Source organism: Panthera leo, chromosome E3 (assembly GCF_018350215.1).
Source record: "Panthera leo isolate Ple1 chromosome E3, P.leo_Ple1_pat1.1, whole genome shotgun sequence".
In the NCBI taxonomy this organism is placed as follows: domain Eukaryota; kingdom Metazoa; phylum Chordata; class Mammalia; order Carnivora; family Felidae; genus Panthera; species Panthera leo.
In genome coordinates this window covers 38566416-38698612 of record NC_056694.1, presented here as the reverse complement: position 1 = coordinate 38698612, position 132197 = coordinate 38566416, and the positions used below count along the sequence as shown (strand labels likewise).

Sequence of the window (132197 nt, the reverse complement as noted above, 5' to 3'; positions counted from 1 at the left end):
ATAGTGCTGCTATAAATATTGGGGTGCGTGTGCCCCTTCGAAACAGCACACCTGTATCCCTTGGATGAATTACCTAGTAGTGCAATTGCTGGGTCGAAGGGTAGTTCTATTTTTTTCGAGGAACCTCCATCCTGTTTTCCAGCGTGGCTGCACCAGCTTGCGTTCCCTCCAACAATGCAAAGGAGATCCTCTCTCTCCGCATCCTCGCCAACGTCTCTTGTTGCCTGAGTCGTTCACGTGAGCCATTCTGACAGGTGTGAGGCGCTATCTCATGGTGGTTTTGATTTGTCTTTCCCTGATGATGAGTGATGTCGAGCATTTTTTCATGTGTCGGTTGGCCAGCTGGATGTCTTCTTTGGAGAAGTGTCTGTTCATGCTTTTTTCCCCCATCTCTTCACTGGATTATCTGGTTTTTGGGTCTCTCTCTGGTTTGATAGAGACTAATTTTTTTTTTTTTAATTTTGAAGTTTATAATACAGGATTGTTGACTATATTCCTGCCCTGGGCTTTAGAACTTCGGGACTTATGTATGTACTACTTACAAATTTGTGACCTTAAAAAACATCTCCCCCGTTCCTTTGCAGCCCAGCCCCTGGTAACCAACATTCTACTCTATTCTCGGTTTCTATTATATGCAATTGTTTTCTAGTCTTTAGTGTCTGGCTCCTGCAAAAACGGGAAAGTGGAAAATGAAGAGGGGATAGGAGAACCCGCCCTTCGAATCCCCTGGAAGTCACCTCAGCCAGAGAGACGGGGAGATGTGCCACAGTGGGGGGGGCGGGGACAGCAGTGGCCGCCCACTTCTTTGCGCCCCTGTGATGAGATTCCTGATTCTTGGAGGGCAGGGTCATTACCGCCCCCACCTGGTTCGGGCAAGCTGCTGCGAGGCTTGCGACTGTGCTAGGAGCTGAACTTGGTGGTGGTTTACTTTCCAGAACCTCTCCTGCAAGCCCTAAGTCTCCAACAGGATTTTGGAATTCCAAAACAGTTCCTTTGGACGGATTCTATCAGCGTCCTTGTGGGGAGACCATTCCCAGTGCTGCCTACTCCACCGTCTTTCCAGAATCTTACCTGATCCAAGGCCTTTGGCATGAATGATCAGGGCTGGAGAAGACAAGTTCCCCGGACTCCTTGACCTAGGAGCCCCACGCACCACGGGACCAAAGCCCATCGGTGAAGCCCTGAGTTGGGCCACAGTCAGGCGGAAGGTAGAAATGTAAGCGTGGGCCAGATTGTGGACGCTGGGACATGTGGGCAGGCGTGATGGAAAGAGGCTGTGTCTCCTTTGCCTAATGTTTCATGCAAATGGGTATTACGTCACACTGGGAAACGTTCCCCCTGCTTAGTGTTGCGAGACCAAAACCTGTGGATCAAGTCGTGAATGGAGGTTGACGGGAACGTAAGGGTGGACGGAACGAGGGCCAAAGCAGGAGAATGGGCCTGTTGGGAAGGGCGTCGTGGGAGGTGGTTGATCTCTTCTACCAGATCGTATTCTGGGGACGGGGACGGACACTGTGTCTGACTAGGGGATGTTTCCTCTACCTAATAATGCAAAGCAGAAGCCATCGAGGCGTGTGGGAACGCAGAGCCAGCGCAGTGTGGAGGGGACGCGGGAGCGCGGGTGGGGACAGATTCTAGGCTCTACGCAAAAGCCTGTGAGCGCCTCCCCCACCCCAGCGACGACCCCTGGGGCTTTGGCCTGGAGAACTTCCATACGAGGGGCGCCTACTACCTTGCTCCCCGACATCAGTCGAAGCCACCCCGGGGAGGGAAGGACTCACAACGATCTGTTACGCCCGTGTTGTCCTGGCGAACGTCCGGAAAACACTCGAATGGGGATGAAGTGCCCAGAAGGGTGCCAGGGTTAGACAAGAGTGGGTTACACAGACCCCCAGCTGCCTGGGAAACGCGAGGGGACAGCTCTGAGCACGGAGCCTCTTTCCCGAGGCTGACTCCCGAAGAGCCTCGGGAGATGCTGGGTGCTGCTGTCTCTTGATCTGTCCCCGTCGACCGCTCTCCACTGGCCAACAAGGGCCGCTTGCTCCGCGGATGGCACTTCCAAAGCGAACGGACGACATCCTGTTTGGAAGGCCGCCGCTCCGATCAAAGAAGGTCCAAACAAATCAGTTCCGTGGGCTGAACTGCGAGCCGTTTCTCCAGCTGTGAAGGAAGCCTTGAACAGTGGTAAAGGCCCTTCTGTTTTGGTTTCTACTGACGCATAGGCAGGAGGGCAGTGGAAGCCCGACCCACGCGGGGGCTCAGTCCTGGGGAAACCCCTGCGGGAGTCGAGGGGCACATTAAACAAAATGGGACATGCTGGTGCCCGTCAGAAGAGCCGCCTTCCAGGTGGGGAAGGTGACCGCGGTCAACAAGCAGTTACCCCGTGCGCTGGAAGGGGCCACCTGGGGCCACGAAACGGGCCGAGTCCGCACACCGTCCTCTCGTGGCCTCGAAGGCCCCAAATGCCGGTGGGAGCCGTTCTGTCTGGCAGCAAGAGGCCGAGGGTACGGATGGCCGGGTGGCAGACTCCCGGTGGGAAGGTCCCCTGCATGCCTGCCAGAGTCACACCGATGCTGGGAATCCTGGAGGCTACAGATGGGTCCTGCCGGGAAGGCACCGTGACTCTGGACCGGGCTCTGCTGACCCAGTGCCGGATGCAAACGCTCAGAGGGCTCAGGAGAGAGAAGAGTGCACAGCCAAGCGTCATTTCTGCGGACCAAGGACCGCCGTTTACAGCCCATGATGTCCAACAAGGGGCAGACAGCTATCCTCCTCCGAGACTAGTCTGATAGAGACTTGGAACGGGCGATGAAAACGTTGGTTGTCTAAAACAGGGGGCCCTAGGGGCACCCGGACAGCTCAGCCCGTTAACGCGTCCGACTCCGGCTCAGGCCATGATCTCACAGTTCGGGAGTTCGAGGCCCGCCTCGGGCTCTGCTGTCGGCACAGAGCCCCCTTCGGATCCTCTGTCCCCCTCTCTCTGTCCTCTCTGCCCCTCCCCCGCTTGTGATGTCTCTCTCAAAAATAAATAAACATTAAAGAAATAAAATAAAACAAAAGGGGGGGGGGATATAAAGGCTGGAAGGGCCGGCTCACACACACCATGGGTAAAGGAGTGTCCTCTCTGGGTAGATTTCTCTGGTTTTCTCCTGGGCCTGGGGAAGGGGGTGGGGAAGGTGCTAGTGTCCCCACAACATGTCACCTGCTGTTTTGTTTCTCCCTGGTGCAGCCGTCATAAGACCAGGTGCCTAAAACAGCAAGGGCTCCCAAACAAGAAACTGCAATTGTGTTTTACATTTGGTGTCAGAATTCCGAGGGGCCTGACGGCAGGATGCGCCTGTACCCCATCTGACGACACTAAAGGCAGGCGCACTGCCTGTGCTAACACGAGCCCCCCGGTTCTGCACCTGTGTCACCTTGCTCACCCTACGGGGATGGCGGTGGACCCAGGGGAAGCACTTGCCAGGCCAGTACTGCTGCCTGCAGTGTAGACCAGCCTAACGTTCCTTCCAAAGGCAGAAGCGATTGGGTCTAAATGGAGAAAAGGAACACTGGCAGCCACGGGCAAAGTCATGAACACAGGAGTTAGGTCCTAAGGGAAACCTAGGATCACATGAAGGCCTCAAAAGAGCTTCAGAGCAAGATGATGTTGTCTCTTGGCTCGATCCCGCCAGACGCCAAGTGTTTGCTGAGATCACCCCAGCTTTTGCGCCCTGACAAGTGACAAGATCGAATGGAAGGCCTGCAAACCTCAGCGGCCTCAGCATGAGACATTTTCATGCGATACAATGATCGACCGGGATGATTATTAATGACTTCCTGGGACATTAGTAATGTGCCAGTTCCTGGGCTGTATTATCATTTTGCTGCAAGGGACCCCGTGGCCAGAGACCAGGGGGTGGGGTGTGAAATAATAGAAGAAAATCACATATTTTGGAGGCGGGCCCTGGGTCCTGGCACAGAGCTCCTAAATCCCTTGGAATTTCCTGGGTGATAGGAGTGTCTTTTGTTCCTCATTTAAAAAAAAAAAAAAAATCAATGTTTATTTATTTACTTTTGATAGAGCACAGGTGGGAGAAGGACAGAGAGAGAGAGAGAGAGAGAGAGAGACCGAATCCAAAGCAGGCTCCAGGCTCTGAGATGTCAGTGCAGAGCCTGATGCGGGGCTCAAACTCACAAACGGAGAGACCGTGACCTGAGCGGAAGTCAGACAGTTAACCTACTGAGCCACCCACACACCCCAGGAATGCCTTTCATTCTAATAAGGAGACTCTTGGTGAGCCCCCTTGGTAGCTCCTAGATAGGCTAAAAGACCAGCCCATGATTAGAAGCTTGGAAATTTCAACCCCATCCCCCATCATCCAGGAGCGGGAGAGGGACTGGAGACTGAGTTATAAATTGATCGTGCCCGTGTGAAAAGTCTCCATGAAACTCCCCAAAGTATGGGGTTTGGAGCACTTCCGGGTTGGTAACATCTCCAGGCTGGGAGGGTGGGACCCCCCAGCTCCAGAGAGCAGAAGCTCCAGAGCTCAGGACCCTCCCAGACCTCACCTGATGTATGTATCACTTTATGGCTCTTTATCTGTCTCCTTTGTCATAGCTTTTACTATGTAATAAACTGGTAAGCTTGTTTCTCTGAGTTCTGTGAGCTGTTCTAGCAAATAGTTGAATTGGGGTGGAGAGGGGCTCATGGGAACCTACAATTTGTGGCCAAGGTGGCAGAAATTGTGGGTAACCTGGGGACCTGCTATTTATGGCTGGCAACCGAAGTGGGGTGGGGGGAGTCTAGAGGGACTGAGCCCTTCCCCTGTGGGGTCCGTGATAACTCCAGGGAGTGTCAGAATTGAACTGAGGGGCGTCTGGGTGGCCCAGTCGGTTAAGCGTCTGACTCTTAGTATCAGCTCAGGTCATGATCTCAGGCTTCGGTTCAGCTGCTGATTTGAGGCCGGATTTGAGTCGGGCTCTGTGATGACAGTGGGGAGCCTGCTTGGGATTCTCTCTCTCCTTCTCTCTCTGCTCCTCCCCTGCTCACATGTCTTGTCTCTCTCTTTCAAAGTAAATAAACTTTAAAAAATTGAGTTGAAAGGCAGTACACTCAGCTCGTGTGCCAAATAACTGCTTGATGTGGGGAAAGACCCCACACACATCTGGTGTCAGAATTGTTGCTGGGGCGCCTGGGGGGCTCTGTGGGTTGAGCATCCAAATTCAGCTCAGGTCGTGATCTCATGGTTTGTGGGTTCGAGCCCCACATCGGGCTCTGTGCTGACAGCTCAGAGCCTGGAGCCTGCTTCGGGATTCTGTTTCTCCCCCTCTCTCTGCCCCTCCCCCACTCGCACTCTGTCTCTCTTTGTCTCTCAAAAATAAATAAACATTAAAAAGAGAATTGTTGTGAGTGCCGCAGTTTGAGAGTAAAGGAGAATCTCGGGAGGAGGAGTGCAGGGTTTTGTGGGATTTGCCACGGACTGCATGCATTGTGTGGGTCCCCCCTCCCCAAGGGCTGTGTCCAGTCCTAATCCCCAGGACCTCAGACGGTGACAGTTTTTAGAGGCAGGGACTTTACCCAGGCGATGACGGTAAACGGAGGCCGTCAGGGTGGCCTGTGTCCTCACAGAGGAGATGTGGGCACACAGCGGCAGCGGGGCTGCGCGGACACAGAGGACGCGCCAGGGCCACCCGCAAGCCCAGGAGAGGGACGGAAACGCCAGGAGGAAGCCACCTGGCCGCCACCTGGGTCTCGGCCCTCCAGCCTCCGGAACTGTGTGGACAAATACATGTCCGCTGTCTCCGGCACCCGGTGTGTGGTGTTTGATGAGCGCAGCCGGGATCTCACTGTTGGAGTTTGCGTCTCCAGCTCGCTAATCCTGCTCATTATTTATTTTGTCTAAAACACGTGGGGCCCGGTCGCTGCACGGCTCCAGAGACAGAGCCTTGGTCCTCGCGCGCCCCTTGCCCCTCTCGGGGAGCCCCCTCCCCCCCCCCCCCGCCCATTTCTCCCTGGGCTTCCCCGGGAAGGGCTGAGGCGTGGCCCTGCGGGTCCCCGAGCCTCTGCGGGATCCGCCCCTCCCCCCCGCCCCCTCCCGGGTCCTAGGCGCCCGAGCCTCCGCCCGGGCCCCCGGATCCTAAACGTCTGGCACCTGCGGCGAGGGGGGCGCGGCCCGCGGACGCCGAGACCCCCGCAGACCGCGTGGCTGGGGGACCAGCGCCCCCGGGCGCCCGCGGAGCAGGGGCGCGTCCCAGCCCCCCGCCGCGGGGGGGGCTCCGGCAGGGCGGGAGGGGGAGGGGCGCCGCGGAGCCGCCCCTCCCCTCCCCCACCCCCTCGGGCCCGGCCGCGGCGTGCGGAGAAAGGAGAAACGAGCCGTGCCCGGGAGAGTCCCAGCGGAGACGGCTTCTGGGAAGAGAAACTTGCGGCCGGGGGAGGCACGGGAGGCGCTCGGTACGGGCTCCTCGCCGCCACCCCCCACCCGCGCCGCCCGCGCTCTCGGAAGCGCCCGGAGGAGGGTCTCGGGGTCCGGCTGGTCGCTGCCCGCGGGCCGTCCGAAGACTGGGCTCATCCGGTGCGACAGCCCTGCCCCGCCCGGGGGGAGGGGCCGGGCCGGCCCGGGACCCAGAGGCCGCCGCCGCGCACCCGGAGAGGCTGCGCCGCCGCCCCTCCCGTCCCCTCTCCGGCCTCCCGGGACCCGCAGCGACCCCAGCCCCCCCCCCCTCCACCCCCGGGCCCTCCTCTGGACGCCTCCGTGTCCCCCGCGTCGGGCCCCCCTGGGTCCCGGCGCCCCGTCCTCCTGCCCACCGCTCCCACCTCGCGCAGGGCTCCCCGGGCCTCTCCCGGCCCCCGACCCCCTGCCCCGGGTCCCCGGAGCCGCCGCGGTCGGGCCCCCCCGAGCCCCGCGGACATGCTCGGGCTGCTCGCGCTGCTGCTCCCGCTGCTGCCGCCGCCCGCGCGCGCCCAGGAGCCCTCCGCGCAGGACGTGAGCCTGGGAGTGGTGAGCGCGGGGTCTGCGCGCCCCTGGGGAGTGCGGGGGGCTGGGGGGGGGGGAGGGCGCCTGGGTCCGGAGGAGGAGGCTGGGGGCTGATTCCAAGTCAGAGCGCCGGGGGATGGGGTCTGGGGACCCAGATTCTCGGACCCATGAGGTTTGGGGCTGGGATTTGAAGATCTATAAAGGGCTCGGGGCGGGGAGGTGGAGACCAGGACCGATGGATCTAGGCAGAGCCCAGGGCTGGAGAGACCGGACTCTGAGAGGGACAGCAGGCAGTCGCCGGGGCTGGGACCCCCGGGCTCTGGGTGGCTGGCGAGGGGTGGGGCTCCCAGGATGGAGACGGGAAGGGGGAGTCTCGCACTCTTCCCCTTCACCTGTTCCTTCCTGCGGCCTAGGACTGGCTGACCCGCTACGGCTACCTGCCACCACCCCACCCTGCCCAAGCACAGCTGCAGAGCCCTGCCAAGCTGAGGGATGCTATCAAGGTCATGCAGAGGTTTGCCGGGCTGCCTGAGACAGGCCTCCTGGGTAGGTAGACGCCGCCCCGCCCGCCCGCCCCCGCCCTGCCCCTGCACCCAGCGGTTTCTAAACCTCCCCACACACCTGAATCCCAGGAGCTATGAAAACGCTGATCCCCGGGACCAACCCAGGAGGTTCTCAGGCGTTTCTTTTTAGTAAATAGTTACTAAGAGTCTCTAATGTGTAAGGCCGTTTCTGGCTCTACTGGTACAGTGATGGACAAAGCAGAAAAGGTCCCTGCTCTCATCCCTCTAGAGAGAGAGACAGACGGATCAAGACTCGAAATATGTCAGGTCATTTCAGATGGTGATTCGTGTTTTGAAGAGAATAAAATGCTGGTCAGGGAAGATCCCTCTGAAAGGGGTCATGGGTTGAAGGGAGCTCATATGAGACAAAGAACCCATGGGACACAAATAAGAGGCGTCAGCCATGGGAAGATGGAGAAGAGTCCCAGGCAAGTGCAAAGGTCCTGTGGTAGGCATGGGATGCAATTAGGAGCCAGCCATGGGAAGATGGAGAGAGTCCCAGGCAAGTGCAAAGGCCCTGTGGTAGCCACAAGGTGGTGTGCCTGTAATGAGAGGAGGATTGAAAAGCTAAGCAAGAGCCTGACTGGGGGATGGGGGGGGGGTGTGATGCTTGAAAGACGTTTGGGTTTGATTACAAGCATGATAAGCAACCACCAGAGGATTTGAAGGAGGGAGACAACTGGACTGAATTTACAGTTGTAAGCTTCCTCTGGTTGCTGATGGAGAATGGAGACCAGGAAGGAGGGAGCTGAATTCAAGGTGCATGTTTTGGAGGTAGAGCTGAGAGGCTCGTCTCTTGGGTAAAATGGGGAAGAAGGGAACCGAGGGCGTGCTGGCCGGCCACAGGAGGAGACAGGACCTCTGTGTGCCCTGTTCCCCGCCGAGTAGTGTTTGCATCTGTACGTGCTCGATTGCCCTTTGTCACCTGACCAGTGGTCAGCTTTGACCTTCACTTGAAGACGAGGGGACAGCTGGGAAGGGAGCCGAGCTAGGACAGGGGATTCCAGGCAGGTCTAACCTGGGAGACCAGAGACCCAGCCCGCCTGGTGAGGACTGGGGACCTATGGTGTCAGGTGTGGCCTAGGGGGCTCCAGCTTCAGACGAGTCCACACGGCACCCCATGGCTCCTTTCCGCCGGGTCCCATCACCAGGGCTCAGGGAAGCAGGACCCCAGACCCCAGATCCCAGCACCGCATGGAGGCAGCAGTCCGTCCAGGGCCCGGTGAAGGCTGGGGCGCTGTCCTGAAGAGCTGTGTTGTCCTTTGGGATGAGCTGGCTTCCGGAACTGGGCAGCCTGTGTGCAAATCCAAGCGGCGGGGCCCTCTTGCACCCGCGGTTCAGCCTCCCTGAGCCTGTTGGTCTGTGGAGAAGTGGCTGGGTCCGTGACTAGAGCCGGTTGTCCTCCTGCTGATCCCCTTGCCCCGCAACCCCTCCCACAGACCCGGTGACCATGGCCACCATGCACAGGCCCCGCTGCTCCCTGCCTGATGTGCTGGGGGCGGCAGAGCTGGTGAGACGTCGTCGCCGGCGCCGGCGCTACGCCCTGAGCGGCAGCGTGTGGAAGAAGCGAACGCTGACGTGGAGGTAGGAGACGGTGTCCTCCCCACCCTGGCCCGCCGCCTGCCGGGCCCAGCCTCCAACGGCTGCCTTCTGTCTCCCCAGGGTGCACTCCTTCCCCCAGAGCTCGGCACTGAGCCAGGAGATGGTGAGGACCCTCATGCACCACGCCTTGGCCACCTGGGGCGTCGAGTCAGGCCTCAAATTCCAGGAGGTGGGCTTTCAGAGCCCGACGGAGCCCGACATCGTCATTGACTTTGCCCGGGCGTACCACCAGGACAGTTACCCCTTCGACGGGCAGGGAGGGACCCTAGCCCACGCCTTCTTCCCCGGGGAACACGCCATCTCTGGGGACACGCACTTCGACGACGAGGAGATCTGGACTTATGGGTCAAAAGGTACGACCTTCCGAGACGTCCCCTCCCCGAGTCTGTCTGTCCCTATGAAATCACACGTATCGACGGACGCTGTGTCCGTTGGGTTTCTCTAGAGCAACAGAACCAGTAAGTAGGATGCTCGTGTGTGGGCGCGCGTGTGTGTAAGTGATTTATTTTAAACAACTGGCTCGTAGGATGGTGGAGGCTGGCGAGCCTAAATCTGTAGGGCAGTCCTGCCAGCTGGAAATTCAAGTGCGAGTTGATGTTGCAGTCCTGAGTCCAATGTCTGCAGGCCAGGCCGGCTCGCCTGAAACCCAGGCAGGATTTCTGTGTTGCGGTCTGGAGGCAGAATTCCCTTCTCCCCCTGGGAAGCCTCAGGTTTGCTCTTAAGGCCTTCAACTGATGAGACCAGGCCCGCCCACCGTGGAACACGATCTACTTTACTTGCAGTCAACTGATCGTAGATGCAGAGCCCATCTACGCGATAACCCAAACAGCCACACCTGGCCTGGTGCTCGGCTAAACAACTGGGCGCCACAGGCTGGCTCAGCGGACACACAGAATCGCCTATCACAGAGGCCTCTCGGGGGTCCAGCTCCAAGCTGGAGCTGAGGACCGAGAGATGTGAAAGCAGCCGTGCGCAGCGGCTGAGTCAGAAGGGTAACCGGCAGTTGCTACACACGGTGATGCGGCTGCGGAAAATCATAGCAGAGGAAGTCCCGGAGAACCACGGCCTCGAGCGGAGGCCCGCCCAGAACCTTTGACGGACGGGGCTTCCTAGAAGTGGTGACTTTGTTCATTCCACACATGTGTACCGCGTGCCGACTAGCCCACCAGGTCCCGCTGTCCCCGAGTGCGTGGGGGTGCGGGGAGGGCGCAGAGGACAACGCGCAAGCCAGTGAGCTGGCTGACACAGGGTAGTCAGGGCTAGTGGCACAGGGGTGAGGGTGGGGGGGGGACATCTGGGGCAGGAAGGCAGAAGGATGGTGTGAGGAGGGAGACTGAAGAGGAGTGCAGAGGCTGGTATGCCCCATGACCCAGAGGGCCTTGGAAGCAGGGGGAGGGAATGGGAGGGATGGAGGGCTCCACATTCTGGAAATACCACTGGCTGTGCTGGGGGGCGAGATAAGAGGCAGGGAGGCAGGAAGCTGTGGCAGGGTCCGGGGAAGAGGTGGATGAAGGTGAGGGGGCGGAGGGCTGTTTAGTCGGATGGGCAGGGACTGGGATCCGACTGGATCCTGGCGGTAGAGGGGACGGACAGGAAGGGGTCTTGTTCATGGCCGTGGGAGGTGCCGCAGGAGGAAGAGCCGGCCCTTGGAGGGCAGGGTGACTTCACGTTGGCCTCGGGTTTGCACTGCTTGCGGGCCCTTCCGTGCAGGCGGTGCATTAGCGGTTGAGTGTCTTGCTTTAGAACTTGGACTTCTCTGGCTTAGGTCAGGTTCCCCAGAAGTGGAGCTCGCGTTGAAAAGTCTTGTGCAAGCAGTTTCGCAGGGTATGTTCTCAGGGGAAAGGGAAGCAAGAGAGGGCTGGGGAAGGAGGCTTAGCCAGGACAGTGGTCTCAGCTGAGAGGAGCCTGAGCTCAGGAGCATGAATAGCTCACAGGGTCGGTCCTGCCTGGGGGCTAGGGTTCCAGCTCTTCCAGTCTTAGCAATCCGCCATTGGCTGCGAGCTTCCCGTGGCCTGGAGGCTGGCCAGAAGGGAGAGCCATCTTCTGGGGAGGGGGGCAGCCAGAGGATGGGCGCACAGGCTCTGTAGGGTTTGGGCGGGGTGCCCACAGCATGCACAGACCTGAGGCTGTGTCACGCAGCATTTAAGCATGCCGGCTTGAAGCGGAACTCAGGTTAGGGCTCCTCTGCTTGCCACACATGTAAGTTTCTTGACCTCCATGTGGTCAGTTTCCTCGTCTGAGAAATGGGAGTTACAACAGTACCTGCTGGCAGGGTGGGCTTGCGGATTTAATAAGTAATTGACCTACGGCTGTCAGCACAGGGCCGGCCTGAAGTAGCGCTCTGTTCATTGCCAGCTACTATGAGCTGGGCCTCGTGGCAGATTAGAGTCAATGGTACTCGGGGGGTGGCTAAGGCTCCAGGAGGAAAGTGTAGAACGTGAGGGTCAAGTATGGAGCTGTGGAGAGCCCCACAGTTAAGGGGAGGGTAGCAGGGGGGAGGGATCAAAGGAAATGGAGAAAGAACGGGCCTACAGGTGACCAAGAACTAGAGCAAAGAAGGAAGTGGTCAGCAGTGGGCAGGGCAGCAGGCCAGTCCAGTAAATTACATGGGCCTAGGTCTGATCATCTGGGGACAAAGTGACCTCGGTTGCCTGCAGCCTTGGCAGGTGGGGGAGGAGTCCCGACCACAGTGAAGTCAGACATGAGAGGGGTTGAGGAAGTGAACTCTGAGTTTAGACCACTGACCACAGAACTTGCTAGGGAAGGAGAGGGGTGTGGATGGGGGCAGATACAGATACGGAGAGGTACTGAGGTGATTTAGGATGAGGGTCTTGAGCACTTAGTGATGCTGGATGAGCCAACAGAAAGAAAGAGGTGTGGGATGGATGGATACATGGATGGATGGAAGGAAGGATGGATGGATGGACAGATGGATGGACACATGGATGGATGGATGGATGGATGGATGGATGGATGGATGGATGGATGGAAGGAAGGATGGATGGATGGATGGACAGATGGATGGACACATGGATGGATGGATGGATGGATGGATGGATGGATGGATGAATGGATGGGTAGATGAATGGATAGATGAATGGTTGGATAGATAGATGGGATGGATGGATGGATGGATGGATGGATGGATGGATGGACGGATGGACAGATGGATGGACGGACGGATGGGATGGATGGATGGATGGACGGATGGGATGGATGGATGGATGGATGGATGGACACATGGATGGATGGATGGATAGATGAATGGATAGATGAATGGATGGATGGATAGATGGGTGGGATGGATGGATGGGATGGATGGATGGATGGATGGATGGATGGATGGATGGATGGACGGATGGACAGATGGATGGATGGACAGATGGACGGATGGATGGATGGATGGATGGACAGACGGATGGGATGGATGGATGGATGGATGGATGGATGGACGGGTGGATGAATGGACAGATGGATGGATGCATGCATGCATGGATGGATGGATGGATGAATGGACAGCCGGACGGATGGATGGATGGATGGACAGCCGGACGGATGGATGGATGGATGGATGGAAGGATGGATGAATGGACAGACATACACAGGGATGCAGGGATGGATGGATGGGTTCTTGTCCTACAGGAGGTGAGCGAAGCCGGGGCCTCACATAGGGCAGGGCAGGAGATAGGAGGTGAGCACGGGGGAGATACAGCTGTCTGCCCGGGTGCACAGGAAGTTACAGATTACATCGGCCGGCCTGTCTTGATGAAATAGGAAACACATCTGACCTACTTGTCCTCTTAAGAGTTAGGACTGGAGCTGGGGAGCAGCTTGAGGGGCTGTGGGCTTGGAATTGAGGCTAGTGGGCAGCTCAGAGGAACTGCCTGGTGAGGTCTAGAGCAGGACTGGGAGGAGGTATCGATGACCCTCGGAGAGCGGCCACCGGGAGTCTTGTGGACTGGGGCTGAGGCTGCGGTTGTGCAATTCCCCCAGCTGCATGGGGGGGGGGGGTAAAGGGTGCAATGACGGGTGTGGCCAAAGGGGGAGGAGAAGAGGGAAGGAGGAGGAAAGAGATCCACTTGTCATAAACACCCAACTTCCTCCAGTTTCTCAGAAAAGGGACTCAGTGCAGTAAGAAAACCCACAGTCCACACGGAGACCTGTCAGTACGGATGCGTTTGGACCAAGGTCAGGTGAAGTCGCTGCTGAAAGGCACTAATTGGCCATACTGTCATTTAACCTGACCGCCCTGTGCCTCAGTTTCCCACCCGTAAAATGAGGCTGGAAGGAAGAGGTTTACGAGACGTAAATGACGGCCCGTGTCACCCCTCGCTCACCCCTTCACGCTCACATTCTCGTCCAGCAGCCTTGAGGGGCTGAGAGAAATTTGCTTTCCGACTCACCGGGTCACTTCCGCCTTCAACACTGCTGACCCTGGTTAGAGATTTCCACGCGGCACACCAACATCTGGGCAGCTGCTCGCCTCTCTTGCTGTCTCGCTCCCTCGGCCTCTCGGGGCTGGAGGAGGAGCCGGCGGGCAGCCGCTGGGTCGATGAGGAGCTGGGGTTCGGCCAGCAGCTGGCAGTGGACACAGGCTCCCTCCTGGCGCCCAGGCTGGGTCCCCGAGGACGAGGCTGTGGTCAGAGAGGGTGGGAACGAGGCCGGCCGCCAGGGCCGAGAGAGCCTGCCTGAGGAGCCGTCTGAAGCTGGGGAGGGGGGAGGCTCCCGGAAAGGTGGATGGGGGTGTGGGCACTAGAGGGGCGTGCGTGGGAGGAGGGAGTGGAGCACCATGAGCGTGGGAGAGGGGCGAACGTCTTGGGAACCCCGGGCCAAGGAGACTGAGCGACACTCCTTGTGGGTGGGGGCATCTGGCCCCAGACGGCATCCCGAAAGAGGGAGACTCCAAGGCTGGGGCTTCCTCCGGAGACCCGCGTGCACCCCCAGGTTCCCGCTTTCCCCAGAGTGTTTCCGAGTGCACGGGCTTCCTTTCCTGGGGACCAGGACTACGGCAGGAAGGCCACCCCTTCCTCTGTCCAGGCCATCTCCTTCTGCCCCTTCCCTGACCCGTTCTGCGGGTCTCCGGTCCTGTCCCCAAGTGTCCAGAACTGCCAGACCAGGCTACTAGAAAAAAACCTCCCGAGTAAGTGAAAGCACCCAGGAAGGACGGTGACTCGGGGAGGGGTCTGGGTGTGGCCGTGTCTGGAGGGTCTCCCGCTGTCCAGCTGTCCCTCTGCCCGCAGGCCCCCCTCCAGGGGCTTCCTGGCCGCCTTCTTTTCTGGCGTGGGGGAAGGGTAGAGCTCGAGCCCAGTCTTCCTCCTTCCCCAGATGGTGAGGGGACGGACCTGTTTGCTGTGGCTGTTCATGAGTTTGGCCACGCCTTGGGCCTGGGCCACTCCTCGGCACCCGACTCAATCATGAGGCCCTTTTACCAGGGCCCGGTGGGCGACCCCCACAAGTACCGCCTGTCCCAGGACGACCGGGAAGGCCTACAGCAGCTCTATGGTACAGGGGCTGGGGACCGGGGACGGTGGCTTGCCCTGTGGCCTCATCAGCAGAGTCGGGGGACTCACGCCTCTCCGGCTCTCTCTCCACAGGGAAGGTGCCCCAGACCCCGTACGATAAGCCCACAAGGAAACCCTTGGCTCCTCCTCCCCCACCCCCTACCGCGCCCCCAGACAGGTGAGTGAGGGGGGTGACCTCCCTACCTCGGCGTGGTTCTTGGTGAGGTGGGCTTGGCAAGAGTCCCTACCTCACGGGGCTCTTCTCAAGGGTAAGTGAAGACACTAGGAGCCCCGACCCCTCTCTGCTCACCTCTCCTTTCCATTGTAGCCCCTCTCTCCCCACCCCTGACCGATGTGAAGGCAATTTTGATGCTATCGCTAATATCCGTGGTGAAACCTTTTTCTTCAAAGGTGAGTCATCTTAGATCTCCCCTGACGACATGTAGTTGGCGTCCTACCCCTTTAGGATGACCCACCAGTCCTGTGGGGTTTCCCAGGATTCGGGACTCTCAGTGCTGACAAAAAAAAAAAAAAAAAAGGAAAGCCCTGGGGGTGCCTGGGTGGCTCAGCCTGTTCCTTTAAGTGTCTGACTCTCGGTTTGGGCTCAGGCCACGATCTCATGGTTGGTGAGTTCAAGCCCCACATGGGGCTCTGTGCCGCTGGTTGGGAGCCTGGAGCCAACCTGCTTAGGATCCTCTCGCTGTCTCCTCTCTTCTTCCCTCCCCAGCTTGCTCTCTCTCTCTCTCTCTCTCTCTCTGTCTCTCTGTCTCTCTCTCTCTCTCTCTCTCAAATAAATAAATAAACTTAAAAAAAAAAAAAGAACTTAAAAAAAAAGGGAAGTCCTAGGAGAGCTGGTCACTCCAGAGCCCCTGCACCCGTGAAATCCCGATGGACTTCCTCTCCCAGCCGCCAGAGGGAGTCCCAGCACCCACTCTGAGCGAGAAGACTTTTTTTTTTTAAATAAAGGAGCGCTTCTTTTTTTTTTTTTTTTTTTTTTTAATGTTTATTTATTTTTGAGGGAGCGAGGGAGCCAGCAGGGGAGGGGCAGAGAGAGGGGGAGACACAGAATCCGAAGCAGGCGCCTCGGTGAGAGCGTAGAGCCCGCCTCGATCCCGCGAGCCCTGAGATCATGACCTGAGTCCCCCAGGCACCCCCTGGAGGGAGAAGACTCTGGTCATCTCGGGCCCCCGTGGCCACCCCTCCCGCCCCCCCCCCCCCCCACAGGCCCCTGGTTCTGGCGCGTTCAACCCTCGGGACAGCTGGTGTCGCCCCGGCCCGCCAGGCTCCACCGCTTCTGGGAGGGGCTGCCCGCCGGGGTGAAGGTCATCCAGGCCGCCTACGCCCGGCCCCGGGACCGCGGCATCCTCCTCTTCAGCGGTGAGCGGGCGCCGGGGCGCGGGCGGGGTGGCGCCGGGGGCGGGGTGGGGGTGGGGGGCGCCCCTGCTCACCTGCCGCCCCCCGCGCCCCGCAGGCCCCCAGTTCTGGGTGTTCCAGGAGCGGCAGCTAGAGGGCGCCCCGCGGCCGCTCACGGAGCTGGGGCTGCCGGCCGGAGAGCAGGTGGACGCCGTGTTCTCGTGGCCGCTCAACGGGAAGACCTACCTGATCCGGGGCGGGCGCTACTGGCGGTACGACGAGGCGGCCGCGCGCCCGGACCCCGGCTACCCCCGCGACCTGAGCCTTTGGGAAGGGGCGCCTGACGCCCCCGACGATGTCACCGTCAGCAACGCAGGTGGGAGAGGGCGCGGGGAGGGGCTGGGGGCCCCGGGGACGGGGAGAGGGGCCCTCCTGGGGGTTTCGGGGAGCCCTCAGGAGGGACGCGGCGCGGCGGGAGGGGCAGCCTGGACCGGCCCCTGACGTGTCTCCTCCCTGCCCCGCAGGTGACACCTACTTCTTCAAGGGCGCCCACTACTGGCGCTTTCCCAAGGGCAGCGTCAAGGCGGAGTCCGACTCCCCCCAACCCATGGGCCCCAAGTGGCTGGACTGCCCGGCCCCCAGCGCCGGCCCGCGCTCCCCCAGGCCCCCCAAAGCCACCCGGGAGCCCGGAGCCTGCAATTGTCAGTGCGAGATCAATCAGGCCTCAGGGCGGCCGTCGCTGTCCTTCCTGCTGTCCCTTCTACCCCCACTGGTGGGGGGCGTCGCCTTCAGCTGAGGGGGACGGTCCCGGGGCGGGGCTCATGCGGGTGGAGCTTCGCCCTGGGGACGCGGACAAATGGCTAGCCCTTAGACTGGAGGGCCATGTGCTTTAGAGGACTGGACAGATTGGGGCCGCTGAACCCCAGCCCCTCTCTCCACCCGCTGCTCCGAATTTCCCAGAAGTGTCCCACTGTCCTGCTTCTGCAACGTCCCAGGCAATGCCACGTGGATGGGGACCCCAGACCCAGCCCTCAAGTTACCCCTGAGCGCGAGTGTGCCATATCCTGGGTGATATCCAGGACGTGCCCCGCGTCCTGGGTGACATCAGTGGCCACCCAGACGACCCTCCACAACCGAGGCCCCTGTGGACCTCCTTTCTGGTCACCATCTTGGACCCAGAACAGTCCCGGTTCAACAGAACACCCTCCAATCCCTAAAAATCCGCTCAGTCCCTCCACACTGGAGTGTGTACCGCTTCCCGCAGGGAGAACTCTTGGGTTCTCCGCGGCTCAGTGCTGTGAAGACAGTGGACTGAGTTCCCTCTCCACCCGGGGGTCACTGCTTCCTCAGCACCCCTGGGTGATGAGTGGGAGGGCCACCTCATTCACCTCCCACTCCTCCCCGAATTCAGGACCTACATCAGTGCCTCTGGAACTGCACTTCTGGAATCTTCCACATCAGAATCCCCTAGGGAACTTAAAAATGCGGATCCCATGCCCTCACCCTGAATCACTTGGGGGTTGGGGCCAGGAGTCTGCGCTCGAGTAAGCTTGGGGGGGGGCAGCCCTGATGGGCGAGGGGGCCGGGACGACAGCTGTCATCTCTGTCTTGTGGTTTTTCTGTGTCTCTGAAGTGTTCTCCCTCCCAGGGACCAACCTGAGCACATTCTCTGCAGAATCAGGTCGATGGCCTTGCTCGAGTAGGATCTATCCCCTTTGGGTGGAGCCTCTTAGGGGCCACTTCCTGGGTTGCCGTCGGCCCACAGTGCTGCCTGGGGCTGAGGCTGCGGGCCGCTGTCCCAGCGTGCAGGGCCCTCCCTCGGTCAGGACAAGCTGACCAGTCAGAGGGCAACAGCCAGGTGTCTTCAGCCAACCCGTGACCTGAGAATTCCAAGCCACCAGAAAACCCGAAACCCGGGCCTCTGTCAGGATCCTTTCAAAACACATGGAGGAGGAAACTTATATTTTAGAAGCTTATGAGCCCCACACAGGAGGACAATGCAGGTGACCCGAGAGAAAGCCCTTCGTTTCTCCTGAGCACAGATGGCTCCGGGGTGAGTTCGGTGGCAGGAGCTTGACAGACCTGAATTGCTCTGTCTTGTAGCAGAACTTGGGATTCAGAGTTGACAGGCAGTGGGGTGACAGACGGAAAGAGAATGAGTGGGAGGAGGGAACAGAGAGAAACTCAAAAGTCGGCTAGGGGACCTCAGAGGAGGGCCATCCAATGTGAAATCTGGGGCTTCATTTAGTGCTACACGGAGACTTCTTCTCCAGCCTTTAAAAATATATTAAGGGTGCCTGGCTGGCTCCGTCAGAACAGCATGTGACTCTTGATCTCAGGGTTGTGGGTTTGGGTTTGAGCCCCACCTTGGGCACGAAGCCTACTTTGGAACAAAACACTTTGTCTGCGGCACCTGGCTGGTTCCGTTGGTGGAGCCTGAGGGTCTTGATCTCAGGGTTGTGAGTTCCAGCCCCACGATGAGTGTAGATATTACTTAGAAGTAAATCTTAGGGGGAAAAAAAAAAAATATATATATATATATATACACACACACACACACACACACACTTAAGTATACTACAGAAAAATGCCAGGTCAAATTGATTATTTTTATCGTTAAAATGGTCCCATAATCAAAATGTAAAATATTTGTGCTTCAAAGGACACCATTAAAAAATGAAAAGACCACCCACAAAACGGGAGAAAATATTTGCAAAGGACATACCTTTTTATTTATTTTTTTTTTTTATTTTTATTTTTTAGAAATTTTTTAACGTTTATTTTTGAGACAGAGAGAGACAGAGCATGAACAGGGGAGGGGCAGAGAAAGAGGGAGACACAGAATCTGAAACAGGGTCCAGGCTCTGAGCTGTCAGCACAGAGCCCGACGCGGGGCTCGAACTCACGGACCGTGAGATCATGACCTGAGCCAAAGTCGGACGCTTAACCGTTTTTTTTTTTTCTTTTTATATATTTTATTTTTTTTTGCAAAGGACATATCTGACGAGAGGCTCGTATCCAGAATATATAAAATACTCTGACAACTTAATAAGCAGAAGGTAAATGACCCAATTTAAAAACGGGCAAAGGATCAGAATGCACATCCCTCCAAGGACAACGTACAAGTGGCCGACAAGCCCACGAAAAGATGCTCGACGTCACTAGTCATAAGGGGAATGAAAATCAAAACCACACGGGGATACTATTTCACACCCACCAGGGCGGCTAGAATCAAAAACCTCATAGTCGGCGTGGGCGAGGATGTGCAGAAACGGACCATCACGCGCTGCTGCTGGGGATAGAAAAGGGCGCAGTAACTTTGGAAAATCGTCTGGTGGTTCCTCAAAAAGTGGAAAACATAGTCAGTTACCATAGGAGCCAACAATTCTCCTCCTAGGTGTGAACCCAAGAGACCTAAAAACAGACATCCGCACGGAAACTTGTCCACGGGCGTCCACAGCAGCGTGATTCGTAATAGCCAAAAGGTGGAAACAACCCGAATGTCCATGGACGGACGAGTGGATGCGGGAAGTGGCACGTTCATACAGCGGAGCGTTCTTTAGCCCTCGAAAGGACTGAAGCGCGGGTTCGTGCTACAACCCCGAGGAATTGAAAGCCCCGTGCTAAGTGCAAAAGGTGGCCACATAAGGTCACACGGCGTGACCATCTCTATGTGATTCCATGTATATGAAACATCCAGACCAGGGAACTCCAGAGACAGATAGTAGATGCGTGGGTGTCTGGGCGGGGCTTTGGGATCGTTGGGGGGGGGGGGGGGGGTGCTGGCTCGCCTTTCTGAGGCGACGAAAATGTTCTGAAATTGGCCTTGACGGGTGCACGTTTCCGTGCGTTCAATTATACGCTTCAGTGGGGGAGTTGCGTGTGAATTGTTTCTCGCCAAAGCTGCATAGAAAATGGTGCAGCCTGCCGTGACGCAAAATGCTTGCAGACGGTGGTCTGCGAGACTGTCACGGAGGGGCCAAGCGTCTCGTGGGGTCGGGGGGCCGTGCTTCCCGAGAAAGAAGCCCAGGACTGTTACCTGCAGCCACAACCTTTTCTCTCCCCACCTGGAATTTAAAGATGGCTCAGGGAGGGATCTGGACTCCGAGGTGTGCACAGGGCGTTTCAGACCGTTGATGGGCTCCTAAGGGGCCAGGAGACACCTGCTGGGGTCTAGTCAATGCAAGTGAGACTTGCGCCAAGGGAATATGCTTGACAGTTCTGTCCTTCTGGGGGCCCCTCAGGAGCCCAGGTCCTCGTGTTCGAGTCCTAATCCCCGGGACCTCAGACGGTGACCTTATTTGGAGATAGGATCTTTGCAGAGGGAATCAAGGTAATGAGGTCATTGGATGGGCCCTGATCCGGTGAGACCGGTGTCCCTATAAAAATGGGAAGTTAGCGGACAGACGCGCATGCTAGGAGAATGACATGAGCACGAAGAGGCCATCCGCAGGCCTGGGAGAGAGGCTGAAACAGGCCCTTCCCCCACGGCCCTCGAAGCCACCACCCTGACCACCCTGCCGAGGCCTTGATCGGTTTCGCGGCCCCAGGCACCGGGCAGCCCTAGTGTCGAGGTTAGACACGGCTGTGGTGAAGCGGGGGGACTCTGGGCCAGAGTAGGGCGAGCCGAACTGGGGGTGACCCCAGAACTGCTCAGGGCTGGCCGGGACATGGTGCCCCTCGGCCCCAGGAGGGCTCGGGATAGTCTGGCCAGCTGACCCTAGGCCCTCAGCTCCTCCTGAGGGCTTCACCCTGTCCCGTGGCAGACAGGCATCACCTCCAGCCACCCCTGCAGGGGCCCCTGGGGCAGTCTGCTCAGCTCCCCTCCCCTCCCCACCCCTCCCGGTGGGGCCACCTTAGGGATCTTGCCAGCCCTGCTCTGCCCTGGGCCTGGAGATGCTTAGAACATTCTCTGGACTTTGAGCTGGGGTATGCTCCATTTCAAGTGAGCTAGTCAGCATTCCCCAGCACCTTACTTGACCCTCAACAGGATGACTTCATTTTCCAGAGCCTGGGAGTGCTCCGATCTGCTTTCACCAGTCTGGACTTTCCCTCTGTCTTTCCCTGTCTCGGGCCGGTAAGGTTGAGAAAGAGGCTTGTTCCTGGGCTCTGAAGTTCCCCACCTCAGCTCAGAGAGCGGAGGGGGCACAGCCAGAGGGCCCTGCCCACCCCCTCCCAGGCGGTCTCCCTGTCCTAGCTTCTGTCTCCGTGTGCCACACACGTGCGTACACACACACACACACACACACACACACACAGCCTCACATCCTGCCTCCAAGCCAGGCTCCACCCTCCCCCAGCCTCTCCCTCCTCCCTCCTCCCTCTTAAATCAGAAGCTCTCTCTGGAGCAGAAGCATAGGCTGGGAGAATCTGTGTGAGGTGACCTGGCAGCCGGGGGAGGAGGCTGCAGCCAAAGCGACGTCCAGTGGGGGGTGGCCTGGCGGGGAGGCCTCTTCCCTGAACCCTCTAGCTCACACCTGTTCCTCCCCGCCAGGCCACAGCCCCCAGAGCCCTGCGCCACCATGTGGTCCTCCAAGGTGAGTGAGAGCAATTGGAGGGGTGGGGGGGCCCCCCAGATTCCACTTCCCCGCTGTGTGTCCCCCTCTCCCGCTCGCGCTGGCCGCCAGACCCCCTGATCTCTCCGCGTGCACCCGGCTCTGTCCCATTCTCCTAGGCCAATGGGGGAGTCCACTGGGGAAGCAGGGGGTCAGAGGCATGTGACCCGTGCACTCAACAGGGCCCCAGGCTCATAACCACCCCCGGCTTACTTTGTTGAATGCTCTCTCACTGCCTGAAATTCTGAATAATTATTGACAGCCACACCGTTTCATTTTGCTGTGAGTCATTCACTTTAGAGAGTGGGTCCCGATCGTGGGGCCAGATTTCCGGTCTGGGGGCAAACAACGGGGAGAGGGTCTGCGTGTGTGTCTGCTAAGGATACTGAGGAATGCTGTGTATGAGGACAAGGGGGTGACTCCAGGAGCTGGACCCGATGCGTTGGTGGCGCAGCTGGGGCATGGAGGGTCTATAGGGCCAGAGGCGCCGATCCCGGGTAGACCCTGTCCCGATACCCTGGAAACCTGGGGGCGGGGAGGTCGTGCTTTCCTGCCAAGTTTACAAATTCCTCCCTGCCTGGGCCTGCCGCCCAGGACCTTGGTGTCTGTTCCTCCCTTTTGGGGTGCCCGGTCACCTCTCTCACCCCCGTTGTGAGGTTGGCCACAGGCTCCGGGGCCCTGCGGGATTTGTCACAGTGGACTCTGGAATGACCCCAGGCTCGGTGGCCACGCCCAGTTTGGGAGCCCGAGTCGGAGAGCAAATTGTTCCCTGCGGCCAGCGCCCCCGATTGGGGTGACAGGCTGGTGCCATCAGGGACTCAAGAAGCGTGGAGAAGGGTGCCTCACAACAGATATTTGCCCAGAGCCGTGGACGTTCCGCGTGTGGCAGGGACTGCCCCGTGACCAGGGAGTCGGCACCAGGTTTGATGGAGACCCGTGATGCCGTGTCCGGGCCACCCTGCGCTTCTGTGGGGCAAGCCGAGGGTCCGGGCAGGGGAGGTGGGTCTGCAGAGCCAGCTGTCAAGAGCTGCATACCTGTCACCGCCTTCGAGAGCGCCGTCCCCGCCAGCCCGTCCCTTGGCCAGCCCGTCAGCCGGGACAGAGAGGGACAGGTATTTGGTAACACAGTGGATCCTGAGCACTCTGGGGCAATGCTCACCCATGCGTGTGCACATGCATGGTGAGGGTGTGTGCGTGTGTGTGTGTGTGTGTGTGTGTACAGCAAGTGGGGGGGGTGGCAAGGTCCCACGTGTCTGAGTATCACTGTCACCCCCACAGGTGGGCAGAAATCCTATTGAATTTATGAGGCACCAAATGGTAAGAAGCTCTTCCTAGTGTGTGTCTGGGGGAGACAGGGGGACCTGGGTCCTGCTGTGTAGAGCTGAGAATGTTCTGGGCCACCCAGGGCCCCCGGAGGGGGAACGATGAGGCCTCTCTCACTTTCGCCTCTCCTCTCTGCGCAGCACCAGCTGGTGGACATCTTCTGTGACAGGACCCAACACCAATCCCAAGGAGCACAGGTGGGTCGCCGTGGCCCCCACTCCCATGCACTCTGCAGCTGGGGTCGGGTGGGTGGTTTCACAATGACCACGATGACGGTGAGGGTGATGGAGATGCTACCTCGGGTCTGCTCACTCCTTACACCTGGGCACCTGCTGGCACACTCTCCTCGTTCACACCCGCGTGCAGGTGAGGGCACAGGTGAGAAATGCAGAGGCCCAGGGAGGCTTAGGAAGGTGATCAAGTCACTGCGCATATTGATGACAGAGCGGGGATGCCAGATACCTGGTCCCCAGGCCCCTGGGCTGGACCCAGTGATGGGGGCCTGGGGAGCAGAGAACAGGTGGGGACTTGGGGGAGAAGACTGCGGGCGGGAGAGGCTGGGAGGATTTTAAACCAAGTGATTCCCCCCCCCCCCAGCAACAGAGGCTCAGTCTGGGAGAGGTGGAGGTGAGTTCCCCCCCCCCCCGCCGCCCCCACCAAAGCTCGGTCCCCAGGGCTACAGCCAGGTTATCGTTATTGGGTCTGGGCTCCTGGCTCCCTTGACACTCCCCTGGACGCATGGAGGCCACAGACAGGAGCCGATCTGGAGCTCCGAACCGTCCCCTCTCCCCAGGATGGCTTCAACAAGATCATGCTAGAAGCCGTGGACCTTCACCATGATCAGAACGACGACGAGGTGAGTGTGAGACGCCCGTCGCAGCCCTGCCGGTGGGGAGGCAAGGAGGGGCTGAGCCCCTGGGTGGAGTCTTCTCGAGTGTGGAGAGCCGGGCTTCTGGCTCCCAGACTCTCACACAGGCGGGGAGGCCTCAGCCGGGGCCAGGACCCCGGCCGCGTCTTCCAGGTGGGACCCCGCACCGAACGGCACCCCCGCCCCTGCAGGAATCCAGTCCGTTACTTCCCGAAGTGCGGCGGGAGCTGCGTTCCAGAGTCTTGAGGTCCTCCGTCCTTGACCTGGAAGAGAAGGAGCACCCCGAGGTCCAGAAGACTGAGGAGAGCTTTTGTGACAGAGCCCTGAGGTTGTTCCGAAGGCTGCTCTACCAACTGCAGCTGAAGTGGCAGGCCGCGCTGGCGTGGGTGAGGGAGAAGGTGGCCGCCGGCCTTCAGGCCTTCTGCGACGCAGTGGAGGCCGTCTGGAGCGCCTTTAACAGCTTCTGCACCTCAGTGGCTCAGGTGTTCAGGAGCGCCATCCAGGCCTAGCCCGGCCCTCCCCGGCCGCTTTCCTGGTCCGGGTCCGGCCCGTCGCCCTGGCTGTGGCGTCCTAATAAGAGTTGGCTGCGGGCGCCCCAGGGGGGCTCAGTCGGTTAAGCGTCCGCCTTCGGCTCAGGTCATGATCTCATGGTTCATGGGCATGAGCCCCGAGCCCCGCGTCGGGCTCTGTGCTGACAGCTCGGAGCCTGGAGCCTGCTTCGCAATCTGTGACTCCCCGCCTCTCTCTGTCCCCTCCCCAGCTCCTGCTCTGTCTCTGTCTCTCAAAAAATAAATAAGCGTTAAAAAAAAAAAAAGTTGGTTGAATCAAACTGAGTGCCTGTTTGTTGGACGGGAGGCAGGAGCCCCCAGTGGCTGGGGAGGGGGCAGGACCCCAGGGAGGGGGGGTCCACCTGACCTCTATAATCTGTACATGGACACGGGTGACAACTGGCCTGTGGAAAGGGCTGGAAGTTTTCTGGCCTGCGCGTTGCCTGACGCTGGGGCAGCAGGGAGCTCAGGTCTGAGGCACATCTGCCCCTTGGCTTGTTTTTCTGACCTGGCTCTTCATCCTTCACCAGGCCATGGAAACTCCTTGGCTTTGAGGTTGGGGCAGAGGCGGGGGAGGGAAGAGTAGGGAGGGGGAGGAGGGTTCACCCCTACCTGGACCAGAGAGAAGGGCAGCCTAGGGCGGGACAGGACTCAGATCTCTGGCTCAGGCCTCCTGGGAGCCTGCAAATGCAGAAACTGGGGAGGGGGTGGGGGGAGGGGAGCCAGGAGCAAGGCCAGGGCAGGGAGGGGGTCGGCCCAGCTCACCATTTTTGAGGCCGCTTCCCTGAAGCTCCCCCCTCCCCCACTGACTTCCTGCTTCCTGCAGCTGCACACAGATTTTTGCATTGGGGTGTCTAGCCGTGAACAGCAGCTGCTGAGATAGAGCTGGGGGGGGGGGGCGGTTTCCGGGGCCCTGACCTGAGGACAGAGCAGGAAAGGGGACAGGTGGGGTGGGGTGAGGGTGGGGTGCGGGGAAAACACGCCAGCAAAGGAAAGGCTCCAGACCAGGGAGGTGTGCCTAGGGGTGAGAGGTATGTGGGGAGGTGACTGGGAGCCCGGAGGCCTCACGGCTGGGGGCATTTCTATCACTCACTCCTGTGGTGTTTTCTTTGTTTTTTTCTTTTTTCTTTTTTTAATGTTTATTTAGAGAGAGAGAGAGAGAGAGAGCGCGCTCGAGCGCACGGGCGCGCAGGGGAGGGGCAGAGAGAGGGAGACACAGAATGCGCAGCAGGCGCCAGGCTCCGAGCCATCAGCACAGAGCCCGACATTGGACTCAGGGTTCCATCCCACGAACTGGGACAGCATGACCTGAGCCAAAGTCGGTTGCCCAACTGACTGAGCCACCCAGGTGCCCCCCCCCCCCCCCCCCCCCCCCCCCCCCCCCCCCCCCCCCCCCCCCCGCCATCTGCCAGTTTCTTAAAGACCCTTTTGGATCATACTAATGAACTCTCAATTCTTAGAAAAATCACCTCCCTGGGGAACAGCTGGGAGTCCACCAGGAGTGGGCAAGGTTGAAGCCAGACCCTGATGGTGGCCCTGGTCATCCTGAGGGGCTCTGCTTGCTCATTGCCCCTGCCCTGTGAGGGAGTGGACTTTGGGGAGCCCTGTGCTGGCCCACATCCTGTTTCATTCCCAGGGGATCCCTCTGAGAGCCTTTTACACTGGAAGGCCCATCTCAGGCCTGAGTCCCCAGCTCCAAGGGGCCGTCCCCCGCCAGGGCCTGACCTAGCTCTCGCTTCCCCCTGGACGTCGTGTCCTCTCCTCCCATGGCCAGTCAACATTCAGTTTCTTTTAGACCCCTGACCCGCATTTTCACATGACCCCGTGGTCAGACTGTCTCTTACTTCTCCTTGTGCCTTTGCGCTTGACTCCGGTGAGAAGCTGAGAAAACCTGCCTACCGTGTTGAAGCCGTCAGGGGCTTTCATGACCCCACGGCCCCATCAAGGTCACCGTCATCCCAAACCCAGTTGGTCGCCTTGGTCTTGCCTCTTTCAAGCCAAGTCTTTCCAGTGCCGAGGCCAAATCAATGTCATGGCAAAATGAAGTAACTGCCTGATTGACACCCTCCCATCTTCCCATCGTAAATACACTCTGACCTGGGCCTCTGAGGCTGTGTCTGTGTCATCAGATTCCTACAGATCTCCCTCAGGGACAGTATTCTCTGCTCAGGGACTTTGCACCTGCTGTTCCCTCCGATGAGGGTGCCCTCCCTCCGGTTCTTCTGAGGTGGTCTCCCTCTTCTATTTCAGGCCTTGTTCTCCTCAATAGCCCAGCACGTTCCCCGGTACATAGTAGGTGCTCAAGAAATAAAGCCTTCAAATGCCATGGGTTCTCCCAACTTCCTTACTCATTTAGTTGATCAAGAAAGCTTCCTTCTTGAAAATTTCTTCTCGGGAGGTCTTCCAAGGCTCTAATTTGTTCTGGGACATCTGGTGACTCTCTGTATCCCACCTCATCTTCCTCCCAATCCCTCAAAACACGGACCTCCTCTAGATCTGGGGACAGATCTTTCCCAAGTCCCTTGGCCGCTGGCTGACAAGTTCACTGTATGTCCACAAGCATTTGCCAAAGAGCAGTCGTGTGTCAGGCTGGTGGAGGGACAAAGACAACCCGAAAGGTTGTAGGTAACAAGCCACCGACTAGAGCAGGAAGTGTGTGTTCACACGCCCTACAGCTGGGGTGGGCTGTTTTCTTTTTTGCAGTATTACCACGAGTCACATGATTTTAAAAATCTGTCCACTAGACTGGGAGAAAACGAAATCTGTCCACCGGATTGCCAAGATTGCCTGAGAGGTCGGAGAAGGTAGGCACTCTGCCAAACCACCTTCGGGTTTACAGGATTATGGGTCGTTAGGGGTCCCCAGCCCGCAACCTGTCTTGGCCATCAGGCAGGTTTCGTTTCATCTGCTGGCAGCTTCGATTTGAATCAGTTACCTACATGCCAAAAGCAAGGTTTCCTGGAATGACCCAGAATCTGGGATTTTAAAATTATATTCCATTATTAAAGTCATTATTTTTTTCAGGTTTTTATTTATTTATTTTGAGAGACAGAATTCAGGGGAGGCACAGAGAGAGGAGAATCCCAGGCAGGCTTTGGGCTCTCAGCGCAGAGCGTGAGGCAGGGCTGGATTCACCAACCTGTAAATCATGACCTGAGCTGAAGTCCGACGCCCAAATGACTGAGCCGCCCACGCGTCCCGCCATTTTAATTAATTTAAACGGCCACATACAGCTAGAGGGTACTGGACTGGACAGCACAGGTTAGGGGCAGACTCCAGAGAAGGAAGAATTCCGGGTGAGATTCCCGGGCCTTCCTCACAGCTGACTGGGACAGACGGCACCCCTCTGTCGCCCCCCCAACCCTGGCCCTTTCGGGGTGTGTGTGTTGCGGGTGGGGGAGGAGGCCCGTCCTTGGGCCTGGCCTGCTCCCCTCTAGGCTGCTATCGAAGGTGCTGGGGCGGGGAAGGGAAAAAGGCGTCACTGTCACAGTAGGAGGGTAACAGCGTTTTGGTGGACCTCACAAAAAAATAAAGCAGAGTCATTTTCAGGAAAGCTGTTTTACTTTAGGATTTTGAAATACAACCCTGAAGCCAGGGAGACCTGCCTCCGGGGTAGGGGAAAACTAACACACAGGTCTGGCGGAGCCAGAGGGAGGCCGGGGCGGGGCGGGGCGGGGCGGGGCGGGGCGGGGCGGGGCGGGGCGGGGCGGGGCCAGGGACGCCCACCGCGGGCCTCGGTTGCCCAGGACACGGGGGACGCGGAGGCGCGAGCGCGCGCGTGTGGGGCGGGGCCCGGCGGAACCTGCGCGAGGCTAGTACAGGGTCTCGCGGGCGTGGGTTCGCAGGTGGCGCAGCAGGTGCGAGTTGCGGCTGAAGCTGCGGCCGCACTGCGCGCACGAGAAGGGCCTGGCCCCCGTGTGCACCAGCATGTGGCGCAGCAGATTACAGCTGCGGCTGAAGCTCTTGCCGCACTCCCGGCACTCCTGCGGGGGCTCGGCCGGCCTGGACGCCGCCTCGGTCCCCGCGCCCGCGTGGGTGGCCAGGTGCCGCTGCAGGTGGGCGTTGCGCCGGAAGCTCCGGCCGCAGGTTTGGCAGCCGTAGGGCCGCTCGCCGGTGTGGCTGCGGCGGTGGCGGGCCAGGTTGGAGCTGTTGCGGAAGCGGTAGCCGCAGGTGTCGCAGGCGTGGGGCTTCTCCCCGGTGTGGATGCGCTGGTGGCGCGCCAGGTGGGCGCTCTGGCTGAAGCCCTCGCCGCACTCGCTGCAGCGGCACGGCTTCTCGCCCGTGTGGCTGCGCCGGTGGCGGGCGAGGTCCTGCGTCTGGCTGAAGGTCTTGCCGCACTGGGTGCAGTGGTGGGGCCTCGGGCCGCCGTGCGTCAGGAGGTGGCGGGCGAGCCCCGCCCGCCGCACGAAGCGCTTCCCGCAGTGCGGGCAGCTGTAGGGCTTCTCGCCCGTGTGCACCCGCTGGTGGCACACCAGCTGGGAGCTCTGGCTGAAGCTGCGGCCGCACACCTGGCACGAGAAGGGCCGCTCGCCCGTGTGCACGCGCCGGTGGGCCCCCAGGTGCTCGCTGCGCCGGAACGCCTTGCCACAGTCGTTGCACACGTATGGCCTGCGCTCCGGGCCCGAGCGCAGGCTGCCCGAGCACTCCGAGCACTGGTGGCCCTTGTCCTTGGCGTGGATCCGCAGGTGGCGCTTGAGGCTGGAGCGGCGCTGGAAGGTCTGGCCGCAGTGAGAGCACAGGACGACGGCCAGCTCGCGCGCTTCGGGCTTGGCCTCGGGGGCGCGCGGCGACCGCCGGCCCTCGGCGTGCGCCAGCAGGTGCTGCATGAGGCTGGCGCGCCGCTGGAAGCCCTGGCCGCACTCGGCGCACAGGAAGGCGGGCTCGGAGGAGTGCGTCTGAAGGTGCTTGTTCAGGTGGGAGCTCTGGCGGAAGCGGTGGCCGCACAGGTGGCAGGCGTGTGGCCGCTCGTCCGTGTGCGTGCGCATGTGCAGCTTGAGGATGGAGCTGCGGCCGAAGCTCTTCCCGCAGCGCTCGCACGGAAAGGACCGGGCGCCCGGGTGACTCCGCAGCTGGTGCGCCTCCAGGCGGGCCAGCTGTCGGAAAGTCACCCCGCAGTCGGTGCAGATGAATTCCATCTCTGCCTCCGACCTGGGAGGCCCGTCGGCCACTTTGACCTCCAGAATGTCACTCCTGCTGGGAGGGGACCCTCCTCCGCCGGTGCCACTCACTTCGGGGCCAGGCCCCAGCACCTGGACATGGGGCTCTTCCGCCGCCGGAGGACCGTCTGCCTGAGGCTCTGTTGAGAGGGCCGCAGGCCAGGCGACCGCCTTGGGCTCCTCTTTGAACTCCTCATCTGGGGTTCTGCTTCCGGGTCCTGAGAAAGAAGCAGGAAAAGGGGGGGGGGGGGCATGTGGGCAGGCCTATTCTTAGAGGCCCCCAGGAATTGCCAGGGCCTCATTGCCTCAAAGCAGAAAGAAACCCAGGATCCCAAAATCCCGGAGGGGGCGGGGGGGGGGGGGTGGTGGCAGAAGGTGACGGTAAAAAACATAGAATTTACCATAGTAACCATTTTAAAGTGCACAGTTCAGGTCCGTCAGGTACATTCCCAGTGTTGTACAACTGTCACCACTGTCTATCTAGTGTCAGAACTCTGTCCTTCCCCTGGATGGAAACCCCAAACCCCTTAGCAAGCACTCCCATGACCACCCACTTTAAAAGCTCAAAGTTAACGGGGTTGATGATTACATCAAACGCAATAAGCCTCTAAAATAAGTAAAAGGGGGGCGCCTGGGTGGCTCAGTCAGTTAAGCGACTGACTTCGGCTCAGGGCAAGATCTCACGATTCGTGGTTTGAGCCCTGGGTCTGGCTCTGTGCTGCCAGCTCAGAGCCAGGAGCCTGCTTCGGATTCCGTGTCTCCCTCTCTTCCTGCCCCTTCCTGCATTCACGCTCTCTCTCTCTCAAAAATAAATAAACATTAAAAAAATTTTTTTTAGGGGCGCCTGGGTGGCTCAGTCGGTTGAGCGTCCGACTTCGGCTCAGGTCACGATCTCGCGGTCCGTGGGTTCGAGCCCCGCGTCGGGCTCTGTGCTGACAGCTCAGAGCCTGGAGCCTGTTTCGGATTCTGTGTCTCCCTCTTTCTCTGACCCTCCCCTGTTCATGCTCTCTCTCTCTCTCTCTGTCTCAAAAATAAGTAAATGTTAAAAAAAATTTAAAAAAAAATTTTTTTTTAATAAAATAAGTAAGTAAGGGGCACCTGGGTGGCTCAGTTGGTTGAGCGTCGGACTTCAGCTCGGGTCATGATGTCATATTTGTGAGTTCCAGCCCCATGTCCGGATCCTCTGTCCCCCTCTCTCTGCCCCTCCCCCGCTCCTGCTTTTTCTCTCTCTCTCAGAAGTAAACGAACATTTTTTTAAAAGTATAAAATAAGTAAATGAATGGAGGAAGGAAGAAAGGAAAGAAGGAAAGAATTCGTGTTAACATAGCCCATTTTTAGCCAAAGAGGCTAAAAAGTCAGGTAGGGTCTGGAGCTTTAGAGACCACTCTGGAAACACAAGGAGAGAGCCTTCAGTGGTCCCCAGCTGGAAGGGCCGCTTACCCAGAGGGTGAACAGGCCACGCCTTCTTTGCTGGGACATCCTCGAAGGTCAGGGACTCCTGTAACAAAAGGATGAGCCAGATCCTTGGTGAGAGAGGAATGGGGCTGTGAGCTGAGGGGGATGGAAAACTCTGAGGGTTTAAATTAAGGAAGACACGGATTTGCCACAACAGCAGGGGCAGCGAGCGTCCGGGGGCCGAGGACAGTCTGGAGGGAGGGGCCGGGCCAGCTCACCAGCACAGCTGCAAGCTCCTGATCTCGGGCGTTTTCCTCCAGCCACAGGACAGGGCCCTGGGGGGCTGGCAGCATCGGGGGGGGGGGGGGAGAAAGAGCTGTTAGGGGGCCGACTTACCCTCCCCCGGCCGTACGGGGGGGGGGGGGGGCGCACCCGTGGTCAGGGCCCTGGGAGAGACATCTCGGCGCTCTCCCCTCCCTGTCAAAGAGGGGGGTGCCTTCATCTCACCCCGTCCTCACGTACCAGGCCTCCTGGCTCCCACCTGCCCGGGGCACCAGCTGCTCACCACACTCTTGCAGGGCTTGGAATGTCCTCTTGGGGCCTGGGCTCAGTGGCTGCTTTGAACTTGGGGGATGTCTCCAGGTCCCCAGCTCAGCAGGCTTGGAGGGCCCTGGCTGGGATGCTGGGGGCTCCATGGCTGGCTCCGGGGCCGGGGGTCCTTCTGAGGGCGCTTCCTTTTTGGGGCTGTGGCTGGAGACCTGGGAAGAGCCCCCCTGGTCCTCCGCAGTGACGTCTGCGCGGGGACAATTCTTGCCAGCATTAAAACTAAAATCCTGTGCAAAATGCATCCGTGTCAGGTGGCGAACAGGGCAGAGGGACGATGCGCGTCCTTCTCACTCCCAAGGGAAAGGGGGCCACGGAAAGGTGAGGGTCACAGGACTTAGGAGGTTAAGGAGCAATTGTCAGAGGGAGGAGAACGGAGTGTCGGGTGATTTCCTCGCGGGGCACCCGAGTCCCTGTCTTGCCGCCTGGCCGCCCCCCCCCTCCCCCTTACCAGTGGCCCCGCGGCGCTGGACTCCCTCTGGACACCCTCCAGCAGCAGCACAACCTCCTCGCCGTCCCTGAGCTGCTGGCCCTGGAGCCGGGCCAGCAGGTGCGGGGGCAGCACGCTCAGGAACTGCTCCAGCACCAGCAGCTCCAGGATCTGCTCCTTGGTGTGCAGAGCGGGCCGCAGCCAGCGGCAGCACAGCTCCCGGAGCCGGCTCAGGGACGCCCTTGGCCCCATGTCCTCCTGGTACTGGAAGCATCTGAAGAGCTGGTGAGCCACCTCGGGCCGGGGCCTGGCCTCAGTGTGCCTGAGGTCCTCCTGACCGACGGCCTCCTCTTCCTCCAGTTTGACGGCCCCGAGCTGCTCGGGCTCTCGGGCTGCCGGGACGGGTTCTTCGAGCATCCTTCAGCCGGGGGGGTGGGGGGGCGGCGGGGCACGGCTCACGGCAGCTGGTCCCACCGTCAGGTCTCTCCCTCTCTGCTCCCACACCTGCGGTGTTAAGAAATGCCTAAAGATGTGGCCCCCGGAGGAATCATTTTTCTCTCGCCGGTCCTAGGCAACGGCTCGGCCGGCAGGACAGCCCCAAACACGAAAAGGCAGAGAAAACCGATGGTTCCGTGTCTCCACTCCCTCCTGCAGCATTTCGAATTTCACATCACTTCACCCCCAGTGATCAAAAGTGGCATCTCTGAGACAGGACCGCCTGGTTTCCCCGCCTCCTGAGGCCACAGGGAGGACACGGCACCGCCAAAGAGGGGTTCTTGGCAGAAATGTTCCATCGCAACGCGATCCAGCCCTTAGACCCCACTTTGCACTGCAGAAATGAGAATGGGTGGGAGGCCGGGGGATGCAGTGGATGAGAGCGATGGTGTTTAAGGGGACAGACTTGTCACTCATAGTGAATAACCCATAGAGATCTAATGCACAGTATAATGGATATAGACAATACTATTGCGGGGTAATTATGTAATTCGATAAATATCACTGCATCAGCAGTCGTGTTACAATATACAAACGTATCAAAGTAACACTGACACGCCTTTCACTGACACAATGTCACACGTCAGATTTATTCAATTAAAAGAAAAAAAGAACAAGTGAAATGATCCCTCGAGGAAACAAAGGAACGAATTACAAATGCAGAATATTTCTCGCCAACTGGCCCCCGTCCTTCAGCATTATTTTTAAAAGCACCTGTAGGGGGCGCATCGCTCTAGGGGAAACTAACAGCCACATGACCGAATGAAGGAACCTTGACCGGGGCCCGATGTTTTTAAAGAGGGGAGGGGATGGGTGGAGGGGGAAGCAGGGATGCTCTAAAAGATATTCTGGAGTCAGCTGGGGAAATTGGAAGATGGATGGGACACTAGATTGCAATGGAGCTGACCATTAATTTCTGAGAAAGGATTCCAGTCTTGTGGTTTGTGGGAAATGCCTCTATTTTGGGGGAGATGTTGAAGGGTTTGGAAGGAAGGGCCCGAGGGTTCAGCCATACTTAGGGATAGTAAAGGCAAATGGGGAAAGTAAAAGGACTACCGAATCTGGGAGATGGATGTGTTGATGTCCACTGCGTTGCTGTCTCAAAGTCTCCGGAAGTTTGGCAGTTTTAAAGACAAAAGGTGGGGGCTGGGTGCGGAGTGGGGATTCATGCATGGGATTTCTCCTTGACCAGACATCTTGACTCTCACTTGACGGCTCTGGGGGTGGCTCTCAGCAGTCAAGGCCAGGACCACCCGGCTGATCAGGGCAGGGCTGAGCCCCCACTTGGCGTACCAATCTCCTCCCCTGCCAGGTTCCACCAGAGACTGAGGGCAGGATGAGCCAGAGAGGTGAGATGGGCGCGTGGGTCTCCAGATGAGAGACTAAGGCTTGCAGAGATCTGCAGAGAACTTGCAGAGATCGGTGACAGATAGGTCTGCAAGGCCAATCAAAGCTGCCCTGTCCACCTCCGAGACCTCTAGTGGATACACCCTTGGGAGCTGGGTGAGGGGCAGGAGAGGCAATCATTTCTTTCATTCCTATTTTTTTTTTTTTTTTTTTTTAATTCTGGATTCTTCCTTGGTCTACCCTTCTGGAAGGTATCCATCCCCAACTAGCAATAAAAAGTGGCTCTAACTGGCCACCAGGGGGCACTGGGTCCACAGGACTGACCACGGGCCCATCTCTCCTCTCAGACCAGAGGGCTCTGTAGGGCCACCCACTCTTTCCTTTTGGGGTCACCCAGATCTACAAACAGGGAGATGCCTCAAGTTCAGCCTCACCCCCAGGGGACTCAGTTCGGTCCTTCAGCACAACCGTGAAGGCTTACGTCGTTCTGCACAGGCCAGCACCTCGGCTCCAGAGTTTTGAAGCACTTTTCCTCTCTTAATTTGGGCTGCAATTATTTTACGGATGCAAAAACCCAAGTTCCAACATCCGCCTGCCCTCCCTGCTCTCTGGCCTCAGGGCTACCGATGATGAGCTTCTCCCAAACCTGTTCCCCGAGCCCCACGCCAGGGACATCCCAGGCAGAGGGACATCACTCCCCACCACCCAGAGACAGCAGAGAGGTGCCCGCCACCTACAGACTAGCAACTGCTGTTCTCATTACTGCTGGGCGAAACCACAAGTGAGCACAGCTAACAGTCATTCCCGTCACGGGCCCGCCTTGGCAATGCGGCCGGGGGGAAGTCAGCCTCGTCAAGAGCTTTGGACAGTCTGCGGAGGAGCCTCCTTGTTGCAGGGCTGAGGGCGGAAGGAACCTCCTGTTCTGGCGGGGGGAGTGAGGCGTGGTGTGACAGAACAGAGGAAGAGCGGGTTTTGTACCCGGCCCGGCGCTTCCACCTCAGAGAGGGAGAGCCCGGGGATGCTGAAACAAAGGCCCAGGGTTACATCCTGGCCACCTGCCCCCGGGCAGCCATGGTGGCTCCAGCCTCTCTCCGGCCCCCCTCCCCGTCCCTCCTTCGCTCGACCCCACGGGGCGCCTCTCACCCCCTGACGTCTCTCTTCAGGGACCCCCGACACACCAGCAACCTGCATCTACCCGTCCGTGGTCACGCTGGGCCACGATCACGGCTGAGGGTCTCTCTCCCCTCCGCCTGCGAGTAGGAGCTGTGTCTCGAGCACAACCGTTCGCCTCGTGCTTGAAGCGGCTTCCGTGTGTGTTAGTAGCAGTAACACAACGAGGATGGCCGTCTGGCAGCTGTACTTACTGAGGAAAGCACTCGAAGCTGGCGCAGAAAAAGTCTCTGATAGGTGTGGAAGAGAATGGGCTTTTGTCTCACTCTTTGGGCAGCAGGAGCGAAAGGATAGAACCGATCGCGTGTGACCAGCAGCCTCGTGATAATAGCTGGCAGGTACTGAGTGCTGATCTGGAGGGGCTCTCAACTCAGGCTTGCTTCGCCCACCCCCAGCCCACGGGGTGGGTTATAATTTCTCCCTGTGACAAGCGCAGAGGCCACACTGGGAGCCGACGGGTGCCTTGCTCAAGGTCACAGCAGGGGGAGCCAAGATTTTCTTTAAGGTGAGAACACTGATCTTGACCAGGGTGCAAAAGCTCGGAAACAGAAAAGGACCCAGTTCCCCTCCCTCCCGGTGCGATTGGCCTAGTTTTAGCCAGAATATCACGGCGCGATTCAGAAAAAACAAGGAGATTCCGAGTTCCAGCCCTCAGGCCTAGACACAGGCAGGGGTGCCCGGAAACTTCAGGTGAGGTGGTAAGGCTTGAAAGAGGAGGAATTTAAGGGAATTTGGCTGCAGAGCCTCTCCTTCCCACCCCCCAGTCTCCAGGACAAAAGCTCTGTTCATATGCACATCCGTGGGGGGTGAGAGCTCTTCAGCTACCCTCCAATATTCGACCAGCTTAATCTGGAGCCCAGCGAGGTGGGAGGCAAGGGCTAGACCAGCCCGGGGTGGCAGTGCGGCCGGCCGCAGGACCCACCCAGACAACGGGAGAGCCCCGAGCCCGGATCCTTGGCCGGGGACCTTCCCTTTCTCCCTGGACACAGCTGGCAGGAGAGTCACAGGCCACTTTTTGTTGGCCAGGCTCCCCTCCGGGTGGTGAGCTGAGTCCAGGAGGCCGGCCGTCCACCTGGGGGCACATGGAGCCTGCCTGCCTTCCCCTCCCCAGTGGGTACAGCAAGCCCATGTTATAGGAAGTCCCGCCACCCTCCTCGATGGCCCCAGAGCTGGCTGGCACTGGGCTCCCAGCATAGACCACCCACATCCTTCCAAGACTTTTTTCTTTTCCAGTTTCCTAATCCCCCATCCCTTCGCTGAGGCCCAGGTCCCTCTTTTCCCTCCAAGCTGCTAGGAACCCCTTGTGTCTGTCCTGGCAGCCTTTACCCCAGGCTTCCTTGCAACTCACCGCTCGGGGTCCCCACTCCAGAGGGGGGGGGTTGCTAAGGGTTCTTTGAGGGCCCCAGGGCCAGAGTCAGCCTCAGCCAGACTGGGAAAGGGCTCCCGGAAAATTGAACAGGAAGTTCCCAGCTCTGGTCCCATCCAGGTAATGAGGGGGCTTCCTAGAGTTAACCCTTAACCTCCCAGTTTGGGAGTGGGGTGGGGAGAGGGAGGGGCCAGAGAAATGAGGATTTAGCGGCTAATCCAGAGTCCAACCTGGGACTGAGTAGGAGAGTCTAACTCCCCCTCCAGGTAAGAACTCACCCCTCCTCATCAGGACTTGTCCTGTTCTTCTTGGGGGCGTCTGTCACCCTGTACTTTCTGAGGGACCAGAGCTGCCGTTTTATTTTATTAAAAAATTTTTTTAATGTTTATTTATTTTTGAGACAGAGAGAAAGAGAGCACGAGCGGGGGAGGGGCAGAAGTGGGGGGGGGGGAACAGAGGATCCGAAGAGGGCTCTGCACTGACAGCAGAGAGCTGGACGCTGGGCTGGAACTCACCAACCGTGAGATCATGACCTGAGCCTAACAGACTGAGCCACTCAGGCGTCCCCAGAGCTGCCATTTTAAAATGCCTATTGTGTCGTGGGGCTCTTTGCTGGGCATTTCATTCACGCCACAAATCTTTGCCAAGGGCCAGTTTTGTGCCAGGCACAGTTGCAGGGGCTGGGGTAAGCAGGAGGAACCGGCCCTGACTTCAGAGGGCTTACACACCCGTGTGCCGAGCAGTCCCGGGCTAAGAATAACACAACAGGATCACGTGATGGGGGAAGAAAGGGCGCCATCGACACCAACAAAGATCTTCCCAAGAATCCTGCCGGGTGGCTTTTATCCCAGGTTTCCCAAACACGAAGCAGGGGCTTCCGGGAAGGGAAGTGACCTCACCACTGGCCTTGAGCCCAACTCGACCTCCAAAGTCAAGACTGCATTTGCTCTAAGGTGTCTTTTTGGGTCGTGCTCTTGGGCGGCCGCAGCCCGGAGGGCGTTTTCCTCGTAGGAACCTGCGGTTCAGAGCCCGCGGGCACTCTCGCGGTGCCCTGTTTTGGGGACCCGGGGACACCTGAGCTCGCTCTGGCTCCTCAGCCAGGTGGTTGTCTTCCTGCACTTAGCACCTGGGATTAATCTTGTTCCTTTATTTTCACTGTCTAGCGTGGGCCTCACTGGACTACAAGCTCCCTCTGGACAAGTGGTGTTTCCCTTATCTGCTCCGCGTCCTCCACACCTGGCCCAGAGCTGGCATGTGTCCAAAAGACGAAATGGCTTAGGAGGCGGCCCGCGAGACCCACAGCACGCAGAGTGTGCAGGCGCCCAGCCCCGGTAGCCCCACCGCAGCCCACCTCCTGAGCGAGGTCGGTAAACCCCGCCCCAGGGAGGAGCCTAGAAACTCCACCTCCTGGGCGGGGCTGGGAGCTCCACCGCCGCCCACCTCCTGGGAGAGGTCGGGAAACCCCACCCCAGGGAGGAGCCCAGAAACTCCACCTCCTGGGCGGGGCCGGGAGCTCCACCACCGCCCACCTCCTGGGAGAGGTCGGGAAACCCCACCCCAGGGAGGAGCCCAGAAACTCCACCTTCTGGGCGGGGCCGGGAGCTCCACGACCGCCCACCTCCTGGGAGAGGTCGGGAAACCCCACCCCAGGGAGGAGCCTAGAAACTCCACCTCCTGGGCAGGGGCCGCAAAAGCCAACCCCCGGGCGGAGGCACCTCCCACCCCCAGATCTGGACCCCTCCCGGCCGTCCCTGACTTGCCCCTTCCCCCAAGACTGACCTGCTTCCCCGTGGCTGTGGCTTTCGAGGACGTGGCCTTGTCTGAGCCCTGGGTGTGGGGACAACCGGGCCTGTATGGATACGATTGGGAAGAACTGCTAGAACGTGGCCTCCACGGGTAAGGATCGGGGCGCGCAGGGAGGGCCTGGGGAACGGGCTCAGCCGGAAGGCTCGGGTTTCGCTGTTAGCACTGACTTTCAGGCCTCCGACTCAGACATGCTACCTCTCCTGGAAATATGTCAGAGAGGTGGAGACCAGCTCCATTTCTAAACCCGTGGCCGAGCATGCGCTTGGCTAACAATCCTGTTTGTTGCTGGCCCATCGCGGTTGTGCACCATTTCATTCTTTCATTCATTCATTCATTCATTCATTCATTCCTGCGGGAAATGTTTGCTTCCCTCCTGTGTGTCTGGTACTGTCCTTGACCCCAGGGACCCAGTGCCGAGTGAAACAGACAAGTGCTGCCCCCATGAGGCTTACAGTCTGGGCAACGCCAGGTCACCAAAGCTGGGATTCCTTGGACTCCTCTCATTAACTAAAGTTACTTTGCAGAAAAAAAAGGGCTTATTGAACGTTGAAGTCCCTTACACTCCCCTCTCCCAGCATTACTCAGTAATAGACGAAAATTCTTGTGAAATTGCTTGGGTTGTTATTTATTTCCACTTAGCGAGTGATAAATCTCCAAAGGAGAGATTTTTAATGAAAATCTACCTATTTGGGGTATATTTCAATATCTCCTAAAATTATCTTGAAAATGCACACTTAAACTATTTTAGTTGTTACCTTGGAATTTTTTTACAGTTCACACCAAATTACATTTTGAAAAAAATATTTATTTTTTGGAGAGGGGAGAGCACAAGTTAGAGAGGGGCAGGGACGGGGGAGGGGTGTCAGAGGATCCCAGGAAGGCTCTTCACTGACAAGCTGACAGCAGCAAGCCTGATGTGGGGCTCAAACTCACGAATGGGGAGATCATGACCTGAGCTGAAGTCAGAGGCTCAACCGACTGAGCATGCCGCTAATAATTATTTTTTAACTACGTTTTTAAATTTTAATTCCAACATAGTTAACACACAGTGTTATAATCAGTTTCAGGTGTACAACTTTTCTTATTAAATGTGAAAAAGACTTCAGGTCTAGTATCCGCCAGGCCAGTAAGAGCGCCTGACTGATGGAACCTTTCTCTCTCATCTTTTACGAGATTTCAGGGGCACCTGGGTGTCTCGGTTGAGCGTCTGACTCTTGCTTTTGGCTCAGGTCATGATCTCACGGTTTGTGGGTTCGAGCCCCGTGTCGGGCTCTGCGCTGACCGCACAGAACCTGCTTAGGATTCTATTTCCCGCTCTCTCTCTGCCCTTCCCCCACTCGCTTGCTCTCTCTCAAAACTAAATAAATAACCATTAAAAAGAGAGAGAGAGAGAGAGAGCTTGCAGGAGAAAGACACGTTTTCCTGTATTTTCTATTTCTGTAGGATTCCTCCAGTGAGAATAATTCAGGGCAAAGGGGAGAAATCCTTCTCCAGCTCTGGGAAAGATGACTGTTAAAACCTCTTCTTACCATGGTCACATCCTCTGCCCTCTTTTCCTTTGCCTTTCTGTTTCTGGACACACCAGCTCGATCCCACTCGCCATGCTGGCCTGGAAAGGAGGCTCTCACCCTCGCCCTTTGTCCGCTTCTCTTCAATCTTTTTCTTTTTTCTTTTTTTTAACTTTTCCAACGAGTATCTATGATTAGTTAAGCCATGCTTCAGGATCCCAGGGTGGGGATCACCATGTACCCAGGTCCCCCCTTCACTGCCCTAGAAGAAGGATGGAATACAGACGAGAGCTGCGGGGAGCCAGTTCAGATCTTCCCGGGAAACGTGCCTTCCGCCCGGCGGTTGTCCCAGGCTGCCACCCAGGATATGGGGCAGAGGGACTTGTACACACGCCGGTACCATTCGCACACGGAGACCTCACCCCCTTTAGCAGTCATCGCCTTCTCACAGCGGTGGAAGTCTAGGTAGTTTTGCCAGGAGTTCCGGGTCTGGTTCTGGTTGGGGAAGTGGCTGTCAAAAGGGGCGGTCTGGTCGTTCTTGATTTTGGTCTTGATGTCTCCTGCCATGGTGCTGAGTCCTAAAGACACCCCCGAAGCACCTCGCAGCTCAGTGTGACCCTCAGCAAAGACCTCCTCTTCAATCTTAAACGGCCGTCTCCTCGTGGAAACCACCCTTGTTAAAGTGTCCCCTCCCAGCGCGCTCTGTTCCCGTCCCAGCACCTGCCACAGACCGTGATTCACTTGCTGCTTTCCTCTCTGCTTGGCTCTTGTCTGTCCCCGCACGGGACTGTCAGCCAGAGAGCGTGTCTCAGCGGGTCATGGTTCCCAGTTGACCGCTCAGTGGATTTGATCTTCTGTCTTCCTTCCTTTTTTACCTATCCTCTATCTTCTGTTTTCCCTGTTTCTCCCGTTGTCTCCTCTCAGCCTTCTTCACCAGCTTCGCTTTCTTTGCCTGAGCATTAAATATTGGCACTCTGCACGGCTCCGGCCCGGGGGGGGGGGGGCCTCCGGTGACCTTGGGTCTGCTCTGACCCACCCTTGTGTAATCCACTGCCTGTGTGTGTGGGCGGGGGGCGGGCTGGATTTAGTGATTCACTTCTAAGAAACCGAATCCAGCAGGAGGGAGGGGTGTCGCTTCTGAGATTCTGTTGTAAACCGACTGTGGCTTCGTCTTGGGGGCCCTCAGATGCGCGCTGTCTCAATCTCTTGCTTGCTTACCCTGGGGGAGCCACGTCTGAGGAGAGGCGCTTGTGGTGAGGGACCAAGGCCAGTCACCTTGGACCCTCTCCCCACAGTCAAGCAGACAAGTTGACCACAGCTATTGACCTGGAGCCAGAGGCACCTAAGTATTTATTTTAAGATACCATGTTTGGGGATCATTTGTTACGCAGCAGTAAATAACTAATACACCTCCCTTTTTGGTTTCGTAGCCACTGTGGCCTCAATAACCTTTCCCAATGCCAATATCCTTGTACTTATGTTTTATTTCTCAACTCTTTGGGTGTCTCATAAATGCCCCCAAAGTCTTCATTTTCAAAGCCAAACTCACACGGCCACTTAAACGCAAGCTCCACGACAGTGGCTTTGTTGTCATGCTCTGCTGTGTCCTCACTAAATGTGGATCCAATGAGTCTTTCACATCAGATCTCTGCTTCTGGTATTCTCTGTTTCGGTAAACGTAGTACGGTCCATTCGGTCACGCAAGCCAAGAATTGGGATTTATCCCGGATCCCTTGAGTTCCCTCATCCTGACATCTCATCAGTCGCCACGTTCCGTGCGTTTTCCAAGTCTGCCTGTTTCTTTACTTCTGCTGCTGTCATCTGAGTCCAAGCCTCCATTGTCACTTGCCTGGACCATAGCAATGGCGTAACTGGTTTCACTTCCTTTACTTTTTTTTTTTTGTTTGTTTAACATATATTTATTTTTTACAGAGAGAGACAGAGCATGAGTGGAGGAAGGGGCAGAGAGAGGGAGGGAGACACAGAATCCAAAGCAGGCTCCAGGCTCCGAGCTGTCAACACAGAGCCTGATATGGGGCTCGAACTCACAAACTGGGTCGGGAGCAGGGTCGGTGGGGGGTGGGCAGGGAGATCATGACCTGAGCTGAAGTCGGATGCTTAACTGACTGAGCCACCCAGGCACCCCTCCCTCATTTACATTTTTTTTTAGGTTCATTTATTTATTTTGATAGCTGACTCGAGCAGGGGAGGGGCAGAGAGAGAGGGAGAGAGAGCATCCCAAGAAGGCTTTGCACTGTCAGCACAGAGCCCAGTGTGGTCTGAAACCCGGGAACTGCGAGATCATGACGTGAGTGGAAATCAAGAGACAGATGCTCAACAGACTGAGCCACCCAGGTGACTCAGGGCACCCAGGTGCCCTGATTTTATTTTTTAATTTTTTAATGCTTATTTACATTGAGTCGGGGAGGGGCAGAAAGGGAGGAGGACAGAGGCTCTGAAGCAGGCTGTGCGCTGACAGGAGTGAGCCCAATGTGGGGCTTGAACTCATGAACCATGAGATCACGACCTGAGCCGAAGTTGGATATTCGCCAACTGAGCCACCCAGGTGCCCCTATTTATAATTTTGTTTTTAAGTAATCTCCACACCCACCCTGGGGCTTGAACTCACAACCTCAAGATCAAGAGCTGCATGTTCCACTGACTGAGCCAGCCAGGCACCCATTTTCCCATTTTTTGTTTTTTGGTTTTTTTTTATTTTAAAGAAAAATTTTAGGTGTAACATACAGAAATGTACCCAAACCAAAAATGTAGAGTGTCATGAGTTTGCATCAGATGAAAACAGCCCTCGCATTCCAGCCCTCCTGGCCACTTCCCTCCCCCATAATCATCATCTTGACTTCCCACCACAGCAGGTTTGTCTGGTCTGGTTTTGAACTTCATGTAAATGAAGTCACGCAATAAGAAGTGTTTTCTTTTAAGATTGTATTTTTCAGCAATTTCTACACCCAACACGTGGCTCGAACTCACAACCTTCAGATCAAGAGTCGCATTGACCCTACAACATTGTCTCTACCAACTGAGCCAGCAAGGTGCCCCAAGGAATTCTTCATCTGGCCTTACTCCACAGTGGGAGACTCAATCCATGTTTTTGCTTTTTCCCTGAACGGTATTTCCTGGTACATTATTTGTTCATCCTACTGTGGCTAGACAGTTGGTAGGTTTTGGTTTGGAGTTACATGTAGTAGTTCTTACATGTCTCTGGTGACCATAAATGTGAGTTACTGCTGGGTTCTACCCAGGAGTGAATCGCTATGTCACAGCATATGTCGATTTCAGCTTTAGAATATTCTGCCACTTCTAGAGAGCCTGTACGGTTTCCCCTCCCACCATCTATAGATTCGTCTTGTGTATTTCTTGCTCTGGTGCTAGGACCAGCCATTTTTCCAAGGGCCCTGATTCTTAGCATTAGCTGATTTTTTCCCCCTACATTATAAAGCATTCACAAGCAATCCCTATCAAAATAACACCAGCATGCTTCACAGAGCTAGAACAAATAATCCTAAAATTTTATGGAACCAGAGAAGACCCCAAATAGCCAAAGCAATCCTGAAAAGGAAAACCAAAGCTGGAGGCTTCACAATTCCGGACTTCAAACTGTATGACAAAACTGTAATCATCAAGACAGTATAGTAGTGGCACAAACACAGACACACAGATCAGTGGAACAGAATAGAGAACCCAGAAATGGACCCACAAACGTATAGCCAACTCGTCTTTGACAAAGCAGACAGAATATGCAATGGAATAAAGAAAGTCTCTTCAGCAAATGGTGTCGGGATAACTGGACAGCAACATGCAGAAGAATGAACCTGGACCACTTCCTTACACCATACACAAAAATAAACTCAAAATGGATGAAAGACCTAAACATAAGACAGGAAGCCATCAAAATCTTAGAGGAGAAAACAGGCAACAATCTCTTTGACCTCGGCCGCAGCAACTCCTTACTCAACACGTCTCCGGAGGCAAGGGAAACAAAAGCAAAAGCGAACCATTGGGACGTCATCAAGATAAAAAAGCTTCTGCACAGTGAAGGAAACAATCAGCAAAACTCAAAGGCAACCGACAGAATGGGAGACGATACTTGCCAATGACATATCAGATAAAGGGTTAGCATCCAAAATCTGTAACGAAATTATCCAACTCAATACCCCAAAAAACGAATAATCCAGTGAAGAAATGGGCAAAACACATGAATAGACACTTTTCCGAAGAAGACATCCAGACGGCCGAGAGACACGAAAAAATGCTCAACACCGCTCATCATCTGGGAAATACAAATCAAACCCATAATGAGGTTCCACGTCACACCTGTCGGATGGCTAAAATGAATAACTTAGGCAACGACAGACATTGGCAAGGATGTGGAAAAAGAGGACCCGTTTTGCACCGCCGGTGGGAATGCAAACTGGTGCAGCCACCCTGAAAAACAGCATGGAGGCTCCTCAAAAAATGAAAAATAGAACTACCCTATGACCCAGCAATTGTACTGCTAGGTGTTTATCCAAAGGATACAGGAGTGCTTATTCGCAGGAGTCCATGGACCCCAATGTTTATAGCAGCACTATCGACAACAGCCAAAGTGTGGAAAGAGCTCAAATGTCCATGGACTGATGAATGGATAAAGAAGATGTGGTGTATACGTCCAAAGGAATATTACTCGGCAGTCAAAAAGAATGAAATCTTGCCATTTGCAACAATATGGATGGAGCTAGAGTGTCTTATGCTAAGCGAAATGAGTCAGAGAAAGACAAATACGTGATTTCACTCATAGGTGGAATTTAAGATACAAAACAGAAGAACATAAGGGAAGGGAAGCACAAATAAGATAAAAACAGAGGGAGATAAAGCATAAGAGGCTCTTAAATACAGAGAGCAAACTGAGGGTTGCTGGCGGGGTGTTGGGTGGGGTGATGGGCTGGACGGGTGAGGGGCATTAAGGAGGACACGTGTTGGGATAAGAACTGGGTGTTACATGTAAGTGATGAATCACTGAAGTCTGTTCCTGAAATCATTATTACACTATGTGTTCACTAAGTTGGATTTGAAATTTAAATAAATAAAACAAAGCATTCACAAAAATTGAATTTTTAAAAGGACGAGATAAAGTAAAAACAAATGGAAGCTCTACATTTTATTCGTACAAAGTGAAGTAAAAAGAATGTAAAAGATTCTGAGCAGGGACCACGTGGCACGCAGAGGAGGGAGTCTGAGGGCTGGGAAGTGAGGGAGGGAGACTGCCATAGGACGAAGGGCTGTAAATACCAGCAGAAAAGGCCATCGAGGGTGGGTGCTTGGGTGCCATTGTCATTTGCTCCCGTGAGGGACCTCCGCTAAGGGTCCTGTGATGCTGAGCTGGGCAGAATGCCTCCTGAGTGCCCCTGTCCCTACCTGCTTCAGTGTCCTAGGGTTGCATGAGTGAATGTAACCTGAAACTCGACCGAAGACCTTGGGGGTGGGGGGACACTTTAGGTATAAGATGGCAGAAGGTAGCAGCTGCAGCAGCAAAGGGTGTTTTAGGATGATGACACGCCCTGGCTTCCTAAAAACACACCAATCTCTAGTGAAAAAGTAACTTAATTTACTCTAATTTCCACCCCAAAGGGCCAGCTGGAGTAAGTCTTGAGCTATTGATTGAGCCTAGTTTCACGAGAGTGTCCCCTCCCTGCCTGTAGTGTGAGCTGTCTTTAGCTTCTAGGTAGAGAATGTTCTGGAAGTTGGGATGTGGGTGCTTGGGGAATATATCCAGTCTATCCTTTTTCTTTTCTTTTCTTTTCTTTTCTTTTCTTTTCTTTTCTTTTCTTTTCTTTTTTTCTTTCTTTTCTTTTCTTTTTCTTTTTTTTTTTTTTTTGAGAGACAGAGTGCAAATAGGGGAGGGACACAGAGAGAAGGAGACACAGAATCCTAAGCAGGCTCCAGGCTGTGAGCTGTCCGCACAGAGACCGCCGCGGGGCTTGAACCCACGAATGGTGAGATCATGACCTGAGCCAAAGTCAGATGCTTAACCCACTGAGCCACCTAGATGCCCCCAGCCTAGCTTATTAAGTTTGGTGGTGGTCGGAGGGAGGTTCTGGCCTGGAGTCCACAGCTTGCCAGGCTGAGGCTGAAGGTGCTCGTCTTGACAATCATAAAAAGAAGGTCTTGGTCATGTTGCCCAGTAAGGAGTCTTTTTGCCTTTTCTGGGGTTTGCCCAGGGCAGGAAAAGGCCGTTTCTGCTGCCTCTGATGGGCAGGCTGTTGGGTCAGCCATACAACGGAATATGCCATAGCTACAGTCCAGCACGGCATTGCTTGAGATTTCCAGAACTCAGCACATAGCCCCTCCCTTTAAACCGGCTCTGAGAGACTTGACCAAACTCTAGAATGGCTTCTAGCAGCACACGGCTAGCATGACCCCAGTCCGTGAAAACAGCTGCCTGAGAAAGCTCAGTGCTGCGGGGAGAATTCAGTGCTTGTTCCAGCCAACACCTGATGAGAGGCCCCTGACCTCCCTTTCTTAAGAGCATTTCCTAAAAAGGGCTTCAGACTCGGAGCTACGTGTCTCTTACAACCCAGAAGCATCTGTCCTGGGCCTGAGAGCCTTTCCTTTGGAATGTTCTCGTCAGGAAGGACATGGCCTCTGTCTCCCTTCTTCCAGGGAGGATAGACTCCCGACTTCCATACCTGCCAGCGGACCCGCCTGGCCTAGTCACACCCACGCTGGCCTGCTGTTTGTGATCGTTCACTTCTCTGACTCTAGTGAGCCCTGTTCTCCCCCTCCCTCAGTCTCCCTTGGAAACCCCGGTCACCTCTGCACAAGTCGGAGGGAACTCAGCTCTTTCCCTGCTGTCAGCAGTTACCGAATGAAATCTGCTTCCCCTGCTTTGATGAATGGTTGTTTGGTGCTAATGCGCTGCATGTTTTCTTTGTGTTTTTATATTTAATGAGCTATGTGTCACACAGAGGGAGCGGGTCAGCAGCAAGGGCCTGCGCGCAGACAGCCTCAGTTTCCCCACAGGGGACGCCGTATGTGTCCCGCCCCGCAGTGTGTGTCCACCCTGCGGTCCTCACCCGCGCCGGCTGTCCCCACGCACGGTGCCCAGAGGCGGGCGCCGCCAGAGAGCCGGGAAACCGGAAGTTGGGATGGGGCAGCCGGACGGGAAATGCGGGCACACCGGCCAGGGGCAGGCGGCACCAGGGTGACCCTCCCCGCATCGGCAGGCCTGTCCCTCGGGGGCGCGGACGGGAGCGCGCGGGTAAGGCGACGGGGCGGAGCCCTGGGGAGGAGGATGGGCGGAGCCACCGGGAACCAGCCAATCAAAGATGTGTCCCGTGGGCGCGTGGGCGGGGCGGCGCCGTTGCCTCGGCGACGGGCTCCCGGCGTCAGTGTTCCGCAGACTGCGGGGCTCCTGGGCCTCCAGCTGGTTGGGACGTGTGCCTGTGAGGCCGCCTCGCGTCCAGGGACGGGGTCACGGGCGTGTCGCCGCCCCTCCGGGGGTGAGAGGGCCGCTGGCCGCGTGAGCGCCCACGCCCTGCTCTTAGTGGCCCTGGGGGTTCTTCGTTATTTTCTTTTTTAAAATATTTTTACTCCTGGGGCCCCACCTATCTGCTTTCCTTTTCTTCTTATTCAATGGTTAACATTTGCTGTGTTGTTTACTCGATGATTCCTGTTTTTCTTGGCCTTTCTCACGTTCCTTTATTCCCCCCCCCCCCCCCCCCCCCCATCTTCTCTCCTTCCTAAGGCTTGATCTCGCCATTACCCTGTCTCCAGCCTGGCTTATCAGCCTTAATTAGTACAAGCTTTTTTTTTTTTTTCCTTTAACGAAACGTTTTTCTTCTTACTTCAGATGATTTCTTTTTCTAGTTTTTATTATTCTGAGTGCTTTTGTAAGACCTGAGTCAGTTCTCAGGCCAATCTCTGAAGGTCGATCACGATTTATTGGCTGAAGGTGACCTCTTCATAAGCTCAGTGAAGCCGCCAGACATTGGAGTTGGCCTTCCTTGAGAGTTCTCCCTGTCTGAAGCTCAGATAAGCACTTCCATCCATGGTAGTTATCCTTGTGACAGGCTTCTGAGGTGAGTACATCTCTAGACTGGTGCCCTGTGAGCTGGACAGCAGGTGTTTACTGCTGGGGTTGTACAGAGTTCTTAACTTTTTTATTTTAATCATGAACATTTAAAAGTTGGGACATTTTGGGGCGCCTGGGTGGCTCAGTCGGTTAGGCGTCCGACTTCGGCTCAGATCACGATCTCGCGGTCTGTGAGTTCGAGCCCCGCGTCGGGCTCTGTGCTGACTGCTCAGAGCCTGGAGCCTGTTTCAGATTCTGTGTCTCCCTCTCTCTCTGCCCCTCCCCTGTTCATGCTCTGTCTCTCTCTGTCTCAAAAATAAATAAATGTTAAAAAAAAATTAAAAAAAAAAGTTGGGACATTTCACATAGAAATCTAATTCTTTTTCGGCTTCTCTTAAAAAGTCTTTAAGTTGGGGCGCCTGGGTGGCGCAGTCGGTTAAGCGTCCGACTTCAGCCAGGTCACGATCTCGCGGTCCGTGAGTTCGAGCCCCGCGTCAGGCTCTGGGCTGATGGCTCGGAGCCTGGAGCCTGTTTCCGATTCTGTGTCTCCCTCTCTCTCTGCCCCTCCCCTGTTCATGCTCTGTCTCTCTCTGTCTCAAAAATAAATAAACGTTAAAAAAAAATTTAAAAAAAAAAAAAAAAAAGTCTTTAAGCTTTGGCAATACTGAGCCCCCAACTGCCCCCTTTGAATACCACATGACTTCTTGAGGCTCTGAGTGCCATCTTACATCCAAGCCACTCGTCATATGCTGTGCTGCCTGCTTGCTGGAGGCGTTTAGAGTTTTGATCTCTGCTTTGCTTACTGACTCACCTTTCCGTGGTGCTTTTCTGAAGTCTTTTAGGGACTTCAATTCCCACACAGCAAATATGACATTTGCTTCCCCCTAGACCTGCTCAGTCCTAGAGCCTAGACTGTGGAAGCGTTTCCTCCCCCGTTCAAGAAGGGGCTAATGTCTGTCATATAGTAGGTGCTCAATAAATATTTTCCGAACCGTTAAATAAATGTTGAGACTTCATTTGGTCCGGTTTAGGTGATCCCGTGCTAGAATCCAAACCACTCGGCTTCCCCAGAGTCCTTGAAGTGGCCCCTTTTGTCCGGTAGAGAAACATTTGCCCAAGAGTCAAGACGTGTCCACATTTTTGGGACTCAGTGCCCTCTTGGAACTGCCACTGACATGGCCTCAGGAGTGAATTCCCTTACTCCGGATGCTTGTCATGCTCCTTGTTGATGGAGAAACACTCACAGAATGAATAGTTCATCTTTTCCACAGCCCCCTGTCACTTTCCAGTTTATAGCTTGCTGGCTTGAAAATAGTAATTTTTTTAAGTTCATTTATTTTTGAGAGAGCGAGAATGCATGTTTGTGCGAGAAGGGGAGGGTCAGAAAGAGAGGGAGAGGGAATCCCAAGCAGGCTCCGCTCTGACAGCAGATAGCCCAGCGCGGGGCTCTATCTCACAAACTAAACTGCGAGATCATGACCTGAGCCGAAGTTGGACGCTTAGCCGACTGGGGCACCCAGGTGCCCCTGGCTTGAAAATACTCCTGACTTTTGCTACAACTGCGTACATCCCTCTTTACCTTGAAGATTAAGATGCCTGGAAATAATGACCAGAGACAAACCCCAGGGGTAACATTTTTTGTTCATCAGAGTGACAGTAGAATAGATCAGAGTCCTAAAACACATTTAACTCCAAAAGCAGGGTTGCAAATTCAAAATGCTGCGGAGGCAAGTGTAGATGAAATGCAGCCACATGAGAGCAGGCCCTGAAGGTGGGAAATATGAGTCCAGGGTTGCCCAATGATCTGCTTGTTTTCAAGAAAATCGATTTTATGAGAACTCTACTCATTTTTAAATGTCAGAAACAAAGTTTTAAGGAAATTAAACCCCCGTGAGCCCACAGCACGCCTATAGGCTGGTACAGGGGCCAGTTGTGCCTGGTACTGGATGAAAGGATGCGTCTCAGAGGACTCTGATGGCCGCAGGCCACGGGCATGGAAATGTTTCCTGGAATCTGACCCCAGAGCTGGCCCCACTCCTTTCCTCTGACCCATGTGCCCTGCTCAGAGGAGAGATGGGTTCTTCACCCTAGAAAGCGAAGCGCAGTCTCTGTCCTCCATTTTGGGAGCCTTAGTTCTCAGGTCCAAATGGAAAACAAAGACTAAGTGGTGGGGTAGGCAGTCCGGGCCCCTGTCGATATAGCTGGGTCAGACCCTTTTACCCCTGCTCTCCCTGGCCTTGAGAGGGAGCTGGGGGAGAGCAGATCTAAAAACATCAGATTGGTCCCACATCTTTTCAAGCTGTGGGGCATGGGGTGGGGGGTGGTGGAGAGGAGAGTTCCTGGGCCTATTTCCTAAGTTTGCTCTGAGGGAGAGAGAACTCCCTGCCAGTCTTGGGGAGAGCCCAGACGACCTGCTCACCAGCCTGGGCGCCTTACGTGAAATCCAGGACCGTGAGAGACCATAAGACCTTCAGAGGCCCTGTGTGTTGTGAAGGACCATCGTGCCCCTCTGCCAGAAAAGTGCACTCACTCCTGTGAGGACAGCCGCAGTGCCTTCTTTGAAACGTCAAATATCTGGTCCTTCCACAGAATTTGTTTTCCCATCTCCGCATCCTGCTCTACTGGTAGCACAAGAACGTACCAGGTAAAGCGATCGTCAGCTGGCAGTGCAGATCTAGGACTCAGGTCCCTGCCTAGAGCAGGTGCAGCCCAGCTCCGGACCCCAGCCCCGGAACGCTCGAAGCTGGGAACCCTGTAGGGCTGCAGCTGCGTGGGGAACGGGATATGGGAGGGACTTCCTGTTGTCCCTAATCCCAGTCTCCACCCGGCTCCCCGGCCCGGTGTAGGCTGTGGAGTCTCCCTTCCCGGGGGAGGGGGCCCCCAGCGCCCGAGGTGCCCCCTCCGCCTCCACTTCGGTGAGAGGGGTGCTGGGGAGGGCGCCTGGATCCCGAGATCCACACGGGTGGCCAGCTGGCGGGAGGGGACGGGGTCAAAGGTGGAAGGCTTCAGGCTGGTGGGGAGAGAAGAGGGCCCGGACCCAGGTTCGGGAAGGGGAAGGACGTGGGCCATCCAGGCCTGTGAACAGGATGGACTCTTGTCCCCGTCGGGTGGTTACCGCTGCAGGAGGGCTGCTGAGACCGGGCAGCGCAATTTCTGGATCCCAGGCGGCGGAGTCAGGCTGAGCACAGGCTGTGTGTGCCCTGCATCTGGGAGACAGTGGGGCCCAGATTCCTCAGCTGAGCCGGCTGTGATGGATGGGGTCACACCCAGCACCTGTTTTGTACGGTCTCTGCAGACCTTTCGGCTCCTGATGACAAGAGATCCAGATGCTGAGTCAGCTCTGGCTTTCCCTAACTGGTTTGCTCTGAGATGCAGAGTTCTGGCTTCAGCGACAAAGGGGATGATACAAAACAGCATTCTGTCAAGTGAGGGACCAAACAACACCAGAGAGAATGAGGTCACCGGAGGGCATCTGGGGAGGCTTTATTTCTGATTGGGACCAAGCGTGGGTCTGGGCTTGCGTGGGGATTTCCAGGGTGCTTTGGAGGTGTCCGGGAGACGATGGCTGACTTACATTTCTGCTCTGGTAGGCTCCTGGCCAGAAGCTGGAGGGGGCTTGGCCAATAAGAAGGAGAAACGACGGGGCTGTGCTTTCTACCTCTGAGATAGAAATGTCTGCAGACGGCAGAGCCGCCCAGGCTACCCAGGACAAGGAGAGAGCCCGAGAGGTATGGACCGGGCGCTGGGCGAGGGATGCATGCCTTGGAAGGGATTGGAGCGGGAGGGGGTTTTCAAGGAAGGGTGTCTACGCCAGTGGAAGACTTAGACTCGCTGGGGCGGATGGGGGTGATGGGAGGAGTTGGTGCTATGACCGGAAAGTTCTTGCACTGGGAATTGACAGCCAGAGAGCTGCTCGGCTCTGCCTGCTGAGTTCAGGAGTCTGTCGGCCAAAGGCTACGTGAAATAGTGGGGAGCCTGCGTGGGGGTCCTACTGGTGAGGTTGTGCCCAGCGCACGTGGGGGAGCCTCAGTTTACCCTCCGCTCCCTCCTGCCTAGCACCCCATCTCCTCTCTCCCTGGGTCTGAGCTCCTTGTCTCCTTCCTGTACCTGTTGCCCATGTGTGTAATTACACCCTGCGGGAGGACCTGGGCCCCTGAGCTTGGAATCAAAGGAATATGAGTCAGCTGCAGCCAGGTGCGTGACCTTGGGCAAGTCCCCTGGCTTCTGGGAACCAGGTGTGTCGTCTATAAAATGTACACCCTGTGCCTGCCTGCTGCTGCCACCTGTCTCATCCAGATCGTTATTGTCACATATGCAATAACAACACCCACAGCAACCAGAACCTAGATCAGAGAAACAGATCGCCTCAACGAGCAGGTGTAAGGACAAGCACAAATCAAGAGCAGATCTCCCTCAGCTCACCATGGGTTTACATCCTGATAAACCCGCTGGAAGCTGAAAATATTAGTAAGTGGAAAATGCATTTAATACACGCTCTACTGAGCATCAGAGCCTAATCTCACCTACCTTAAACGTGCTCAGAACACTCAGAGCAGCCTACCTTGGGCAAAACCACCTAACACAAAGCCGATCTCGTAATTTAGTGCTGAGTATCTCACGTGATATACCGAACACCGTGCTGAAGGAGGAAGACAGAATGGCCACCAGTTTGTGGTCATTTACGCTCGTGACCACGCGGCTGACCGGAAGCCATGTCTCCTGCCGCCTGGCGTCCTGAGCGAGGACCGTGGTACACATCGCTAGCCCAGGGAAAGGGGCAAATTCAGACTTCGAAGTGTGGTTTCTACCCAACGTGTGCTGCTTCTGTACCATCATAAAGTCGAAAGCTCGTTAAGTTGAGCCGTTGAGAGTCAGGGACCATCGGCGTTACGTCTCGCACTTTCGTACGGTAGAAGGTACAAAGACGTGTCAACACTGCGTGCTTTCGCTTCCACGATGCCTTTGTAACACCCAGTGGGCTTCGCACGCCCCTGACATTCTCTCCTGCTGGATTCTGTCAACTCGCACAGTACAGTTATAGTAATTATTTCTGGCACCGCTCTGTGTTTATCCAGAATGTTCCAGAGCAGGCAGCTCTTTCTCACAGGGGATCTGTGCGTGAGGCAGAGTAGCTGAGTTTTGGAGGCTGCCTGGCTCGTGTGGCTCCCAGGCCCTCCAACTCCTGGCCTGAGGGTCTTCCCTTTGGGGCTCTGATATACACAGACGTGGGGGCGGTGTGGAGAGAGAAGTCTGAGTTCTCAGCAGAAGCCTGGCCAGTCCCTGTGCTGTGGGTGATGATGAGGCCTCACGAGGAGCCCCCCAATGCAAAGGAAGTGACTTTCCCAAAGCTCTTGAGGTTTGTGGGAAGGCGGTGCCCACTCAGGGTTGAGCGGCGAGCGAGGGGCTGGTCTGGATCAAGCCCCGGTTGCCTGACCTTCCCACCCGAGGTTGATGTGAAGAAGGGACGAGTTAGGAGGACCCTGGAGAACCCTGGACGAGTTGCGGTGGGTGGTGCTGCAGGGGTGAGCCGGGAGGAGGTCTCCTTCTGTCAGACGAAGGTGGGCACAGGCCTCGGCACAGTTAGAGGTACCCTTGGACTTGTTTCTCCAAACTAAAAAAACTCCAACTTCCGTGACCGAATTGAGTCAGGCTGGAAATGGCCCAGGGCTACATGATACCTCCCTGTCATATTCAGGAAATGGTGGCCCTGGGGCTGACTTGTGAATCAGATACACCTGGAGTTCAAGTGCTGGCTGAGAATTCACAGGCTCTGTAATCTTGGGTCATGGTCGATCTCTGAGCCTGGGTGTGTTCGTTTCCTATGTCTGTGTAACAAACTGGGTGGCATAAAACAACTAGAATTCATTCTAAGGACACTGGTCGTTGGATCTAGGGCCCAGTCTAACTGCAGAATGATTTCATCTCAAGATCCTTTACTGATTACATCAGCAGAGACCTTTTTTTTCCAAATAAGGTCACATTGTGAGGTTCCAGGCAGACGGGAAATTTGGGGGACACCATTCAGCCCACCACACTTGGTGTCCTCTAACACGAAAGAGGAACCGTCCACACTGCTGTGGGAGGTACGAGGCTGGAACGGGGAGGAGACACCTGCTCTGTGGGCACCTGGCCAGCCCGCCCCTGGCCCGGCCTCGAGCCTCCCTTCCTTCCCGTGCTGTCCCGGCCTTGTGGGGGCGAACCAGGCACGTGCGGGGCCCCAGGGCCGGGAGAAGGAAGCAAGGCCAGCAGTGAGTTAGTTGCATTCGGGTGTGTTTGGCCACCTGGGTGTCGGCCGCTGCCAGGCCCCTCGGGTGTGGGGCTCGGCTGCGTCTCCCGTTCTCTGCCCAGGTGCTGACGGGGGCTGTCATTCCTAGGTTCCAGGTCATGGGCATCCTCGTCAAGAAATGCTCTCTGAGTCAGAGGAGACGGTGCCTTTGGGAGCTGCTCAGGAGTCTCCCCACATCAAGACGGAGCCGGAAGAGCCACAGCCTGAGGGGGCATCGCAGGGGGCCGGGGCCCGAGGAGAGCAGGGCTGGGTGTCCCTAAGCCAGGGCTCTAAGGACAAAGCTCTTTTCCTGCCCGGAGGAGGTGAGGAAAGGGATGGAGAGGGGCGCGGAGAGGGGCCCCTTCTCGGTGGCAGCTGTGGGGAGAGGTGGAGTCTGGTGCAGAGGCGGGGAGGGCACGAGCTCTCCTGCCACGGAGAGGCCTGCGTGTGTGCGCACCTGCCCCCGACCCGCCTCTCCCGCACAGCCTCGGAGCCTCTGACTGCACAGAGGCTACTGACCCTCTTCCTGGGTCAGGTCGGGGTGCAGTTTGAGGCAGCGGGGGGGTGTCCCTGGTAGGCGGGGCGAGGCGGCCGCCCTGAGCACCTCTGTCCTCTCTCAGCCCTCCCCTCCCCCCAGATCCCTGTGCTCTCTCGTGAGGGGAGGACCAGAGACCGGCAGATGGCTGCGGCGCTCCTCACCGCCTGGTCCCAGGTGAGTGTCCCCGTCCAAGTCCAGGGCTGGAGGAACAGCAGAGGGATGTGGAGGAACCACATCGTCCCCTGGATGCGAGCGCCAGCCCGGGGGGTGGGGGCTGCAGGGGAGCGTGCGTGGAGACCCCGAGCTTCGACTGCGGCGCCCGAAAGGGACGCTTGTTTCTGTCTCCCGGGTTGTACACAGCCGCCTCGTTCTTGCCCCCGCGAAGCCACCCTCGGGCGGCCGTCCTGCTTCACCAGCAGATGCGAGGGCGGGGCTGACTCGGGGCAGCCGGTCGGGAGCCGGGTCGCCTTCCTCTTGGAGCCATGGTGCCCCTCCGGGGGGTCCTGGCGTGTCCTGGAGAGTGGGCGTTTTGTGTTGTTGCAGATGCCGGTGACCTTCGAGGACGTGGCCCTGTACCTCTCCCGGGAGGAGTGGGGGCGGCTGGACCACGCGCAGCAGAACTTCTACAGGGACGTCCTGCAGAAGAGGAACGGGCTGTCCTTGGGTAAGGGCCGGGTCGTGCCCGAGGCGGGGCCCTCCCACCCTTACGTCCTCCTCCCCTTCCAGGGCGCGAAGTCCTTCTCGCCGCTCCTCTGGACCGCGCCGTTCCACGGCATCTTCCTGGTGAAGGACGTGCGCTCCAGCTGTGCTGACTGACGTGGTAGCCACGAGCCCCCGGGCCAGATGTGGCCGCTCAGCACGAGAAATGTGGCTGGAGCTACTTTTTATTTATTTATTTATTAATTTCACTTTAATCAGCGCAAACTTGAATTGAGGTAGCCCCATCTGGCTAGCGGCTCCGGGGGGGACAGGACTGACCTGGGGGTTCTGCTCCTGGCTCTTCGGAAGTGCTCGCTCTGCTCCAGCTTCCTGCCCCTCCGAGCCCCGTGTGAGAGGTGTCTGCGCGGACACCGGTGTCTGGGCTCCGCATCGGGAGCTGCCGGCCGGGGGGGTGGGGCGGGCCACGGTCAGCTCCTCTCTCCAGGCCCCCAGACCCCTTGCTGTCTCACATCCACCCGAGGGGCCTGTCCTCTTGGAGAGGACATTTTTCTCACGGTAAGTAAAGTCCCAGCACTTTTTTCAGACTCTGGTTTTCTTGGCAGAATTCTACGAGGTCGGATGGAAAACTCAGAGCACCCGTTCATTGACTGTCATTCATTCATTCATCCAGTCTGTCTGTCTGTCAGTACACACTGACAGTCTGTCAGTTGCACACTGGCTAGTCCAGTGGAGCTGGGGGCTTGGGAATCCCCCCTTGACTCTGATGGTGGGCCTCCGGGTCTGGGCAGCTCAGTCCTTTAATTATCTCAGGCTTGCTCTCCACCCACTGTTAACCATGCCCCGGGCACAGACCGGCAGGTCCAGGCAAGTCCTGGGAGATCACAGGGAACCCGGCACCCATTTGCAGCCCATGGCAAGCCTCACGGATGCCCTACCCACTGGTTGGTCCATCGCATTCCTTCCCCGGTGCAGGGCTGGGGTCAGGGCGTGGAGGCTGGGCTCCTCCGCTCTCTTACTGACTTGACCAGAATCCCCAGGCTCACGCCCCAGGAGACTTGGCCAGTTCGCCTTTGGTCCCTGACTTCTGGGTGGTCACCACAGCCGGCCTCCTCGCCCAGGCCCTCCCACTTGGCTTCCTGTCCCCCACCGCCCCTCCCCTGGGAGCCCTTTCTGCTCACGGTCTGGGAAGGTGCAGGAGCGGGAAACATTGCTGGGCCGCTGCTGGGGGCCTGTGTGCCATAAGGGGGTCATGGGCAGCTGGCCTCATGCACCCCCTCTCCCGTTACTCCTGGCGCTCGTTCAGGGATACTAGATGGGGCCCAGCTCAGCCCTGAGAGGAGCGTGTCTGGCAGTTACCCCAGAACCTGCTTCCTAGAGACGGGTGGACACCTGACCCCAAGTGATGTTTGAACTCGCTTAGTTTTACCCCACGTGTGCAGAGCTGTGTCCTTGGCAGGTGGGGGTGGGGAGGGGGTGTCCCCTGCTGTGCCGCCTGGTGACTGAGCGCAGCATCTCTTGTCTCTTTTTGGCCAGGGTTTCCCTTCAGCAGACCTTTCTGGGCCTCCCAAGGACAGGGCAAGGGTGAGGCCTCGGGCTCCTGCCGGCAGATGGGAGATGAGGAGAAGACAGGTGCGTGCAGGGGTGGCAGGTGGGCGGGGCGGTGGGGTCACTGCTGTCACTCCCAGGTGCCCCTCGTCAGCCTGGACTCTCCGTTTCCCCTGGGGTTCAGGCACACGGCCTTTCCAGGGGAGGGCCTTCAGCTCCCCGTCTTCTCCAGGGGGTGGCTTTTACTTCCAGGATCCCTGCTCTTACCTCCATCTCCAGAGTCCCCCTGGGTCCCTCACCAAAGTCTCTCTCTTGCCGGAAACCCTCTTTCTCCAGGAGCCATTGAGGTGGGGAAGGAGGAGCCGGCCCCATCCCCGGCAGCCCTCCGGGACGCGAAGTCCTTCCGAAGCAGGGTGGGGAGAGCGCAGGGGAACGGCCTGCCGCGCGGGCAGCAGGTGGCCAGCGGCCAGAGCTCAGGGGCAGCCAGAGACGATGCGCAGCCGGGCCCCCCGGACGAGAGGCCGGCGAAACCGGCCCCGCCCGATGCCAGCCTGGCGAAAGCCCCGGAGGGCCGCCTCCCAGAGAAACCCAGAGAGGGGCGGACGGCCACCCCCGAGGGCAGCGAGGAGGGCCTGGCCCCCGACGGGGACGCGGGCAAGAAGACGTACACGTGCGAGCAGTGCGGCAAGGGCTTCAGCTGGCACTCGCACCTGGTGACACACCGGCGCACGCACACGGGCGAGAAGCCCTACGCCTGCACGGACTGCGGCAAGCGCTTCGGCCGCAGCTCGCACCTCATCCAGCACCAGATCATCCACACGGGCGAGAAGCCCTACACCTGCCCGTCCTGCTGGAAGAGCTTCAGCCACCACTCGACGCTCATCCAGCACCAGCGCATCCACACAGGCGAGAAGCCCTACGTGTGCGACCGCTGCGCCAAGCGCTTCACCCGCCGCTCGGACCTGGTCACCCACCAGGGCACGCACACGGGCGCCAAGCCCCACAAGTGCCCCATCTGCGGCAAGTGCTTCACGCAGAGCTCGGCCCTGGTCACCCACCAGCGCACGCACACCGGCGTCAAGCCCTACCCGTGCCCCGAGTGCGGCAAGTGCTTCAGCCAGCGCTCCAACCTCATCGCGCACAACCGCACGCACACGGGCGAGAAGCCCTACCACTGCCTCGACTGCGGCAAGAGCTTCAGCCACAGCTCGCACCTCACCGCCCACCAGCGCACCCACCGCGGCGTCCGGCCCTACTCCTGCCCGCTCTGTGGCAAGAGCTTCAGCCGCCGCTCCAACCTGCACCGGCACGAGAAGATCCACACCGCGGGGCCCAAGGCCCTGGCCGTGCTGATGCTGGGGGCGGCGGGGGCCCTGGCGGCACCCCCGCAGGCTCCCACTTAGGAGGCGGGGTGGGGGGGGGTGGCCGTGGGGGAGACGCGGGGGCTGCGTGAGAGGGGGTGTGGGCAGGGAGAGGGAGGTGCTGGCATGGGGGCGGGGCATGACCGTGGGGAGGAGCTGGGGCGAGGCGCAGGCACGCTAGCTGCGAATTAAAGGCCTTGGAGTTCCAGCCACCGCCTGTGCTCTGTCTCGTGGGGGCCCCGGTGGTGACGCCGACTCCCGGGGCTCCCGGGTCAGCCACGTTGGCGCCAACGTGGCTGAGGCGTCCCTGAAATCCTGGTTGTGGGGCTTGGGTACTCCCGTCCCCAGCCTTGACCTGGCTTGGGGCCATTCCAAAGCATCAGGACCCTAAGTCTACAAGCAAAGGCTTCTGGGCACAGAAACCTGAAGCCCACCAGCCACTTCTGAGACCGTGGGTCCCCCTGCCAGGGCGGTCTGCTCCTGCTGCCATCACTCTTGTCCCAGGCACATTGACTGCCGAGCCCTGGACCCTCCCCGGGCTCTTCTCTTTGGGAGCTGGAGCAGGGCTGAGCCACCATGGAAACTCCTGTTCCTTGTCTGGTGCTGTCTCCTGTCTCAGGCACCGGAAGCCTGTTTTGTGACTGAACATTTTCCATCTGCTTCCACTGGGGCCCAGCCGCAATCCAGTGAGGATTCCTCCCTTAACAGGGACCACTGGCCTTCCTGGTGCCTTCAAAGGCTGCCGCCAGCTCCCTCTGCTACTTTTCACCTCCTTGGCCTCTTCGTACATGTCTTTTATAATTTGCCCTATCTGCCTCTGCCTGGGTCTTCTACTCTTGGCCTTCTGGTTTTTGACCTCTGTAGCTTCTATTTCCCATTCTTTATTTTTTTTTTTCCCCCCTCTGGGGAGGAATGGGCTCAGCCGCTTATTATCCAAGATTTGCAGCTCGGCTCCCAAGATAACATTCACTTCTGTCATCAACTGACCTTGAGGACATCTGCTTGAGGGAGGCTGTTGAGGCTCCACCTGCTTCCATGGATCAAGCTCTAGGGGAGCTTGGACAGGAGACTGGACTGAGAATAGTAATAGCTGCCAGTTAAGCGGCTGCCTGCCAGGTGTGAGACCAAGTGCCGTGTATATGTCGCTTCTACGCTCCATAACTCTGAGCAGTGGATTCCATCCCAGTTCTGTAGATGAGGAAACTGAGGCTGAGAGAGAAATCCAGTAACTTAACCAACAACCAGTGAGCTGGGAGCTGGGGTTCAGGTCCAGGAATTTTGTTGTGTAAAGAATACTCCTCTTTCCATGCACCCTGACAACTACTGACTGTCTAATGCGTGTTATGAGGTAGGGCTGTCTAAAAAGAGTAAGACAAGACTGTAAACTTGACCTTCAGGAGTGCTGAACCCAGCTGGAGATGGCAAGTGGGGTGGGGGGTGGGTAATCAGCGGCATGCCAGAAAGCTGCTGACTAGCGGAGGCCCGGGCACGATACCAAGGGCTCCGTGGGTCTCAGTCCACTTCTCCCTAGAGACCCATCCAGAGGCCCACCATTCTGGGACAAAGCTGTCGGGAACATTTTAAGAGTGGAACTTGGCAATTTAGATATTTGACAAGAGCAACTAAGACGGCAGAGGTAGCTGAGGTACCTTGGAAGGGCCTAGAATGTCAGGCCGAAGGGTGTTCGTGATTTGGGGGGGGGGGGGGGGGGAGGCAGCTGGCCGGGCGGGGGGGACGCCAGGGAAGGGCCTTCGTGTCTCTGGGTATCCGCTCGGATGTGGCCCGTTTCCTTCTGGCTTCTGCTCACACCTGACCGCCCAGCTGCTCGGTTCGGCTCGGGAGAGCCCCACCTGGGTGCTCACCGTTTACCTGCGCCTGCGCGGTCAAAAGAAGGGCGAGGGCGGAGGCGGGGAATATTCCGTGTGGGCTCCCCACCCGCTTCCTGTGCGGCCCGAAGGCAAGGCCCAGTCCGGTCGAAGGGGCTCAGGGCCCAGCTCGGTCTGGGGTCATTTCTTCCCTTGCTGGGGTGACTCCGCGGGGTAGGGAGGCGGGACGCGTGCGAGGGTCTTGTAAGCGGGACAAGCTCACTGGGCGCCCTCACAGCAAGGAGGATGGGTTCCGGAATGTCCCGCCCCCACCCTTGCCCTTAGCCAATCAGACGTCTGGACGGGGCAAGAGGCGGGCACCGGTGGACCCGGCCAATCACGACCGTCTCTCTCACCCTTCTGCTCCCCCGGCCGCAAGATTGCCCGGTAATGGCCGGAAATCTCCGCTTTGACAATTTCCCTTTTCTTCTCTGCCACGCGTCGGGCTCGGAAGGGTCCAACCACCGGGTGCTGGATTACTGGCTTCGCCAACCCGCGAGACTTCACAGCCGGCCTGGGCTTACCGAGATGCAAAGCCTCCTGCGGTCCTAGACTGGACGTGGGCAGAGGGCTGAGGGCCTGGGCCAGAGCCACTTCCGGCTTGGCGCCCTCAGTCCTCTCGTCTCGTTGCTGGCCGGAGACTCCGGGACCCCGAACCCAGCAGGCACCTACGACCCCTGCACTGGAGCTCGGTGGCCGCCTGCGCTCCTCCCGCCGGCCGGCGCTCTAGCACCTTCCAAGCCTTGGAGCAGGGCCTGACGGTGCTGCCAGGGAGAGCCGGGCGCGGGGGCGGGAACGGCCTGGAAGGAGAGCTCAGTCCTCTTCCGGGGGGAGCCGGGGAGACTGAGGTGGCTAGTGCGAGGGGTGTGGGGTGGCTCTGGGTGCTGTGTGGAGGGAGGTAAAGGGCGGGGAAACGTTAAATAGGGGCTTTGCTGCATTCACTCATTCATTTTGCAGATACGGAATGAATGCGAGTGTTCCACGTTCTTTGCTAAACGTTGAGGAATAAGCGGTGAAAAGGCCAGAAAAGATCTTTGCCCTCTCGGGTTCCGGTCTAGTGAGGGAGACCGACATGAGATAAGTGACACAGACATTAATTTCAAGTAGTGACAAATATCAGAAAGGAACGGGTGAAACAATGTTAGGAACGGATTGTCAGAAAGGGCCTCTTCAAGGAGGGAAATTTTAAACTGAGACTTGGAAAAGACAAGAAGCCATTTTACTAGGATTTGGGGGTAGAACTTCATGCACAGGAAACAGAGTGAATAAAGGCCCGGCCACCAGGAAGAGACTGAAATGACACCTCTCTTGGGAGGGAAGGTAGAAGATGACTGCAGGAGGGGAGGCTAGAAGGTGACAGTGCCCAGGACTATGGTCTGAAGTTTCTCCTTGGCGTGTGGCAGAGGGTGGAGAAAGGAGGTTATGAGGATGGTCCACCTTTCCTCCTCCGGCCGTCCTGTGGCATGTGGTCAGACATGATCCCTTGCCTGGGTTGTAAAGACAGCACTCTGTGGCCTGCACCTCTGTCACCTCCTAGAGCACCTGTTTTTCTCTTCTCAACTAACAAAGTTATGGACTAGTCATGAAGATTAGTACTACAATCCCCACAGGCCACTGACCAGAACAAGTTTGGCTCAAATCTTTTTTTTTTTTAATTTTTTTTTTTCCAACGTTTTTTATTTATTTTTGGGACAGAGAGAGACATAGCATGAACGGGGGAGGGGCAGAGAGAGAGGGAGACACAGAATCGGAAACAGGCTCCAGGCTCCGAGCCATGAGCCCAGAGCCTGACGCGGGGCTCGAACTCACGGACCGTGAGATCGTGACCTGGCTGAAGTCGGATGCTTAACCGACTGCGCCACCCAGGCGCCCCATGTTTGGCTCAAATCTTAAGGAGAAAATGGAAAAAAGGCCTGGAGGGCCTAAATCCTGCACCCTCTTAAGTACCCCACACTCCTGTGGGCATGCCCAGGTGACAGGTTCCTGGCGATGCTGAACTCCCTGGGACTAAACCACTCTTTACTGAGCACTACTTGTGTGTTAAAAGTTAGCGCTGGGCTAAGTGGTCTTACATATATATTCTCTTACTTATTTAATCCTTTCACAATCTTAGGAGGTAGTGAATCAGTTAGAATTCAGTTCAACTACAATTAACAGATCCAAAAGAGCAGGATCTTAACCCAGATGTAAGTGTATTTCTCACGATAACGTGCGCAGGTGGGCTGGAGGTAGGCAGCCTCCGTCAGGACAAGTGTGGCGGCCCTAGCCTGCTGAGCCAGCACGGACCCAGGCCCTCATCTCACCATCCCAAAACCAGGAGTCTCATCTCACCGCCAGTAAAGTCTCCTCTCACCATCCCAAAACCAGGAGTAGCATTGAACCGTACATGCTCATGTTTAAATGTTTTTATGTATGTTTTTGAAAGGCAGCACGCAAGTGGGGGTGGGGCAGGGAGGGAGGGAGACAGGATCCCAAGTGGGCTGTGCACTGATAGCAGAGAACCTGATGCCAGGCTCGAAACCACCAGCCGTGAGATCGTGACCTGAACTGGAGGCAGACACTTAGCCGTCTGAGCCACCCAGGCGCCCCAATACATGCTAATTTAAACATTTTTTTATCAAACGGGAATACCATGTACAAATTGCAGATGAAAGGAATGATTTCCTAGAGAAATTTTAAAACTGTCAAAATTGAGGCAGGAAGACATGGAAATTCTGAATAGCCAGTATCCTATAGGGGAAATAATAAAAATACATATTTTTATTTGTATCTCTTTAACATTTTTTTTTGGTGTGTGTTTATTTTTGAGAGAGGTGTTTGTGTGTGTGCGCATGCGTGTGAGTGGGGGGGCAGAAAGAGAGGGAGACACACAATCTGAAGCAGGCTCTAGGCTCCGAGCTGTCAGCATAGGGCCCGTCGCAGGGCTTCAACTTGAGAGATCAAGACTTTAGCCGAAGTCAGACACTCAGCTGACTGAGCCACCCAGGTGCTTCTTTATCATCTATTTTTTTTTTAATTTTTTTTAACGTTTATTTATTTTTGAGACAGAGAGAGACAGAGCATGAACAGGGGAGGAGCAGAGAGAGAGGGAGACACAGAATTGAAAGCAGGCTCTAGGCTCTGGGCCATCAGCCCAGAGCCCGATGCGGGGCTCGAAATCACGGACCGTGAGATCGTGACCTGAGCTGAAGTCGGACACTTAACCGACTGAGCCACCCAGGCGCCCCTTTTATCATCTATTTTTAATGAAAAAAACCTCTTAGTAGGCAATAATGGTAGTCAGGGTGTACATTCTGGTTGTAACAGAGGTCCAAAATAATAGTGGCTTAAACGCCATATCTATTCCTTTCTCACATCACTGCTTGGGTATAAATCTAGGGCTAGTTTGGTGCGTTTCACAATCGTCGGGAATCTAGACACTTTCCATCTTATTGCTTTGATACCTCTGGGGGTTACTTTCATTGGCATGGCCCGTGCCTTTAGGTCCAAATTTCTGCTAGCAGCTGGGGAAAAGAAAATAGGAAGACATGACCCATCCCCTTCGAACAAGATACATGAAAAATCATGTCTTCTCACATCTCCTTGCCTTCAGTTTAAGTACATGGCCATACTCAGCTGCAGGGGAGGCTGGGAAGGTATACTCCTCATTCTGAACGGCCATGTGCCCATTGAAAAATTGTTTAATTTTTTTCTAACGTTCATTTTTGAGACTGCAACAGAGCGTGAGCGGGGGAGGGACAGAGAGAGAGAGGGAGAGAGGTAGAATCTGAGGCAGGCTCAGCTCAGAGCCTGACACGGGCTTGAACTCAACAAACCGTGAGATCATGACGTGAACCGAAGCCAGAGGCTTAACCGAGCCCTCCAGGTGCTCCCCCAAATTCTTACTCTAGAGGGAGAAAACAGATATTGGGGAACAGCTAGTAGCTTTTCTGCTGCAAATGAGAATAGATGCTCCTTAGTATGAGCATGAATATATATCAGAGACAAACAATGGACAGTTATAAATCACAAAACTGTTTATTAACCAAGACAATGATGCCTACTGTCCTCAATTTTTTTTTTAATTTTTTAAACGTTTATTTATTTTTGAGACAGAGAGAGACAGAGCATGAACGGGGGAGGGTCAGAGAGAGGGAGACACAGAATCCGAAACAGGCTCCAGGCTCCGAGCTGTCAGCACAGAGCCCCACGCGGGGCTCGGACTCATGGATCGCGAGATCGTGACCTGAGCCGAAGCCGGCCGCTCAACCGACTGAGCCACCCAGGCGCCCCTGTCCTCAATTTTTGACACTGTTTCGAGGGTTCTGGACTAAGACTGAGAAAATGATGAGTATAAATTCCGGAAATGAATATAAATTTTCTGGAAAGAGAATGTTGACTTTTTCATTATTTATAGATTATACTTCCTAGCTAGAAAAATAAACTAAAATTAGAAAGAAAAAGAAGTGCTACTGGGTGATTAATTTCAACGTAATCGTATACAAATGACTTGTCATCTGCCAGCAATGCCCGATAATATATACGGTAAATGTGCCAGTTTTTTGTTTCTCAGCCCCCAACACATATATTTTGTCACCCTGTGCGATACTACAGCCTGTAGACCTTTCTACTTCGCTAGTGGACTTGATGCTAGTCTTTGCCAATAGAGGGCGATGGAAGAACACTGTAAATCCCAAATCCACACCTAGAAAAGGGGACTCTCAAGTTTTTTTTCCCCTGGGCAGTTTTCCACGGGGCCAGTAGAGGGAGGGAAGAAAGCAGCAGCAGCAGCAGCCACTTTAGCAGCCTTCACAGAGCAGGCCTGGCATTTGCTCTCCAGCAAATGGTTCAAGCAAATAGTGGAAGGTGGGCGTTTGCATAAACGATCTGCACATACGGAAAAATGGAAAAATTCTAATTGTCCAAGAGGAAGCGATTTAAAATAAAATATGGAACTTGCATGCTATGGAATACTATGCAGTCTGCAAAAGAGATGCATTTTATTTACATAGGGTGACCTGCAAAGATATCCTTGATGGACTTTTGAGTCAACCTACAATACTTACATAGAATGATTCCAGATCTACAGTACAGGTATCCATAGATGTATAAGAACAGGCTAAAATATTAATGATACTCACTTCTGAATGGCCTTATTGGGAATATTTTTTCACCTTCAATTATTTTTGCCCTCAGTTATTCAACAAATATTGTGCCAGACACAAATCCAGGTGCTGGGAGTAGGGCAGTGAAAACTCTGACCTCACGGAGCTTATACTCGAGTACCGGGAGACAAATATTACACAAGTCTGTCAGGCAGCGATAAAAGAAAAATAAGGCAGGGCAGAAGCATGGCGGGGGTGCTGTTTACATAGGATTAGGGGAAGCCACTTGGAGGGAGTGACATTTGAGCAGATTGAGGGAGCTAGCCCTGTGGATATAAATAACTTTATAATTTTTCATACTTTATTTTCTTTTCTACACTAAGCATGCAACACTTGCATAATCAAAACAAATCAAAACAAGAGAGCTCTTTATATTTCAGGAAAAGATCCGGAGCCTCAGATCTCCAGGTAGAGAAGTAGAGTGTAGGAGCAGGTACAAATACATGGAAAGAAGAACCCAGCGCTCCCCTCCCCGAGGACCCCGCTGCCCCGCAGACGAAGCTGCCGGTGGGAAAGCGAGGCGGGGCTCCCCGAGGTCAGTGTCCCCGCCTGCCGCGTCCCGCTGCACAACTCAAGCTGAAGCTCGGGGGGAGGGGGGGTGGGGAGGACGGGGCGGGGGTGGGGAGAGAATCGCCGCAGGAGGCTCCGCGTCCCTCACTGGACTGCATTTCCCAGGAAGCTCCACGCCTCTCTAGGGGCGGTAAAGACTGAGGCGAGGGCGGGAGCCAAGGGGCTGGAAATGAGTCTCCCGGGGCCGAGCTCCAGTTCCTGGGTCGCGCGCGGGCCTTCAGCCTTCCGCCCTCGTCTGACTCAAGGAGGGCGGAAGGAAGAGTTCGTCCTCAGGGGATCCCTTCCGGCGGATCAGGAGCTCTACTCGTGGCTGGGCCAGACGCCGGCTCGGCCCACCAGACCGGGCTTGTCTTTCCCCTCTCGCCCTTAAGTGGCTTTTTAGATTTTCAGAGAAATCTGAAAGCACGAATCTAGACACAGACCTGAGTATGGGGGCATTGGTGGTGAGGCGCAGGGCGCCACCGCCTCCTGATTGGCCAATTTTGGAGATTCTCCCCGTTCATTGGCTAGCCATTGGGGAGAAGGCGGACTCAATTGGGCGAACGGCCTCCTGGGGCGTGTAGTTCGAGGGCTTGTTGCGGCGCATGCGCCTTGTTGTTTCCCGGCGAGCCCCGCGCGAACTTCCGGCGCAGGGATCTGGCGGCGGAACTAGGTACCCTGGGCGGTTGTGGGCGGTGTGTATCCCGGGGGCGGGACCCGCGACGCGGGCCGCCGAGCTCCGAGATCGACGTCGGGGCTCCGGGCGGCCGGGGTCGGCGTCCGGAGACGGAGGCCGAAGGGGTCGCGTGCCTCTGGGAAGTGCCGGGGGTGGGGACGCGCCCGTGTCCACTACCCGCCCGCTCCCTCTCAGCTGCGCGCAGGCGAGGCCGCCGGGGTCGGAGCGCAGGGCTCCGACCGGGTCCGCCTTCTCGCCCGCCGCGTCCTGCGAGCGACCCTGGTGAGTCCCTGGCCCTCTCCGAGCGCAGCCTTCTCCATGGTCACTGGAGGATGAGGATGGAGCGCGTACCTTTCAGGGGCGTTGCGAGGAGTGTAAGAACAAAGTAAATAAAGTGCTTAGTGTGTAGTAGAGGACTGGAAACGACGTGAATCTCTTACTGGAGCGCATTCGTAGCGTGGAATCTCGCAGAGCGGCTAACGAAGAAGCATTGTTAGGTGGAAAAGCAAGTTGCAAAATAGTATGTGCAGTAAGACCTCATTTATGTAAACACCCCCCCCACACACACACACACTTGGTTTTCCCCGTTTCTATAGATACCTTTTCAGTAGATGGACAGGGGAAAGTCTGGGAGGTCATATGTTATGCTGTTGATGGGAGGGTGCAACTGAATTGCGGGAGTTTCTCTTTTATGTGTTTCTGTATCGTTTACATCTCCCTCCCCCCTTTATTTCGATGGTCTGCGTCACATTTTTTTGTTAAGAGAGCAATTAAGGAAATTTTCAAAATCCAGACTTTTCAGGAGTACTGGAAGAGTAGTGATGTAAGGGATAAATTTGTGTCATTCATTCATACGTACCTGTAGATAAATGGCTTAGACAGGTGTCTCTGTGAGCTCTTCGCTGGCACCCAAAGTCCGGGATGTGTTTTGGAATTCGGAAGTTTTCAAATTTGAGAACCATAATACAGTACACATGGTATATCAAGTGACCCCACCAACAAAATTTGCAGCAATAGATAATAATCAAACGTATTAATTACACTTTTTCTCACGGTGTAGGACACCTACAGAAATACACATGGTTCGTACAGCTTGATGAATATTTCCAAGCTGAATACATACAAAAATGTTTTTGCTGTAAAACATGTGAACATCTCCATTTAGTGAGATACACGGAGATTATAAATACGCTCATATCAGTAGGCCAGGGAGTAAAAGCCTGGGAGCTTGGGATTTCAGAGCTGAGGATAAGGAGCTATGGACCTGTTTGGGCAGAAAAAAGAGAGTCACAGGAGCAAGGAGATCAAGGACAGCCGAAAAAAGATGTCAAGGCCAGGAAAGGCCAGGAGCAGGCTGGTGTTTGCTCATGTACTGCCTCCCTCCTCCTTTTTGCTCTTTCCCCAGGAGTCCTCGTCCAGATGCCCACCCGGCTGCCACAGGAGATTCCTCTGGGAGACTGAGGGGCAGGCTCGCAGGCCCAGATTGAGGCCAACCAGTCCTTAGGCCAGGGGAATGGCAGCACCCCCAGAGCCTCAGGATGAGGCTCCTGGGGAGGGAGAAGGGCTGCTGATCGTAAAGGTAGAAGATTCCTCGTGGGAGCAGGACTCCGCCCCGCAAGAAGACAGCAGGGATTCTGAGGCCTGCCGCCAGCGCTTTCGGCATTTTTGCTACAGGGACGTGGGCGGGCCCCACGAGGCCTTCAGCCAGCTCTGGGAGCTCTGCTGCCGCTGGCTGCGGCCCGAGCTGCACACCAAGGAGCAGATCCTGGAGCTGCTGGTGCTGGAGCAGTTCCTGAGCGTGCTGCCCGGAGGCGTCCAGGACTGGGTGCGCGAGCGGTGTCCCGGCAGTGGTGAGGAGGCCGTCGCCTTGGTGGAGGTCCTGCAGAGGCAGCCGGCGAAAGCGTGGCCACAGGTGAGGGGCCCCTCCCGCACCCAGGGCCCCTGGATGGCTCCTGGCTGAAGGGAGGTGGCCGTCTCCTCTCTTAGAGGAAGTCCTCCCTGGAAACGAGTCCTCCAGGGGTGGCAGGGATGCGGGGCCAGAGGGAGCATCCGCAGGAGTACATCATAGCAGGTGTTGCGGTTCTGAAAGACACTGTCCAAATGAGTCGTTTAGTTTTGGTGGCTTTGGAGGGCAGCAGCAGGATCAAAGTGGGCGTGTTCCAGGAAGGCAGATGTTAGCTCCACACAGGTTCTGCAAATGTTCATCCGTGTTCTGCTGTCGGCCATGCCCTGGGGGTACAGTGATATGTGTCATGACGGCACCAGAGTGGGTGTGAGAAGCTAGCTGTCCGTGTGAACCCTGCTGTCTGGGGGGTGTTCGATTTTGACCCTTGGGGAGGTGCTAATGAGTGGCTGGGGTGTGGGGCTCACCCTTGGCCTGGAGATCTGCCCCCACATCCCCTTAGTAAGTGGCTCTGTGATTTTGGCTTTTGGGGGCTGTTCTTGCCTCATGCTTGATCGGGGAGTGCCCTCGGGCACACAGAACATTCTCCTCTGGATTTTCCCGGGACCCATATTGATCTCCTTCCCCACGCCCCTTCCTCCTGAGGGACGTGTCCTGTGTCTCCTTCCCAGGGATTAAGCTCTGTCTCCCCCGTCCGATCTCGGTGCTGATGAGCATGTTGTGGTTCCTGCACAGGAAGTGCCCTCAGAGGAGGTGGAACCCGAGGCCACAGTCCAGGGACCCCCAGCCAAGGGGCTTCCCGTGAAAGTGGGGGCACGAAGCTGGCCACCTGTACTCTGGGAGCAGCACAGCCATGGCGGTGAGTAAGCTTGTGGGCCACAGGTGGCTGGGCAGGGGCCTGGCTCCTTCCCGCTTGTTGCCTTGAGGGTAGCGGGAAGGTTATCTCTGTTCTAAGGAGCCTAGGAAAGTGTGCTTGTGTGTGTGTGTACATGTGCGAAATCTGGCCCCTGGCCTGGGCTGGCCTCTCTGAGGGTCTCTTCTTTTCTTCAGCCCAGCTGCCTGCTCTTAAAGAGGGGAGTAGGGGAGAGAACACCGGTACCAGCTTTGCCTCTGACGTCCACGTGAGTTTCTGGTCCCTGTGTCCCCTCTGAGGCCCTCTGTGCTGTCAAGTCCCTAAAATGAGCCTCGCCTTCTCATCAAGACCTCTTCTATCCATCTTGGCCCTGCCTGGACCTGTCCTGTTCCCCATCCCAGCCCCCATCTTGTCCCCACCCATGGCTTGCCTGGGGAGCCCTGAGTGGCAGTGCCGAGCCAGGTTTTCTCCCCTCACTCCAGGGACCTGTGACGTTTGGAGACGTTCCCTTCTATTTCTCCCGGGAAGAATGGGGGTCCTTGGACCCTGCTCAGAGGGATCTCTTCTGGGACATAAAGCGGGAAAACTCCCGGAATGTTGCCCTGGGTAAGCAGCGGGTGCAGCCAGAATCCCTGGGGTCCTTGGCTCTTCTGAACTGGAGGCAGCACCCTTCCTGGGGGGTCCAGCGCTGGATGGTTGGCCCAAGCAGGCCACACACTCCTCTGTGTCCCGCTGGAATCCTCAGTTTTCCCACACCAGTCGTCGAGCTGGCTCGAAAGTGGGCTTTTCCTGGGCCTTTTCAAGAGCACTGGCTGGTTTCTTATTTGTGTTAATGTTCGTTTTTGTTTGCCTGTGAGGGTGTGTTACCATGTGAGGGGTGCTTTTAGCGTGCCCACACTGTGCTGAGCTCTCATACGGGCATTTTCCTGTGATTCTCACAGCCTGGTGCGTAGAAGTGTTGTCCCGGCTCCCACACAAGGGATCTGAGACTCAGAGAGGCCAAGGGACTCTGAAGTAGTTGTGAGGTCCCCTCGCCTGCCCCACGAAGAGGTGCTGACAGTGAGAGCAGCTGCCGGACCTGTGCCAACGCCTGGGCCCCGCCCTTCAGGGGCCACCCTCCTGGGGCCCCTCTCCAAGCTAGAGGCTGTCTGAGCACTGTCTGGGGATCATCTCATTTAATCCACATGACCCCACGGGAAGACGAGGATCACTCCCTATTGAACTCTGTTCTTGAGTCAAGGGACAAAAGCTGGTGGGGTGAGAGCAGCCACATAGGCCGAACCCGTGTGGTTCGTCAGTTTCTGGTAAGAAGCACTGAGAGCTTGGATAATCTGCAAACTACCTAAATCGATTCAGTTCTAGAGTTTGCAAAGCCAGGGTTCAGACCGTGGGGCACCGGGCCCCAGTGCGGACACGGGGGTGGAAAAGTCAGGGGTGTGATCAGGAAGTGTCTCTGCAGGCAGATCAGCCCAGCCGGACTCCTTCCTCGCCTCTGCCTCCGCCTCCGAAGTGTTTCTCTGCGGGCATTTTATCAGGCCCCTATTTTATGGACGAGGAAGCTGAGGCTTGGGTCTCTGTAGCCCAGGGCTTTCTGATCCTGAGTCCCGTTTCTGCCTCGCCCCAGCTCTGGTCCCAGAACCCAGTGGAACCGAAGAGGCCGCCCCCTCTCGGCTTGCAGGCTTGGGGTCCGAGAGCCAAAGCGAGCAGTCCCGGCTGGAGGAGGCCGCCACGGCGCTCCAGGGCCAGGCCGGCGGTGGCGGGGGCCGTGGCGGCGACGTGACTGTGTCCTGGAGCCCCGAGGAGGCCGAGACGTGGCGGGGCGAGCCCCGGCCGGGGGCGCCCCTGGCGCGGGCCGCGGGGGCGCGGAGGGGGCGGCCGCCCACGCGCCGGAGGCAGTTCCGGGACCTGGCGGCCGAGAAGCCGCACAGCTGCGGCCAGTGCGGCAAGCGCTTCCGCTGGGGCTCGGACCTGGCGCGCCACCAGCGCACGCACACGGGCGAGAAGCCGCACAAGTGCCAGGAGTGCGAGAAGAGCTTCCGCAGCTCCTCGGACCTGGTGCGCCACCAGGGCGTGCACACGGGCCAGAAGCCCTTCTCCTGCGCCCAGTGCGGCAAGAGCTTCAGCCGCAGCGCCTACCTGGCCGACCACCAGCGCATCCACACCGGCGAGAAGCCCTTCGGCTGCAGTGACTGCGGCAAGAGCTTCTCGCTGCGCTCCTACCTGCTGGACCACCGGCGCGTGCACACGGGCGAGCGGCCCTTCGGCTGCGGCGAGTGCGACAAGAGCTTCAAGCAGCGCGCCCACCTCATCGCCCACCAGAGCCTGCACGCCAAGATGGCCCAGCCCGTGGGCTGAGGGCTGGCGGGGGCCGCGTGGCCCAGCCGGGGACGGGGCGGTGTCTCCCCCCACTCCGGGCTTCTCCACCCGTGGGCGGGGGCGGCCACCATCCCTGCGCCCCTGCTCGGCTCGGCCCCTGGGCCTGGCCGACACTCCCGGGGAATGGAAATCCCCTGTCTGTCACCTCCTGGCCATTCCCTGTCTTGCCCCTGGGGTTTCTCTTGCCCCTCTGGCTTCCCGAAGCCCCAGCACATTCCCGGCCCCTGGCCTGGTGGGGGGCGGGGGCGGAAGGCCAGGGTGTCAGGGATGTGTGAGGACGTCATCGGCAGGGCTCTGGGTCCCCGCCCCCCAGCCTCGCTTGCCCTGTGGCTCATGTTCCCTGCACCCTGCTGGGGCCCTGGGCCTGGCCCTCTGTCCTGCCAAGCTGTGCCTTCCGGTGGGTGCAGAGGACAAGCCTTGACCCACAGGGTGCTGCCAGGCTCTGGGAGGGACAGCCCAGACCTGTGAGGATCTGGGTCCCCGGCGTGGCTGCAGGGGCTTTTGGCCCTACACCCCCTCCCGTGGCCAGGCCCTGACCACTGCCTGTCCGGAGGTGGGGACCTGCCCGCCTCAGCACTTGGCTGACTTGCCCCCAGTGAGTCCCTGAGGGCCACCCCCTGCCAATCTAGTGAGGGTGGTGGTGGCTTCAGGGACAGGAGGCTGACCGTATAGACAAGGACGGGGCCTGTGGAGGCTGGCTGCTCCCCGCTGCTCCCCTCTCCAGAGGTGTGGGCTTTGTAATACTTAACACTAGCACTCTGTCAGCACTTGTCGCTGACTCCTTAAGCACTGCATTCCACAGCGCCACCTGCGTTGTCTGCAGATTGGCATTCCTAGGGACAGACCACAGGCTCTCTAAAGGAGCTGGGCCCTGCTGTTCTCAAAAGGGCAGCAGAGGGCTTTGAATAAACGTGGAAACTTCCTCCAGACTGCTCTGTTGTTTATGTGGCTGCTAGGGGTGGGGGGGACCTGGAACTCCTACTTCCGGGCCTCCTGGCTCGGTTGTCCTGGTGGTACTGGTACTGGGTGGTCACCAGGTGGGGCCACATTCTTGGCTTCCGGGATGGCTGGGTCCCAAATGACAGCCACGAGTGTCCGGACTCTCATCCCTCGTCAGCCAGCGCCTGCCCTGGACCGGGGACAGATGAGGATGGGATAACTGGGGGCACCTGCACCCCCCACCACCCCAGCAGGACAGTGGGGGAGCTGAGTGGGTCTTCGCCAGGCCTCACGGGTGAAATGAAGAAAGGGGCTTGGGCGTGGGGTGTGTGGGGAAGCAGGACTCAAGCCGTCTCAGTGTTCAGATCCCTTAGTGGGGGGGGCCTGCTGCCTGCTGGGTCAGAATGGGCCCTGCCTGTTCCCCACCCAGCCCTTGACATCTGACCCTTCCCCTCCCTGGCCTGGAGCCCGCACAGGAGTGGGGGGTGCACAGTCAGAGGTCATCCTACCCCAGCAGAGCCCTCCCGAAAGGGGGTGGGGGCGGGCGGAGACAGAATGTTCTGTCCCTTACTCTGTGTGCCAGCCCCTCTGGCCGGAGAGCACTTCCTCAGCCAGCCGCCCGTGTAACACTTGCTTCCTCCTGAAGTCACTGCGATGGACCCCTTTTCCCAGATGAAGCGACTGGAGTCTCACGGGGGACACATGACTCCGGTCAGAGTTTTCTCCCTGTGGGACGGCGCCCTTCACCCCTCCTCCCACCCTTGTGCTCAAGGCTGCAGTGTGCACGTGGGTGGGTGCTGTGCACGAGAGAGTGGGGGCTGGCGGAAGCCGGGCATGGACGTTTTTGGTGCTGGTGGCTGGCTCCGAAGGGAGACACTCCCGTGTAACGAGATCAGATAGGAGGTGGGCCAGGAGCTAAGAATAGGATTGGGCATATGCTCCCGGCTCAGGTGAGGGTGTGCCAATGCCAGCCAGAGAGGAGCCCGCTGGGGCCAGGGGACAGAGCAGGCCCTGGGGCGGTGGAGTCCGAGACCCAGGGTTCCAGGGAAAGGGGCAGAGTCCGGCTCAGCTCATAAACAGAGCTGATAGGACAGGGCTGGAGGGGGGAGGGCAAGGACTGGGAGCCAGGGCGTTGGCATGGGGGTCAGGGGGTAAGCTCTGTGCTCAGAGGAAGCCCCCACCCGGCCCCCATGGCTTTCCTGGTGGCTGGGACCCTGCAGGTGGCCTCACAGATAGCAGATGCTCGAGAGAGCCTGGGAAGAAAGGTAGCCGGGGCGCTGCCTGGCCTAGCCTGTTCCCGGCTCTCAGCGGAGCCCCACCCCGGTGCAACTCTGGCCTTGCCTCCCCAGGGGAAGTACAGCATGCGGGGCCCAAGGGTGGCCCTGACCCTCAGCAGCCCTGAGGTGTCAGCCTCTATAGTCGCTGTCCTGGAGGGCGTGTTCCGGACCCTGGGCTTTGAGAGCTGCCAGAGGAGGGAGGCCTCTGTCCAGGTGAGTCCTCACCTGCCTCCCGCCTCCACGCCCACCCCAACGCCACCACCACCCCTGCTGCTGGGCCTCCCTGGACTCAGGCCCGGCCTTTGCTCTTGCCCTAGGGCTTCCTTGGGGAGCTGGCCGCTTTCCGGGAGCAGCTGGATGCCCTCGGGGGCCCTGTGGGCTGTGCCTTAGTGGCCTTGGTGGCCCCCAGGGGGCAGCTGAAGCAGCCCCAGCAGCTGGTCCGGGAGCTGAGCCGCTGTGGGGCCCTCTGGGGCCGCCCCAAAGTTTTCCTTCTGCTCTCAAGTGCTCCTGGGGGTGAGTGGGCTGGGCAGGGACCCTGGCAGCGGGACAGCGCAAAGCAGAGGTGGGGGAGGGCAGGGGGGCCGAGACCCACCTTTCTGGCCAACGTGCTGTTCCTCCACCCAGCTGCCCCCCAGCCCGGAGCCTTCCTCACTGGCTTGAGCGAGCTGTGTGGCCACTTTCCTCACTGGTCTCTGCTGCAGCTGCTGACCGAGGTCGGGGCCCAGGTCGGGGGAGGGGGGGGAGTCCCTGGGAGGGGGGCCGTGCCAGTCACTTCCCCTGGCTCTGCTGTCCTGTCCTGAGCCTGTTAGACAGATCAGTTGGCTTGCACTTCTGCCCACCCCTGTTCACACTCGCGCAGCGACTGTCCTGTCAGACTGGGGGTCCCTGGAGGCCAGAGTTGGGAATGATCCAGGTCTGGTCTGGGCTCAAGGCCCAAAGGTCTCCCTGGGCAGTTGGGTAGCCGCTGGGTGACCCTGGAGGTGAGGGGTGGCCCCTGGCTCTGCCCCACAGCTTTCCCCTGCCTGGCACCCTCGCCACGTGGTACCCCCCACGGTGAGCCTTCCCAGACAGGCTCCAACCTGCTCTAGGGAGCACCCATCTCTGGGCGGGGAGTGGTGCCGTGGATGGCACGGCCGCTCTCCACTTGAGGACGCCCCCGATGTTGAACCTCAACTAGGACCTCCCCTTTGTGCCCTCCCCTTCTTTCGTCTGTCTTTTCCTCCCTTAATTCTGGTAGGGGACCCCAAAGAGACTGCAGGAGCCGCGAGCCGGCCAAGCTGTTCCCTGAAGCCAGCGTCCTGTTCCCTCCCGGAACCGTGCCCCCGTGGAGCAGCCCCCTGAGGCGTTCTCTGGCCTCACCCCCGCCCCCAGGTCTTCTGCAGGACAGCTGAAGAGTCCGAGGCCACCTACTGTCCAGTCCTTCGGAGCTCCTTGCGGGGCGCACTGTGCCTGGGCGACGTGGAGCCCTGGGGGCCCGAGGTGAGGGGGACGGCGTGGGGTGAACCAGGTGGCAGCAGTTGCGAGTGGGAGAGAGGCTCCGGGAGACTTGAGGTGGGGGAGGTGAGGAGCTGGGAAGCCCGCAGACCACGCCGAACGCTCCTGTGCTTGTCCGTAGCCAGAACCCAGCCCCACCGCTCGGTATGACCTGTCCGGGACCAGGGCCGCCCTCCTCCTGTCCGTGATCCACGGCCGGCCCGGGGCCCAGCACGATGTGGAGGCGCTGGGGGCCCTGTGCCAGGCCCTGAGCTTCAAGACCACGCTAAGGACAGACCCCACGGCCCAGGTGAGGTGTGGTGGTGCCCTAAAGGAAGGGCGCCCCCAACCCCAGGACTCCAGCAGCCTCCCACACTGGCTGACCCTCTACTCCTCTGCTCCAGGCCCCAGCTGCACCCTCGAGCTTTTCCTGGGAGGGTCTCGGGTTCCTTCCCTGACACCCGTCAGCTCATTGCCCCTCACGCGTCTTAACTTTCTGGAGCAGCTTCCCCGTTGGGGCCAAAGGCCCAGCTGTAAGAGGCTAGAGCCACACGTCACCTCCAGTTGGGCCATGCCTTGTGTTGCAGTGGGGGGTTAGAAAGAGAACTTCCGCTGTGGCCTGAGGTGGGCAGGAGGTGGTAAGTAGGGTGGGCGGGGGCTGGAGAAGCCTCCCCGGAGGGCCACCAGGTATTGGGGAGGCAATGGCCCTGGCCCAGGCCTCAATCTCGTCCCCACCCCAGGCCTTCCAGGAGGAGCTGGCCCAGTTCCGGCAGTGCCTAGACGCCCACAGGGCCCCAGTGAGCTGTGCCCTTGTGGCCCTGATGGCCCACGGGGGGCCACAGGGACAGCTGCTGGGGGCCGACGGGCGGGAGGTACGGCCAGAGGCCCTGGTGCAGGAGCTGAGCCGCTGCAGGGCCCTGTGCGGCTGCCCCAAGGTCTTTCTGCTTCAGGCTTGCCGTGGGGGTGAGTGGGGTCCTACCCCCCACCTGCCTCCTCCCGTCCTAGCTTCCCACACCCAGCCCTCGGCGACCCAGGACTTGCTGTCCACCTTCTTCAGGAAGCCTGAGCGCTGGTGCTTTACCTGTCCCATCTCTGGGTCTCTCCGGGCCTCTCCTAGAAGTCAAGTCTACCAACTTGAGCACTTCACCCTCAGCTCTCGTTGTTCACTGCTCTGGATTTTCTAGTCTCATGGGGCTGCCCTGGAGTTCTGGGGGGTGGGCTATGGGCCCCTGGAGACCCCCCCAGGTGTCTGCTCAGTGAAAGGGCCTGTGTGTCCCCTCCTCTTCCAGGGCATAGGGACGCCGGTGTGGGCCCCGCAGGTCTCCCTTGGTTCCGGCGCTGGCTGCGGGCATCACCCACCACCCCCTCGCATGCCGATGTCCTCCAGATCTATGCTGATGCCCAAGGTGGGCGTGCCTTCCTTCTGGAGGCTGGGCTTGGCGGGGGGCTACTGGGTGGCCTCTCTGGCCTGCATTTCCAGGGCTCTGAGCTGGGGGCCTGCCGCCCCCAGCATCCTCTTGGCTTTGCCAAGAGGTTGGGAAGGAAAACCTTCCTAAACTGCAAGGGCCTTTGAAAATCGAGGGCTTCTTCCCCTGCTTGAGCCTCGAAACAACCTCGGAGTCAGGAAGGTGAAATAGCTCTTCTAAGGTCACAGAGCCGATACGTGATGGGGCTGAGCTTTGAGGTTTTGTTTGGTTGTTTTTAGACTGCAGTTCTGATTTGCCTTTTCCGCCCTGTGTTCATTCCACTGCCCTGGGTGTCCTTGAGCCGGACTGAGGGGGCAGCCCCGGGGCTGGTAGAGTCCCAGGGTGCTGGGTAAATGCTGGTCTTTCTTGCAGGCAGCTCTCCCTTCCCCACTGCAGGGAGCTCTGACCAAGCAGACATCCTGACGGTCTACGCAGCTGCCGAGGGTAAGGGGACGGGTCATCAAGAAGCCCTGTTACACGGGGCCCTGCATCCTGGCTGGACATCTGGAGTGGCTTGAGGGACAGCCAGGGCGTGGCAGTTGGGGCACAGGGGCACTAGCCCCTTTTCAGTTAGGCCATCTTCCTCCCATGTCTATTATTTATAATAATAGTAATGATGGTGAGCGTATATTGAGAGCTGACTGTACAGAGGGTTGCAGGTTCCGTGAGGCCTCTGCCCGGTGCCCAGAAGGTGGTAGGTTCACAGTGAATATGTGTTCCACGTTCAATGCAATTGTGTATTCAGTCCACAAATATCAAGCGACAAGTTGTTCCAGAAGCAAGAAGTTCCTGCTCTTTGCACCATCCCCTTGCCAGACCCCTGGGGTCCTGTCTCTTTGCCACCCCCCCCCCTTTTCCCCCAACAAAGAGCCCCTGGGGATTGGAAGGCCGCGGTCCTGTCCCGAGTCTGACACTCTGACCCTGGTCTTCTGGCCTAGGCTGTGTAGCCTATCGGGATGAGACAGGCTCAGACTTTATCCAGACGCTGGTGGAGGTCTTCAGAGCTGACCCTGGGAGAGAAGTTCTGGAGCTGCTGACTGAGGTGTGTCGGGGGAGAGGCAGAGCCCTGGGGAGGGGGGCTGGGTTCATCCTTCTCGCCATCTCTTAACTCTGTCCGTGAGCCACACTCGCCCCTCGGTGCTGGGCGCTGGCGGGGGGCGAGATGGACGGCAGTTATTAGCCACATACACTCCCTTTCCGCCGTGGAGGAGACGGGGGGGGGGGGGGGGGGGGGGGGGGAGAACCCGCCTGTCACGCGGGGCCCCTGGGAGTTGCAGTTAGACGCAGAGTGAACCTGCAGGGGCTGTGGGCCGCAGGCTTTATGGGGGGGGGGGGGGTGCCCCTGCTTCCTGCAGGAGGAGCTGATTGGCTTGTTTGAATAATTTCACTACCTGCAGGGAACTGAAGCCCCTCAGGTTAAAAAAAAAAAAATGTTCATGTTTATGTATTTATTTTGAGAGAGAGAGTAGCGAGCGGGGGAGGGGCAGAGAGAGAGGGAGAGAGAATCCCAAGCAGGGTCCGAGCTGTGAGCGCAGAGCCCCACGCAGGGTCCATCTCAGGACCCGTGAGATCACGACCAGAGGGGAAACCAGAGTCAGACGCTCAACCGGCTGAACCCCCCGGGCGCCCCCTGAAGCCCCTCAGATTGAGGCCAAGTGGAGCGTGGCTGGGTCTGACTGGCGTGGGCCTCGCAGGTCAACCGGCGGGTGTGTCAACTGGAGGTGCTGGGTCCCGACTGCCCGGAGCGCCGCAAGGCCTGCCTGGAGATCCGCAGCTCGTTGAGGCGCCGGCTCTGCCTGCAGGCCTGACCGCGCGCCGCTGCCCCGGGGGTGCGGCCGGTGGGAGCCACAGCCCGGCGCCGCCGCCGACTCCACCCGCGGCCCCCCGTTCCTCATCTGTCAGTGGGGCGACAGCCCGGGGGGGGGGGCTCGGCCGGCGTCTGTGCAAGACCGAGAATGCGTCCGCTCGCGGGGAGGCGGGGCAGCGGGAGACTGCAGGCAGGGTGCTCGGCACCCAGTAAGGGTGCATCTGTGCTCCCGGGAGCCAGGCTGGGCCCTCCTTCCTGCGGGCGGAGGGCCTGAGGAGCCCAGCACGGGCCAGGCTGGGCTGGATGTTCCGAGCAGGGGCAGCCGGGGCCCACGTCGCGGTCTCAGCTCCCGCACCCCGGCGGCGCCCCGCGCCGGGGCCGCGGAAATGCGGGAGACGCGGTCAGAGTCTAGTCTGGAGCCATGACACTCTGGACCGAGCCCTGCAGGTGGATCGGTACTGTGAATGAGGGAAAACAGGGCCTGGGGAGCGCTGGGCAGCTCCCGACTCAACGCGCTTCGGGGCCACGCGGGGGAAGAGCTCCAAAGGCGCCTGTTAGGGCAGGAAGGGCCTGCGCGGCCTCACCGGGGCTCGAACTCGTAAGCACAAGTCAGGGAGGGCGGTTCTCGCGGAGCCGCCTGGGCTCCTCTCGGCGCCGGGCCCCGGCTCCGCCCACATAGAGCCCGAGGGGGCGGAGCTCCTTGCCAGTAGGAGCATGCGTATTACGGTACCACACGCAGGCGCCTGAATCAGCTTTATGAGAAACGCGGTGGGAGCGCCACCGGCGGGGCCGCGTGGCCTAATGGATAAGGCGTCTGATTCCGGATCAGAAGATTGAGGGTTCGAGTCCCTTCGTGGTCGCTGCGCAGCTTGTTTTTCTCCCTCCGCTTTGCCTTTTCCCTCGGCCGGGACTGCGCCCTCCGCGAAACCCTAGGTCGCCTGGGCGGTGCCCCGCCCGCTGCCCCGCCCTCCGGCACCTCGGCGGCCGCCGCGCGCCTGCAAGGGCGGAGCTCAGGAGGCAGCGCCTGGTCCGCACGCCCGCGCCCCCGAGGAGCTGCGAGGCCCACCGGTGGCCGGAACCTGAAGCCACCGGCCGCGAGTCCCGGGGCCCACTAGGGACTGGCTGCACGAATACAGTCCTGAGGACCAGAGCTGTAACAGATGAGAGGTTGGACCTTTGGGCGCGGGGGGCGCGGGGGGCGCGGGGGGCGCGGGAATTGTTCCAAGGACTCAGGAGACAAGTGCGTTCCAAACTATAATAGATTATCGTGATTAAAAAAAAGTTTTGGAAATTCTGGTGACGGTTGGATGATATTGTGCATGTAACTGATGCCACTGAATTCAATTGTACGCTTAAAAATGGCTAAATTGGCTATAGCGTTATATACACATTTTTAACAGAATAAAATGTTTTAAAAATCTAATAGCTTATTTGGATTTCTTGCAATGATAGTGTACCCTTAAATGACTAGTGTGGATGTATATTTAAACGTTTAAATATAAACAATATGCCCAGGGTTGGGTTATCATTTTACCTGGGGAAAAAATGTCTCCACTTGAGGAACCGTGTTCTTGCCAAAGGATTCTGGCTAAGCCAGCTCACCTAGGTGACTTGACCTCCTCCCACCTGGTGACCGCTGGGGCAGTGGCAGCCGGAGCCCACATTCCGGAAGGTGCGCGCAGGTACCCTGGGGTCATGTGGGGTGTTACCGTGTTTGTGGTGCTTCGGTGGTTTGAAGCTTCATTAGGACCAACATTTTGGAGGTGAGAAAGAACACCCATCCTCTGGTGGGAAAGCTAACGCTGGGCTCTCATCCTCACGGGCACAGCCAGCCGGTCAGATACGGGGCCACTAGGGAGGCCACTGAGCTCTGTTAAAACCGCGGAGACCTGAGTCCAGGTAATACCTCTTGTCTGCGGGCCAGTGTAGGGAGGAGGACAAGGACAGGGACGGCGCTTTTCCCACTCTCCCGGCTGGCACCCCCGTCCTCTCCTCTCCGACGTTTTGCATAGCCAGCTCCTTCTTGCTAATCGATAGTTACCAACGAGCCCGGATTCTCCCGCAAGGAGAAGGAAAGGGCTCGCCCAGGCTTTGACGCCCAGGCTTCTCGCACCCTAAGCGAGGATCACACCGTAGGCCAAAGAGCTGAGCTGACAACCTGTGGCCCCGGTTCTTTAGGCTCCATCTGCGCGTGCGCGGTCCCTCCGGGGTCCCAGGACGCTCAGGAGCGGGTGAGCGCCGGGTGAATGCGGGTGCTGAGGGGCAGGACGGAGGCCGGGACGGAGCGGGGAGGCTGTGCGTCATTTGTGGGAACCACGGGGAGGTGACCGAGAGACTGGTCTAGGACCATTACGAGGCATCTGCTGCCGGCCCCGGTGGCCTAATGGATAAGGCATTGGCCTCCTAAGCCAGGGATTGTGGGTTCGAGTCCCACCCGGGGTACGAGGGGTTAAGTTTTAGACCTCTGCCAAAGAAAAAACCGAATCAATTCCCTAGTGGAGGAAGCAAGCTCCTGGAGTTTTTCCAGACGCAGACCTAAGCTACTGACAATTCACTGCAACTCTATTTTCTAATAAGGGGTGCGCGTTTCCAGCTTTCACAAAAGAATACTTGCGTCGTTCAAATGTTTCAAATAACCATCCATTCTAGCATCCTTTTCTCGTAATATAAAGGAATAATTGTTCGTTTTCCCAGGTGTATTAATTTTATTGTGGTTTCATATATTTTTAAGAGTTCTTATCTTTTATAAACAGATCCAATCATTTAGAGATTAAATTATATGACAACTGTTGTGCTTTAAAACAGCGGACCGAGTGCTGATTATGGTTAATAATATGTTCTGCATACCTGAAAGTTGCTGTGAGAGATCTGGAGCCTTGTCACCACGCACACAGGAAAAGTAACTATGAACGGATGGATGTGTTGACTTCACAGTGGTAAATATTTCACAAATGTATTGGTAAATAATTGGTAAATATTTCACAATCACATTGTACACCTTCAATATATTTCATTGTTATTTGTCAATTATATCTCAATAAAGCTAGGGAAAAATAATGAGTTGGATGGAGGTGTAGACGAAACAAGCCTATCTGTGAATTGACAATGGCTTAAACTGAGGGGCAGGACACATTATACTATTTCTCTGCTTTAGTGCATGCTTGAAATAGACCATAATAAAGCTTTCTCTCTTGGGGCCCCTGGGTGGCTCAGTCAGTTAAGTGTTGGACGTTGGCTCAGGTCATGATCTCACGGTTCATGAGTTCAAGCCCCGCATTGGGCTTTGTGGTGACAGCTTGGAACCTGCTTCGGATCCTGTGTCTCCCTCTCTCTGCCCCTCCCTTGCTCATGCTCTGTCTCTATCTCCAAAAATAAGCAAACATTTAAAAAAAAGATAAAAATGAAGTTTTCTCTCCTTTTAATCCATGCAATCTCTGTCTTCATCCCGAGGTAAGAATCTCCCAAACTTCGCGACAGGAAGCAGAGTAAAATCAGCCTCCTATTCCACGTGCCCGTAGAAAGGATGACCACTGGAGCTTTATAAACACATAAAAAATACAGTTCTCTTTTGCCTTTAGAAACCACGAACGAGACTCTTCTGTTCATCCAGCTTCGGCCTTGCTTCTTCCACTTTCCCAAACATCCAGGGCCCCGTTGTCCCCACTGGAGTCAAGGACCTCATCTCAGTGCCTGTCTCCTATCATCGTGGGCGACCTGAAGAGAATGGGGACCACAGAGCTATCCAAGGGTGCTGCTGCTTCCCGCTTCTCTCGCTGACATTTCTCAATGCCTCACTGAGAGGAATGTTCTCCGGGCGCTCGGGGGCGGGGGGCGGCTGTGCCCGTCGTGTGTGACACATCCCGCCAGCACTGCCGTCTCCCTGTCTTTGGCTTCCTTTCTCTGCTTGATGATGAAGTTCTCACACGTGTCTCCTTAAACATAGGCTACCACGCAGCTCAACGCTGAGCCAACCAACCAAGAAACCTAAGAGAGCCACAGTCAGCCGCACAGGGTAACGTGTTAAATACGGACTTTCTGGGAAGTGCCCCCCCCCCAGGTCAATAAATTCACCAGCCGCAAAGCCAAGTCGGATCTCATCCTGCTCGCTCCAACACCCTTAGCTTCATTCCCACACAGATCCCCTGGGTTTCTGCTGGCATACAGGAACACCACTGCCAATTCTTTTGGTGTCTAAGGGATTTCCTCCCGGGTCAGCTCTTGTCCTCACCGCCCACAGCGTGCTGGTCTGACTGCGGTTATGGGGCACGGCTCGCAAGGGTGGTGGGCGTGGGCTTGGCGGAGGCGTGGCCTCCCCTTGCGAGACCGCCGCTCCAGCTGAGATGAAGACAGCACGTTCAAGCGCAGGAAGGCTACTCTCCGCAGATTCCAGGCTGATTTTGCTGGCAAGGAAGCTCCAAGTGGCTGGGGGCTTTCGAGACCCCCCACCCCCCACCCCCCAGAGGTCTCCATGCCTTGGGCTCCACTTCTGCATCACCGTCGCCATTTCTTTCACACAATAGATGTCCCGAGGCTGGGAACCCAACTTCCATTGTCATTCTGCAACGTGCACCGTTTACCTATGTGTTTGATCTTTAGCCGTATAAGCCCTGCAGCTGTAAGAGACGATTTGGGCTGAAGGTTGAAAGGTCTGGTTTTGTCATTTTCTTTCAGTGAGCCAACCAGCGCCCCCAGAAGAACCCCTTTCATGCCACTATCCTCAGAATCACCTTTACTGCCACGACAGTATAGGACGGCAGCCGCAGGGTCCTTCAGGGCGATGCTTTGGTCAGCACGCCATCACAACCGACCAGGTGGCGTGCGGCTCGATCTCGATGCCACCACGTGCCGTGGATTACCAGCAACCCCTTTCCCGTTGGCAAGGAGCTCAGTGGCATTTGAGCCCAAATTCATTACCACATCAGGGTCCAGGCAGCAGTCAGAAAACCCATCCGTGGGTGTTGGGGAGAAAGAGGGAAGGTTGGTAAAAGGGCACAAACTTCCCATTGTAAGACCAATAGGGTGAGGGGATCTCATATACAGCATGGCGATGATAGTTAATACTGTATCGTATGCTTGAAATTTGCTAAGGGAGTGGATCTTCAGTGTTCTGACCACACACACACACACACACACACAGTGACCTTGTGAGATGATGCATGTGTTCAGTCACGATTACCCTGTGTTGATTATGGTAATCATTTCACAATGTATACATATATCAAACTATCACATCAAACACCTTCAGTATACACGGTTTTTGTCAATGATATCTCAACGAACCTGGGGGAGAAAAGAAAAGCCATCTGTTATTTTAATGAACCGTGATTGAATGAACGATGATTCACTAGATACAAAGAGTTGCTAATGGGGCAGTAAAGAAGGCCGAAAGCAGTTACCACCTATAGGGCTGGGGGGGGGGGGCGGGCAAGGGAAGAGGTTGGGATTATTAAAAATCGAAGCTTGGAGAGGGCCTTAAGGAGCTGAAAAGCAGATGTTGGAGAAAGAGTGCCTCTCAGCTGGGATGGGTGTCTCTGAGTTCGGAGGAGGGTCCCGTGGACCTCAGGCAGCTTGTGCCGGAGTCTCTAATGAGCCGTGACGAGGCTGCTTCTGTGAGTGTGCGGAAATGTCAAACTCGATTCAGTTGTTATTCCTGGGATGAACCGTTGCTGCCTGGATAGAACGGGTGGTGGTGGCGGGAACAGAAAACAGGAAGCAGGGACTCCTTCCTCCTCCTCCAGCCTTTCAGTCTCTGCCTCCTGTGGGCCAAAGCTAACAGGGATCGGCTGGTAAAGCGATCACCAGGTAGGGTCTGGAAGGGTGAGTTGGAAGCCGGCGATAGCAGCGTTCTAATCGGCACACCTGCTCTGTCCTGCTTCCTGAACGTGTTCAGGAATGAACCCATTACTCAGGAATCCCTGCCTCGGGCTTGCTTCCGGGAAACTTGTCCTTCAACGGTTGGAGCCGGACTCTAAGAATGAGATTCTAAAGTGGAACCACCCGCTGGCCGCCTGGCCCGGAGGACACAGCACCCGTGGTGGGAGGGTTTTGAGAAATGCAGAGCAGGTGTCAAGACTTCCGGCCTGTGCTGACCGGGGAGAGACCAGAGGAGCTGGGAAGTGAACTGCCCTTGTCCCATGTCTCCGGGTGCCTCACAGACACAGCGGGAAAGAGCTGGTCAAGACCGTGGGATTATGCGGCTGTTGTTGTCTTTTTTTGGTAAGTTTCCATTTTTAATTCCACTTAGTTAACATTCAACGTAATATTAGTTTCAGGTGTACGATATCATGATTCAACACTTCCATACATCGCCCTGCGCTCATCAGGCCAAGTGCGCGCCATAATCCCCATCACCTATCCCTCCCCCCCACCCCCCCCCCCGCCCCGTTGCCCCCACCCTCTCCCCTCCGGTAGCCATCAGTTTGTCCCCTATAATTAAGAGTTTGTTTTTTGATTTCTCTCTTATCCTTTTCCCTTTGCTTGTTTTGTTTCTTAAATTCCACATGTGAATGGACTCATACGGTATTTGTCTGTCTCTGACTGATTTGGCTCAGCGTAATACATACGAGCTCCATCCGGGTCATTGCAACGGCCAGATTCCATTCTTTTTGATGGCCGAGTAATATTCCACGGTGCATCTACACCACATCTTCTTTATCCATTCATCAATCAATGGACACTTGGGCTGCTTCCATAGTTTGGCTGTTGTAGATAACGCCGCTATAAACATCAGGGTGCATGTATGCCTTTGAATTAGCGTTCCTGTATTCCTGGGTAACTACTCAGTAGTGCAATCGCTGGGTCATAGGGTAGTTCTCTTTGTAGCTTTTTGAGGAGCCTCCATACTGTGTTCCAGAGCGGCTGCACCGGTTTGCATTCCCACCAACAGTGCAGGAGGGTTCCTTTTTCTCTACATTCTTGCCACCACCTGGTGTTCCTGGTGTTGTTGAGTCTAGCCCTTCCGACAGGTGTGAGGTGATAGCTCATTGCAGTTCTGATTTGCATTTCCCCATGATGAGTCATGTTGAACATCTTATCAGGTCTCTGTTGGCCATCTCTTTGTCTTCTTTGGAAAAATGTTCATGTCTTCTGCCCATTTTTTATTTAAAAATAAATAAAATAAATTTATTAATTTATTAATTATTAATAAATAAATAAAATCTTTTTTTAAAGATTTTGTTTTTTAAGTAATCTCTACCCCCAACATGGGGCTAGAACTCGTAACCCTGAGATCAAGAGTCGCAAGCTCCCCTGACTGAGCCAGCCAGCTGCCCTGTGTCTATTTTTTAATTGGATTATTTGGTTTTGGGGTGTTGACTTGTATAAGTTCTTTATGTATTTTGGGTACTAACCCTTTATCAAATATGTCATTTGCAAATACCTTCTCCCATTCCATAGGATGCCTTTTAGTTTTGTTGATTGTTACCTTTGCTATGCATAAGTTTTTATTTTTATGATGTCCCAAGAATTTATTTTTGCTTTTGTTCCCTTTGCTCAGGAGATGTATCTAGAAAGAAATTGCTACGGCTGATGTCAAAAGCGTCACTGCCTGTGTTCTCAGGGTTTTTATGGTTTCAGGTCTCACATTTAGGTCTTTAATCCATTTTGAATTTATTTTTGTGTATACTGTAAGAGAGTGGTCCAGTTTTGCCAAGACCATTTGTTGAAGAGACAGTCTTTTTCTTGTTGGATATCCACTCCTGCTTTGTCGAAGATTAACTGACCATAGAATCGTGGGTTTATTTCTGGGTTTTCTATTCTGTTTGATTGATCTCTGACTACTTTCATGCCAGTACCATATGATCACTACAGCTTTGTGTTATAAGTTGAAGTCCAGAATTGTGATGCCTCCAACTTGGTTTTTCTTTTTCAAGATTGCTTTGGCTATTCAGAGCCTTTTAGGATTTTTAGGATTCTTTGTTCTAGTTCTATGAAAAATACTGTTGGTATTTTGATAGGGATTGCATTAAATGTGTAAATTGCCTTGGGCTGTATAGACGTTTAAACAATATTTGTTCTTCCTACCCGGGAGCATGGAATTTCTTTCCATTTCTTTGTGTTATCTTGAATGTCTTTCATCGGTGTTCTGTACTTTTCAGATTCCAGGTCTTTCGCCTCTTCGGTTAGGTTGTTGTTGAGTAGCTTTACCGCACGGACACAAAAGAACGACAGACGCATGTCAACTAATCACCCGTTCAAAGCACTTTGGCAGAACCCAAAGCAACCCACCTGCCCTTCGGCCAACAAAGCCCAAGAGCAGGCTGGGGGCCTCAGTGTGAAAGTAGCAGATCTTGAGGAAAAGGTGACCCTCCTAGGCCAATGTCAGAGTGCTGGGAGGGAAGACGTGAGACCCAGAGACTTGGAGTGGGGGTAGCTGAGGCCGGGTGCGTGGACAACCTGGAAGTCTCTGGGCCCAGGCTTCCACCCGCCCCCACTCTGTTCTGTTTCCCCGGAGAACTCTGATACATACAGTCTGTTTGGGACGGGTAGGGCGCCCCAGCCCGGCGCCAAGTGGTACCCGGCAGGTGCCTCCTCACTCCCCAGCCCACTCCCCACCCCCCACGGCAGCCTCGGTTTCCTGAGCCGGGACCTGGGGTGGCTGGATGCCAGAGCAGCATAGGCACCCGGAGGAACGGACCCCCGGAAACCCCAGATACCCAGACGACCCAGCGTGGTGATCAGGACTGGCATCGTCAATCCTTTGGGCTCTCCTACCCTTTCACGGAAGGGAAGCCATACTTCTTCCCTGGCTGCTTGCTCTGGTGGGAGCCAGACACCGACATGTACTCGGAGTATCCCGCGATTTCCAATTTTCTTTCTACCTTAGAAAGGGGAGAGGTCGCGGTCCGTGAGTTCGAGCCCCGCGTCAGGCTCTGGGCTGATGGCTCGGAACCTGGAGCCTGTTTCCGATTCTGTGTCTCCCTCTCTCTCTGCCCCTCCCCCGTTCATGCTCTGTCTCTCTCTGTCCCAAAAATAAATTAAAAAAAAAAAAAAAAAAAAAAAAAAAGAAAGGGGAGAGGAGCTGGGACAGGGCTGGACAGACGGTCTCTTCCCTGTCACTTCCCTGCCGCACCAGGAGGGAAAGCCTCAGATGGCAGGGGGCACAGTATTGGAGAAAGGGAGGGTCCGCGAGGGGATACAGAATGGGGCCCCATGCAGGCCTCCATTCAGGGCCAGAGTCAGTGAGTTTCCACCTTTAGCTGGAAATCCACTCCAAGTACTCTTTCGTAGCCCTCCTTCAGCCTTTAGAGCTGAGACTTAAACTCCTAAGCAGCGGGTTCGAGTCCTAGGTTGGGAGCTATTTTATTTTGGCCTGGTTAGCCCTTGCCCAGATCTTTCCAAACTTCAAGGAGGTTCCTAGCAGGGAAACTACTGAGAGAGGCTCTCTCCGCTGTGTGTGCTGTATATGGAACTTTTGTGTAAATGGCAACTTTTTAAAATTACTATATATATATATATATATATATATATACACACTATATATATTTATACTATTTATATTTATACTATATATATTATTTATACTATATATTATATATACTATATATAGTATATATAGTATATATATTTATACTATATATAGTATATATATGTATACTATATATTTATTACTATATATATACTATATATATTTATACCATTACTATATATACACACACACATATATATATAGTAATAGTATAAATATATATAGTATATATATAGTAATAAATATATAGTATACATATATATACTATATATACTATATATGTAGTATATATAGTATATATAATATATAGTATAAGTAGTATAGTATAGTATAAATATATAGTATACACACACACACACACACACACATATATATATATACATATATATATATATATGAATGACATAAAACACGAATGCATCTTGCCTTTGTGAGGTTCCTCCGTGGTCCCTCTGCTGTGCTAGCCTCCCCGGACCATCCTCATGTTCCACTTTGGAAGAGTTTTAGTTTCTATTATACAGACCAGACCCGGTCACCTGTTTCCTTGTGTCAAGCTGGCTCAAAAGTTACGCCCAACGTGGGGCTCGAACCCACGACCCTGAGATTAAGAGTCTCATGCTCTACCGACTGAGCTAGCCGGGCAGTCGTAAGGGACCGCTATTCCACAGGCTGATTGAGGTACCCCAGAACTTTCCTGTTCTAAAATTGGTAAGGACAGGTTCTGGATCCTGTGCGCGCTGCACCCCGGGCAGTGGAACGCAGAAGTGGCGGATTGTTTTCAGCCAGGAGCGAGGGCGCGGCCAGGTCACCGTGTGCCGTCCTGTCCTGTCAGTGGGTCTGTGTGGCCCAGTAGCTCAGGGGAGCCGGCAAGTCTGGAGCAAGAGCATGGGACGAGTGTCACTGGAGACGGCCGGTAAGGAGCCCGCTGTGATCCTCGCTTAGGGTGGAGAGCTGCCAGGTTCCAATCACGGAGGCTCCCTCGTTTTGAAACCCTCGGCCCTTTTTAGGGCTGGCGGCAAGGAGCAATCGGGAAGACTGCGGGGCCTCGGCGAGGGGACAAGCCGGGGAAACCCTCCTTCCCAGGTGGGTGCTGGACCCCGTGTTAGAGCAAGAGGAAAGAAAAGTTGGGAGCGTTCGCGCACCTGCAGATGGGAAGAAGTGAGCGGCGACCCCGGTTCTGACCCCCGCTTCGGGGTTCCCCAGTTGCGAGGGGCCGAGCCCGGGTCCAGAGGGGGCTCGGCGAAGCACAGGAGCCCCGGGGTCCTTTCCCGAGCGGCTGGAGGCCTGGCGGGGCTGGCCGGCCGAGCCTCATTCTCAGGGTCCCGGACTTGGGTCCCGCGTTGGGGGAAATTTCTGGGCTGGGGCCCACGTGAGACCTCGCCGTGCTCACCCGGGCCCCGCAGACTCGCTTCTCTGGTGGCTCCGGGCGGGGGGCCCAGGCAGGGGCGGGGCCGTCGTGCTCGGGAGGGGAGGCGGGGAGAGGGTCCGGGGGCCGGCGGGTCCCCCGCTCCCTCCTCGCCCCACCCTCTCCCCTTCCGGAATCGAAACCGAAACCTCGCCCCGCGCACCTTTCCGAGGGACCAAGAAGCCGAGACTTGGTGGGACGGGAGCTCGGAGCCCAGGACAGAGGCCTCCAGGGAGAGACCTCGCGACTTGCATCGTGGGACGGCTCGTTGGTCTAGGGGTATGATTCTCGCTTTGGGTGCGAGAGGTCCCGGGTTCAAATCCCGGACGAGCCCGTCTTTGTCTTTTCGGAGGGTCACGATGCGTGAAGCCTCAGGAGGTCCGGGATCAGAGAAACTGGTCGCCCTCTCACTTCCCCCCAGGCCAGTCTCACCTGTCATTGAGCAGGAGACCTGGTCTGCGTGCTTGTGCGTGTTTGCACACGCCAGGTAGTCCCAGGATGGGGGGCGAGGACCCGACTGAGTCTGGACGCCTTCTTCCCTTTTGGCTTGGAGTGTGAAAGGTCATGTTTGTAGACATTTTTTTTTTCTTTCTTGAGGGGCTACCAGAAGGCCCTTCCACAGAGAAGGGAAGGAAGGATGCAGACATTGAAAAGTCGGGTTATTCCCCACAGCTCCCGAGAAGGGCACGCCTGGCCCCTGGGCCAGCACAGGACAGCACAGGGGAGGCACTGGGTAGTCAGGAAGCACAGGAAGTGAGGAGAAAGCGTGGGCAAGAGCCTTTCTCTTGGTTTCGGTGAAGCTGGTTTGAATTAACTTCAGCTGCCTCTGGGACATAGGCGCTGTCCCTAGTTGTCTGTTTCCTGGCCTTGGGGTGATTCTGGAAGGTGCATAGTAACCCCCAGTCTGAGAGCCCCATGCAAAAGGCGACGGGGGGGGGGGGGGGGGCGGGCGCTGTGGTCTCCAGTTGGCTTGCGTCTGAAATGCACCCTTTAAGAGTCGTTTGCTAATCTCTAGGAATTGGCTGACCTTGGGAGGGAAAAATCCCGCCAGGGTCAACAAGGCCCCAGACGTCAAAGTTTCAGAATATAGAAAAGAAAAGACCTGGTTAATAAAGGCAGGGTGGGGGGGCTTTGGTGGACATTTCAGCGGCCCCCCAGTCTGGGAAGAGCTTCCTGATCTCAATCAAGTCCGGCCTGGGGATTGTGGCCCGGAGCCCTCACCAGGCGAGCGGCAGCGGGGCCAGGGCCCTCTGCACGTGCAGACCGGTGGCCTCCCCTTGACGCAGGCAGCCTCTGCTTTCTTCACGCAAGCCCCAGGGCGGTGCGTGCTGGCTGCCCCTTTTATGCCCCCTGTTGCTGGAGTCCCTGAGGGGAGCAGGCCCAGAACCCTTGAAGACTCCCGTCGCTTATGGGGAAACCACTACCACCCCCAGCGGCCCAGTAGCTCCTCCCCCAAATTCTTTCCGGAACCAGCAGCATCCCTCCCTCCAGCCTGCCTTAACCCCTCCTGACTCCAGTGCTCAGGGTCTGCCCCGCACCTTCACACCCAGGCCTGGAGGGAGCTTTGGCCGGGGCTCCGCGGGGAAGGTCCCTGGGGAGGAGGGCACATTCTCTCTTCTGCTTCACGTCCCTGAGGAGCCCACACTTTCCTCCTCGCAGTCTTTTCAGGGCATGAACGGAGGCCCCAGCAGATCCCTGTAGGGACGGACCAGAGACGGTGGCCGGATCAGGTCTGGGCCCCAAGGCCGGTGTCCAGGTGTGCTCAGTGGACAAGGGGACGCCTGGACCCTGGTTACGGGCAGCGGTTTCCCCTGAGGGCTCCCCAAATTTCTTGACGTCCTTCCTCATCCTTTCTCCACCTGTAGACACTCAGCTTCCATCTGGGTCCGAGCGGGGTGCAGATGCACGTCTTGGAGCCTGGGGGCAGAAGGTGACACTTGGGTCAGAGCGGTGGGTCCCTCCAGTGTATGGCTTGGGAGGGGTGGGGTCCCATGGGAGAGAGAACGGTCCCGCTCCAGGGGTGCGGGGTCAAAAACCTGTTCTCAGCTCCACTCCACAGCCCGGCCCTGCGCGTGGTGACAGAAGGAGGGTCTGGGGGAGCTTTCCCAAGCCGATAGCCTCAGTTTCCCATTGGCAGGAAGAGCGGCCACCCCAAAACCCAGACTGGGACTTGCTGCCTTGGAGTCTTAGCGTGTGGCAGTGCTGCCCCCCACCCCTGCCATTCTCCTGTCCATAGAGACCTGAATCAAACCCTTCTCTGACACCCACAGGAAGTGGGGACAGTTCCTGACCAACGAGCCAGAGCCGGAGGGGTGGCTCCTTGGTCTAGGGCTTTGATTCTCCGTTAGGGTGCACGAGGTCCCAGGCCCAAATCCTAGTCGAGCCCTGCTTTTGGGGCTGTTTGGCAGTGGGCGCGCTGCAGTCACCAGGACGTGTGGACATGACCCCCCAGGCTGTCACCCTCCCCTACTCATAGTGGTCCGGGGCCCTCTGCCCTGAGCGCCTCCCCGCTGAGTGATGATCGTGCCCTGGAGTCCCACGTACACCCTGACCCCCAAAGGGACAACTTAGCAAAAACTTGAGCTTGTCACCACCGCGCACGTGGCATCCTGCCGTGGCGACCCTCGGTCGTGCAGGTGATGGCTGTGGCTCCTTCCCTTGAGTAAACCCAAGAGAAAACTGTGACCGTGGTGGCTTTTCTCCTGTAGCCACGTCCAAATCTCCGAAGAACTGCTTTCTAAGATTGCTTTGCTCAAAGAGGAAGTTGAGGAATAAAGCGGCTGTGTAAGGAGTGGGTGTCCTTCATCACCTCCGATGGCTTTGGTGCGCCCAAGAGGTTTTACCTAAACCGAATATGCCAGGAACTGCTCAGCGGTCTCTTTCTAAAAGGACGCCCAGCGTGGGGCTCGAACCCACGACCCTGAGATTAAGAGTCTCATGCTCTACCGACTGAGCTAGCCGGGCAGCCGTAAGCAAGGTACTGCGGCTGAGTTTCAGAATCTGTTGGGCTGCAGACAAGTCAGAATGGCTAAGCAGTTCAGGTCTTGGGGACAACAGGGACGTGGCCACTTCTGGAGTCCCTCGGGGCACTCTGCGTGTGGGATCTGCTCAGAAAGGGCGGCGTCCCCAGCCCGGCATGGGGAGCGGGGAGCCTAGTGGTGGAGGCCGAGGGGCCACCCTGACCCTCCCACACACACACACACACACACACACACACACACACACACACAGATAGATGGGCTCGGCGGGCAGCCGTAGGGAGCCCTGAGGCGTGGACGGGACTCAGCGGACCCGAGCCAGCTGACCCCGCCACACATGGACAGGCGGCAGGAAATGGGGAAGTGACAGCAGGTCCCGTCCTCCCTCACGTAATCAGACAAACCTGCGAACTTAAAATAATTATTAGACCCACCAGATTCCACTCGTTCGCGGGAAAATTCCCATCTATACTTCCTTTGAATTATCAAAAATCAATTTATTTTTATTAAAAAATTTAAAAAAATATATATATATATATTTTGCCCCCAAACCTTCTTGGTCTGCCCTTGGGCAACCCTGAGCTGCTGAATCTGCCCCCCACCGTGGTCGGCTGCAGGTGGGGGCGGGTTGGGAGACCCCAGGGTGCCTGCCTCCCGCTCGCTGCCTCGGGATCCAGTCTCCAGGTTTCAGGGGCAAGAGCAAGGTGTCCCTGGACGCAGAGGTTCGGTCCTAGTGTGTCTGCATGTCTGAGCCCCAGGTGGGTTGGGGCTGGGGCAGCCCCCACCGCACCCCCCTCTCCAGAGCAAGGAGGAATTTTAGGTAAACAGTAGGCTGGGAGTAGGACCCAGCAGTTCTCTGCTCGTCCCCCGCCCCAAACCCTGGAGTCTGGGTGGCTCAGTGACTCTGCTGAGGATCCACTGAGATTCCAGACTCCACACCGCAACTGCGTGTGCGGGTCTGGCCCGCATCCTGAATACAGCTCACCAGTGTAGACAGGAGGAAGGAGGCAGCAGGGAGCCGGCACACAGACTGGGGAAGACAGAACACGGAGTGCATGGTGTAATGGTGTTGGGTGCGTGCAAGGCACTGAGAGTATTTGAAAACAAAAGGACTTTACTTGCAGAGGTATTTGCTCCCCACCCCAAAGCGAAAAGCTTTTATGGTTGAGGCTATACGGTATGCGCTTTAAAATTAAAAAGTGGAGGAGGACAGGTTTTAAAAATACACAAAAATGGGGGAGGCTGTGCGGGGCAGGGGGCAGAGAGGTTTGAGAATTCTGTATTTCTGCTCAGTTTTGCTGCGGACCTAAAATTGCTCTAAAAAATAAAGTCCATTCTTAAAAAAAGGCGTAAACAGGGACACCTGGCTAAGTGAGTTGGTAAAGCACGTGTCTCTCGATCTTAGGGTTGTGAGTTCAAGTCCCATGTTGGGTGTGGAGCCTAGTTAGAAATAAGAATGAAAAATACACAGATAAATTTGAGTTGCTATTTCTTCTAATGCATTTAGCCCCATATTTCTTCTCTTTTGGGTCTCCAATGACTCCATTAGATATTTTGTTAAAATCCCAGCAAAACCTTAAGGCTCCTTCTTTTCTTTCTTTCTTTCTTTCTTTCTTTCCTTCCTTCCTTCCTTCCTTCCTCCCCTCCCTCCCTTCCTCCCTCCTTCCTTCCCTCTTTCCCTCCCTCCTCCCTCCCTCCCTCCCTCCCTTTCTATCTTCCTGTTCAGTGAGTCTTTCCTCCGTCTCGTTCCTTTGTTTGTCACCCAACCATTACGCTATTTTCTTTCAGCTATTACATTTCTCAGCTCTAAGTTTTCCATGCGGTTATGCCTTATGTCTTCTATATCTTTGAGACTTCCAAGTTTTAATTTTGTTTCACGTGCGTTCTTTATAGCTCCTTCCAGCATTTTTAGGATGGCTGCCTTCTACCTCTCCTTTTCAGATGGTTCCAGAATCTGTGTCCCTGTCTTTCACTCATCTTTTCTCCTTCAAGTTGGGATTTTCCTGGTTCCTAGTAGGACCAGTGGTCTGCAGCTCCGTCGTGTTTGGACAAGTTTGGTGTTATGTTTTGAGACTCTAGATCTCATGTACATCTTCTGATTCAGCGGGCTCCTCTGACAACGCGCCTCCCCCACCCCCCCATGGGAAAAGAAGATTCTACCTTGTTGCTGCCTGGGGGGCCCAGTTCACGCAAGGTGGGGCGTCCTTATTGCGGGGCAGGAGCGAGAGTTTAGGCTCCCCACCAGGCCTCTGCTGTCACCCCCTGGCTGGGGGGAGGTGGGGCATCCCACCAGACAAAGAGAAGGCTGGAGCAACGTTAGAGGCTGTAGTAAAGCAAGGCTTCCGGGGCTGCTGCCGGGTCCTGGGCCCTGCAGGTTTTGTTCAAGTCCCAGGAAGGGAAAAGGGAGGTGAGGGGAACCCGGGGCTGAAGTCAAAGTGTCCATTTCGAGAGCTGCGCGCTCTGGGCAGGCCCTGCCCGCCACCAGACGCTCCCCTTCGGGCAGGGTGACCGCAGGGAGGCGGGGGAGGGGGTTGGAGGGGGAGGTGTCCCCGGAGGCTCCCCGGGCCCGCACTGGTAATTAACACAAGAAGCAATGCTGGCCGTCAGCCAGAGTCTGGCTCCTCGGGAACATAGTTGGGGGGCGGGGCTTCCCCGCCGGGTCTGGGTCCCCTTGCCACTCCCGCGGGCGCAGGACCCGGGCCACCCAGCCCAGCCGCCGTGCTGGCTCAGCGCTCCCCCTGGCGGCCGGGAAGAGAATCACCTGGGAGTGCAGGAGCGGCTGGAGGCCGGTGAAGGGCCGAGTCCCCGGCTGAAGCCGTGGCCTCTCACGTCTGTGTGGCGCGGCTGCTCCTGGACATCTCTCTCTGTAGGCCCCCAATTCGATGTCGAGCTCAAGTTCAGGACTCTCTGGCCGCGGGAGCGACGGTACATCAGGTGGCATTTGTTCCTGCAGGTGGCTCTGGGCTGGGGACCCAGGACTTCAACAGGGCCCTGGGGGGATTTGAGAAAGGAGAAGGAAAAGGACGGGGCTCGTCCGGGATTTGAACCCGGGACCTCTCGCACCCTAAGCGAGAATCATACCCCTAGACCAACGAGCCACCCCTGGTAGCCGCCTACTTCTCCTTATTTGTAGTATCCTCACGCCCTAGGTGCCCACCTCCCTGCAGTCTCCTTCTCTGGGGGCAGCCATGCGCGCACCGCCTCTCCTGAAGCAAGATGCGCTTTTGCCTCGACTTGTAGCACCTGCCTTTAATACTTTGAGTAGCAGGGAGGTAGGACCAGTTTTTGTCCTTGCCCGGCTAGCTCAGTCGGTAGAGCATGAGACTCTTAATCTCAGGGTCGTGGGTTCGAGCCCCACGCCGGGCGTGCGGTTTTGCCTGATAAAGAGGCCAAAAGACAACTCAACGCAGGGAAGGTATTTCGCAGATCCGCCATTTAAAGAGGCTTTTAACAATCTCAGGTAGATGCTACCAGGGAGGTGGCTGCGTGGCTCTCCGAAGCCTTGCACGGTCTCTGTGCTCCTGTGAAGCAATGTAAATATTTGGGCCCACCAGCCAGCTTCTGGATGCTGGCCCAAGAAGACACATAGCTATATCTTTTCTTAGATTAGTAACCCGACAGTGACCTGCGCTATCACATTTGACCGGGGAACAGGATGCAAACCCAGAGCTCGGTGTCAGTGTGGGTTTGGGGGTGACTCTCTAGGTCCCGAGTGGGGCTCCCAGGAGGTGGCTCCTGATCGGGGCCACTCCAGTGCCTGAGGAGGGACTGCGCAGAATTTCCCTCCCCCACCCCCACCCCGAGGTTGGTGGCCTGTCAGCTTTCCTTCACTTCTCCCCAATGAAAGGGAAACAGACAGGGGGCATTTCGTTTTCTATCTTGGGGAAGAGGGAGAAGGAGGGTATGTGCTTCCCATCAGCTGACTTTCTTGTGTTCTCTTGCAACGGTTTAGGCTCATGAAAAGACCCCGCTAAGTGTTTGACAGGACTGTGTTTTCTTTCTTTTGTGGTGGGGACCCAGGTTACGCTGGGAGACACCCCTCCTCTGGACCCTGGGATCTGCCAGAAGCCCCCTCTATTTCTCACTCAGGGCACTCTTAGTCTCAGTAATCTTTCCTGGTGTTCTTAGGGGAAAAGGAAACTCAGTTTATTAGGGACTTAGGTCCATACACCTTCGTCGCTTCTTGGAAAAAATTCTTACCAACTCAGTGTCTCTATTAGCTTCCCGTGGCCGCTGTAAGAAGTTACCACAACCTGAGCGATTTAAAGCAACAGAAATATATTTTCTCACGCTTCTGGAGACCAGAGTCTAAAGTCAGGGTGCCAGCTGGCCATTTTTCCCACTCTCTTTAAAGGCTCCAGGGAAGAACCCCTCCTCGCCTCTTCCAGCTTCTGGTGCTCTGGCCAACTTTGGCTTCTAGACTCATCACTGCGGTCTGTGCCTCCACTGTCACAGTGGCTTTCTTCCCTCCACGGGCCTCTGTGTCCTCATATAATCTTTTTATAAAGACACCTGTCGTTGGGTCAGGGCCCACCCTACTCCAGGATCTCACTGTATCTAATTATATGTGCAAAGACCCTACCTCCTGAGGTTCTGGGTGGCCACGGTAGTCGGGGGACACCATTCAACACTCTTTTTTTTTCCAAAAAATTTTATGTTCCTTTTAGTTTTCTAACTCACAACCCCAAGATCAGGAGTCAGATGCTCTACCCATTGAGCCAGCCCGATACCCCATTGTCTTTTTACTTTTTTTAATTTTATTTTTTATTTTTAAAAAATTTACATCCAAATTAGTTAGCATATAGCGCAACAGTGATTTCAGGAGTAGATTCCTCAGTGCCCCTCCCCCATTTAGCCCATCCCCCCTCCCACAGCCCCCCCACCCCCTCCACCCCCCCCACCCCCATAACCCTCCGTTTGTTCTCCATATTTATGAGTCCCTTCTGTTTTGTCCCCCTCCCTGTTTGATATTATTTTGGTTTCCCTTCCCTTATGTTCATCCGCCCTATCTTCTTATTAAATAATAATTCTTTTTTACTGGGATATGTGCAGTGGGCGGGCCGTGTACAGCTTCTCCAACCTTGGGATGAGATTGCGTACTGCCTCGCACGGTTCCTGTTCCACACTGATTCTCTTGCCCTGCTCGCGCGGATACTGTGGGAAATCCAACGTTGCAAAAATATAGCATCGTCAAAAGTTCAAAGTCAGTGTTCAGAGAGTGCGGTGTCTGATGGATGTTGAGGATTGATGTTTCCCTCAAAAGTTTTAAATATCCCTGGGCATTTTTACATACTCTAAAGGTGCCTCCGCACATCGCAGACTCAAGCCCGAAGCGCCACCTTTGGGTGTTTTAGGGGCAGAAGTCGCTGGCGTCACAGGGAACTCATGCTGGTGGCTCCTCGGGGCGGAGGTTTGGGGGTGATTGCTTTGGAAGTGGCTGTACCCTGAGCCCAGTCCCACTTGAGGGTCCTGTCTATGACTGAGTGGTGCCTTGACCCAGCCCAGCCTTTCAACCATCCGCAACACCGAGGGCTCAAGACCCCAGGTCGGCCGGAGGTATCCCTCCCTCTTGGTCTGAAAAGACAGCACAGCCAGGCCCCACACTGCCTACCTCAGAAAGGCCTCCTGGATTGAATCTGAGACCTCACATCTAAAGCAAGACAAACATCCTTAGGCCAAAAAAAGTCCCTTTGGTTGGTGATCCATGGTGGCTCTAACTTCTCTCCCTCGCTTGCCTGACGCACTGACTCGGTTTCCCTTGGCCAGGGAGGAGTATGCCCTCATACCTGGAGTCTGGGATGCTAACTCTGGACCTTGTTTTCAGACGGGTCCCCCCAAGGGGCCCCCAGTGCTGGGCACAGCAGAGGACACAAGGACAGCCTAAGCAGAGAGTGAGTGGAGGTCCAGGCCAGCTCTGAAGTCTGGAAGGTCTTTTAGTCACTGTCAGGTGGAGTGATGGGTCTCTGGGTCCCTGCTCCTTCCTGGCCCTGAGTGGACTTTGGTCCCTTTGTCAGCAACAACCTGACCATCTGGAGAAGGAAAAAAAAAAAAAAAACAACAAACAAACAGCAGAGACACGGGCTCGTCCGGGATTTGAACCCGGGACCTCTCGCACCCAAAGCGAGAATCATACCCCTAGACCAACGAGCCAAATTGGCCCTGCCCTGTCTTGTTAATTCTGTCCCCTGGCTTTCCCCTCCTTCGGCTGCGGTGGTGTCCCAGATGCCTACCGAAAGGAAAGAGGATTGGGTCACCGTCCAGAGAGCCGTGAGGTTCGACACTACGGGTCCTAGAGGCTCAGGGGTCAATTCCCCCTCCCCCCCAAGAGCCTCTGTCACCAGGACCTCCCTCCCGCCTTGGACTGTGGCCAGCTCCAGGACCGCGTGGGGGGTTCCCGGGGGAACTCAAACCCGAGACTAGGGCCTCCCGCCTCGAACCCCCCAGCCCGGGCTGTGGGCCTCTGGCCAAAGCCGCGTCTTCTCTGTTTGCGGAAAGGGGAACTAGGGTCCGGGGCAGACCCAGAGGCTCTTGTCCTCGGCCAAGCCCGCCCTCTTCTGGGCTCAACCCCCAAAGCCCCCGCGGGACTCTGGGTCTCACGAAGCTCCCCTTTGCCCCGGCGCCGGGCACCGTCCCGCGGACGCATCCCTGGGCTGGGCGGACGCGCGGGGCCTCGAGGCGCCGCGCTCATCTTCCCTTCTGGATGGGCGACGATTCTAGAAACCGACCGGAAAGGAAGAAGGTGGCCCGACCCGACCTTGCGCGGGGGCCCCCGGGGCGCTGGGGGTCCCGCTCCAGTCCTGCTGCGGGTTCTCTGGGTCTCCCCGTCCACGCCGCGCCGCCAGCCCTAAAGCGAGGTGCGGGACGCGGTGGAGGGGACGCGGCGTGGGGGCAGGGGGAGACGTTGAGAATTTGAAAGAGACCGGTCGGGGATTTGGACCCCGAGCGCTCGCAGGCGCAGCGGACTCATCCTCCAGGGCCATCTTTTCCCACTTAACACCAGTGACCTTGACCTCCACGATCCCGTGCTCCCAGTCTGCAAAAGGGTCCCGAGGGACGGAGGGCGGGAGGGCTGGGGGGAGCCTCGGTTCCCATCCCGGAGCTGGGAGGGAAGGAGGCGGGTTGGCACTGCTGAGGCCTGCGTGCTGCCTCCCGGGGCCGAGCGACCGTGGGGTTTCAGGGACTCGGTGCCTGCGTGGCACCGGCTTCCCAGCGCTGCCGGGCCCCCTGGGCCTCCTTCTGTTTGTCCTTTTGGGTCAGAGTGTCCCCGATCCCTGCCCGCGGCCTTGAATTTCGGGTTCCACCCCCCTTCCTCCCTTGCTGCTTTCAATTCTGAGGTTCTGGTCAGTTTCCGGCTGGAACAGAGGAATCGTGTCGGAGGCAGCACTGGTCACAGGGGCGGGGCTGCGGTGAGGGGGAGGCCGTCTTGCCCCAGCGCTGCCTCCCTTTTCCTTTGAAGGAGCCAGCAGTTGCCATGCCCGGCTAGCTCAGTCGGTAGAGCATGAGACTCTTAATCTCAGGGTCGTGGGTTCGAGCCCCACGTTGGGCGCGCGTTTTACAAGCCTGGGCGAAGAAAATGAATGCTGTCCCGCCCCTAAGAGTGAGCAGTTACCACAACTCACGTTTCAGGGTCTGACTCTCAGGGAGACCCAAAGACCACATCCTTGTGCTGGATTTGGAGCTGCCGGAAGACTGGACGGGAGAAGGGGACACCTTAGAGTTGCTCAGGTCTCTGCCTCTAGGTCTAGTCTCTTCTAACAGAGATTGTGGACTGAGTTGCTTTTGAATTTTGGGATTTAAATGTGTATCTAGTCCATGGAGACGTGGCAGGAGTAGCATAGCTCAGGGGAGTCATTCCTGCAGTTACGTGATCTCACACAGCACACTCTGAGCATGTTTCCTAACTCTTTTGAGGACACCAGGACTGCCCAGTTGTCTGGACCCCTGGGGTGGATGTGGTCCTCGCATCTGACGCCCTGGACTTTCCCAGAGTGGGTGCCGATGTGAATTCAGGATAAAGGAGTGAGGTCCCTCGCCTCCGGACCCCGGGCTTCTGAGTTCATGAGAGATCCACGGGCTACAGTTCTCTCCTCCCCCCGATTCCCTTACAAGAGCCAGGAATTCAATCCTGTGAAAATTGCCTTGAGTTTCACTCATAGACCGAGGGGAGTCCTTCCCAGCTGGGACCAAGGATAAGCGCCTGGCTTTTCCAGGACACTGGGTGGTGGGGATGGGATGGAGAGACGGGGGAGGGGCTGGGGCTATGGAGGTGAGAGTGCCACACCAGCCCTCAGGCTCAGGGTCATAGAACAGAGTCCACGGGGCGGGGGGCGGGGGGTGGGGGAAGGAGGAAACAGGAGTTTTTGCACCCAGGAGGGTCTGTCTGCTTATCCCTAGACTGGGAGAAGAAACCCTGAGCCCTTCCTTTAGCGCAAGTCTTGGAACTTCCTCCTCCACCCCAGGAGACCCAGTCCTAGGGTAGCTGGTGTCCAAGGTGGCCGCGCAGCTGGGATGTTCAGAGAAGGGAGAGGCGCTTCGCTCGGCAGAAGCTGGATCAGCGCGGACAGAACACCTCCGCTCTGCTCCACAGTCCCCGGCGAACTCAGGGGACAGAGCACCGAACTCTTGATCCACTGCCTTTGAAAGAAAGATCAGGGCTCTAGAAGCCAAGTTTGGCTCAGTCCTAACCTCCTCGCCGTTCGGGCGGTGGTCCTTGCAGTGGCACCTGGGCTGTGGACAGCTGGGCGTGTCCATGTGTGCGAGTGTAGCTGATTACCGGCAGGTGGACCCAGAGGGGTCCCACAGGACCAGCCAGCCAAGAGGGTCCTGGGCCTCATGCAGCAGAGAAATCAGGCGCGAGTGGAGAGGAAGTGGGCGCAGTTTGTTGAAGACGTACAGACGCAGACAACGTCTAGGAGGCCTGGAAAGGAAACAAGAGTCTCGTGTCTGCTTGGGGCCTGGGGTTTTTGCTGAGGGTGGCGGTTCGGTGCACGTGTCTTCCGAGGCATCCAGGAACAGAGAGGGGTTAGCTGTTCGCCGTAAGTCCCTGCTCTGAGCCAGGGGTCTTGATGAGTCGGTGGTCTTGGAAAACGTTCAGGACGACTCCCGCCCCGTCACTCCTTAGATGTCATCCGTTTTGCTGGAAGACTCCAAAGGAACCATTAATCCCTTGACCTTTACCAGGAGGACATACATCATCTGTCCCCGTGAGGTGTGTGTGAGGCAGGGGTGTGGGACGTAGCGGGAACGGAAGCGGAAAAAGGAGCAACAAAAAAAGGCAGTTCTTCACGGGGTCCCTTTAGGTTCTCTAAAGGGGCGGCATGCACAGTCCCTCTAAAATACCCAACGGAGCCGTCCCCAGCCAAGGTATGACCTGTGCAGGTGGACCCTGGTGGCCAGGCTAGACCAGTTTGAGCTTCACTGCCTCCCACTGTGCAGATGGACCCTGGCGACACTGGCACTTACCTGTGCTTCGTTAGAATGTTACACTCTTCGCCCGAGGAGCGCAAGCTTCGTTAGAGGAGCGCAGGACACGCATATTTTCTGGGTAGTCCTACACAAACTTACGCCCTCCCGCCTCTACTTTCGAGGACAAAACTCCCATTCTGAGTAGTCATCCGAACCCTAAACAAAAGAAACCCCGCTCATCCCCACTTGGGGAGTCAACAGCTTTGGAAAGTATTCCCCACGATCTCCTTATTTGCTGCACATCAAGTTCCCTTTGTGTGACCGCCTGCCCCCAGCACAGTCTCTACCTGGAACTCACCAAGGAGGAAACTTGCGTGACCCTGTGTCACAGGAGCACATGGGGAATGGAACTCGGGGGTCACTTGTGTCCTTGGCCTCTGAGACTTGCAGAGCTAGAGGTCAGTGCCGCCGCCCCTCCCCGTCTCAAATTAGCCAGACTGGGTATCTGGGCATGTCCTGGGAAGAAAGGACCATCATTTCCTTACCTCTTTTAAAAAGACTGGAGCGGTGAAATGAGGGCTGGGCTAGATTTATTCCAGGAATGCAGGGTTGGTTTTATGTTCAAGATCGATCAAAGTAGTTAATCATGTTGAGGGAATGACCAAGAACAGTCACGTGGTCTTCAGAAATGTTGGTAAAAACACCCGGATTCAATTCACGCCTGTATTAATCAGGGTTTCTGGTTTCTGTATTTTATGACGGTTTGACCTCTTGGGGGCCCTGCCGGCTGAGGCGAAACCCCTCCACCCAGGGCTAATTCCCAGAGAGAGGAAACAATTTGCCTGCCAACAGGCCTTTCGTAGGCAAACCAGCCACCGGTGCGTCCAAACTCCTACCCACCTCCTCACCTGACTCTGGCACCACCCCTGCCCGAAGTCACCAGGCGGCAGATACCAGACAACGAGGGACAGCCCCTGCGTCCCGCATCTCACTGAATTAGTCAAGCTAGCCGATCCGAAACTCTTCACCCTGCCTTGGTTTGCCTTTGCCACCGAAACGATTCGCCCCGAACTGCGGGAAGTTCCCAAAGGGGGCCGTCGCCCACCCCGCGGGGCTTAAGGATCAGCAGCGAGAAGCGGGGTCCGCTGCGGGCACTCCCTTCTCCCGCGCCCAGACTGGCTTCCCTGGCGCTGAGCGCATAAAATGGACCGGTCACCTCCTCCTTCGCCTCTTCCTCCTCCTCGACCCCGTCTTACTTGGTGCCGGTCCCCTTCCTCTTGTCTGCCCCCCAGCCAGCCTCCATAGCCCCCACCGCCGTGGCCGCCTGAAGCCTCGGGGTCCCCTGCAGAGCGAGTGCTCTGGCCGCACGGGCCCTCCGGCTCACCCGAGCCCCTCGTCCTCCCCTCCCCCACAGTATGCTCCCCACTCCCCTGGGGACAGGAATCGGCCCCCATCCGGGGGATCAGCCGAGCCGTCCTCCTGGGACGGCGCCGCTCAGCCAGCCTGGGATTGAGCCGGGGTCACGCGCGACGCGAACAGTTGTGTGCGAAGCTCAAGCAACCTCCCGTGCGTGCGAGGCTCGTTGGTCTAGGGGTATGATTCTCGCTTCGGGTGCGAGAGGTCCCGGGTTCAAATCCCGGACGAGCCCAGGGCGCGCGCCTCTGCTTTCTACCCTTTTACAAGGGGAATATGGAGCTCAGGAAGCGTGTTGCGCTCCGCTCAGGCCCTTCCCCGGGACCTGACGGGGCCTGGCCGCTCGCGCTCTTGGGGGTTGTGGGGGAGAGCGGCGGGGCTTCGGGCTACAGGCTGGGGCGGGGAGGGGGGCGCGGTCGGCCAGTCCACTTGGTGGCCAGCCAGCTGCTCTCCTCTCTGCCACCCCCGCGGGACACCTGTTTCCTCCAGCTGGCCCGCCTGAGATGCGCTGACGTGTCTCAAGGAAAGTAAGCGATCTTACCGAGTGTTGCAGTGACATTTTGGATATATTAGGTTATGTAAAATATATTATCGCCATCAATTTTGCCTATTTCTTTTTACTTACTGTTGTGCGTTTTCGTGTGCCACTAGAACATTTTAAGTGGCAGGCGTGGCTCATATTTGTGGCCGGCAATAACGCACCACGCTGGGCCAGAGGCCTGACTCTCATTGTGGGACGCAGAGGTCCTAGCTCCAAATGCGGATCGACCTCTCGATGGTAAAAAACGTTCCCTTCCGGTTTCGGCACCGTAGCCGGGGGTGGCCCTCCCTCCCCGCCTGGGTTCTGGGCCCTGGACGAGACACTCGGCCATGCAGACGCTGTTTTTCCCATCTGTGAAATGGGAACAGTTCTGATTCAGAACGATTTATTTAAACGACCGTCCTTTCCTCCCCTGGTTCGTGGCGCCCACTTTTTCACAAATCAAGAGTCTGAGTGTATGTGGTTCTAAGACTTCGCTGCTTCATACCGCGGTCTGTTTACTCTCGTGCCCAAACCAGTTTAGCTTTTATGGGTAAGTCTTGATATCCAGGCGTGTGACTCTCTCAAATATGTTTTGGTGACCACTGGCCCTTTGCACTTCCATGTGAGTGTAAGAATCAGCTTGTCAGTTTACACAGAAATAGCGATGGGGCGTTTGACTGGTACAGCCTTGATTCCTTAGGGCATTTCCAGGTCGCCATTATGATATTGACGCCATTACGATATTGAGTCTTTCAACTCATAAACATGATATGTCCCGTCACTTATTAAGGTCTTCTTTAACTTCTCACAGTAGCGTTTTATATTTTTCTGAGATACGTCTTGCCTATCTTTCATTTGAAGTTTTGCTGCATATTTGATGTTGTTGAAACTATCGTAAATTGCATCCCTTTGGATAGAATGTGTGATTTTTTGCAGATATGTATGAAATACAACCAATTTTTACATATCAGTCTTGGATCCAGTAACATTGTGAAACTCGTGTCATTTCTAATTTACAGAATTTTCTGCATATCCAGGCACATCATCTGTGAATAATGACAGTATCACTTAATTACTTCTGATCTTTATTTATACCTTTAAAAAAGTTTTTTTTAATGTTTATTTCCGAGGCAGAGAGAGACAGAGCATGAGTGGGGGAGGGGCAGAGAGACAGAGAGACACAGAATGCTAAGCTGTCAGCACAGAGCCCGATGCGGGGGCTTGAACTCACAAACCCTGAGACCATGACCTGAGCCGAAGCCGGTCGCTGAACCGACTGAGCCACCCAGGTGCCCCAGATTTTATTTTTTTTAAGCACACCACACCCAACATGGAGTTTGAACTCATGACCCCGAGATCAAGAGTCCCATGCTCCATGGACTGAGCCAGCCGAGCACCCCTGGGGTCTTGCTTTTACAGTTAGGTAGGTGGAATCTGACTTGGCCTACAGTCAAGGGTTTTTCTTTACAGCTAGTATCATGGTACTTCATAGTCCCTCCAGGGATGAAAACCACAGCAAGCAGGGGTCCAGACACTCAGCGTTGGGGTCCACAGAAGGCAGGTGTCCTCAACACCCATAAACACAATTGGTCCCCTGGTTAGGCTTTGCTAAGGGCTAAGTTTTGGGTTTGAGTCTGACTCCGGGACTTTGCTTTCCCGGAGGGCTTGAGGTTCCTCCCGGACCTGGAGAACCACGGAAAGTTCCCAGTGTTGGCTAGCTTACTTGGCAAAGCACGGAGCCCTCTCCCAGTCTGGGTTGGGAGCTCCACTCTGGCCTTGGTCCTGGGCTCATTAGCCACAGCCCGTTCCATTTCCCCCAACTCAGAAAGGTCCCCCCGTCTCAGAAAGGGTTCTCAGTTCCAGGCAGGTGCACAAAGATCCGCAGTGTCAACGCTGGGCCCATTTATTGCCGGGAATCCTAGGGAATCGCTGAGAAAATCAGCCAATGGCAGAAGCCACACACACCGCGCCCCCGCCCCCCAGCTCCTCTCCGGATTTATTTGACGTGAGGACCTAATTGACGGCCAGCAAGAGCGGTGCTCCCTATCTTCAGGGAGGATGCAAAATCCTGCCAGCTTTCGTGGCACTGCCGGGCCGGTGCGGTCCCCCTGGTGCACCCTCTCCCGGGTCAGATTTCTCAAAATGTAGGCTTTGTTCAGGATAAAATGAACCAAGGGCAGAGGCCCACGTGAACGTTTCTGGCCTCAGCCAGCTGTGAGGGTCTCGGCGGTGTGGAGGGGAAAGCAGAAGGCCCTCTCTAGCCCGGGGCACGCACAGGAGGGGGATCCAATCGGTCACAGAAGCACCAAGTGTAAGGTGTCAGCATCCGCAGTGGGGGGAGGGGGGCTGATCAACTTTAACGTCGGCTGATCAGCAGCACCGTCCCTGCAAATCTGACGTCCAAGGTGGGGCTCAGTTCTACAGTCTTGAAACTAAGGGTTTTACTGAGCCTAGCCAGGAAACTTCAGCAGCCTCCCCCCACCCCCAGCCCCAGTCCATCAGAGGACTTCGGGAGGCGCCAAAATGTCCCGGTTGAGTCAGGCCCTGAGTGGGGCGTGGCCCGTCCTGGGATCGACCCCTCCAGGCACAGAGCGCACTCTGTGCAGCCTTAAAGGTCTGGGTTTACGGACAGGTGGCTCTAGGACCTCCTATCCGGCACCTCCCCCACGCCCATCATCGCCGACAAGGGATAAGGAAATCGGCCACCCGCGGCTGGTGTGGACAGAGATGCGCGGAGCCTGGCCTGGAGCTGCCCGGGGGGGGGGGGGGGGGGGTCCACGCCCGAGGTGAAGAAAAGACAAAGGCTCTCCCCCTCTCCCACTTGATTTAAATAAGTCATATTAACTGGACGATAAGTGTGAGTTCCAGCCCTGATCTCTCTCAGGATGACTCACTCCAGGGCTTCTTTTGAAATATCAAAATATCAAATATCAAATATCATTTTCCCATCTTGCTCCTTGCCACCGTCGGGGTCCTGCCCTGCAGTGGACATCTGCATCTTCAGGACTTGGGCATCCATGGCCCCACCCCACCCCATCGGTGAGATTTAGGGACACAGCTCCGCTAGGGGACACTAGAGCCTGGTCCTGGTCCAACAGGCAAGGCCGCTGGAGGAAGGAACCCCCCCCCCCACACACACACACACCACCACCCGGGGCAGGTTGTCATGTTTCTCCAGGAAGAGAGCCCCCCCCCCCGGGGTGGATCCCCCTCCTCCAGGAATTGTGGGGTTTGGGGGAAGGGAGACTAGGATTCTGCTCTTGGGATTGTTATTCCCGGACCCTGGAGGGTTCAGTATTTGAAGGTATGTGTGATCGTTCTCTTCTAGATGTTTCTGTCTTTTTTTGCATGTGGGTCCAGATTGGGACCATCTGCCAGGTATGGTCCATGGGACTTTCTCAGCTCTCCATTTAATCTGTTCCTTCCCCCCAAGCCCCGCCAAATGCTAAGAAGAGCCACCCCGCACACAGGTTCCAGGGATCAGGACCACCCTCACCCCCTTACCAGGAAAGCTAGAGGAATTTAGCCAAAGGGCTAATGGGTGGTGGCCCAGAAAAAGTTCTGCCCTCAGCCCCACCCATCAGCACCCAAACCAGCTGAGCGCAGGTGTGCTTTCCGCTCTGTGAGACACCCCTCACTCGCCCCCCAGCTAGCTCCAGTCCCTTCTTTCCTCACCTTCACGGGTATTAAAGAAAACACCCGTGCCCCGACCTCGGGGTCCTAGGAGGTGCCGCTCCCAGGGGTGGCTGACAACAGTCTGGCCACAGAAACCACCCCAGCGCAGGAATGGCAAAAACACGACCACCCTACCCCGGGTGGGACTCGAACCCACAATCCCTGGCTTAGGAGGCCAGTGCCTTCTCCATTAGGCCACCGGGGCGTGCCCCTGGGGTGCAGGCTCCCTGGCCAGCACCGCCCCCTTCCTCGCGCGGGCACCTCCACGGGTCTCTGAACGCCGGGCTTCGGGCAGTATAGGCGCGAGAGACCCGTGGAGGTGCCCGCGCGCCGATGCTGCCGGAGGCCCCGCGTTCAGGGCGACGTCTGTCCCCCGCATGTTGCTGCGCGGCTTCTTAGTTTCCGGCCGCGAGCGGGCGGGGAGTCCTGGCACCACCCCCGCCCCCGTGCCCCGTCCCGTCGGGTCCCGGTGCCGCCCCAGCTCCGCAGCCTCCCGAGTCCCCGCCGCGCCTCGCGGGGGCGAAGGTGGGGGCCGGGCGGCCGAGGGAAGCGTCCCCGCGCGTGCGTCTCGGGAATGGACCGCAGAGGCCCGAGCCGAATCCCTCCTCCCCTTTGTGGTATCGGGGGACACTTGGGGGGACCATCCCTCGGGTCCCTTCCCCTGCAGCGAGGTGGGCGATCAGAGTCCCTAAGGGCCCGACCCGTCGTCTTCGTTCTTTGGTTTGAGGTACGGTGCTTGTTTGGGGGACGAGCGGCCCTGCGCCGGAGCCTTGGGCGTCCCCGAGTGTCCAGATTCTGCTGGTTCCGGGGGGGTGGGGGGGTGGGGGGTCGAGGGCAAGAAGCCGGGAAGGTGTCTCGCCTTTATAGTGCGAGCACAGATAGGACAGGTGGTGGCTGCGGTTTTCTCCTGCTGGGGAGAAGTGTCCCTCACTCCGCGTCGTGCAGAGGGGCCCCACTGGGAAGGACCCCGGGACCTGAGGACAAGGAACCAGGTGGGGCGAGAGCCGGGACCCTCCGCACTCGCACTCGGACCCGCGCAGGCCCCTGTCCTCCGACAGCGCCCTCGGGACTCGGACCCAAGACCCTGCTGCCGGAGAGGCGGCCGCAGCTCCCCCGGATTCTGGGCGCCGGGCCTGCGGACTCCGCGAGCCCAGATCCCAAGCCTTGCCACCTGAGGTCGCAGGAGGTGGCTCGTTTCCTTCACCGCGGGGGCGTCAGCGGGTCGTTTCACGTTCAAAGAGTGGGACCTCGTCCCCAGGCCTGGAGGGGCGGCTCCTCCGTCCCCCCCCCCCCCCCCCCCGCCGCACCCCCAGAACCTCTGCAGCCAAGTCACCGGAGGCTTCAATACAAAGGACAGAGCACCCAGGGGAGGTTCCTGTCGCCCGGCTAGCTCAGTCGGTAGAGCATGAGACTCTTAATCTCAGGGTCGTGGGTTCGAGCCCCACGTTGGGCGGGTGTGCCTTTTGGCCTTCAGCAGGCTTTTCAACAACTCCTAATCCCCACCCTGAGATCTTCCTGAGAAAACAAACCTCTGGTTGCTCATTCTATGACAAGAGAACGCGGTTCGTGGGTGTAACCTTTACCCTCAAGGGAGACATTCTGAGGCTCTTTATCTTTAGAGTTTTATTTTTTAGGGGCGGTGGTGGCTTAAGCCTAGAAAGGCAGAGCCAAGCCTACAGGGGCAGGTCCCTATAGGTGGGGTCTAGGTCCTTTCCCCTACGGACTGGGTCCCCCTGCGTCACTCACAGGCGTGAGTCGGCTTTGGGTCAGTCAGGATCAGCCCGTGGGGCCTTCTCCACCCCTCATCCCAGATGGCTCTCACATCCTCCACCTTCTCCAGGGGTGGGTGATGAGGTTGTCAGACCGCAGGGTAGGCCCAGATGGGGGTAGTGGAGGGGGAAGCATCAGATCTGTGCACCTGGGAACCCAGAACAAGAGATGATCCGTCTCCAGAGAAGGGGAGTGGGCACGGGGTCAGGCAGGAAGGGGACACCGATCCCGGAGGCCTCCACAGTGTGGGAACTAGGTGAAGGGGCCGAGGATCCTCCCTGGTCCCCCTGCTTACGTTTCTCCTTCCTTTCAGACTCAACTCTTCTCCCCACTCAGTCTGCTGTCCTTGAGGAGGATGAGCTGAGGCTCTTATCCCAGGGACATGGCCTGAAGCCCACCTTGGCTCCACCTTTTATAGCCCTGGACCTGTGGGTGTAAGTGAGGCCTTCACCTAGACATTGTGGGCTCCCAGCTTGAACAAATCTTCCCGTCTATCTGCTGTGAGGCCCAGACCAACCTGGAACCCATAAAAGAGAATAACCCAGATGATACGCCAAGATGTGGCCTCCTGGCACTTTCCAGACACATTGGATTCAGACCCCCAGGAGTGAGATGCCTCCCCTGCCCTCAGTAGCCCTTTGGGACACCCTGGCCCTGCAGGGATGGGCAGAGAAAGCCAGGAGCCCAGGTGATGGTGAAGACAGCAGAGGGAATAAGGAACGGACACGTTTAGAATTAAACCTGACCCCAGTGACAGGGGCCAATTTCTGGGGCTTTCTGCTCTCCCCACCCAATTGCAGGTGGCTCTACTCCCTCTGTGCCTGCCTTCCTTACTCCAGCCTGGCAGTGCTTCCCTGCAGGGACCCCTCCCAGTGCCTAGGAGACCCTGTTCACAGCCCTCCTGTCGCTGGGAAACTATTAGCAAGTTGGTACTCACTGTACCCCCAGCCTCAGCCTCAGGGGAACTCTGTGCTTTCTGGAGAGATCCTGTGGTGGGGGGGGGGGGGATTTTCCTTGGCTTGTGGGCTGGGGCCTTGAGCCTTCCCCTAGATGTGAAACGTGCAGAACACACATTCTGGGCAGTTCTTTTAGGGCTGCAGGAGAGCTACAGGACTAGGCTCCACTATTTTCCATCTGGGCCCCACAGATCTGGGCCCCCGAAACCCAGCGTCTCAAGGACCTCAGTTTATCCAGCTGTAAAGTGGGGATAATCCCAGCTCATGACTCAAAGATTTGTTTGGGATATTAACTTACTTAACTTTTTTTTGTTTTTGTTTTTGTAAAGTATTTAGAACACTGCCCTGAGACATTAACTCCTGTCCCAGCTTCAAGTTTGCTTGCCGGCCCCAGTCCTCCTTCCTCACTGAACCGGGCGACTCCCGGCTGGTGGAAGCCCAGGTTTTCTTTCTGAGGCCCCTCTTAGTTCTCTCTTTTCCCGCCTCTTCTGCTTTCCCATTTCACACTCCTCCTGACCCCTTTGGGCAGGAACCTGAACAGTCTCTTGTCCCAAATTGGCAGACCCTGGCTCTGCCCCACTCCCTGCGAAGGAGCTGGATCCCAAGGCCCGAACTCAGTGTCAGAGTTCAGCAAAGTATTTCAAGGGAATGAGGAATCGAGGGGTCAGGCCTGTTTTCCCGCCCCTGAGAAGGGGCCCCAATGATCAGTAGTTTGTGAGTTCCAGTGTCTGTCGCGTCTTTCCCCGCCCACTCCCGTCCGCGGCCAATGTAGAGCGCTCCAGCCCAGGAAGACAGGCGCCGCTGATTGGAGGCAGAGCATCGGTCCCGGTTTGCGACCAACTGCGGGTGAGCTGTGTCCCTCGCAGTCCACCCTGGGCACAGCTGCAGTTCTCTTTCCTTCGCTGGATGCAAGCCTGGGCCGGAGACGAGCCCTGCCCTGCGCGCTGCTGCGATCAGCTGCGTAGCTGGGAAGCGGTGGGTTGGGGAGAGGCCGCGCGGTTCGGTCTTCCTTCTGCTGGGGCCGCTCGTGGACCGTTGATGAGCCTAGAACTAACCCTCGGTCCGAAATCTGACAGAGGCTGCGAACCCGCGAACCCACAGGGCCGGCTTCACAGGTGCACGCGCTGACAACTGAGCTATCGGGGTGATTTCAGCGCTTCCGCGTGCGTCAGCTTCAGAAGAAGGAGGGAGAGACGTGTCGTGGTGGCTCGTTGGTCTAGGGGTATGATTCTCGCTTTGGGTGCGAGAGGTCCCGGGTTCAAATCCCGGACGAGCCCCCTCTCCGTTTTCCCGTCCGCGTTTTCAGCGGAGACGGCACCCACCAGGCTGAGGCTCCTGATGGCACAGCCCGCGTGGGACCTAGGGCGCCGTGAGCCGTGAGACGCACATGGTCTGTATCTCCCGTGGCTGGGAATCCGCGGCACCGAGGTTAAAGGAGACCACTCCGGGAAGTAAGAGGAGGTTATCTAAAGTAAGGCAAAGTGCATCGTTGGTTCTTCTGGGGGTACAGATGATCCCCGCTGGAGTCTCAGGTGAGTCCTACCCTTAACTTGATTTTTTTTTGGGGGGGGGAGGGAGGAGGGGAGAGAGGGAGCGACACCCTGGATTCCGTGGGCAGAATTTCATTCCCCCGGGCTTGCCCAGATGACAGCTCAAGGAAATGCGCGCCATGGATGGGGAGGGGTGGTGGTTAGGTGGTCAGACAGCACAAAGCGAACCCGCTAGCCCAGATCTGCCGGGTCCTCGGGGGATGGGTCGCGCCTGGACACGGGGAGGGACACAGAGACAGCAGAGTGCTGGGAACCCGACCCCCGATTCCTGGACGCAGTCCTTTTGCCCCGAGGGCGGTGTCCTCATCCTCCCCACCACCTGAGGACCTGAAGACCCTCCTCCCGCCCCTGCTGAGCCGGGGAGGGCATCCCTGAGCCGCCCCGGTGCGGGGTCTGGTTGATGGTCTGATCCACCCCCCTCCAGGGGCCAGCCCTTCCGGGCCGAGGTCACCCTAGGGCAGGAAGGTCGCTGGCCGCCTGGTTTAGTCAGCTTCGTGGGTTGTAGGCTCCACGTCGGAAACTCGATGTCTTGGTTTGATCTTGCCAGGGGCGGGAGAGGGGAGAGCAGCCGGGAGGAGCTCCTGCAGAGTGACCACAGGGCAGCGCGGGGACGCACGGACCCCCTGCCCGGCTGGCCGCCCTTGCGCGCCAGGGGCGGAGCGCGGAGCGGAATCGGCGGAGGCCACCTTGTTGCGGGCACGCAGGAACCGCTCCCCACTTTATGGGCGCAGGGAGTGTTAGGTTCCCTCCACGGCCGTGGATCCCAACCTCTAGCCCTTCTCCACGGATCTGAAACCGATTCCCCTCCCCGCGCTGCTCCGCCGTTCCCGCCCTGGAAGCCCTATCGGTCACAAAGAGGAGATTGGACACGAGTTGCAGCAGGGCTCGTTGGTCTAGGGGTATGATTCTCGCTTAGGGTGCGAGAGGTCCCGGGTTCAAATCCCGGACGAGCCCTCCTTTTTGTCTCCCCGTGGATCGGAGAGCTGGCCCGAGACCCCCACCCCCAATCCCGCGCCAGGCTCCACCGGGGGAGGGAAGCTTAAAAAGGCCTCAAGCTGGCTCAGTGCCGCCCACCGCTGCCTTTAAAATTTAATTGGGGCCCAGTCGCCAAAGCGTTGATAGAGCCACGTCTCTAAATGCTGCTTTGTCGGTCGGAGTTGGAGGCACCGGGGTGGGAGAAAGATGTCCTTCCTTCCTGTGCACCAGGACGCCTTTGGCGCGGCCAGGCGGGGCCCCAGCGCGGTCCCGGGCTCAGGAGTGCGGGAGCTTGAGGACTGGCCATGGACTTCTGGTATTTGCAGCGTGGCCGGAGGGACCCCCAGACACCGAGCCCTTCCCCCCACACGTGGGCGTGGCCTCCTGGGGCTCTCCCCGCAGCCCCTGCCCGCCCTGGTCCCTGCCTTGGTCCCTGCCCCAGCCGGGTCCCCTCCCCACTTTTCTGCAGCTCCGGCTGTGTGTGGATGGGGGTCGCCTTCGCCGCGTGAGAAACGGACCGGGTCCTGCCAACACGACGAAGCTTGAAAACCTAAGCATTTGAAGAATAGTGGGCGTATTGGTCTGAGACCGTGAACTCACTCGTTCCCCCATCAGCTAAAAGGTCAAACAGATGTTAACACTTTAAAACTGTATTAGAGAATAATATGTTGCACGTGTGACTAAGCCCGACCGACCACGTTCAAGAGCTCTACAAGGGTGGAAGCTGTTCTGCAGAACCTTGAGGCGGGGATGCTTCAGGTGCCAAATTCCTATAAAACACTCCCTCAGGGGGGGAAGGCACCTTTCCTCCCAGTACCGGACCCGAAAGGAAAGTGGGACTCAGGGGACAGGGATGAACTCCTCCAGCCTTTCCCTGCTCGTCGTCGGGCTCCGGGGTCCAGGGAAAGCACTTCTGTGGAGTTGCAAGTTCCCAGCAGATGCCTTCAGCATGTGTGGAAACAAGAGTGCCATGGTGTGCCAGGACCTTCTGCCTCTTAGAGGATCTGAAGGATGTTACACCGGAGAGAAGGAAGCAAAAGAACGTGGTGGTGGAGAGGCCCGTGGTGTTGGACAACTGTTAGTGGCACGGTCTTCCTTTTTGTTGAGGATGGTGAGTTTGAGAGCGCACTATGACCCAAGGATCATGAACAATCCAATTCTGTGTACTTGAGGACCGATTGGGGGAAAAAACCCAAAACCCTCAAGTAGAAGATTTAATTTAAAGTGACCCATGAATGGTACGTCCTTGAGCCCCTGGCTGAAATCAACAACAATTTTCTGTGCAGAGACACTTTTATTCTAGGTCTCACAGAATTCCATACATCAAGAAATTTAGAAGGGAAATGGGCAACTCACAAAACAAACAAGAACAACAAGGAAATAAGGCACCATGAGCAACAACCAGTGAACAACAAGCAATGGAAATAAAATTGCCAAGATTTCAGATGCTAAGATTGGAAGACACAGATCATAATACAACTAATCTTACTATGCATAAACTGATGGAAGACTAATTAAAATATCTTTGAGAACAGAAGCTATGTAAAATGCTCTAGAAGATTGAAAAAGATGTAAATTCCTCTAAAAATAAAAATACATAAAAAGTGAAACAAAATTCAATAGATGTATCTAGCAGCTTAAAAAGGTGCAGAAATAGTAAATGAAAAATAGGTCGAAATATATACCACAAAACCCAAAAAAATCCCAATATGATTACAGATTAAGCAACACACCTTAGAAGTTCCATGATTAAAGAACAAATTACAAAGAAAGTTCGAAGAAATACATACTTTGAAATAAATGATGGTGAAAATACTGTATACCAAAACCTGTAAGACCTAGCTAAAGCAGTAGTTGATAGTCTTAGATGCGTATAATAGAAAAGAAAGGTTGAATACTAATGTCAAGAAGTTAGAAAAAGAACAGCAAAAATAAACCCAAAGAAGTTAGAACAAGGGGAAAAATAATAAGATAGGAAATCAGTGAACTAGAAAACAAGCATATGATAGAGATTAATGACAAATCCTGAAGCAGATCTTGAAAAAAAAAACAGTTATTGATAAAACTTTGCAAAAACTGATTACAAAATAAAGGAAGAAGACATACAACCCATATCAGGGATAAGAATGACTTCACAGTCATTACATAACTTAAAAGCATATGCTAAACAGATTTGTGAAAACTTAGAAAAATACATAATTCTTTGAATTAAAAAGCATGCCTTGTGCCTGAGTGGCTCAGTCAATTAAAGCATCTGACTCTTGATTCAGCTGAGGTCTTGATCTCAGGGTTGTAAGTTCAAGCCCCGTGTTGGGCTCTGTGCTGGGCAGAAAGTCTTAAAAAACAAACAAACAACAACAACAAACATGCCTTAATGGGATCAAAATGGAATAAAAATGTAAATGACCTTTAAATTAATAAAGAAAATGAATCAATGGTCAAAAATTATCCTCCAAAGAAAATTATTGACTCAGATGGCTTCAGTGGGGGCATGCTACCAAACATTCAAGAAACTAAATTTTAATCTCACACAAAATCTTTCACAGAATAGAAGACGGAATCCCACCACACATTTTACGAGGCCAGCACAACTCTGATATGAAAACTAAACAGCACGAGAAAGAATTTTAAAAGCACATAATCTATAATCTCATGGAAATGGATGTAAATTCTGAAACAAAATACTAGCAAGCCAAATCTTATGACATATAAGAAGGATAATATTCCATGGCCAAGTTGAGTTTATCCTAGGGAACGCGAAGTTTATTTGACATTAGACAAATCTGATGTATGCAACAAATTCAAGGAAAAGTATTCAATATAATCTAACTTCCATTTATGACTTTTAAAATTCTTAGGAGGGGCGGCTCAGTGGGTTAGGTGTATCACTCTTGATTTTGGCTCAGGTCAAGATCTCCTGGTTGGTGGGTTTAAATGTTGCTTGGGGCTCTACCCTGACAGTGCAGAGCCTGCTTGGGATTCTCTCTCCCCCTCTTTCTACCCTCTCCTGCTCACCCCCCCCCCCCCCAAATAAATAAATAAATAAATAAATAAACATTTAAACAAATTCTTAGCAAACTAGCAAGAGGAGATAACACCCATAATTACCAAAATTATCTACAAAATACTACGGCAAACTTCATACTTGATAGTGAATCCCTGGCAATATTGTCTTTGAGATTGGACATACAAGGATGCTGCCACTCTTTCTATTGAACATTTTGTTGGAGAAACTGGGCCACTCATACACTGCTGATGGGGAAGGAAAACGGCCGGCCACGCTAGGAAACAATGTGGCAGTGTCTTTAAAAGGGAAACAGATAACTACCATATGACCTCGATTGCACCTTTGGGTATTTTTTGGGTGTTACATGTTTGTAACAGCACCCCCCCCCAAAAAAACAAACAAACAAACAAAAAAAACCACCCCAAAAAACCCTGGAAATAATCCAGATGTCTGTCAAGGGGTCAGTGTTTAAACTAACTGTGGTACATCCTGGCTTAGGCTTTCTCTCCGCCGCTGGCTCCGGCCCCCTCACCCAGCTGCGGGGGCTACTCCTCCTGGCCTGACGCCAGGTCGGCCTCGGCGGGCACAGGGCCCAGGCGGGTTCCCCAGCTAGAGGCCCCGAGGACGGGAGGAAAGTCCTGGGTTGGCAGCACCCTTGCTGCAGTGGGGAATTTCTGTGGGGCCCGGGGGTTTTGGCCACTAAACCGTCCCTGGTGCTCAGGTCCAATTCATTGCTTTACCTGGTTCCCATGAACTTCAGATCACTTTAGCATCTAGAGTCGCGACCAATGGGCGCCCGGCTAGCTCAGTCGGTAGAGCATGAGACTCTTAATCTCAGGGTCGTGGGTTCGAGCCCCACGTTGGGCGGCTTGTTTTCTTGGTTTGGGCCATAAAACTCTGCAGGAGGAGTTTAGGAAGTCGTACGGACACCGGGGGCTGCGCCTCCCCGCAACGTGTCCCACTGACCTAGAATCGAAAGACACGCAAAGCTGCCCCTCCTACCGGGAGCCCCGCGCTGGCTTTTGCCCCAAGGTGTCGCCAGGGTGCTCCTGGCCACGAGGAATGTCTGCAAAGTGACTTCAGGGAGGCGCCGGGACGCACGGACCGTCTACGTGGCCTCGGGCTCCTTACTGCGTCAGAGCTGAGGCGGATTGGGGGGGGCGTGAGGGGCCCGCCCACCCGCTTCTGAACTCAGCCCTTCCCCGCGGGTCTGAAATCCGAAGCTCCTTCTCGCGTCACTTCCCTGGTCCCGCCTGTCCCAACCCCCGGGTCGCCACGAAGTCATAAACAGAGCCGGAGGCACGCATCCCTGTGGCTCGTTGGTCTAGGGGTATGATTCTCGCTTAGGGTGCGAGAGGTCCCGGGTTCAAATCCCGGACGAGCCCTGTTTTTTTTTTTTTTTTTTTTTTGTGCAAAACCCTCTCAGAGATTGAAGAATTGTCCTGGGACCTCAGCCACTGGGCGTGGAAACAGGACACTGCAAGAGAGAATTAAAAGAGAATCTTTGAAAGCCTACGGTCGACCCCGGGTGCTTTTTAAAAGTTTTTAGATTGGAATCCTGGGGCTCCAGACGTGCAGGCCTCCCCGGGGAGGGCGCTCCTCCCGCGGCTGCGTCAGGTTTAGTGCAAGGCCAGTAGTTGGGGGAGGGGAATCCGTGAGAGGCAACGCTCCCCACAGTCACAACTTTGAGGTTCAAGTCCAGCAATGCCCGGGTGGCATTCAGAGGCCCGCTGCTGAGCATCCAGGATTTCATACGCCGGCACGACTGCGGGGGCAGAGTGGGGTGCGCACTTGGGGAGGCGCTCGGGCCCTTCTCCCTTCTCCTTTCTTCCCCCACCTCCTCCCGCCATTTCCTTGTCGTCCCCCCTCCTCCCCCCCGCCTTGGTCCCAGAACCCGCCAGGGGACTGAGTGCAGTCACGACTAGGGTCCTGTGCTACTCTCTGAACGTCAGGCTGTGAGGTCCAGGCGATTGGAGACCCAGGTGGGGTTTGACTTTGACCCCTAAGGAGTTCCAATCCCTGAGAGCTGCTTTCCACCACGGGTGAAGGGTCCCGCTTTCTGGGCAACTGTGGGCAAATCTCAGGCCAAATCTCTTTCTTCCAGAGCCCACGCAAGCCCCCGCGGCTGTCCGTCGAATCAGATTTCCTGGGGGGAGTCATCCCTGTCCCAAAGTTTTTTTGTTGGTTTGTTTTTAACCTTTATTTATTGTTTCTAAAAAATTGTTAGTTTTGAGGAAATTGCTACAAAGAAAACCACCAGGAGAGACTTACAGTTTCCAGTAACACAAATGGGCGGGATTTGGGGGGGGGGGGGGGGGAACAAACCCACTGGCTAAAAACAACGGGAAATGATGGATATTCAAAACAAACACACATAAAAGCGATGAAAAGCTTTCGAGAGAGTTAAAAAAAAAATTCCTGGCCGCATTTACACGGATGTGGAAAACCACGGGGGTGCGTGGATCCCCAAACCTGCGGGACGCACCGAGGGCACTTGCCAATTCTCCGCAAACAGGCGAGGCGAAGGCAGAGAGCAGAACTTGCTCCTGAGTTCCGCCTTGAACCTGTGGCCCCGCGAGAGGAGGATGCATGGATGACCCCTGTCCCGCCCCCACGGGCCGCCAGCTGCGGCTGGACAGCGCGTTTCAGGGGGCCTCCGCCTCCTCCCGCTAAAATGCAGATGATTTTAAATAAAAGGCGAGCGAGTGCGGAGACCTCTCTCACCGGAAGGGCGAGGTCCCCCTCTCCCCCGAATTTTGTTGCACAAATGATAAAGGATAAATTTGGAGGTGTGGCGAGGGAGGCTCCGAGGTCCCGGAGATCTTAGGGCGATGGGGAGAGAGAATCATGAGCGGCTCCAGATTCTGCTGATTTTTTTTTTTTTTTTTTTAATCATTGGCTACATTACAAGCCTCAGTGAATAACTGGGGGGAGTGTTGCGAGGAAAATTGCAGGGTTTGTGTGCACGATACCCGGACCTTCGGCTCCAGGCAGCCCTAAGCGGAGGGGTTTGGTCTGGCGCTCGGTGCCAGTTCTCGCGCGCGAGCCTGGAAAGGTGAGGCCCAGGGTAGAATCTTCCGGGATGTCTCCATCCCCTGGATGTCAGCCAAGCCCGGAGTTGCGGCGCCCAGCGCGGGACCGCGGCGCAGGAGGCTCTGACTTCGGCCCGCGGGGGAGCCTCGGAGAGCCCGGAGGGTCGCCTCCTCCCCGCACGCTGTAACGGCCCCGCACCGTCTACCTCCCAGCCCTGCGCTCTGCGGGGTCATTGGTCACGCTGGGCCCGGAGAGGACCGAACACTTGTCAACGACACAGCCCGGTGGCCAGGCCCAACGCTCCACCGTCTGACCCAGCCGGAGCCCCCTGCTGCACTCTGAATCCATTCATCCGAAGCAGAATCCAGTGCGTTTCTGAGCGTGGGACCCCTTCTGGAGCAAACAGAAGAGCCAGACTCCGCGAGGCCTGTGGAGGAGCTGCAGGAACGCAGGCAGAGGAGGGCGCTGCGGGTGGCGACTGCGCCCCCTTGCGCGGGATCTCCGCGGAGAGGGGGCGCTTGTTTCCAGGAGGGCGGCTCTTCCCGGAGGCTGGAATACACACTACGGACTCGGCCTGGTTTTGAGTAAAAACCCAAAGCAATCTCTGGATCACTTTCTAGCCACTAAGCAAGCATCTTGGCGGTTGCCCCAGTGGCCTAATGGATAAGGCACTGGCCTCCTAAGCCAGGGATTGTGGGTTCGAGTCCCACCTGGGGTAGTCGGGTGGGTCTAACCTTTACATGTTAGAGGGAACCTTTACATGTTAGAGGGACGTTTTAGGTTCTAGGAACCGTATCCCGAACGAGGTGAGGGGGAATCGGACAATCAACTCATGCTTCCAATGTTCAAACTTACAGGAGCCAAAGTCCAGGGGCCTGAAAGATTCCAGTATGAGAGAGATGGGATCCTATTTCCCTAAAATGGCAACTCCCAACCCTCAGCCCTTTTTGCAGGACTGCCCAAGAAAGAAACGGTGTACAAAGCTGTGAACACGCAGAAACACACAGGGGAGGGGAGAGAAAAGAGACTCTAGCAAAATGCAGAGTATGGAACTCGACAGGTACACAGAAAATGTGGAGAACAGACGTTGGACCTGTGATATAAATGTCAGAATTGAATGGGCGCTTGGCGAGAATTGAGGTGATGCCGGCCAACAATGACATTGTCTTGATCTGGGTTAAGATTATGGGTGATTTTCTGCGTGGGGTTCTGTTGTTTCAATATAATTACTTCTGTGACTCTTTATAGTTCCTCCAGGGCCTCACTGTTAGAATCTCAGTGTCAGCCCAGGATTTGTTGTCTAGCAAACGATGTCTTTGATTGACATGTGACTCAGCATACTGGTGACTGAAAGGTCCCGTGTCCCTGGAAATACCACGCCAGGCTTTTGAGCTTGCTAAGGTGCCCCATCCGGAATTGAATCTCAGACTACCCACCTCTAGTGCTTTTTTTCCCCCCTCATTTTCCTTTTCCTCTTTTTTTTTTTTTAATTTTATTTTAGAGGGAGAGAGAGTGTGCCATTGGGGCAGAGAGAGAGAGAGAGAGAGAGAGAGAATCTTAAGCAGGCTCCATGCTCAGCGTGGTGCCCTACAAGGGGCTCAATCCCACGATCCTGGGATCAATGACCCCAGCGGAAATCCGGAGTTGGGAACTCAAAGACTGAGCCACCCAGGCACCACCCCCTTATCCCCCTTTAAATAATGAAAGTGAGCAGGGCTAGTATCCTAACGGGGGAGAGAGAATCAATGGCCCCTGAGAAGATGACTAGTGTGTTTTGTGTTCAGGTTAAATGTGGGTGTGCTCTTTTAAGCTGCAGACCTGGAGCCTGGTGAGGAAGAAAACAAAAATGAAAAGCAGCAACTTCCTCTGATCTGGAATCCGACTTCCTTTTTTCTTCTGTCTTAAAAATTAATTTTGGGGGCTCCTGGTGGCTCAGTCAGTTAAGCTACCAACTCTTGATCTCAGCTCAGGTCTCGATCTCAGGGTCATGAGTTCAAGCCCTGCATTGGGCTCCACACCAGGTGTGCAGCCTACTTAAACAACAACAACAACAAAACATTTTGCTAACTGCGGTATTACCAGTAGGGGCTTATAGTAGGTGCTCAATAAACACTTGAGTGGGGCGCCTGGGTGGCTCAGTCGGTTAAGCATCCGACTTCGGCTCAGGTCATGATCTCGCGGTCCGTGAGTTCGAGCCCCGCGTCGGGCTCTGTGCTGACCGCTCGGAGCCTGGAGCCTGTTTCGGATTCTGTGTGTCCCTCTCTCTCTGACCCTCCCCCATTCATGCTCTGTCTCTCTCTGTCTCAAAAATAAATAAACGCTTCAAAAAAAAAATAAACACTTGAGTGAATGAAGACTCTCTTAGGCGAGTGGCTTTGGGTATGTTCGGGCCCCTTTGGGACCTACAGCTTATGGAAGACACAAGCTCTCAGCGTGGAGACGTATTCCTGCTGGGTGGGTTTTGTTGTTGAGCCCCTGCCTCAGGATCCTGGGCCTTGGAGTCCCTGAGCCACCTGCTGACCAGGAGACCTGGGTCGAATCCTGCTGGGCCGTGTGCACGTCCACGTCCCTAGGCTTGCACACTAGGCAGCAGAGGAGGGCGAGAAAGCCGACTTGCCTCAAATACATGCCCAGTAGGTGTCCTCGAATGAAACTTCTTAAGTTGGCAAGACTCAGATCTTTTGATGTGCCTAGTCCTATATCATTTAAATTAGATTTTTATATTCTCAACCTTAGCATTTTTGACAGCGTGAGCCAGATCATTCTCTGTGGTAGGGGGCTCTCCTGTGCATTGTGGAATGTTTAACAGCATGGTTGCACTTTATTTTCTAGATGCTGGTAGCACCCATAGTTATGACGACTAAAAATACCCCCCTATGTCCAGTGTCTTATGGTTGTGGGCCACATGTCTAGAGAATCAAGCCCATAAACGTTGGTGCAAACAGTTCTCATTTGAGATCAGACAGGAGGGCTAGTTTGGCACAGGGCCAGGTACAGGGCTGGCCGGAAATCAGCCTGCTGTGGCCAACCTAGAAGGCAGCTTGGTGGGGTCAGGAAATGGGCTATGTACAGGGAGCTAAACAAATAAGTTAATATATTGGGGTTAATCAATGAGGTTAATGGGAACCAGATTTCTCAGTGATGGAAATGGGAAAGGAGAAGGCTTCCATTAATCCTATGGTGTTGTATTGGAATTGGAGGTATTAGTGATTTTATCTGAGAGCTTGGTAAAGGTTGCGTCACTGGGAAAGATGGTCGTGGTAGTGAGTTTGTAAAAACAATTTTTTAAGTTTATTTTGAGAGCGAGAGAGAGCACGCGCACAAGTGGACGAGGGGCAGAAAGAGAGAGAGAGAGAGTCCCAAGCAGGCTCCACGCTGTCAGAGCAGAGTCTGACATGGGGCTGGACCTCATGAACTGTGAGATCATGACCTGAGCTGAAATCCAGAGTCAGAGGCTCAAGTGACTGAGCCACCCAAATGCCTCTATGACATATTGCTTTCAACATTCCTTCATAATCATTGTATCAATCACATTTCACTGGGATTAAAGAATGAAGGTTTCTTAGTTCTATCATTTTTCTGTATTTTTTTATTTTTATGTGAATGTAAAATTAGACAACATAAGATAGATCATTTTTTTTTTTACATGGAATGTTTCATTTCATTTCATTTCATTTTTTTTTTTTTTACATCCAAGTTAGTTAGCATATAGTGCAACAGTGATTTCAGGAGTAGATTCCTTAGTGCCCCTTACCCATTTAGCCCATCACCCCTCCACAACCCCTCCAGTAACCCTCTGTTTGTTCTCCATATTTATGAGTCTCTTCTGTTTTGTCCTCCTCCCTGTTTTTTATATTATTTTTGCTTCTCTTCCCTTGTGTTCATCTGTATCTTAAAGTCCTCATGTGAGTGAAGTCATATGATATTTGTCTTTCCCTGACTAATTTCGCTTAGCATACTACCCTCCATTTCCATCCACGTAGTTGCAAATGGCAAGGTTTCATTCTTTTTGATTGCCGAGTAATACTCCATTGTGTATATATAACCCATCTTCTTTATCCATTCATCCATCGATGGGCATTGGGCTCTTTCCATACTTTGGCTGTTGTTGACAGTGCTGCTGTAAACATCGGGGTGCATGTGTCCCTTTGAAACATGCACCCTTGGATAAATACCTAGTAGTGCAATTGCTGGGTTGAAGGTTAGTTCTATTTTTAAGTTTTTGAGGAACCTTCATACTGTTCTCGGAGTGGCTGCTCCAGTTTGCATTCCCACCAGAAGCGCAAAAGAGATCCTATCTCTCCGCATCCTCACCAACATCTGTTGTCGCCTGAATTGTTATTGTGAACCATTCTGACAGGTGTGAGGTGGTATCTCATTGTGGTTTTGATTTGTATTTCCCTGATGATGAGCGATGTTGAGCATTTTTTCATGTGTCAGTTGGCCAGCTGGATGTCTTCTTTGGAGAAGTGTCTATTCATGTCTTTTGCCCATTTCTTCACTGGATTGTTTGTTTTTTGGGTGTTGAGTTTGAGAAGTTCTTTATAGATTTTTGGATACTAACCCTTTATCTGATATGTCGTTTGCAAATATCTTCTCCCATTCTGTTGGTTGCCTTTGAGTTTTTCTGATTGTTTCCTTTGCTGTGCAGAAGCTTTTTATCTTGATGAGGTCCCAGTAGTTCATTTTTGCTCTTGTTTCCCTTGCCTCCGGAGATGTGTTGAGTAAGAAGTTGCTGCGGCCAAGATCAAAGAGGTTTTTGCTTGCTTTCTCCTTCAGGATTTTGATGGCTTCCTGTCTTACATTTAGGTCTTTCATCCATTTTGAGTTTATTTTTGTGTCTGGTGTAAGAAAGTGGTCCAAGTTCATTCTTCTGCCTGTCGCTGTCCAGTTTTCCCAGCACCACTTGCTGAAGAGACTGTCTTTATTCCGTTGGATACTCTTTCCTGCTTTGTCAAAGACTAGTTGGCCATATGTTTGTGGGTTCATTTTTCTATATTTCTTAATTGGCATTATTCTGTAAAGAAGAGCTTTCCCCCCAAAATGAACCCAAGATGAACTTCAGATCATTTTTAAAAGACAGAGTACATGCTAAATTCTTTCCCTTTAATTATTGATTTTCACCTCCAGTTAGAACAAATTACCTTATATTTTTCTCTTTTTTATACTATTATTACTGATTCCTAGATTTTAATATTTTAAAGTGTTGTAATTACTTATAGTTATTATTTATTTATTTGACGCCCAAATTGTTTCAAATTTGGCCAGTGGGGGGGAGTCTTTTCAATATCACATCTTTATTCCTTTTTAAAGATCTCTATTTATTCACATATCTTTACTTTGAAAAATTTCAAGCCTAAAGAAAAAGAAAAATGTGTGGATATAGTGGTTCATTTGAATGTCATTTGCAGTTTAGAAATGTTCTCATTGAACTTTGAGTATTTGCTTATTTACTTACATACATATAATGTGCTAGACCCACCTTATCTTATTCCTGCCCAGACTTGCAATCAGCCCTTTCTCTATGGAATCCTAATTCTTTTTAATAGGAAATGGTGTTTAGAAGCCAAGATCTAGGTGCTAGGAGTGCTCACTGATACTGGGTTATCATTAATTGCAGATTTTGTTTTTTGTTTAGTTCACCTTTTAGAACAGCTTACTAATTTATCTTTTTGTCTTACGTGTTCCTTTTCCAATCCTTTGTACAACTCAGCTGTTGGAGCAAAGAGTGGATCTTAGTAACTAGATTTTTTGTTCAAGGACATTCCTTCCCATTCCCATTCTTTGTATCTGTTTGGGAAACTCCTCCCTGCCTACATTTAGTCATGATGATAATGTACATCACTGGATTCCCACATGGAATGCATTGGGCTTGAGACCCAAGACTACCAAAACATCCTACTCTCCCATCCAGAATGATTGGTTCGGATTTGGGCATATGACCCAAGAAGAAATTATCATGGTCTCACCTGAAGTTAATAAATAAACACTGGTAGGGGCACCTGACTGGCTCAGTCGATAAAGCAGGCAACTCTTGATCTTGGGTCCTTGAGTTTGAGTCCTATGTTGGGGGTAGAGTTTACTAAACAAAATCACATGTTTGCTTTGGCAGCACATATACTAAAATTGGAACGATACAGAGATTAGCACGGCCCTTGCGCAAGGGTGACACGCAAATTCGTGAAGCTTCCATATTTAAAAAAAATTGCGAAGCCTCATTCCAAACCTCTGAACTACTCCACGGTGCCTACACTGGAAAGGGAATAAATCTTTAAAAATAATTTTAGGGGTACTTGGGTGGCCCAGTCAGTTGAGCACCGACTTTGACTCAGGTCATGATCTTGTGACTTCAAGACCCGTATCAGGCTTGCTGCTGTCAATACAGAGCCTGCTTTGGATCCTCTGTCCCCCTCTCTCTCTGCTCCCATGCTCTCTCTCAAAAATAAATAAAACATTAAAAAATAATTAAAAAATTTTTTGACATGCATTTATTATTGAGAGACAGACACAGAGCGTGAGCAGGTGAGGAGCAGAGACAGGGGGAGACACAGAATCCGAAGTAGGCTCCAGGCTCTGAGCTGTCAGCACAGAGCCCGATGCGGGGCTCGAACTCACAAACTGCGAGATCATGACCTGAGCCGAAGTTGGTCGCCCAACCAACTGAGCCACCCAGGTGCCCCAAAAAATAATTTTAAAAGGGGGCACCTGGGTGCCTCAGTCGGTTAAGTGTCTGACTCTTGATTTTGGCTCAGATCATGATCTCATGGCTCATGGGTTCGAGCCCCACACCAGGCTCTGGTGCTGGTGGTGGTGCAGAGCCTGCTTGGGATTCTCTCTCTCCCTCTCTCTCAAGAATAAATAAGTAAACTTAAAATTTTTTTAAAGAATTAAAAAAAAAAACATGGGTAGAGAGAAGTTCTATGTGCCCAGCGATTGCTAGTTTAGGAGGATGTGAGTTTGGAGGTACTGGTGGCCATCTTATCTGCCACATGGAGAGACACAGTCTGTAGAACGAAGTCAAACAGAAGCTAACAGAATAGAGAGATAAGAAATACATGTCCTGATGTCATTAGTTGGGTCCCTGAATCTAGCCCTGCCTGAAACCTGCAAGAAATTTGGACTTTGCAATTACATCAGCCAATAGATTCCACTTCTTAAACTGGTAGGAGTTGGTTTTCTGTCGCTTGCAAACAGTGTCTTTAGTAATCCAGTGACTACCGTCCCCTCCTCCACAGATTTTTGATAATTCACATGGTGAGGTGGTTTTAGGCCAATTTTTGGAGATAGAATGTACAGAACTTGATATCTGATAACATGTATCTTATGGAGACCTGGGGATTCCTATGGCCCTGAAGTTCTTGCCTTGAGTTACTCGGGACAGGTGAATGATATTTATTAAGACATCATAATCAGCATGAAGAATACATTCTTTATAAATAACCTAAGTGTAAGATCAGGTAGAGTAACACTGGTCTCCAGAAGACTTTTTTTAGTGATTCAACTGGCACTTCTGATTGAGGTGGATGGTTTTTAAGAGTAACTCTTTAATATTATCAACTTAGGAAAGTAAATTTTTCAGTGCATAAGACCAAAAGCTTTATGGGCGCCTTAAAGCCAGATCTTGCCTTCAGTGCTATGTGGTGATACTTACTGGACTCAGAAATTCTATGTTCCTCATTGACACCCATGTTATACTAATTTATAAATGGACTCAATAATGGTTCATAGTCTACCTCAAATTGAATATATAATAAAAATATAGAATATAGGATGAAAAACTTGTCAGCTGACCCTGTATAAAAATGACTACTGCTATCTGAAGAGAAACACAAGACACTGTTTACAAATGATATTTATCCAGAACGCAGATGACTGAGCAGAGGACGAGAGATGTAAATATCACTTAACATCTTTAGCTTCTACGTACTGGACATGGTTCGAGCCCAGTGCATCGATGAGGTTAAGGGTCATGAGGTGTTTAACTCAAATTACTTCATTTACACAACTGTACAAGGTGAATATTATTTTGTGATTCTGTGAAGGTTGATAGATTTCTCAAGATTACACAACCGGTAATGGCAGATCTGGGAATTAAGGACACAGCTGTGTGAATTCAAAGTTTATTCTCTTAATATGTAGCATCATGTATATTTCCTAACAAGGACACTACCCCAGTGGGAGTGGAGTATAAAATATAGGACCGTAAGTTTTCTCTAGTAGAAAAGTTCTTGGTGATGATTTCCCCCAAGATTGTTGCCAAGCCCTAAAGCAGTAATTGCATAACTCCGACAATAGGTCTTTATTACCAGTGTTGGACCTAAAAGAGCCCGAGGAGGAAAAGGGACAATTACTTGCTCCTTTTCTCTAATGAGTCTCTTAGGGAATATGGCCCTAGTGGCCATGGTGGCTCTCGTAAAGAGCTGGCCCTCTGATTCTCTCAAACATCCTTCCTGCACCAAGGGTTGAGTCTCTGTGCTTTAGCCCTTGTTCATGCAGACTTAGCCTGAAAACCCCAGTGACAAGTCCATTCCCCTCAAACCAATAATCTCTGGCCAGGTCTGGAAAAGTGAAGCAAGCTTGGGACTCCTGGTGACTGTCATAACTGCCCTTCTTTCTGGGTAAGAGTCAGATCAGTGGGGCTTTACCAATCACTGATTGTTAAGGTGGAAGCCTTTGCAGGGGCATGCCTCGCTACATCTTTCTTTTAAGTGGAGCCAAGGAAACAGTTCTGAGATCATCAATCATCCCTTGCGGTCATATATGACCATCTATGCCTTGTCTGTTTATGAGACCTGAACTGTAAGGAAAAACAATTGGCCGAGTGTCTGCCCATATGTCTGGATTATTTCCATTTCCATTTTACAAGTTAGACTAGAGGGAGCTCAGTGGATATAACCAAGAAGGACTGGCTCAGAGCTCCATAAATTGCTCAGAAAATGTGAGCCCAGGAAGCAGCAGCAGCAATGTTACCATTCTGAGTGATTACTGATAACATCTACAGAGGAAACATCTTCACAATGTGTAGCATGTCCAGATTAGAGATGATGCAACTGAAAAATGTTCTCTAAGGCAACACCACTAATGACAACAAAGACATCAATATCCTCTATTAAGGCGTATGCTTACTATATTTCAGTCTCTGTGGTAACCACAGAGCGTGTGTTCTCCAGTACTATGAATATTAATGTCTCTATTAATATTTTTATATCTTTAGTGATTTTTGACACTATTTAAAGATACGTGATCATGGTAGAAAACTCAAACATACAAAGAATTTCTGGACAAAACCATTGTCCCCATCTCTCAATGTCCTTCCAGAGGCATGGCCCTCATTTTGATATTGAAAGAATGCACGCACAAAAAGGCCATCAGTGGCCAAAACACACAGGGAGCAGGGTTCTAATGTCTCACCTGTGTCACTCAGTTTTTCTCCTAGAAGTCTTCTTAGTTGCACAACCTTGACCATCATTTTCAAGGCTTTTGAATTTTTCCTGCATTGTCTGCCTCTGGGCACCAGCTTCTAGCCCCATGAGAGGAGCAAACCAGTCGAGTGTCTCCGAGTTCCTCCTCCTCGGGCTCTCCAGGCAGCCCCAGCAGCAGCAGGCCCTCTTTGCGCTCTTCCTGAGCATGTACCTGGCCACGGTCCTGGGAAACCTGCTCATCCTCCTGGCCATCAGCGTGGACCCCCGCCTGCACATCCCCATGTACTTCCTCCTCAGCCACCTGTCCTTTGTGGACATCTGTTTCTCCACCACCACCGTCCCCAAGATGCTGGCCAACCACATCCTTGGGACTCAGGCCATCTCCTTCTCTGGGTGTCTCACACAGATGTATTTTGTGTTCATGTTCGTGGACATGGACAATTTCCTCCTGGCTGTGATGGCCTATGACCGCTTTGTTGCCATATGTCACCCCTTACACTACTCGACAAAGATGACCCACCAGCTCTGTGCCCTGCTGGTTGCTGGGTCATGGGTCATTGCCAACCTGAATGTCCTACTGCATACCCTGCTGATGGCTCGACTCTCGTTCTGTGCAGACAATGCCATCCCCCACTTCTTCTGTGATGTGACTCCCCTCCTGAAACTGTCCTGCTCTGACACCCACCTCAATGAGGTGATGATTCTGACTGAGGGTTCTCTGATCATGATCTCTCCATTTATTTGCATCCTGGCTTCGTATGTGCATATTACCTGCGCTGTCCTGAGAGTCCCGTCCACGAAGGGAAGATGGAAAGCCTTCTCGACCTGTGGCTCGCACCTGGCCGTGGTTTCCCTCTTCTATGGCACCATCATTGCTGTGTATTTCAACCCTCTGTCCTCACACTCTTCTGAGAAGGACACAGCAGCTACTGTGATGTATACCGTGGTGACCCCCATGCTGAACCCCTTCATCTACAGCCTGAGGAACAGGGACTTGAAAAGGGCTCTTGGAAAAGTGGTTGGAAGAAAGACATTTTCTGTCCGATGAGAGAATCAAAGCTGAATCTCATTTTCATGAAAACTTTTTTTTTTAATCAACTGAGTATCAGAGAGCAGATATTTTGTCAAAGGGAGTCTGGAAACAAACTTATTCATGTCTGTGCTAGGGGAATGTAGATGGCAATTGTTACTTACTTACTTACCTGTGGCCTGAATTCACCCGTACTCCTGCTGCATCTACCAGTAATGAGATTTCTTTTTTAATGACTAACTTTTGAATTATTTTACACCTAAGTCAAGTGTTTCCTTTTTAAATGGTCTGTCTGGAAGGATACAGGTGACACATATTTTTGAACATTAGAATTACCTGGAAGCTTTTATAGTCCACTGATGTCCAAGATCCAACACTGACCAAATAGGTCAGAATCTCTGGGGGTGGGGCCACAACACTGAGATTTAAAAAGCCTCAGATGATTCTAATGTGCAGTCAGAGTGGAGAATCTTTGGTCCTTGTTGTATTCCTTACACCTCCTCTGTCTTGGTCAGTCATAAAAATTGGGTCACAGGAATGATAACAGAAATTAGTTTTGAGGGATGCCTGGCTGGCTTATTCAGAAGAGCCTGCAACTCTTGATCTCAGGTCATGAGTTCAAGCCCCACGTGGGTGTAGAGATGACTCAAAAAAAAAAAAAAAAAAGATTTGAGACTCAGGCAAAAGAATAGAGTAAAATATGAGGACTAAAGTGGGTAATACAATTTCAGGTGAGGCTCAGAGGCCCAGGTGGGCATGTGGCCCAGAGTTTCAAGAGGCAAAGCAGCACAGAACGGGGAAACATTTCGATGGCGAGGATCCTGGTTGGCTTTCATACCATGGAGCGTGGGGTCAGTAGGGCAGTCTTTGATTCCAGGGGAGCAAATGAACACTTCCTGTTCCCTCTGCCTGGACCAATTCCCCCTACTTTCTTCTCTGTGGCATGAAGGAACACACCCCCCCTATCAACACCCTCCTGCACTTTCAAGAAGCAAGTCAAATGTCACCTTGTCATCCATGATGGCTCCTGATTCTCTCTTCTGATTATTGAGCTCTCTCTTTTTTCCTTTGGTTTATTCTTCCACTCCAACAAGTGCTTTCCACAGATTACGAACTCTTCCATACCCCAATTCACATAGTATTTGCCTTGTACCCCAGTGCCTGGCACTGCTCCCAGACCAAAGCCTAGCTGAAAGGAAAAAAATAAAAGGGTGAATGCATACTGCCTTAGTTTTAATTTGGACATTATTTCTTGAGTAGGAGTTTTAAAAATTGCTTCATTTTAAACCAATGTTAGGTAATACCTAACGTGCCCTGCACAATATGGAGCACCAGAAATCATAAAGAATAAAGCAAAAATAACCTGCAGTCTTGCTGCTCCAAGATGGCTGCTGTTATACACCTGTGGATATAATTTTAGAAAAGTTGCCTGAAATCTTGCCATATAATTTTGTGTTCCAATTTTCCACTTCCTTCTTACCATGTCAGTAGAAGTCTTAGAAATGTGATTTTAATGGCCACATAATATTTGATCCATTCACGAATGCATTCCCTGACTCTGAACAATTTCGAGTGTTTCGGTACTACAAGAAATGCTGCCACATACTTCCTGGTGCGTAATTCCCTGTTTGTGTCCCTTAATCCCACATGTAGCCTCCCTGACCAATTTCTTCAGCTTGCAATAGAAATTAAGGTCAGAACTTCTTTATGTCTTCATTATTTCTGCCCCACCTTACCTGTCACTTATTATCAGGGGTATCCAGTCCTTCTTTCTTGGTGTCAAAGCACCCAGAAGCTCATTCAGAGGGATCAGCCAGTCCTCCTTTCCCCACCCAGGTGAAGAGAGAGAACCGGAAGTTGGACCCGTCCATTGGCATGATTGTGTGAATGACTAGCAAACAGTGCAGCTCCTGAATCTCAGTCTTGTGTGGTCTGCTGTAGACCTTTTTGCTGCAGCATTGATGATTGTGGCTCACAACCCTTTGGGGACAACTCTTGCACCCTCCTATGGCCTCAGGTTGCAGCTATCCGAGCACAGATTTACTTTATTCTCCACTGAAGTCTGACTCTGGGCCATGGTGGCTACACCCACAGGGGCTTCCCGCTCCACTGTGTCAACCAAGAACACCAGCTCATCTTTACCCTTCTACCTTTGACACCCTCTCTGAATCCTTGGAGGGGGGGGGTCTGTCTTTTTATATGACATGGACTTCAATCTGGTTTGTTTCTAAGATATAGCTATATCTGTAAGATAGAATTCAAATACGTGTATATGAAGATGATAATGTTCTGATACTTAGTGTTTTTATTGATTGATCTGTAAGGCTTTATAATGAACATTTCAACTATTTTTCTATCTATTAATAACTTTTACTTTTCTTATTTGATGTAAAGTTTTGGAGGCCATAGAGGTTCATGAAGGTTGTACCTTTATTATGGATTGTATCTTTTTGTAACAGAAAGATCTTTGTTCTCTTTAATCCTTTTAATATTAATCAAATACTCCTTACGGTTAATATGAAATCCCTATCTCTACTTTTTCTTGGACTGTGTTGGCTCGTTCTCTTGGACTTTCTGAAATAGTTGACTTGGATGAAGGATTCTTTCCCTGCTTGTCAGGTTGTTCTTTTTATTTATTTTTTCTTCTAGTACATGAGAAAAAATTGGAATACAATACTTCACCTGAAATTACTCAACTACGAAAGCCTCCGTCTCCTATTCACTGTTAAAAAACAAATAAAACTTTATGAGTATAAAATTAATACATGTTTGATGGGAGACAATATTCCATGGGTCTCTTGTTTTTCTGTACATTTTGTGAGCAGTGACAGTGAGTGCTTCTGTTCTATATAATCTCTTCAAGAATGTTTCTATAGTGAGTGGCCTTGGAAGATGAAAATGGTGCCTTTCCAGAGCAAATGGAGGGTTTTTCACTGTCCACTCTAATAAATATAATGTTTTCTTCTGGGGAAACATCAGGAAGGCTTTTTGCCAATTACAAAGGTTTGATTTTTTAAGGTTGGGCGTCCTCTCCTCTAAATCGCCCACTATGTACACAGGTGCTGCCTGGCCTTATTCATGTCATTCCGTGGGAACTGGGGCTTAGGGAACTGGTATAAATGCTGATACGCTGGGTCCTATTATTCGTGTGAGTAATAAAGTCCTTTGTCTCGGACCCAAGAGTTTTGTGTCTTCTGCCACTCGCCGTGAAATTTGCAGACTAGCTTGTTAACTTGTAAGCAGGGTAAAGTCTCAGACCCTTTATAGTTCTTGACACTG

At 55.2% G+C, this 132197-nt stretch overlaps 8 protein-coding genes, 17 non-coding genes and 1 pseudogene across 34 annotated transcripts; 19 read left to right on the top strand and 7 right to left on the bottom strand.

Annotated features, from left to right (window-relative positions):
• The first annotated feature begins 6808 nt into the window (after window positions 1-6808).
• MMP25 (matrix metallopeptidase 25) lies at window positions 6809-19850 on the top strand. Of its 2 annotated transcripts, none has more exons than XM_042921533.1 (11): window positions 6809-6980; window positions 7370-7502; window positions 8959-9103; window positions 9182-9474; window positions 14447-14623; window positions 14716-14800; window positions 14951-15033; window positions 15847-15999; window positions 16094-16351; window positions 16500-18028; window positions 19373-19850. In XM_042921533.1, the coding sequence occupies exons 1-10, from the start codon at window positions 6891-6893 to the stop codon at window positions 16769-16771; spliced, it is 1689 nt and encodes a 562-aa protein (XP_042777467.1). In that variant the 5' UTR covers window positions 6809-6890; the 3' UTR covers window positions 16772-18028; window positions 19373-19850. The 2 variants fall into 2 exon arrangements, with proteins under 2 accessions (XP_042777467.1, XP_042777466.1); XM_042921532.1 differs by having other exon boundaries at window positions 18969-19850.
• A 435-nt stretch (window positions 19851-20285) lies between these two features.
• IL32 (interleukin 32) lies at window positions 20286-24387 on the top strand. Its single transcript, XM_042921534.1, has 9 exons — window positions 20286-20308; window positions 20984-21052; window positions 21470-21512; window positions 22394-22642; window positions 22809-22847; window positions 22994-23050; window positions 23451-23480; window positions 23647-23709; window positions 23913-24387. Exons 3-9 carry the CDS (start codon window positions 21498-21500, stop codon window positions 24228-24230), a joined length of 771 nt encoding a protein of 256 aa, XP_042777468.1. The 5' UTR covers window positions 20286-20308; window positions 20984-21052; window positions 21470-21497; the 3' UTR covers window positions 24231-24387.
• Window positions 24388-28081: 3694 nt separating this feature from the next.
• Window positions 28082-32105, bottom strand: ZSCAN10 (zinc finger and SCAN domain containing 10). Its single transcript, XM_042922280.1, has 5 exons — window positions 31875-32105; window positions 31386-31653; window positions 31099-31163; window positions 30866-30923; window positions 28082-29643 (listed from the first exon to the last, which is right to left on the bottom strand). Exons 1-5 carry the CDS (start codon window positions 32103-32105, stop codon window positions 28082-28084), a joined length of 2184 nt encoding a protein of 727 aa, XP_042778214.1.
• Window positions 32106-39851: 7746 nt separating this feature from the next.
• On the bottom strand, window positions 39852-40476 carry LOC122209968 (cytochrome c oxidase subunit 6B1-like). The gene has a single exon (XM_042922306.1). The coding sequence runs from the start codon at window positions 40110-40112 to the stop codon at window positions 39852-39854; it is 261 nt and encodes an 86-aa protein (XP_042778240.1). The 5' UTR covers window positions 40113-40476.
• Window positions 40477-47256: 6780 nt separating this feature from the next.
• Window positions 47257-58024, top strand: ZNF205 (zinc finger protein 205). 8 transcript variants are annotated; one of them, XM_042922474.1, is made up of 9 exons: window positions 47257-47620; window positions 50203-50257; window positions 51204-51341; window positions 53588-53696; window positions 53988-54201; window positions 54499-54590; window positions 54960-55080; window positions 56610-56705; window positions 56958-58024. In XM_042922474.1, exons 5-9 carry the CDS (start codon window positions 54018-54020, stop codon window positions 58022-58024), a joined length of 1560 nt encoding a protein of 519 aa, XP_042778408.1. In that variant the 5' UTR covers window positions 47257-47620; window positions 50203-50257; window positions 51204-51341; window positions 53588-53696; window positions 53988-54017. The 8 variants fall into 8 exon arrangements, with proteins under 8 accessions (XP_042778408.1, XP_042778407.1, XP_042778400.1 ...); XM_042922473.1 differs by lacking the exon at window positions 53588-53696 and adding an exon at window positions 52218-52529; XM_042922466.1 differs by lacking the exon at window positions 53588-53696 and adding an exon at window positions 50909-51070.
• An 8185-nt stretch (window positions 58025-66209) lies between these two features.
• On the top strand, window positions 66210-72270 carry ZNF213 (zinc finger protein 213). 2 transcript variants are annotated; one of them, XM_042922568.1, is made up of 6 exons: window positions 66210-66498; window positions 67622-68128; window positions 68855-68978; window positions 69170-69240; window positions 69455-69578; window positions 70597-72270. In XM_042922568.1, exons 2-6 carry the CDS (start codon window positions 67730-67732, stop codon window positions 71325-71327), a joined length of 1449 nt encoding a protein of 482 aa, XP_042778502.1. In that variant the 5' UTR covers window positions 66210-66498; window positions 67622-67729; the 3' UTR covers window positions 71328-72270. The 2 variants fall into 2 exon arrangements, with proteins under 2 accessions (XP_042778502.1, XP_042778501.1); XM_042922567.1 differs by having other exon boundaries at window positions 66210-66736.
• Window positions 72271-73923: 1653 nt separating this feature from the next.
• On the top strand, window positions 73924-78422 carry LOC122209902 (putative caspase-16). The gene is made up of 8 exons (XM_042922203.1): window positions 73924-74077; window positions 74189-74277; window positions 74802-75043; window positions 75180-76000; window positions 76327-76443; window positions 76876-76947; window positions 77442-77545; window positions 78198-78422. The coding sequence occupies exons 4-8, from the start codon at window positions 75739-75741 to the stop codon at window positions 78309-78311; spliced, it is 669 nt and encodes a 222-aa protein (XP_042778137.1). The 5' UTR covers window positions 73924-74077; window positions 74189-74277; window positions 74802-75043; window positions 75180-75738; the 3' UTR covers window positions 78312-78422.
• Window positions 78423-79097: 675 nt separating this feature from the next.
• Window positions 79098-79170, top strand: TRNAR-CCG. Its single transcript has one exon. It is a non-coding gene; the product is annotated as a tRNA-Arg (tRNA).
• Window positions 79171-80679: 1509 nt separating this feature from the next.
• TRNAR-CCU lies at window positions 80680-80752 on the top strand. Its single transcript has one exon. It is a non-coding gene; the product is annotated as a tRNA-Arg (tRNA).
• A 7593-nt stretch (window positions 80753-88345) lies between these two features.
• TRNAK-CUU lies at window positions 88346-88418 on the bottom strand. Its single transcript has one exon. It is a non-coding gene; the product is annotated as a tRNA-Lys (tRNA).
• A 1025-nt stretch (window positions 88419-89443) lies between these two features.
• TRNAP-UGG lies at window positions 89444-89515 on the top strand. The gene has a single exon. It is a non-coding gene; the product is annotated as a tRNA-Pro (tRNA).
• A 2557-nt stretch (window positions 89516-92072) lies between these two features.
• Window positions 92073-92145, bottom strand: TRNAK-CUU. The gene has a single exon. It is a non-coding gene; the product is annotated as a tRNA-Lys (tRNA).
• A 3040-nt stretch (window positions 92146-95185) lies between these two features.
• On the bottom strand, window positions 95186-95257 carry TRNAP-AGG. Its single transcript has one exon. It is a non-coding gene; the product is annotated as a tRNA-Pro (tRNA).
• A 195-nt stretch (window positions 95258-95452) lies between these two features.
• TRNAK-CUU lies at window positions 95453-95525 on the top strand. Its single transcript has one exon. It is a non-coding gene; the product is annotated as a tRNA-Lys (tRNA).
• Window positions 95526-98237: 2712 nt separating this feature from the next.
• On the bottom strand, window positions 98238-98309 carry TRNAP-UGG. Its single transcript has one exon. It is a non-coding gene; the product is annotated as a tRNA-Pro (tRNA).
• A 1323-nt stretch (window positions 98310-99632) lies between these two features.
• Window positions 99633-99705, top strand: TRNAK-CUU. The gene has a single exon. It is a non-coding gene; the product is annotated as a tRNA-Lys (tRNA).
• A 3435-nt stretch (window positions 99706-103140) lies between these two features.
• Window positions 103141-103212, top strand: TRNAP-CGG. The gene has a single exon. It is a non-coding gene; the product is annotated as a tRNA-Pro (tRNA).
• Window positions 103213-107307: 4095 nt separating this feature from the next.
• TRNAR-CCU lies at window positions 107308-107380 on the bottom strand. The gene has a single exon. It is a non-coding gene; the product is annotated as a tRNA-Arg (tRNA).
• A 1175-nt stretch (window positions 107381-108555) lies between these two features.
• On the top strand, window positions 108556-108628 carry TRNAK-CUU. Its single transcript has one exon. It is a non-coding gene; the product is annotated as a tRNA-Lys (tRNA).
• Window positions 108629-111106: 2478 nt separating this feature from the next.
• Window positions 111107-111178, top strand: TRNAP-UGG. The gene has a single exon. It is a non-coding gene; the product is annotated as a tRNA-Pro (tRNA).
• Window positions 111179-111427: 249 nt separating this feature from the next.
• On the top strand, window positions 111428-128936 carry LOC122209622 (olfactory receptor 1F1). Its single transcript, XM_042921652.1, has 2 exons — window positions 111428-111433; window positions 127991-128936. Exon 2 carries the CDS (start codon window positions 127995-127997, stop codon window positions 128934-128936), a length of 942 nt encoding a protein of 313 aa, XP_042777586.1. The 5' UTR covers window positions 111428-111433; window positions 127991-127994.
• Window positions 112334-112405, top strand: TRNAP-AGG. Its single transcript has one exon. It is a non-coding gene; the product is annotated as a tRNA-Pro (tRNA).
• TRNAK-CUU lies at window positions 116228-116300 on the top strand. Its single transcript has one exon. It is a non-coding gene; the product is annotated as a tRNA-Lys (tRNA).
• TRNAP-AGG lies at window positions 116747-116818 on the top strand. The gene has a single exon. It is a non-coding gene; the product is annotated as a tRNA-Pro (tRNA).
• Window positions 119112-119184, top strand: TRNAR-CCU. The gene has a single exon. It is a non-coding gene; the product is annotated as a tRNA-Arg (tRNA).
• Window positions 124567-124666, top strand: LOC122210387 (annotated as a pseudogene).
• Window positions 128937-132197: the final 3261 nt, after the last annotated feature.

Excerpts from the sequence above, each read along its gene's own strand:
- MMP25 (XM_042921533.1), top strand. The coding sequence starts at position 6,891 with ATGCTCGGGCTGCTCGCGCTGCTGCTCCCGCTGCTGCCGCCGCCCGCG. Across the intron at positions 7,503-8,958 it reads GCCTGAGACAGGCCTCCTGG|ACCCGGTGACCATGGCCACC; the intron begins GTAGGTAGACGC and ends CCCCTCCCACAG. Across the intron at positions 14,624-14,715 it reads AGGCCTACAGCAGCTCTATG|GGAAGGTGCCCCAGACCCCG; the intron begins GTACAGGGGCTG and ends CTCTCTCCACAG.
- IL32 (XM_042921534.1), top strand. Across the intron at positions 22,643-22,808 it reads GCCGGGACAGAGAGGGACAG|GTGGGCAGAAATCCTATTGA; the intron begins GTATTTGGTAAC and ends TCACCCCCACAG. Across the intron at positions 22,848-22,993 it reads AATTTATGAGGCACCAAATG|CACCAGCTGGTGGACATCTT; the intron begins GTAAGAAGCTCT and ends CTCTCTGCGCAG.
- ZSCAN10 (XM_042922280.1), bottom strand. The coding sequence starts at position 32,105 with ATGGGGCCAAGGGCGTCCCTGAGCCGGCTCCGGGAGCTGTGCTGCCGC. Across the intron at positions 31,654-31,874 it reads CCAGCGCCGCGGGGCCACTG|GATTTTAGTTTTAATGCTGG; the intron begins GTAAGGGGGAGG and ends CATTTTGCACAG. Across the intron at positions 30,924-31,098 it reads AGGAGCTTGCAGCTGTGCTG|GAGTCCCTGACCTTCGAGGA; the intron begins GTGAGCTGGCCC and ends CTTTTGTTACAG.
- LOC122209968 (XM_042922306.1), bottom strand. The coding sequence starts at position 40,112 with ATGGCAGGAGACATCAAGACCAAAATCAAGAACGACCAGACCGCCCCT.
- ZNF205 (XM_042922466.1), top strand. The coding sequence starts at position 50,924 with ATGACAAGAGATCCAGATGCTGAGTCAGCTCTGGCTTTCCCTAACTGG. Across the intron at positions 54,591-54,959 it reads TCCTCACCGCCTGGTCCCAG|ATGCCGGTGACCTTCGAGGA; the intron begins GTGAGTGTCCCC and ends GTGTTGTTGCAG. Across the intron at positions 56,706-56,957 it reads GGGAGATGAGGAGAAGACAG|GAGCCATTGAGGTGGGGAAG; the intron begins GTGCGTGCAGGG and ends CTCTTTCTCCAG.
- ZNF213 (XM_042922568.1), top strand. The coding sequence starts at position 67,730 with ATGGCAGCACCCCCAGAGCCTCAGGATGAGGCTCCTGGGGAGGGAGAA. Across the intron at positions 68,129-68,854 it reads CGGCGAAAGCGTGGCCACAG|GAAGTGCCCTCAGAGGAGGT; the intron begins GTGAGGGGCCCC and ends GTTCCTGCACAG. Across the intron at positions 69,579-70,596 it reads CTCCCGGAATGTTGCCCTGG|CTCTGGTCCCAGAACCCAGT; the intron begins GTAAGCAGCGGG and ends GCCTCGCCCCAG.
- LOC122209902 (XM_042922203.1), top strand. The coding sequence starts at position 75,739 with ATGGCCCTGGCCCAGGCCTCAATCTCGTCCCCACCCCAGGCCTTCCAG. Across the intron at positions 76,001-76,326 it reads GCTTCAGGCTTGCCGTGGGG|GGCATAGGGACGCCGGTGTG; the intron begins GTGAGTGGGGTC and ends CTCCTCTTCCAG. Across the intron at positions 76,948-77,441 it reads GGTCTACGCAGCTGCCGAGG|GCTGTGTAGCCTATCGGGAT; the intron begins GTAAGGGGACGG and ends CTTCTGGCCTAG.
- LOC122209622 (XM_042921652.1), top strand. The coding sequence starts at position 127,995 with ATGAGAGGAGCAAACCAGTCGAGTGTCTCCGAGTTCCTCCTCCTCGGG.